Consider the following 144,179-nt stretch of genomic DNA (forward strand, 5'->3'; position numbering starts at 1 on the left):
AAAAACTTGAATCGAACAAATAAAACTATAAAATTGATGGAATATGAAAATTTTAAAGGGGTAAAAATAATTGTAAGCTTATATGTTTTGTCTATATATTTATATATTTGTTCATATATAATTATATATAAAATAAATTAAAAATATTCGAGCCGAACCGAACCGAGCAGACCCTTGCTCGTTGCTTGGCTCGTTTACAAACCGAACCGAGCAGAGCGGCTCATTTTCAATCGAGCGAAAAAACGAGCGAGCATTTTTCGAGCAATTTTCGAGCGAGCGGCGAGCAAGTTCGAGCGACGAGCGGTTTGGACGGCCCTACATGGATGCAGCACAACTCATATTTATTATAATTTCATACTCAAACCTTGCAATTTGTTTAAATTTGTCTTATTAATCTGAAAATTATACAATTTCCCTTAGGTAATGGAGTAGCTGGTGATTGATATATTATATCCTTCTAATCCTTCACGTTCTTATAATTGTTTAATTAGTGATTGATATGTATTAATATTATTGATTAATCATATATTTTATTTTAAATTGATTGAATCCAAAAGTGATCTGGAATATTATTAGATTAATCATCACTACCTTTCTCTGAATTGATTCTGTGCTGGCAGATAATGATCTATCCATTCACCTTTTATAAACATATAGTTTTCAAAAAAAAAATAATTAATTTTTGTTTATATTTTATCAACTAAGATGGAAAACATGAAACACATGGCTCAATATTCAATCTTTAAATTTCTTGGAAGTTATTTAGTGGAAAATCAACTGTTAAATTATTAATCCTGTTTTCATTGCCTACCAATGTGATCCCATATGTTAGGTTAATTGTTGAATCCTTTTGATATCTTGTTATGATATGTTATGTTTCATACATAGATTCTGCACAATTCATATATATTCTGTAACCTGTTTAAATTTGCCTTGTTAATCTGAAAACATCATACAATTTCCCTTAGGCAATGGAGTTGCTGGCATTGTTCTACCCGAGAAAGAAGAAAAAGTCTTAGCAATCAAAACAGGTGATGCAATTGCCCTCCCATTTGGTGTAGTCACATGGTGGTACAACAAAGAAGACACCGAGCTCCAAGTCCTTTTCTTAGGTGACACCAAAACTGCCCACAAGCCAGGATCGTTCACCGACTTCTTCTTACCTGGTTCCAATGGCATCTTCACCGGCTTTTCAATGGAATTTGTGTGTCGTGCATGGGATGTAGATGAATCCACTGCCAAATCACTAGTCGGGAACCAGAAAGATAACGGAATCATTAAAGTTGATGCTGGTGCTAAAATGCCTGAGCCCAATAAAGACCATCGTAATGGGATGGCTTTGAACTGTTTAGATGCACCATTGGATGTTGACATTAAGGGTGGTGGTCGTGTGGTTGTTTTGAACACCAAGAACTTGCCTTTGGTTGGTGAAGTTGGTTTGGGTGCTGATCTTGTGAGGTTGGATGGTAATGCTATGTGTTCGCCTGGTTTTTCGTGTGATTCTGCACTTCAAGTGACTTACATTGTTAGGGGCAGCGGGCGGGCCCAGATTGTTGGTGTTGATGGGAAACGAGTTCTTGAAACGACTGTGAAAGCTGGGAATTTGTTCATTGTTCCTCGGTTCTTTGTTGTTTCCAAGATTTCTGATAATGATGGGTTGGAATGGTTCTCCATTATCTCTACTCCCAAGTAAGTCTTCTGTTTCTTAATCCAATTGCTATAACCCAATTGCTCATTTGTTAAAACGGGCTGGTCTGGCGGGTTGAGTAAATGTCATTTTTGTATGGGCTGAAGCGGGCTTTGTTGAGGGCATATCAGTCGGGTAGTTTGGTGACTTGACTTGTTTATCTTGAGCCCGAGCTTTACTTAGCAAGATTGGGTTGGCCTGTGTGAGCCTAAACGATCCAATTATTTACATAGTTAATTTTTAATATGCTGTTTAATATATATCATAGTATTAAATGTGATTACTAATAAGTAAATATGTGTTTAATATATGACAGCCCGATATTCACTCACATGGCTGGAAGAACATCAGTGTGGAAGGCGTTGTCTCCCGAGGTTTTGCAGGCTTCGTTCAATGTGACACCCGAGGTGGAGAAGACGTTCCGTTCAAAGAGGATGAACAGTGAGATCTTCTTTGCTCCATCAAATTGATAAGTCTTTTGATGGATGATGCTTTTGAGTATATTCTGCTTAGTTGATAATAATAATATCTGGATTATGGATGTTTTTGTTTGGCTTCAAAGATTTTTGGTTTGTTTTTGGTGATTGCAAATTTATGGTACTTTCTTTATTTCATAGTATCTTTTACCCTCTCACCTTTTTACCATTTTTTCTGTTTTAAAATAGCTTAATCTTTTACCATTTTTTCTGTTTTAAAATAGCTTAATCAAGTGGATGATTTCTATTTGAATGGATGAATTGAATGATTCAGTCTAAAGCCTATGATTTTCTTTAATCGAAACATATTCACCTCAACTAAACAATTCAACGACAATTCTATTTACACCATACAATTTAGAAGATAAACTAGAAAACGAGATAAACATATGCCACTCCGAGTTCATTCTTGCCATTCGTCCAATAATTGGATCAGACAACCCCTTTAAAAAGGCACAGCAGGAGGCCCGTGGATGTCAAGTAACTAGAGCTCGAATCCTATCGTAATTAGGTTTCAGCGTAGTGGGTCTTCGGATAGCGTGTTTTCCTCATAACAAGATGGTGGGATTAGACTATCAAACTATTGTCTAAAATTGTCTTTTAGGTGTTGAACTTTATTTTCTAAAAAAGATCTGCGCAACCTCTTTTATTTGCGCCGCGCAGACCACGCGTAGACATTGCCATCTGCAGCTGCTGAAAGTCAGCGCCATCTCTTCTTGGTGTAGACTTGAGAACTTCTAAGGTCTGCAGAGGGTTAAAACACCACACCTAACCAACACCCACTGTCCACCACAACCACCACCCATCGTTCACCACCACCATCGTGTACCCCCACCACCCACGATCGGCCACCACCACCATTGTCCACCACCACAAAGTTTGAAGAGTATTCAAAAGATAGATGTTTAAATATTTAACAAAAAAAGATATCAACATCGGCAGCAACACAAGAATCCGATGTCGGATTATCTTCTTCTTCATCATCATCATCATCATCCGATGAGGAGGAAGTAAAGAGTAAAGGGCAGTACTCGTCAGCCGATAAAATAGTCCTGGTTGGAGAAGGTGACTTCTCCTTCTCCCTCTGCAGCTTGGCACGAGCTTTCGGATCTGCCCGGAACATCGTCGCCACCACCCTCGATACCCAACGTAACACCAACTTCACGGGTTTTTGTTTGCTTACGGGTCGTCTTTGGATCAACCCACCCGTAAATTACATGTTAGTTTCAGTCTCTTATGCCAAATTTTAAAATTCAAATAAAATAACTAAAATGGAAGTGTTTTATATAAATTTGTATTTTTTTTTTAAATTCAAATTAATTAATACATAAAAACAACAAAAAAATAAATACCACGCCACTTGTTCATACGCCAGACGCAACATGAAAACCTGACACGTCTTAATACGAAATTCACGGGTTTGGGTTTGATATAAACGGGTCCAAGTTTAAACCCCATTTACTCTTTATTATATATTTTTACATTGTCTATTTATTTTTTATGTCAATTTTTTTTAATATTACCAAAAAAATAAGTTAACATAATGTCTTAAAATTAAAATGTAAATTTTAAGTGTGAAAACAATAATTTCTTTTAAAAGAAAATTTCTGGTTAAACGGGTCATGTTTGAGTTCGTGTGTCTTTTTAGGTCCGTGTCGGGTTGGACCAGCCAACTCACGAACATGACCCATTTATTTAACATGGGCCCTAACAAATTGGAGTAACAGAGGAACTGGTGAACAAGTATGGCAACGCGAGTGATAATATCAAAGAACTTGAGGACAGGGGTGCGGTGGTGCTCTATGGTGTGGATGCCACCACCATGGGCAACCACTTTTTCCTCACCACGCAGCGCTTCAACCGTATCGTCTACAACTTCCCTCATGTTGGCTTCCGGTTCCCGGAAGACAATGGCTGCCAAATCAAGTATGTAACAATGGCTAATCTTGTTCAACATTTTCCATTTGATTTCACTGTTAGATTATCATATTTTAAGCGGCAAAAATGGATAAAACCGAACATTTTACGGAGTGCTTGTTTGTTCATTTGTTTGTGGGCATGTAAACAAACCGAACATTTTGTGCCCCGTTCGACAGGAAGTTTGAGTATGTATGGTCATTTAATAATTGAACAAACTTTTCTTCATTCATTAAATGAACGGACATGAGAACATGCTTCATTTGTGAGCATTCGCTTATATTATGTATGTCCGCGTGTTTATCTATTCCTAATATTATTTTAGGATCATATTAATTTTCATATTTTAAGTTTATGTGTTTACTTTTAAAATAATAGATGTAATGATGTTGTTAGTAATTTAGACTTTAATTTGATTTGGTTATTCACATTTACTTTTTATACTTATTTGTGTTTCTTTATATCCATGAACTGTTCGTTTAGAATATTGATCAACGGACATAAACGAATAAAAACATGTTCATTTTCTTAACGAACATCGATAAGTAAGTTCGTTTGTTTTGAGTGTTGATGTTTGTTCATTTGTGGTTAAATTTAAACGAACAAACCCCCTGCTCGTGTATGTTTGTTTGTTTGATTCAATTGTTGTTAACAACGCAGAATGAACAAGGAGTTAGTGAAAGGGTTTTTGAAGAATGCTAAAATGCTTTTAAAGAAGGAGAATGGTGAGATTCATGTGAGTCACAAGATTGGTGAACCTTATGACAAGTGGGATTTGGTTAATAAAGCTAAGAAGATTGATTTGGTTGTGTGTGAGAAGACGCGGTTTTACAAGAACATTTACCGGGGATATGAGCCGAAGAGAGCTCATGGTGCATATGCTGATCCAACTTTCAATTTAGGAGAAAGCGTTACCTTCAAGTTCAGGGTTAGCGAATGCCCCTAGGTTTGGTTTTTAAACATCACTGATTTTATGTGCATTTGTTCCTACGGTTATTCGTACTTTTAACACCAAACTGTATCGAAATATGGTATTACAAGTGTGTGTGAATGTAGCAGATGGATTCTGCTGAGCTACAACATTTGCTTTCAAAGTGGATCCGAATGAAACCAAAGTTTCATGTTCGGTTTTGATTTTGTAGATGTTAAAAATGATGAATTGACATTGACTACACCCCCCACGTAGGCGTATCTGGGCCGGCTCGATTTAACTGTATGTGACACTATTGTTTAACCTGTTAGTATCAGCAGTAGTTTCTGTGGAGTATATAAAACACTAACAGCAGCAATAACTGGATCAAACGACCCCTTTAAAAAGGCACATCAGGAGGCCCATGGATGCTTTCAAGTTGCATCAAATGTGGCTATGGAGTTGGATAATTTCTATTCTAACACATTAAATGATTATAAAATCAGAAAACTGGCCAAAAGAATGCTTTGATGGTTTGCCAACCAGATTCAACACGATTGACCCGAACCTATTTTAACCCATTATCCAACTCTCGTGTTAACAACTAGTTATAGCTTGTTGGAACTTTTGTTGTTCTTTTAAGTTGTGATTTGCTTAATATCAATTGATAATTTTTTTTAATAGTTTTTGGTTCATCTAGAATAATGAAATTTTGGACCCAAGCTCATAGTGGTAACCGGTTAAGAGCGGCTAACTGATGACCTTGAAAAAACGGCTCCACAACCGTTTTATCAGGCATTCAGGCTTTCTATCTGCCTAACTTAAATTGTGTTTTGGGTTTAAAAAATGTTTTTATAACTGAAAAATGGTTTTAAAAGATGTATGATGTCGTAGTAAATATAATTTGAGCATTAAAACAAAAAATGAAACTATTTATATTTTTGGTACGTTTTAATGTTAACAAAATATGAAACAAAAAATAAACAAAATATCGAGTCTGAATTTTATAAAATCAAAATTGCTGAAGAAAAAAACTAGAAAATTTTGACTATGGTTCAAGTGAATAGACATTGTCATAAGAGCATTCAATTAAATTGGTTATGTAGATCGTTCCGGTCATGGAATTTAACCTTCCCCTGAACTATTTTCGGTCTTTAGTCGTCGAAGATATTTATAGTCAAAGTGTCAATCTGAAGATTTCTATGATATCAAAGGTGTTATATTATATTAAATGTAATCTTTGCAATAGGGAAATCGATCCCTATAAATACAAGAAAAAAGAATGAGGAAGCATAATAATATTCAAATACAATTGCTAGAAGATAGGAATAAACTAGGAAGAGATATGGTATAAATTATATTTGAATTCCAATACAAACAACATAAAGTTATTCAAATGACAATACAAATCAAAAGCCAAACGCACGATGGAATAAAACAAACATTAAGTTATACTTTGATAGTGATCATTCTTGGTTTTTCACTATCCTATCGTTTAGTTAGAAAGTGAAAATTTTATTTATCACCAAAACTATCTATAAACTCTGTCATTGCCTTTTAGGTTTGATCGACATACTATTAAATATTCAAAAATTACTATTTTTCAAAAATTACTATTTTTATCTTTTAAAAAGTGTACTTTAATGCATCAAAGATAAACTCATAACTGTTTTTTTGTATGCTTAAAGCAATTTTATATATTTTTTTTATTATTTACTTATTACATATTTAGTAACTACACATATAATAACAAATACTTTTTGTATAATCATTATTATATGAATTCTTCATAATGTTGTGTGATAATTCTAATCATCTTTTTTTATTAAATCTTAACCAAAACTTTTATTATTCCATATAAAAATATCCGCAAAATTCAGTTTTCTTAAATCAGAGTATTAGTTTTACGTTGTTACTATTTATATATTTAGTAACTTGATGCATATTAACATATATTTTTTTTTGTACATTCATCATTATTATACTAATGCTACATTTTAATATCAGTTATCTGTGTTTGTTCAAGCTTTACCAAAAACTTTTATCTTCAATTCAAAATAACAAATTTGGACCAAAAAACTGAAAGTATTTGGGCCTAAACCCAAACATTTGCCAAACCGGTTCATCAGGCTTTCTAATTTCTATATGCCTTAAATTTTAATTATGTTTTTGATTTTAGGTTATAACTTATAACCGACTTTTAAATTTTTAATCACCAATATAAAAAGTAACTTAATTAATATTTAAATCAAACCTTGACCCACCGAATTTAACTTGTCCCTCGCTTGTTATTCTTCGGCCGTCCAAGGTATTTATTTAAAGTGTCCAACACCATAAAAGTCATTCAAATGACAATAAAAGTCAAACAAAACTCATGATGAAATAAAACAACCACAAAGTTGTTAGATTGTGATCATTCTTGGTTTTATTAGTAAATTATACTGATTAACATATAATTTTTGTATATTCATTCTTATTAAATATTTGAATTTTTTATGGTGTTAGCATTTTACGTAAGAGGAAAGTGTAATTCATCGTGTACCATACAAAGCAGAAGCAAAAAATGTTTGATACGTGTGACCAATGTTCACATAAAAGTCAAACGAATAAAAAGCTTATTATTATGTAAAAAGTTGTCATTAAACTTAACATTAGATTATAAAAACCATTAAAACATGAAATTCCGTCAAACTAGCTGTTATAATAACATATTAAGGGTATGTTTGGCAAGAAGCTTTTAGGAGCTTCAAGCTTCAAGCTATATTTAATAAAAACTTTGTTTGGTTGAGTAGTTTCAAGCTTCTAGATTGGTTGAAAAAGCTCCATATTTAAACGCTAGTATTGGTAGCGTTTGAGAAAAAGCTAGCTACAAGCTTTTCATTTGAATTTACAAGTTTAGTACTTGAACTTCTATCAACTTTTGTTAATTTATATAATAGTTACATATTCAACCATTATTCAAAACTAACTACCCCACGACTTTTTTAGGGGCCATAACTTTTTCACACGTTAATATATTTTTAAACAAATTACATCATAAAAGCGAGCATTTTATTCTCTTTAATTTGAGTATGATACTGTTATACTTCTTTAACTTTAAAAAAGTAACATAATATGTGATTATCGGTTAGGATCGGTAACAAGTCGAGTCAGGTGAGCTCGAGTCATGTGTAAGACCAAATTAGGAGTCGAGTCAGATGAACTTGAGTCATGTGTAAGACCAAATTAGGACCAGAACGAGTCGAAACAAAAATGGTTAAATTAGTTCGGTTCGTATCGGTACGCTTTTGAGTCAAAATGGGTCCGGTCAGAACACGTTTCAGATTAGAACAGTGCATGTTCAGAGAGGGATTCATATCAAAATAGGTTGGTTTAAAAATTATCTATTTGAAATTACTGTATATTTCAGCTTTGTTTCTTGATTTTCGCCATCAGTTACACGCTTACTGCCTTTCCATGAATTACACGTCTGCATTCAGGTTATGTATGCACTGTCATCAGGTGAATCATGTACCGACACTGATTATGCGGTTGATGTTAGGTTGTGTGCCCAATCCGCCGCATCACGCGGGCACCCATCTAATTTTATTAAAAGCTTCTGCTACTCTGCCAAACACCTAAATAAATTTAAAAAGTTACAGCTAACAGCTACCAGCTTCTAGCCTTCAGCTACCGGCTTTCAGCCTCCAGCTTCCAGCTTTCAGCTTACAGCCAGCAGCTAGTTTTGTCGAACATACCCTAAATATAGATTTAAAAATTAAGTAAAAAGCGTTACTAAAATATGGATTTCGATCAAGTTAACTAGTATTTTAACTTAATTTAAATAAAAAAGAAAACCGACATACGCTTTGCTAATAAAGTGCTACATATTTGTGTGAATTACCACGTTCAATCTATCTATTCTAATAAATAACTACCTATTTTTGCCACGAGTAACTCTTATAGCCCTCTTCATCCTTTTTTCAACATTTCAACATATGATCCTTGTATTTTAAGTTATTTCAATATATAAATTCAAGTTTATTTTTATTGTATGTTAATCATATTAGATTCATTCGTTAATATTAATGGTGAAAGATAAGAAAACAAGGAAATATCAAAATTGAAGTTACAGATTAAAATAAATTTTAAAACATAGGTAATTAAAATCATAGTAAATTATAACTTGTTTTTAAACTGGGATTGGAGCAGACGTGCATAATTTTTTACATAAGATTAGTTTCAAATTTGGATTTAAAATTTTCTCATATGTATTTGAACTCAAGAAATGTGTGTTTTCTTAATTTCTCCAAACATTTTATATAAATATCGCAAACATGAAGAATACATATTATATACATCTTGGTGTTTAGCATTAAATTATTGAAGTTGAATATTATAATTATAATTCATATGAGTAACGATTTACTATATGAATTATCTATCATTTATTTATATAACGTTTTTGTGTAGTATAAATGATTAGCAACAAGAAGATCAATAATTAGTTTTTAAAATTTTTATTTCATAACTCAGACAGAAATGTTCCAGAAACATATATTTTATGATTTGATTTATACTATTTTTTATACATTTAAATATATTTAATTTAATATGTCTTATAAGACAAATTGCTTAATTAAAAGCATTCAAATTTTTAAACCAAAAAATATGTTTCAGTCGTTTTCTACTATATTTTAGCTTTCCAAAATTCATTTAGGATATGGAAACCTATATCGTTTTCATCAATTATTTACAACATTTCAATATTATATTAACTTAGTAATTTATTTTTATACAAACACAACAATTTGATGTTATGTTAGTGTTACATGTGTAATACATAATTAAAGTGTCTATTAAAGTTTATATTCAAAATAATAAAGCTATAGACAATTTTTTTTAAGTTACTTTTAGTTGAACATGACTTTAATGTTGTTACTTCTTTGTCATTTTCCACTCCTATGAAAGGAAACAAATCATTTTGTTATATTTAAATTTTGGGTTTTATATGTTTCCTGATTATACCATTGTTAAAATAAAATTAATTTAAATTTGTCATATGCAGTATACTAATAACAACAAATAATTTATCATGATCAATCAATTTCAAATTCTAAAGACTCTAAGGATGATTTTATCATCAAAGTTCAGGTAATCTGTTTTTTTGAAATAATCATGTTTTTTAGGATAAACATGACCGAATGATCTCAAATGACATCATATATATTAACTGATCAAAAGGTATGACATTTTATGTGTGTGAATATTTTTTTTTGTTAGTATCATGGATATATATTGCTTCGGTTAAAAATTAACAAAGTAATCTTTGATCAAATTAGTATGTGAGGTAGAGTGCTTGATCAAGAATAAAGTGAACACAATGATTTGATTTCGAGGGAAAAAACCCTTGATCGTGAGGATCTCCGGCACAAAAAACCCCCGGACGGTGAAAACTATCACCTTTTCTTTTATTAATAACAAAAAGGGCGATTACAAGTGGTTGAGCTGATAATTGCTCGAATACTAAGTGTTACAATGAGTTCTGATTGCTATGAATGTGAAGTGTGTGTGTTACATGTGTTTTTCTAAATGATCAGAGCAGCCTATTTATACTGAAAATCCTTAACTAACTCTTCGACTATCCCGGAACTGAAAGAGTCTTTCAATATAGCCGTTGGGGCACTCTTCTTTTGAGTCTATCCACGTTCATCCCACGTCTTTGACCGATTCTTTTGGGAGTTACTCATCAAACATGGTCCCACACGTGCTAATATTAGTTATAAGTGCGAGATTTCAGCATAATAGTCAATATTTGAACATTAACCATTACTTGGCCCTTAATCCTAGCGGTTATAACTCATTCCACACGTTTTATGTAACCACCAACCGTGTATTTCGCATGGACTAAATCAACAATTAATATCTGCAATTATAAATCAACACCAAGAGAGAAATATCTATTTATTAGCATTAATACACAGGATACTAAACTTATCTGAGAATCCTGAACATATTCGGGATCTCGAGCATATTTAGGATCCTGAGCTGACCACAGATCCGACTATAAAATTTGGGCCCTAACATATATTATCATTTATCTAGGGTCGCGGTATGTACTTGAATAACATTATTTGACACACAGATAACTATATATGGCTATATCAAGAGTTATAAGCAGACATATATGTTACCTTAACAAGAGTTACAAGCATACATGGACTAAAGATTATGATTTTTGATAAACAATGTATATCAACCAATACAATTACAAATTTAGTTTACAAGAAAAGTTTTGCTTATTGTAACATATTTGTGTAATCTTATTTATCTAATTTCTGTAATTTTTATATAAATTTTATTAACAATAAATGATGATTTTGTTGACTGTAATTCACTTCATAGTTAAAGTTTAAAATTTTCATCAATTACCCGTGTAATATACGGGCCTCAAACTAGTATTTGATATAAAGATTGTATTGTTAGATATTATAATTGTTGGAAGTAATTTCAGACTCCAAGTCACAAGTAGGTGAACTTGAGGTACCAATATTGACAAGTAGGTCATAGTGATTATGTTTCCTAATTGTATTGTAATTATAATTGGTAATCTCTTGCCTAGCAAGTTAGGTTAGTCTATAAAAACATGTCATGGTTAGACATTATAGATTGTGACGTGTGAGGTGTAACTGAGTTAGGGTTCATCTAGAGACACACACGAGATGTAACCGAGTTAGGGTTCATCTAGATGCAACCGAGTTAGGGTTCATCAAGAGTCAAACCGAGGGTTTGAGAATTGTAATCAGTTTTTTGAGTTATATTTTCTAATTAATATAAACGAGAATTTTTCGTTTACTTCGTGTTTGATTATTGATTTAGAACTTGAATAACATTTTCAAACCATGAAAAAAATCACAAACCACCTGGTATGGTATAGTCATTTAGTGGATCATAGTGAAGTGGACCTGTGGAAGTGTCATGTCACATGTGATGGACAAATTGTTGGATCATTTATTTCTTTACACATGAAAATTAAATAAGATGCATAAACTTAGAGACGAATTGAGTTTAAAGTATAAAATCAAGTATTATCTATATCTATATTACATATAATGGACAAAATGGTAATTGTGACCAACCTGAGGAGACGCCGGTAAAGTTAAGTAGGTCACCGACGGCAACGTTACAATTCTCCTCCGACGACCTTTAGTCTCACTCCTACTTCTTTATTGCATATTAAATCTATCAATTAATTGTATTATTCTTCTATAATACCCATGTCTCACTTCTCTCTCATCAAAAATATAACCGCCGATTGAAGATGCAATCACAAAAAACCCTACCAGCATCTCTAAATCATTCAAAATTGGCGATTTAGGGTTCTTCCGTCACTGGCTGAAGGCGTTGGGGTCAGGCCATTTTTGTTATTGTTCTGATTTTATCAACTAACAGATTATTGATTGTTACTTTGTATCGATGTTGTTGATGATCTTTTCTTGAACAGATGGATGTTATTTAAGCTGATTGTTTATAAAGTTGTTTATCATTATTAGGTTATTTAAGGTAATAAATAGTACAAGATTCTTCTGGTGATTGGTATATATGTATTTTGTTTAAATGGTCTATTTTTGGCATAGTTTATAAGTTGAATAATTTTTTATTGCATATTGAATCTACACCTATAATGTTTTAGGTCTCTGGTAGAAGATTGGAGATGAGATTAAGAAAGGAGCGTATGGTCAAGTATATTACAAGGGCTTTGACTTGGAGAATGAAGATTTTTTTTGCAATAAAACAAGTTTTTTAAGGGAATTTTGCACATAAGGATCTTAATATCATCATGGTATGATATAATCGTACCTTTGTAGCTATTATAGGTTTTTCTGCGTAGTGAATATTAATTAGTTTGAGGTATTTGCTTCTATATTTACTCTTTATTTGCTCTAACTAATTTATTACTATTTACAGCTTGGCTCACTCAGACTTGTCTACTGTATTCTTTGAGAAAGTTCTCCTTCTTGCTTGGGGGTAATTATCTTTTTTCATTTGCATTTCGGGTTAATCTGAAACATATTTCATTTAGTTTTTCTTTATTTTTCTTTACAATATTAACTGTAATAGTGATTTAATATACTGATTTAGGAGGTTTATGCATTCTAATTACAAGAATTTATGGGTGTGCATGCAACTAAAATAACCGTACCAAAAAAATACGATTTGAACCAAACTCATATTTAAAACTAAACTCATATTAGTTTTCACTTGGTTTGAACCAAAATTATAATAAAAACTAAAAATACAATTTGGTTTCAATTTAAAGACCGAACCAAAAACTGAATGAAGATTTGACTTGCATTAAAGGTTGTTTGAAGTTGGTTATATAAATAGGTGTTTTGTAGTCACTACATATGCTTAACAAAATGGATTAAGAATGTTTGCATCTAAACTTTTTAATACCGGTTAAAAATATCAAGTGGTAAATTTAGGTATAAAACCAATTATGTTGTGCTACTTATATTACTTTATGTTTTTATATTAATTTCATGGTGAATTGCAATTCTTTACAGGTTGTAATCGTTGCACAATATTTTTCAACACACATCATATTATTGTAGCTGGCTTTCCACATGTTATTGCATAGGATGCCTAGGTATGTAAAATTTTACATTGCTACATTTGGCTTGAAAGAACAGAAGCAAAGTTGTTTTGTTTTTGCTTTATGGTTAAAATTGTGTAATGACCAAATTTTGTTCTTTATAATGGAATGGAAGTAACTTGTACCGTTAGCTTTTATGGCCAAAGACAGCACCCAGCTTTTTAACAACCCACGATACATGATTCGTGATTCATGATTTAAAGATCAGGTTTAAGTAATAACTCTGGTGTGTTGACCGTTGACCAATTTAATAACATCTTATAGCTCAATATAATGTATATATGTGTGAACCCTCGGGTGAGCAAAAGTGAAATTGCACTAATTTTGACGTTATTTTACTAAACTCGTGAAAATAACGTTAAAAGTAGCGGAAGGTTAATCAGGCATCATGTGGTGGCGTTGATAGCCGAAAGACAAGAGTACATGCACCGATCAGCCGATGATTGAGTGCTATGTGCCTTAGGTCCAAGGCTTGATGCAAAACTACTATCGAGCCGGGGGGTCTCACCGGAAGCAGCCTCTCTATCCCTATGGGGTAGAGGTAAGGCTGTCTACATCTTACCCTCCTCAGACCCTACCATAGCTTTGCTATTGGTGGGATATACTGAGTACGATGATGATGATTGTCACACCCCGACCAAAGGCGGCAGAACATGCCGGGGTGCAACGTGATTGGACAAATACACAAGACACTATTAAAGTGACAATATTTAATCAACTCATTAATTTCATTCAATCACCAAAGTAACACATATTGTTCATACAAATAACATCAAAACATAAGAAATAGATGTTGTTCATTCTTCTAATAACCTAGTGGTATCAAAATAGAATGACGTCTTCAAACTCCAACTCAAGTAATAATCAAACCTGTAACATGCATAAAATAACATTTGTCAACACGTATGTTGGTGAGCAATTTCATAGTTTTGAGTATATATAATATGAGTGAAATCCACAAACGTATATGAGACTATAAATAGAAGCATCAATCATGGTATATAAAACATATGTAAATGAGGATCATTTCTAATCGGTAAGAATACCGACATACTTGGATAATGAGGCCCTATTCTACTAGCACAAGGCTAAGTAGTTAGGGGAGCGTATGATCATACTTAATGAGGCTCAACAACAACATAAAAATAAACACTCGCGCACGTAAAGCATATGAGACATATAACACACAATAGAGCAAGTATTCTAGCATCATATACCCTAAAGTTTGTGGTTTGAGAAATGAGTATAATATAAATCATTTTTGTTTGAATAAGTATGCATGTTACCCCCAAAAGATAAAAGTGAAAACGGGGGATGAAATGTACTCACGTTAACTAAGTAACTTGAAAGATTGATTCGTGAATAATCGGAGATCGGGTTTAACGAGCAAGACCTAGATTAAACGGGTCTTAAGTTAGTAGGTAGTCTTGGAAGGGTTTAAAATAAAATATGACAAGTAAAGTAAATAAATGAAGTTTATGATTTAAAAATGTAAATACTTGGGAAATTAAAGACATGTTCTAAAAAATAAGTTTACTCGAAACCGGGTCTTGGTATTTCATTCATAATTATACTCAACCTATGTTAAGTAACTTATGTGGGTTATAATGCACTAATGCAAGACCCTTTGGGTATATGAACACCAAAACAAGGTTTTAATCGAGTGTTCGGATTTGTTAACTTGGGTCTAGATAATTAACTAAACTCAAAGTTAACTTTCCAAAATGTTTTGAGATAACTCAATAAAATCGAAAGACTTAACCAAGTATATAGTTCTATTATGAAGAACCTTAACGTCCGTTAAGTGTGTATTTGGTATCACCGGTCCAAGCTTGTTATAAGATCAAGTTGGATACCGACACACCAAGTAAGTTGATAAAATACTTAAAATTAGTTTAAATTACATTCTTGAAGAAAAGATGAGTTTCGATGGCCAAAAACACACTTATGTGTCTTAGGCAATTGAACTCGGTTTAGTTCGGTTTAGTTCGGTTTTGGTTCGGTCCTTGACTCGGAATGATACCGAGGATGGTTGCCACATATGCAAATACCATAGAACTATCAAAATGGTTTTAGAAGTTACAAGGTTCAAATCTTTCATAAACATGTTTATTTAACTATTTTAAACAAAAATAGTAAACAAAACTATTTTAAACAAAAGCTAGTAAACAAGAGTTCGGTCTTGGTTCGGTCTTGATTCGGGTCTAATCTCGGGACGAAACCGAGACTAGTGACTTCATACCCAACACCATGGAACTCTTTAAACATGAATTAAAACTAAACTACTTACAATATAAACAAAAGCATTAAAGGGAAATAGTATAAACAAGACTAGTAAACAAGAGTTTGGTCTTGGTTCGGTCTTGATTCGGGTCTAATCTCGAGATAAAACCGAGACTAGTGACTTCATAACCAATACCATGAAACTCTGTAAACATGAATTAAAAGCTAAACTACTTACAATATGAACAAGACTAGGAAAGCCTTAAAGGAAAATAGTATAAACAAGAACTACAAAGAGTTCTCCATGTAGCCTTGACTTGTAGCATATCACCTCCCGAAGAAAATGAAAGCCGAAGGAAACAAGGGATGCATATTATATATATATGTTGTGCCACAAGATATGAATTAATAAGTAACAAACAAGAATTAAAGAAGGTTATTGCTTGATTATTAAGAACTTTAGAGGTTAGAGATATGAACTTTATTTGGGAGAGAAAGAAGATGAATGAGCAAAGAATAATGAAGAGGATGTGGTTGTTTATATAGGGAAGGAGTCAAACTTGTTTTCCTTGTTTTATATCAATTCTTGCATGTGTGTTTTTTTTTTAAAAAAGGTTTAAATAATACAATCTAGTAACAAATCCAAAAGGTAAGAGATGATTATGAAATATAAAAATCCAACATTTTATATTAGTGAAAGATTTGGTTTACAAATCGGGTCAGGTTTTGATACAAATACAAATATAAAAAAGATCGAAAATGACGAATGTTACAGTCTATCCTACTTTAGGAAATTTCGTCCCGAAATTAAGAAGAATCCGTAATAAATAAGTACGGGTACTTTTCCTTCATCTCGTCTTCTCGTTCCCAAGTAAATTCAGCGCCACGCCGTGATTCCCAACGGACGTTAACTAAACGGATGCGGCTACGTTTGGTTCGTTTCTCATAGCGGTCCACGATTTCAACGGGTTTTTCGATCATTTGCAAGGTTTCATCGATACGTACTTTGTCGAGAGGTATATGGAGGTTACCTTCGGCTAAGCACTTTTTGAGGTTTGAGACATGAAAGGTGGGATGAACACCGGCAAGTTCTTGCGGTAAATCGAGTTTATAAGCCACTTTTCCAATCCTTTCGAGGATTTTGAATGGGCCTACAAAACGGGGTGCTAGTTTTCCTTTCTTTCCAAAACGGACTACCCCCCTTCCAAGGGGATACTTTGAGAAGGAAAAAGTCGCAAACATTAAACTCGAGAGGTTTTCGCCGTTTATCGGCATAGCTCTTTTGGCGACTTCTAGCAGCAATGAGATTTTTGCGGATTTGATCGATATGATCGGTAGTGTCTTGAACCATCTCGGGACCGGTTATTTGGGCTTCACCAATCTCGTTCCAACAAATCGGAGAACGACACTTACGACCATAAAGAGCTTGGAAAGGAGCCATCTCAATGCTAGAATGATAACTATTATTGTATGAGAATTCAATAAGTGGGAGATGAGAATCCCAATTTCCACCAAAATCAAGAACACAAGATCGAACCATATCCTCGAGAGTTTAGATTGTGCGTTCGGATTGGCCATCGGTTTGAGGATGGTAAGCGGTGCTAAGATCGAGGCGAGTGCCCAAGGCTTCTTGAAGCGATTTCCAAAAACGGGATGTGAAACGAGCGTCACGATCAGAAATGATGGTCAATGGAATACCATGGCGGCATACAATCTCACGAACATAGATTTGAGCGAGTTGTTCAACGGAATACTTCTCGCGGATCGGGATGAAGTGAGCTGATTTGGTTAATCGATCAACAATGACCCAAATGCTATCATTTTGCTTTTGAGTGGGAGGCAATTTGGTGATAAAGTCCATAGCGATGCCTTCCCATTTCCAAACGGGGATAGGAGGTTGCTCGAGTAAACCAAAAGGTTTTTGATGTTCGGCTTTAACCTTTGAGCAAGTAAGACATTTCGATACATAAAGTGCTACGTCCTTTTTCATACCCGGCCACCAATAAATAGATCGAAGATCGAAGTACATTTTATCCGCACCGGGATGTACGGAATATCGTGACATATGACTTCATCGAGAATGAAAGTACGAAGTTCATCACGATCGGGAACACACAAACGGTTGAGGAAATAAAGCAAGCCATCGGGTTTGGTTTCAAGTTGAAGTTCGGCTCCACATGCCATTTCATAATACATATTGCCTTCATCAATGGAGGTGCATTGGGCTCGATAGATGTGGTCTTGGAAATCGGTTTGAATGATGATGCTATTAAGCAGAACGGATTTGATATTAACTTTACGACTAAGGGCGTCGGCTATAACATTCGCCTTACCGGGGTGGTAGCGAATTTCGCAATCGTAATCACTAAGTAATTCGGCCCATCGACGTTGTCTCATGTTGAGATCTTTTTGGTCAAAGATGTGTTGTAGACTTTTGTGATCAGTGAATACAACACACTTTGTGCCATAAAGATAATGTCTCCAGATTTTGAGAGCGAAAACGACGGCACCAAGTTCGAGATCACGAGTCGTATAATTCTTTTCATGATCCTTGAGTTGCCTTGAGGCATATGCGATAACTTGACCTTGTTGCATTAGAACGCAACCGAGACCTTGGTTGGATGCATCGCAAAATACCACAAAGTCGTCGTTTCCATCGGGAAGGGTTAGGACGGGAGCGTTGCAAAGCATATGCTTTAGAGTTTGGAAAGCTTCTTCTTGTTTCGGTCCCCATTTGTAAGGTTCTCCTTTATGAGTTAGTGCGGTGAGGGGTAACGCGATTTTAGAGAAGTTTAGAATGAATCGCCGATAATACCCGGCCAAACCAAGGAAAGATCGGATTTCCGTGGGTGTGGATGGAGTCTTCTAATCTTTTACGGCCTCGATTTTGGCGGGATCAACATGAATACCTTTATCGTCGACGACATGACCCAAAAATTGAACCTCTTTTAACCAAAATTCACATTTGGAGAACTTGGCATAAAGTTGTTCTTTTCTTAGGAGATCGAGAATGGAACGTAAATGATGTTCATGTTCGGCTCGGGTTCTGGAGAAGATAAGAATGTCATCGATAAAAACAATCACGAATTTGTCCAAGAATGATTTGCAAACACAGTTCATGAGGTCCATGAATACCGCGGGTGCATTGGTTAATCCGAAAGGCATAAACAAAAATTCGTAACGTCCATACCGAGTATGAAAAGCGGTTTTTGGAATGTCGTCTTCATGAACACGCAATTGATGATAACCTGATCCAAGATCGATTTTGGAAAAGCAAGTTGCGCCTTAAAGTTGATCGAAGAGGTCGTTGATGCGAGGCAAGGGGTAACGATTTTTAATGGTGAGTTTATTGAGTTCACGGTAATCGATACACATGTGAAACGATCCATCTTTCTTTTTCATGAAGAGGACGGGAGCACCCCAAGGAGAAGAGCTTGGATGGATAAAGCCCTTATAGGAGAGTTCTTGGAGTTGATTCGATAACTCTTGCAATTTCGAAGGGGCTAAGCGGTAAGGAGCCTTGGCTACGGGAGTCGCGCCGGGCACAAGGTCGATTCGAAATTCAACAGGACGAACGGGTGGAAGACCAGATACGTCTTTGGGAAAAACGCCTGGAAATTCACAAACAACGGGAGTGTCTTGAATCTTCTTTTCTTTTGGATCTTTCACCACCGCTTGGGCTAGGAATGGAACATACTTTTGGCGCAAGTACTTAGGAGATTGAGAGCAAGACATAAGGTTGAGTTTCTTGGGGATCGTTTTGCCAAAGACTTTGAGAATTTTGCCATTGACGAGCGGGATTAGAATGAATTTGTTATAACAAACGACTTCGGCACGGTGAAAAGCTAACCAATCCATGCCTACTATGATGTCGAAGCTTCCCATTTACATCGGGATGAGGTCGATCGAGAACTCGTGCTTGCAAAGAGTGAGGATACAATTGCGAATGACCGAATTGATGATGATGGAATTTCCATTGGCGACTTCGACAGAAAAGGGGCGAGAAAGTTTAGTGCGAGATACGCCAAGAATAGATTCGAATTTAAAAGAAACAAAACTCCTATCAGCTCCGGTATCAAATAAAATTGAAGCTAAATGCTCATTTACTAAAAACGTACCGTTCACCACATCGTTGGCAACTTGAGCTTGGTTGGCGTTCATCATAAAGGCACGCCCTTGGTTGCCGTGGTTAACTTGTTGAGCTGGAGGAGGTGGGAGAGCTTGCATGGCTTGCAGATGTGGTGGAGGAGGAAGGGCTTGCATGGCTTGGATCGGTTGAGCGGGAGGAGCCAAGAGTTGCGGGATTTGGGGTTGATAAGTTTGAACTTGGTAGGCTTGGGTATGGTAGTAGGGTGTGGGTATGATTTGGGCTTGGTTAACAAGAGCAAGTCGAGGAAAAGAATTGCGGAAGTGATTCGGGTCTCCACAATTGAAACAAGCCCTAGGTTGGGATGTAGGGTTTTGAGCAAAAGGAGTGGGACGATTTGGGTTGGATGGGGCAAACCTCGGTGGAGCGGGTTGCCCACGAGAGGCTTCTCGAAACACGTTGTTAGTGTGACCATAGTGGTTACACTTGGTGCAGTGGCGACAAGCAGAGTAGGAGGGATGATGACGTTGACAAGTGTTACATAATGGGTGCGGGCCGAAATACGGTCTTCGAGAGTGCGTGGGATTGAGATTGAGGTTGTGATGGGTGGGTGACAGCATAGTTTCGGTAGTTTGGTTTGATTTTCTTTTTGGTGTGGTGGGTGGAATTGGAGTAGTTGATGGCTTGAGGTCGTGGGTCGACTTTAGCTTGAGGGGTTGGTTCGGGCTTACTCTTGTCACTCGTTTTCTTGATGGAGAGGGTACCGTCTTTGACATGGTTTTTAGAAAGAGCACCGGCGAAGGTAATAGCATCATGAAGGGTTTGCGGGTTGCGACTCATCACCGAGTCGCGGATTTGCATAGGCAAACCGCCGACATACTTGTCAATAGCCCTTTCGAGGGGAGTGACCAAGTGAGGAACCAAGAGACTAAGCTCGTGAAAGCGGTTGAAGTAGGTGGAGTTGTCACCACTCTCTTGCTTGAGTTCCCAAAATTCGGATTCGAGTTTTTGAAGTTCATGTTTTGGGCAATACTTTTTCATCATGACTTCTTTGAGCTTGGTCCATGAGTAGGCCATAGCTACTTCCGCTCCATGGGTGGAAATCTCGCTATTCCACCAAGTGTGGGCAGTATTCTCAAACATGCTAGAGGAATACGTGGTCTTTTTGAGTTCGGGGCACTCACAAAGAGTAAACACACTTTCCATTTTCTCAAACCATTGTAACAAAGTGGTGGCACAGTTCGTACCAAAGAATTGGGATGGGTTGGCACTAGTGAAGTTTTTCAAAGCGAAAGGTATGGGGTTGGGTGTGGTTTGAGTAACGGTGGGTTGGGTGGCTTGGATTTGAGTTATGATTCCGGGAATCACAGCGGCGATTTCTTTTGCTACCATTGCGGCCATCCGACGACCGGAGCTCGGCTTGCGTAGTTGGCGACGGATTGGAGGTATTCTAAAATAATAAAAGAGAAATGGTATAAGTTTGGGGTAATTGATATAAGCATGAGGGAAAAAGAGTAAATGTAGGGTTTAATGATTGTGAATCCTAGAGTTATGAGAATGAGAATGTTAGTAAAAACCATTTTATACTTGAATCAAAAGATAAAAATGTATATATATTTGTAAGTTTCAAACTTTTGCTATTCAAAAATTGGAGGTTTTGAGATTTTAAAATTTATATATATAGTCGGGAAAATCGTACATGAAATCACCAGGGTTTGATATCCCGACAAATAAAGTTGTATAAAATAATAGGTGGAGTCGAACATGTGCACGTACCACCGCGTCTTAATTATGTTGTTGTGACTCAAATAACGATAATAACATATAATAAAAAAGGAGATACAACGAGATGTTAAAAAACAATTTGTATTTTTAACACCAAAAAAATATAAGGAGGCAACCGGAACGCTTGCATTCGATAAATTAAAGTATTGACATATATAACACGATTTGTAAGCTTAGAAAACGCACACTATAATTCAACCATCCCAGGTAAGTATATCACCTTCGATTCTTGGAATCTTTTTGTCAAATGGTCGTTTCATAGTGTTTCGCTTTCCATGATGGCTACAAACCCGATATAAATCAACCTTTAAGGAGATCTTAAATAACGGGATCCAAATTAAGTTTGCGATCCATAAAACACATTATGAAAACTAATGTTTTTGCGTTTTAAGGTAAGGATACTTGGAATACTATGAGAGTGTGTGCATGTTTATATTTTTGAAGATTAAATGAAATAAATAAGTAATTAAATGTATAAGTGTAATGAACAATCAAGTAGGGTAACACGTATAAGCAACACGTATAAGGACCCTAAAGCAAAACTATACTAGGCCGTTACGTCTAACCACCTATCTTATAGTCTTGGCTCTGATACCAATCTGTCACACCCCGACCAAAGGCGGCGGAACATGCTGGGGTGCAACGTGATTGGACAAATACACAAGACACTATTAAAGTGACAATATTTAATCAACTCATTAATTTCATTCAATCACCAAAGTAACACATATTGTTCATACAAATAACATCAAAACATAAGAAATAGATATTGTTCATTCTTCTAATAACCTAGCGGTATCAAAATAGAATGACGTCTTCAAACTCCAACTCAAGTAATAATCAAACCTGTAACATGCATAAAATAACATTTGTCAACACGTATGTTGGTGAGTAATTTCATAGTTTTGAGTATATATAATATGAGTGAAATCCACAAACGTATATGAGACTATAAATAGAAGCATTAATCATGGTATATAAAACATATGTAAATAAGGATCCTTTCTAATCGATAAGAATACCGACATACTTGGATAATGAGGCCCTATTCTACTAGCACAAGGCTAAGTAGTTAGGGGAGCGTATGATCATACTTAATGAGGCTCAACAACAACATAAAAATAAACACTCGCGCACGTAAAGCATATGAGACATATAACACACAATAGAGCAAGTATTCTAGCATCATATACCCTAAAGTTTGTGGTTTGAGAAATGAGTATAATATAAATCATTTTTGTTTGAATAAGTATGCATGTTACCCCCAAAAGATAAAAGTGAAAACGGGGGATGAAATGTACTCACGTTAACTAAGTAACTTGAAAGATTGATTCGTGAATAATCGGAGATCGGGTTTAACGAGCAAGACCTAGATTAAACGGGTCTTAAGTTAGTAGGTAGTCTTGGAAGGGTTTAAAATAAAATATGACAAGTAAAGTAAATAAATGAAGTTTATGATTTAAAAATGTAAATACTTGGGAAATTAAAGACATGTTCTAAAAAGTAAGTTTACTCGAAACCGGGTCTTGGTATTTCATTCATAATTATACTCAACCTATGTTAAGTAACTTATGTGGGTTATAATGCACTAATGCAAGACCCTTTGGGTATATGAACACCAAAACAAGGTTTTAATCGAGTGTTCGGATTTGTTAACTTGGGTCTAGATAATTAACTAAACTCAAAGTTAACTTTCCAAAATGTTTTGAGATAACTCAATAAAATCGAAAGACTTAACCAAGTATATAGTTCTATTATGAAGAACCTTAACGTCCGTTAAGTGTGTATTTGGTATCACCGGTCCAAGCTTGTTATAAGATCAAGTTGGATACCGACACACCAAGTAAGTTGATAAAATACTTAAAATTATTTTAAAATACATTATTGAAGAAAAGATGAGTTTCGATGGCCAAAAACACACTTGTGTGTCTTAGGCAAGTGAACTCGGTTTAGTTCGGTTTTGGTTCGGTCCTTGACTCGGAATGATACGGAGGATGGTTGCCACATACGCAAATACCATAGAACTATCAAAATGGTTTTAGAAGTTACAAGGTTCAAATCTTTCATAAACATGTTTATTTAACTATTTTAAACAAAAAAAGTAAACAAAACTATTTTAAACAAAAGCTAGTAAACAAGAGTTCGGTCTTGGCTCGGTCTTGATTCGGGTCTAATCTCGGGACGAAACCGAGACTAGTGACTTCATACCCAACACCATGGAACTCTTTAAACATGAATTAAAACTAAACTACTTACAATATAAACAAAAGCATTAAAGGGAAATAGTATAAACAAGACTAGTAAACAAGAGTTTGGTCTTGGTTCGGTCTTGATTCGGGTCTAATCTCGGGATAAAACCGAGACTAGTGACTTCATAACCAATACCATGAAACTCTATAAACATGAATTAAAAGCTAAACTACTTACAATATGAACAAGACTAAGAAAGCCTTAAAGGAAAATAGTATAAACAAGAACTACAAAGAGTTCTCCATGTAGCCTTGCCTTGTAGCATATCACCTCCCGAAGAAGATGAAAGCCGAAGGAAACAAGGGGTGCATATTATATATATATGTTGTGCCACAAGATATGAATTAATAAGTAACAAACAAGAATTAAAGAAGGTTATTGCTTGATTATTAAGAACCTTAGAGGTTAGAGATATGAACTTTATTTGGGAGAGAAAGAAGATGAATGAGCAAAGAATAATGAAGAGGATGTGGTTGTTTATATAGGGAAGGATTTGTTTTCCTTGTTTTATATCAATACCTGCATGTGTTTTTTTTTTAAAAAAAGGTTTAAATAATACAATCTAGTAACAAATCCAAAAGGTAAGAGATGATTATGAAACATAAAAATCGAACATTTTATATTAGTGAAAGATTTGGTTTACAAATCGGGTCGGGTTTTGATACAAATACAAATACAAAAAAGATCGAAAATAACGAATGTTACAATGATGATGATGATGATGATGATTATAGCTCAAAATCAAGAAAATATTTTCAATGGCTAAAACCTTAAAATTAAACAATAAATGATTGTTTTGATTTCTAACTTTGCATAGAACCAATCTATTTTATTTGAAGTAATGCTGATAAAATTGATTTTGGAAGTTGCAAAAAATGTAGACTTCATAGTCAACTGATTTTTACACTTTTTTGTGGTAAGAAATTGACTAATGTAATATGTATGCAGGTGGCTGTGGCACACTAGAAGAGCTTCTTGAAGTGATAGCAAGGGCTTAACTCGGACTTTATGATAAGCCGGTAAAATGTCTAATATACCCTTTTCTGAATATAGAAAACCAATTAATGTCAAAAAGTAACACAATTTTTTTGTGTTTAGGTAGTTAGACATTTAAAAGAGCAAGAATAGTTGTGGATCACATACAAATGCCCTAGCAGGCTCTTTAAATTATTATATAACCAACAATAGTGCATCTTTCAAACCAAAGTGGTTATGTCTATTTTGCCTCTTTTAATAGACGAAATTGGTGGGTTTGGTAACGGGTGTGGGTCAAAGCTTGAAACCGCTGATTCTTTTATTTGAGTCACTTTGGAAAAAAAATATGTTTTTTTTGTAATAGATTAATTGTGTGTTTGAACCTTTCTCGATGCATCCGTACAAGTATGATAGACATTTCTTTAATCCTGCTTTCATACTTTATATTATATTAATATTATATTACTATTAAATGTATTAAGTCATAACTGTTTATTTTTATATTTGTCTTTGTGGCATAGGTTTGAATATGAGAATTGAAAACATGAGACTATGTTTTGAAAATTGAAAACGTGTGTGACTATGTTATCAACTTATTACCAAATGCCTATTCAATCTCCAGAATATAGCAATACAGATATAAAGTTCTGCATGATGTTAGACTTTATCTCATTGCAGACGATGGCAGCGATGCATTACATGAAATTGATAGAAATATTGTACAATTAAAGCTACAAGGACCTGGCGGTTCATAAACGAGTGTTTTAACCACAATGAAACTGGGCATTGAATGACGTTTGATGGAAGTTCTTCAAATTGTTGCGTTTGAACCACTACCTGATGAAGGAACTGGCCTCGAGCTCAGTGAAGTATATGTGGAGAAGGTAAATTATGTTTCATAATTTATTCGCTTTGTTGTTATTATTATTAGTAGTTACGTAATTGTGAAAAGTTAAAAATGGAAATACCTGCTCTTTTTGAAAAATATCCACATTCTTATTTATGAAAATATCCACTTTGTAACGAAGTACTGCCTTTTTTTACAAAACCCAGCAGAGTATAACCGCTCTTTTGGAAGAAGCAAAAAACTCTATTTTCACAACAATTAAGTTCATAACATAATACACTTTTTGACAACAAAAAGATGCACCAAAATTTACATTTTTTGACAAAAGAAAATGTGGCGAGTCAACTCTTTTGGCATCAATTAAATCCTTGAAAAATACCGAATTTGAAGTTTTAATATTTGAAAAAGAAACTTCTGGGTCAATAGGGTCGTGTTCGGTCAATCCGTGTAGATGCGAAACATGTTTGGCTCATGTGTCTGACATGAGTTTTGGGGTTGGGTTGGACCCGAACACGAATCGTTTAACACACATTATGAGTTCGGATATAAATTTTGTGAACAATATGAACGGGTAGTTAGTTGAATTTTCAATCAGTTTGACTTTATCAAGTTTGACCAAAAGTCAGGTGGTTAGAGGCGATTAACATTCAAAGTTGCCTTACTTTTATTAAGTTTGGGCCAAAATGTTGTCATTAGGCCCATGCTAACAGAGGTGGATCTCATGTAGGTGGTCAGTTCAAACACACATCAACTGATTTCTCTTTGGTTAGGTTTTTTTTCTTAAGTGGCCTAAATTCATATCTAATTAGCATGTAGGAGCTAGGAAGAAGCTTTATATTACCAATGGAAGATGTGAAACCTATTATGTGGAGTTTGGAATGGATTTTGCAGGTAGTTCTGCTTATTATGAATTGTAGAAGAAGCTTACCAATGGAAGATGTAAAAACCGTTTATGACATTTTTGTTTATATTATATCTTTCCACTTGAATCACTTACAATCATAAGTTTTAAGTATATGTGTTTGATAATGGTATTATGGGTATTACGATGGTAATAAACTCAATGACTTTTCTATGTACTTCACATTCCACCAAGTAACATGCCAAGTCCATTTTTTGAAGCTCGGATCCACCAGTTATAATCATGGCCAACAAGTTTATTTTGTCCAATTACTATTGAATAGGCTTTTTGAATATCCACTTAACTATTAATACATAAATTTGTAAGTTGTAAAAATTGATAACTAATTATACTAATTCAATAACAAATACACGAATAATGTTATATATCATACTAAAGCTCTATGAATAATTTTTTTAGCTTTTCTTATTTTGAATTTGTTTACTTTTGTTATAATGTTTCACTTCAAGTTTTGAGTTTATATAATCAAATAATTCGTTTAGCTTCAGCTGTACTCGTTTATGTCTCTTTACAACAATACTTTAGACATTCAATGTTTGCAGGCAAAAGTCCCGTCGTAACACGCAATTAATGTTGGCACAAAACCAATCAAAACGCTATCGACTGGATTCCCGTTGCCTCCTAGCCGCAACGCACGGGCACTCTCACTAGTATAGATACTTCACCATTTTCGTAATGTTATATGTCAATTATTAGTTATATATATAATATGTGACTCCTTATTAATTATTGGTGGTGTGCTACTAATATTCTTCCAGATTGTTTTTTTCTCTGTTAATTATTAGGTTTCATAGAAGGAATGTAGGACCCTCTTCACCTTTTGCACGTAGTGTCGTTTTATGTTATCATAAAAAAGTTGTTACATGCCTACAAATTCAACCAAACTATTATGCACAAGCTTTGGTCACGTACAAAAAGAACCCTCCAAAATTGACAATAAAACTAAAAATAATGCAAGATAATTATATCACATATTAACATTATTAGGTTTAATAAGTTAGACGGGCCATTTACCTAGCTATTTATATACTACTTTGGTATATAATAAATTGAATTTAATATTATAAGAAAGCTATTACTTTTTGTTTATGGCTGTTTGGGATTCCTTATTTTTGCTCCTTATAGCTTATAACTTATGGGTTATAAGTTATAAGGTGTTTGAAAAAGTTGGTTTTTGTGAGTGTATAAGGTATAATATACAACATTGTAACTTATACCTTAAATAAGGTATAAGGAGGTAAAATAAGGAATCACAAACATCCATTTAGGATGTGTTTGGGATTCCTTATTTAGAGGGAAAAGGTCTTTTTGTGATAAGGTAAGAAGGTCTTATGGTTTTTCAATAAGGAGTTTTCAAAAAAGTGTTTGGATTAACATAAGGCAATAAGTTATTTTTTAAAAAGTGTTTGGCTTAACTTATTGATGTAAAATGACTAAAATGGACATTTATGTATTGAAGCAACAGCTAACTCATCTGGCCTCTCTACGAATTGAAGCAACAAAATAAAAAAAATATAACGATTAATATAGTTGATTAGCTAATGCTCATACAGAGGTATAATGATATGAATTGGATAAAATAAATTTCCAGAATGTATGAAATCATTGGACATAGACCTCAAAAGCCAACAAAATAAAGTCCTAAATTTAATACCCTACATTACAACAATCAAAGATACACTTGATAGAAAACCCCAATCGGATCTCTAAAATTAGAAACAACTGGAACTAAAATAAACAAGCATACCTAACATCCAAGCGAGCTGTAGAGAGAGTGCAGATATGAGAGGTTTTGGGGTTTTGAATCGTAGAGGCAGCAAGCAAACCCATAGATACATGTGTGATAGAGCAGTAGGAGCGTTGCAGATGGAGCTGGGTTGATGAGGGTGTAATGGGAAGTATGATATTGATAAGGAGATAAGTTGGGAAATCCTAACTTATTGAAAGCTTATATTTTAGCCTAAGAGATAAGGAGAAATGGAAAAGGACTTTTGTATTGTCAAACACTATTTTAACACAAAAATAACTTATTCTATCACAATAAGTTATAAGGAGAAGAAAATAAGGAATCCCAAACACACCCTTAGTTCCACTAATAGTATTGTTTTATTTATACACTTACCAATTTTAAATAAATAGTTATCAGGCCCGCCTAACATTTTTACTTATTGTTATGTACATATGACATATACTATATGTGTGTGTAATCATCTCAGAGCCGGCCATGAGGGGAGGCAGGGTAGTCGACGGCCATAGGCCCAACATCCCGCTAGGCTCGGATTTTTTTTAAATATATATTTTTTATGAAAAAAGACATGTATAATCAATGTTTCAACACAATTACATGACCACTAACTTGGTCTAGTGACAAAGAAGTATGACATATAACCAAGAGGTTGTGGGTTCTAATCTTATTTAAGACATTTTTAAGTTTATTTGTATACAAAAGTTTTTTTAAACAACTCAAATCATAACCAAGTAAGTCATTAAAATTAAATTGTTTAAACCCAATAAAATGTTCCTTCACTTAAGGCTCAAAAAAAAATTTCGCCTTTAACCCAAAAAAAATTCCGCCTTTTCGAAGCCGGCCCTGAATCATCTCTCTTTCTTCCTTCTATATATCTATAAACTATTACATAAAAGCGTTTATCTTATGCTTACGATTCTAAACTTAAATTTAATTTTATGATAAGCGTGTCCCGTGTCATTAAAGCGCATAAAAGACAATCTCTTTGCTTTAAGAACAAAATAAACCCATCATGTTTGATGTTTAGAATAATCATTGTAAGATGATATAAATATGCAGAATAATCTATGTTTATGCCTCCAGAAATTGTTGATTTTTTAGAGAAAGTTCAAGAAAATAGAAATTGGGAGACAAAGGGTAGAACCCACCATTTAAGGAAAGAACGTGTTGTCACGATATGTTTCCTTGCTTTCATCATTAGGTTTTTCTTCTGAGTGTGCGTGGAGAAGGTATCCACATAATTTATCAACAAAAATATATTGCATGCCATCATGATTAAAAAAAACAAATCATCTATATATTAATGCAATTCACATATATACACGGGATTGAATAGAGATGTAAGGGAGCCACTACATACTCCACTAAAATCAAAACTTCACTTTTTTAATTTAACAAAGATGGAATACTTTCGAGTCATATATCTAAAGCTCGAACATGTTTACTTAACGAGCTCTATCTTATTACTCGAACTTGTTTAAACCTGGTTTCATTCATGATTTTGTGATGCATCATTTGTATAGCAAAAATTTCTTAAATCTTTTTTATTGATTCTATAAGATTAAATGCAGGATCTTGTGTTTTTAGACCGTGTGCACCCCTTTGATAACAAATCGTATGGATTAAGTAATTCAAACACACCTAAGAGGCATCTATGTACAACAGGGTTTAACATACGTGACATGTGATATGATCGATGTCCTTACAAAGGATAAAGGGTTTCTTAGGATTTATAAGGATGCCTAGCTATTGATCGATGCATCATTTCAGAAGGACGTTTTCGTTGGATCCAACTATTCACACGCAACCTTCAAACATGATTTGGGCAACATTCATATGAATTATTGGAAGAACATATGAGTATATATATAATGCAAAAGTTAATTTATTTTTTATATTCAAAAAAACTAATTAACAACGTAAATTAACATTGTGAATGTTGTTATGCGCGCCCATCAATTTTCCTTTGTACTTCTTCGTTTCCTTAATTTTATCATTATCATAACTAATATTCAATTTTTTTTCCGAACGATAACTCTCATTAAAACAAAAAAAAACTAGCAAGACACTAGAGAAACAATTAACAAAACAACCAACCAACTAAAAGAAACAATTAGACCAATCTCTCCATAAAACTAAGATGCGTATCGATAATTTTTATCAAATATATACATTCATATACCATATTCTTTTATATTATATTATATCATATTATTGTAAAAAAACAAATAAAATATCATGAATTCTGTAATAATAAAAAGACAATCCTTAAAACATGAAGCAAGCTTTCATAATATTTACAATTATTTAAATTTTTGGTCTTTTTAGAATGGATAATATTTATATTCTACGTCTCTAAATGCATCTCCTAAAAGAAGACACCGTGTAATTTTATAAAATAAACTAACTATAAAAAATGTTAAAATATACTATATATAAAGTTATAATTTGAACAAGTTGGTAGTGCTTTATGCTGTACAGATTCCAAGTTAAAATCTTGTAAAAGGAAAAAAATGTACCTACAAGACCCACCCACCCACCCACTATAACCACTCACCAAAATGAGACATTCTTTTCTTCAAGGCATTTTATTTGTCTCTATTCACTTGAGATGTGTAGAATATATAAAAAATTTATATTTTGAGTTCATATTAATATTCAATTTGATATATAGTTGACTTTTAGTTACAGCAAGAAAAAAAAAACTTTATGGACCAATCAGAAATGTGATAGATAATTTTTTTTTGAAAGACAAGTTACTTACTTTTTAATTTTTGAGACTTGAATTAAAGATCTTTTAAATTTAAAAGATTGGCCTATCAACCCTGGACTATGTAAGATAAAATGAATTCATATTTTAAAAAGAAAGCCTTTTGTATATTTTTATTTAAATATGATAAATAATTTATGAATTCTGATTCATGTTTTTTTATTTGTAATGATTTTTATTAATGAAAAAGGTTTATTAGCTAATCTAGTTTAAAAAAAAAAAAAGACTTCGCATTATTAGTATAAATGAGAAAACTTATATTTTGATACTATGTTTTAACATTGGTGTGTAGCCGTAGATAATGTTAGGATTATATGAATGTTGTAAACTATATATATGTGTGTGTGTGTGTAATGTATATCTCGCTATATGTAATGACTATCAAGATACAAGATTATGATAAAATACCAATGCTGGTAAGGTAGTTGTCACATGCAGGTGAGATGCGACATAAGTCGTGAAATGGGGTAATGGATGGCAATGATCAACAAATGTGTGTGCCTCGCATCATTTGACTGGTGGATGCTGGTAGTCGATATCCGACAAAGGTGGGTAGCTGCTACTCGTTTTTTGCTTATTCTGAAATATCAATATATATATAAATTAAATATTTTGGGTTATATGTCTCACATGAAAACGTGAATAGTCTCCTAGAGAGGTGTATGGTTAATAAAAAAACAAACTTATATGTGCACTTTGTAACATTCTAAATTTATAACACTAGTCTTAACAGATTCATTTCATATTCATTTGAGAAGAGTTGTTACACGTTACTGTTATCTCAAGATTCTTGAACGTCTGATGAAGTAATTGTTTTACGAGTATGCTTTACAATTTACATACGCATCGATCACCTAAGATTTTCTATGGCTTTTACACCAAACACACACAATGAAACTTACAATTTAAACTACCGAAATATACCAAAAAAAAACAATTTCATTACAGATAACAAAAAAGCTAATGTGCAAACTTAGTATCTGATGGCTATGAGAGGCGACGGGGAGGAGGTGGAAGAAGATGGATGAGAAGGCCATAATTGTGCATTTTTGACCTTTGAAATGCTTGAAAGAACACTCAGTGGAGTTATGTCTCCGACCACCGTCACCTTCTTTGATTCCAAGTCAATTTGAAACGATTTTACTCCTGTGTTATTCATCAACATTACGATCTTTTACACTTTTGATAAAACATTTATGCATTTATGATTAAACTTTAGATAAATGTAAGATATATAATATGAAACACTAACTATACCTTCCATTCTTGAAATATGTTTTCTTACTTTCCCTTCACATCCCTTGCAATGAATTGACACCCTCAGTTCCACAACCTACACAACCATTACAAATTATTTTTCAATAAACATTAAGGAATAAAAATAATTTGTTTTTTATGTAAAAGTTAATATTTGATTAATATTTAAATATAAGATTCGAACAGTAGAATCTTTGAGTTTGAGAAAGTACGAAAAATATTAATCTGCCATCCATTATTTAATTTTCAAAGTTCAATAATGTACAAATTAACTTTATAATTTAGTTTATTAAAAAAAGAATAAAAGCAATAACAGAAAAGGCTGTCATTTACAACTTCCAGTTTTAGTCCTTTTTGAAACAAGTCATCTGAATCTTTCTATTACTGTGAATCAGTGATGTTTTACAAAGCCATCTCCACTTTGGTGGGATGGTAAAGGCTTTGGACTTTGGGTGAGAGGTCCAGGGTTTGATCCCTGGCAATGGCGGTTTAATGTAAATAGTATGAGGAAAAGCTTCAACATTCAAAAAAAAAAGTGATGTTTTACAAGTTTTTATATTTAACTACTGGGTAAAAAATAAAGAATAAAATAATTAATTTGTTTCTAAAATGAAAAATATGTGTGCTTATAATAATTATGCGTAACTAGTAAAACATATAAAAAAAATTTAACTAATAAAGGCCCAACGGGAGTTCGACTTACACGACCGGTTTCAAATTTTCAAACACGAATAAATTGTTAAATCCTCAAAGCGTGAATTTTTAAATCTTAACTGTTTAATTCTCAAACCAGCCGACTTACTCTCAAAGTTTGATCGTTTTTCAAGAGTGTACACCTTTTTTATAAACAAAAAAAAAATCACTTTTAATTAGGTGAGAGTCCCAGGTTCAAACCTGGATACATGTGTAATTTATATGTATTGTTGTAACATTTGCTGTTAAAAAAAATAAACCTGATTATGTGAACGGGGCCTCAAAGATTTCGAACCAGGAGAATCCACACCCGAATGCAATCGAACCGACGACGATCTAGCTTTAACCAACGCAGGCGAATCATCACGACACGACCCTCTCGAAGACAAAGACTTCTTTACAACGGGAATATGATCATCATGATCATCTGGCCATATTTGTTCACTAACCACCAACACGCCCGTGTTACAAACATAATCATTATCCTTAATACCGCGGTCGTGCAAAAGATACCTAGACGAAGAACCACTACTATTACTCCTATCATTCAACTCCGCACTACTTTTCCTTCTCGCTTGCAAATGATCATTATTCTTTCGGGTGGTGGAGTAAGCGGACGAGGTGCTTTTTCGGCTTTCTTGGAGGTACGAAGCGAACGGCTTGGGATCGATATGTTGTTGTGAAGTGCAAGGGATTGCGGGTGCTTTGAATTTAGGTTTGTCTCCGAAATCGAATTGGTAGTGGTTGTTATAGTAGTTGTGGTGGCGGTGGTGGTGGTGGTTTAAGGGTTTTGGGGTGGAACCACCACTCCTAGGTCCGCCTCGACGGACCATGGCGTGGTGGTTCATGGTGGTGCAAATGGCGGTGGAGGCTGGAGATGCACAAAAGAGTTCGGATGTTTTGAGTTTCATTTTGGATATGTGTGAGTGAGTGGGAGAATGAATGCTAGTTGATGTTGTTTATAAAGAAAGTGGAAAATAATAAATAACATAAAGGTTTTGGATAAATTGAAAATGTTAATAAGAAAATAGGGAATGAGAATATGAGATCATCACCTTAATAAGAAACTAAAATAAAATTTCATGTTTTTCCTACATATAAGTTATATTAAATTTTATGAACTCTTGGTGTGTGATATCTATAAAAACCATGATATGTATTCTGCATGAATTCTATTATGATTATTTACTTAACTACGAATCATGTATCATAAAAAAATATTCTCTTCGTCTCATTAAAAATATCCATATTTTATTTTTTATTTGTTTCAATACAAATATCAATTTCAAAATTTGTTAACCAATTTTCCCAATTTACTCTTAAACACACACAACTGACATGAATAAACAATATTGATGGACCTAATTCTTAATGACACTACTGCCATTTGGTAAACAAATTAAGAAAACAATAATTTAATCCACTTAAACCTTGTGTTTTTCAAACTAAGACACTTTGATCGGGACGAAATGATTATTAGTTATGCATCATAGTTGGGCATAGTAGTATGCATACGGACACCTTTGATCTACCAAGTACCAAATGTCTTAGCATATATTGCCTCTTAAGAACCTTCAATTTGCGTAAGTCCAATTTTTACCAATCTCAGTTGACTCATTATGAAATTTAGAATATATTGCCTCTTAAAAATCTTTCGATGACGATTTAGACCCATACCATACAAGTGATTCACACGATTACAAGAAGAGTAAGCAGTGTTCATTGAATAACCTACGATACTATTCTAGAGCTTTACAATGACAAACATAAACAATCATACATTTTTTTTACTTTTGTTCACAAGTGACATCTTATGAACATTTTTTTCACTATACGTAAGTTATGGTAGCTATTGGTATATCGGTTAAAAAATTCATCGTGCATTGAACCGTGTGTTTGGTGATGTAATGTAATTTTAACTAGAAGACTCTTAAATATATTACATCCCTCACTTCTCTTGTAGCTAGCTGAATCTCTTCTTCAAGGTACCACTAACAATAACATGTGAAAAGACTTATACTTTTCAGGTTTTAAGGTTGATGTATCCATAGTTGATGTTTTAGTGGCTCAAGCATAAAACAAACGCCATTACTTACATGTACGTTCTCTTTTGCTTCTTTTGTATTAAATACCACACAATAATCTTGGTCGTTATATAATTATTTATACTTCAATTGGCAATCCTCTTTGTGAGGACGTTGAGAATAATCAAATCCATAAGAATTGAGTAAAAAAAAAACTGTTAAAAAGTGGCAAAAGTGAAGACGCATTGTTAGCAATAGACATAATGGAGAGAAAGCATTCATACTTTAAGTCTACGTGTAGTGGAGGGGCTACAATTTGGGGCGAATTATGACACGTGGCGCTCAGTCAGCATGGAGTGACAATTTGTTTTTGGGGTGTAATGGTGTATGGGCTACAAGTTGGGCCCGCAGTGTGTTTTTTTATTATTTTCTTTTTATAATTAAACTAATTAAATAAAAACTAATTTATTTAAATAATTAAATAAAAATGTATTAAAATTAAAAAATAAATACAAAAAAATACATAAACTAAATAAAATATACGAATAATAAAAATAAGTTATAATAAAAAACACACCAAAATAAAAATACACATAAAAATTTCTATAAAAAAAACTAATCTATTCGTCTTCATCTTCGTCCCCGTCCTCGTCATCGTCCTACTCCTCCTCCTCGTCCTCGTCCTCGTACTCGTCTTCGTCCTCCTCCTCAATGGGACGATTATCCCACACGTGTTGAACCAAATCCGCCTTCAGTTGGTTATGTATATCACTTGAAGTGAGCTGGTGAATGTTATACGTTTGTTGTTCTTGGGTTGGTTCAGGGAACTGTTCTGGAACGCTTCCTGGTATATAGTGTTGACATATTGTTTTTCCCTCGTCTTCTAAAATCATATTATGCAATATGATACACGTATACATGACATCGCTCATTTTTGCCAACGTCCATACACGACAAGGGTTTTTCACATAATGCCAACGTTTTTTTAGAACCCCGAAACACCTCTCGAGATCCTTTCTCGCGGACTCTTGCTTCTTCTTAAAATAATCTCTTTTTTCTTCGATAGGGTCTTGAAACGTCTTGACGATGATCGAGTACTTTGGATATATCCCATCTCCCAAATAGTATCTGTGACGATAGAAGGTATCGTTGGCATAAAACGGTAAGACCGGTATGCTACGGCTGATGTAATACTCTAACACGGGTGACGCGTTGAGAACGTTTATGTCGTTGTTGGACCCGACTGAGCCGAAGTAGGCTGATCAAATCCAGAGGTTGTGTGAACAAATGGCTTGAAGACTAACCGTTGGCACTCCATGGTCACCACGAGTGTATTGACCTCGCCATGCGGTTGGACAGTTGGCCCACTCCCAATGCATGCAATCTATACTCCCGATCATGCCTGGAAAAGAATGTTTGCTTTCGTGTACATCATATATGAGAGTCAGGTCGTTTGAAGTAGGAATATTCATATAACTATGAGAGTATAATTGTATTATCCCTATACAAATAAATTATTAAACAATATTTATATTAAAAACAATAGTTAATACAAACAATTTAAATATTACCGATGCAAAAATTCTCCAACGCATCTCTCGTTGTTTTCTCAACCATCTTTAAATACTCGTCATTGATATCGGTCGTGTTGCCGTATGCGAGGATGCGTAGAGCCGAAGTACACTTTTGGATGGCGGAGAATCCTAAATATCTTCTTACGTCGGGTTTCTGTTGAAAATACTCATACTCCCGCTCCATATCTCCAACGATACGCAAAAATAAACGCTTGGACATCCGAAAACGACGTCGAAACATAGCGTCGTTAAATGTAGGTGTGTCGTCGAAGTAGTCATTCATTAAACGAGCGTTCGTTTGCATATGATCCCGAAGGATATATGATCGTCTACGTGGTGCCGTAGATGGAGCAGAGCCGGATACCATGTTATTGGTGACGGCCTGAACCGCGTTCGTGACCTCTAAATGCTCTTCTGCCACTTGTCGATGAATCTGATGAATTCTTCCACTCTCGTTGATTAATTGATCCCAAATCTCGGCAGAGTTCGTGGAATCCGGGGAACTCATTGAGTTTGAAGAAGTATGAAAATAATAAAAATGATTGGTATTTTTATGTTTGGGTTTGTGTATGATATGTTGAAAATAGTTTAATTGGTTTGATATTTATATTAAGTTTTTAAATTATTTTTTTTATATATAGCCGTTACCCCAACGGTAACATTATTATTATTATATTATTATTAATCAATCTCGCCGGCGACAAACTAATCCCGCCCCCGCCCCAAATCGCCCAAATTTCGCCCAGGGGGCGGTGTTTGCGCCCTTAGTCGCCCAAAATCGCCCAGAAACGGGCCCACTACACATGGCCTAAGAACTCAACGACAAGTTCTTTTCAACTGTAAAAGAATGATACGGGACTCGTGACTTGAATGAACGACTCATATGTCAACCAATGGCGTTAATTTATATTCCCTATGGTTTTAAGTAAATTCAAATAACTTGATGACATTAAAATCACTAACAACTTCATAAATTGAATGTAAAAGTATCTCAATCTTAATACTAATATCGAAATCAACAATTGAATCTCAACTCGAAGCTAAATATAGTAATACGATATTATGATAAAAGGGCACCTCCTCACATGACATGATCATATGTCTACGTGATTCAAAAAGAAAATTCATAAGGGAGATGAAATAAACGCAATCACGTCTATATTTAAACTACATGTTTGTTATTTTCAAAACTAGTATAATCACTTTAAAAGGGAGTTGATATCCATTTATATTATGCATATACCCTTATAGTTATCCACTTGCAAGTCGTCATTCATCACCGAACCTTGACTCTACCTTACAACAAATACCTCGCAACCATAATTAAATGCATGCAATGGTAGTTTTGACAAGGTAAGCTTTTAACCTATGCAGTATTCATGGTTTTATATACAAAAACAAAATAGCATATACTATTTATTGAATTCATGGTTTTATTACAAATTGGGATTCCAAGACATCAAATGGGCAGCTGGTGGCAAGGTTATTCATGGAGTTTGACAAATTCGTACGTTGGACGTAATTTCCGACTTCAAGTTACAAGTCGGTGAACTTGAAGGATCTATACTAACAAGTAGGTCATAGTTGTTTATGTTTTCTAATTGTTTTGCAATTATAATAGGTGATGTCTTAGACCATATCCAATAGATGATGTTTTTGAAAACGTTTTTATATGCCACATGGCATTTGACTTCACAATATTACTCTATTTCTCTTCTATTTTCTATCATCTCTCCTCCTATTCATCTCACAAACATATATTCTTAGTATATTATTCACCAATAATCTAATCACATCCTCTCTCCTTCATATCATACTCTCTCTCATCCATATCATATTCTCTCTCTCTAAAAACACCCAAATAATCTTATATCGGTGATGCTCTTACTTATCAAGTTAAGTTAATATATATAATCAGACTACTTATGGTTAAACATTATAAAACACACGAGATGCAACCAAGTTATGGTTTATTTAAAGAAACATAGGTTATGTGTAATACGGAGTATGAGTTTTGAGTTATTGAGAGTTATTCAATATTAATTAATTATTTTGTGTTCACATTTCCTTAAAAAACTTTAATACATATTATATAGAGATTGCGAAATTGGTTGTTGCATTCTCAAGTGAAGAATCACCAATTTGTTTCCTAGGTTGTATTTTGTAATTGATGACTAGTTGGTGGCACCGGCTAAGTGATATGGCCTCATGACTTCAATATGACCGTATAATTTAATTTTCCTGAAAGTTCAGCTTTTGGTATTCTTGATAAGGTTCTGGATCAAAGATGATACGACCATATCATATTAAGCGAGATCACCACATTGGTTTGATGTTAACTTTCATTTTGCATTTGAGTTCAGTTTCCAAACCTTTCACAATGGTCTCCATAATTCAAATTTAGTGTAATTAAGTATTGAATCTAACGGATTTGTAACAAAAGGCTGCTCAAAATGTTGGACACTATTATTATTAACATGTTCACTTATTATCATCCTCTCTTTTAGTCTTTTATAATTTGTGTTAGTACTGGTATAACAATTGTGAAGATGGTCATAAACTGAACCGCTCAAAATACAAATAATATTATAAATTTTGTGAGTCTTTCCTAGATTTTTGGACTCCAAATTTATAGAAAATAAATAAATAAACCATAATCAAGGTGCAGAATACTTTAGAGAGGAATCGAGTGACCTTTTTAGGTCTAAAGAGTGGTAAATTATTGGCTTCATGTACACTCATAATTGCAATATCATTGTTAACCGTTTCCTTATAGAAAGCCTACATGCATTTGACTCCACTTTAAACTTGAATAAAATGGGGGCAATTTCAATGGTAATTAGAGGCTTAAAACAATCTCTCTTGCATGTGCTTTCTTTTGTATATTTTGCTTTATCATTATTGTGACTTTAAAACATATTAAAAAATATCTCTTACATATTTCATGGTTAAAAGGGATTGTTCGAATGCTTTGCAAACCTAAATATTGTAATTTATAAATGTGGTGGTTTATATAAATAGCTTTAAAAAAAACTTTAACATAATAAATGTATTCAATTATAATAATTATTATATAGTATACGTATTATGTGGTTGTTCTCATCATGTTATTGGTTTTCCGTTCTTGTCGAAAGTTAATTTGCCTAGAGAGTTTGTCTAAGGGGTTACAAGCTACTTTCAATGAACCTTTCATGACGTTGTGATGGTATATAAACAGATGCTTGTTGACGAAGATTAGAGATCACTAAGTCGGAAATTGACAATTGCATACTTTGGTGTGTGAGTTCTTAGAGTGTCACTCAATTATCTATTACATCATCCTATAATCAAATCTCTATAATAGAATTAAGTTTTCGTTTGAGATTTGTATTCGACGAAATACAACCAAATAATTGTTTATAAGGAAATTCTATGTGTATTCTTGCGTTTAAGTGTATTATTTTTTATGTTTAATCACTTTGTTTCAATTAGTTTAGTAATTTTTAGTGAAATACGACATCAATCCTAGATCGAAGATCAAGGAGATCATCCGATCTTAATGCTACCTCTTACACTCCAGATATTGAGTGTTACGATTGAAATAAACAAGAGAAAAGCCGAAAAATGGCAGTAATTTACAATTGTAGATATAAATCAAAGGGATAATAAATATGAATTAATTACAGATGTGAAATATTCAACGTATGTCATGTAGATCCCTCCTAATCACGTGATATTATCTGGGAATATATAATTATTCCATGTCCTTGATAAAAATTTATTAATATATAATTTAATTATTTGTCAATAGTTTATTGAACTGTTTTTTTTGTAAGCAAATAATATTCACGGGATTTTTGGCTTTGTAACAGCAAAGCACGTCCATTCAATTTTTGCTTTTAGTTGCAGGGCAGACACCCATGTTCATCTGTATTACATTACACATGTATACACTATACATGGCATGTTAATGTGTAAAATCATTTTTTACTTGTCGCGATTCACGTATTTTATTTCGAGGGTAGATGTGTTTATTAAATTACAAGTTGAATTAGATGCATTTTGCATTGAGTTAGTCACACATTTATACATTACATGTATAGTTTGTTCATGTGACGATCCAAAAAAATTAAATGCATCGTTGTTATTAGCTACAATATACCGTTGTAAATGATTTAGAAAGACTATTAAGTTAGCCTTGTAAGAAAGTAACCAAAGAATTTGTTTTCACGAACATACTAGTGTTAAATATTAAGTAATTATTTAAAAATACTTCTTAGAATGTCTGTGTAACAATTGTGTCGATAACTATAAACAACAATGACAATCAAAAATACATACAAAAAAAGAGGCTTTGTATGTATAACATGACAACATACCTTGTGGCCATCAATATATAAAGGATGTTATAGAACTTTTAAATGACTATTATATGTTATGTAAATAAAATTTTCACGATATATTAGTATGCATAACAATAATATGGATCTACTATATTTTTGTATATATAAGTGCACTTAATCTTATATAATAAGAGGCTTAAATAGAAAAATCTCACAAATTTAATCAATTTAAAAAAAACAAAATAGTACAATTTAAAAGTGGGAAGAAAGGAAAGGAACACCTAATGTGATGTGGTAGTAATGATGATACTTTGGAAAAAAAGGATTAAAAGCTAAACTAATTCCAATTTTGACATGTAAAGGTGAAATCTTTTCCCTGATAATAAAATTTTAAATTCATAATCAATATATCTTTTTGGTATCTAACTTCCTTTAATTAGTTGACACAATACTTTGATGAGATGGTAAGATGGTTAAGGTGTAAAATAGAATACATGTGTAAAACCTTATAGAAGGCAAAAGATTAAATTGTTTTAAAAGGAAATAAAAGTTTCATCATCATCATCATCATCATCATCATCATCATCGTCATTGTTAACAGTAAATTTTACCAAGAGCAAAACTATGATAGGGTTTAGGAGAGTAAGATTTAGACAGTCTTACCTCTGCCCCATAAGAATAGAGAGGCTGCTTCCGGTGAGGCCCCCGACTCGATAGTAGTTTTGCATCAAGCATTGGACGTAAGACGCATACACTCAATCATCGGGACACCGGCTGATTGGTGCATATAAGTTTATATATGATAAAACTTTAGTTATATGATATTTAGCATATTTAGATAAAGTGTTTTAAGAATATAAGAGTTATAATTAACGTGAGTGTATGTTTCTCTTTTTAGCTTATAATTAACGTAAACAAGCCAAGCTGAGCATATACTATTAAATGGACTCAAGTCTTAATCTCGAACTCAAGTTATATTCTTGATTCACAAGACACGTGAGTCTAAACAAGCCTATCATATCGACCAAGCCAAACTCTTCACACCCGTAATGGTGTTGGATCGCACCATAATAGAAGGGTTTGCTTTTAACTATTAAAGCAATCATCATAATTGCAAATATTGCTTTTGATTCATGGCATTTTTTGTTGTATGTTTTTGAAAGTTGACCATGCCTTCCAATATTCCAAGAGTAACCCAACTTTCAACTACCCATTTGATTTTGGATAATGTCACATAGGGACCCAAGTTATGCACATCATTATGTTGTACTTGTTTCACGTATCCAAATGTTTTAAGGTCCATTGTATCAACTTATTTTAAAAGTATGTTTAGTTTTATTAATATATATTATAAGGGTGCTGTTACTGTACGCTAATGCTTAACGTACGGTAGGTACGCGAGACGATCAAAGGCAAAAAACAAAGGCAAAAACCTAAAACGCTCAGAAAATGCTCACAAAACCTTAAACGCTCATTAAACGCTCGTTAAAAGTGAAAAATTGATCGATTAACCATCTAAAACTGTTTTTTTCGGTGAAGCAATGATTGATTGGATATGTATTGACGATTCCGAGATGTTTGGATGTGATTTCATGGATTGATTCGTGAAAAACGGAATTCGCGTACGTATTTGTACGATAAGCATTAGTATATTGGATCTTTTCTCTATATTATTACTGTTATTATTATATTATTTTGTAATATGATATTTAACAATGATTTAATACTCTTTTAATCATATACGTTATTACGTATGCAGAATAAAAGACGTGATAACCATGTAGAAACACAAACTAAAATACATCACACAATTACACAAACACAAGTATAATTGTATAAACAAAAGTAACAAAAAGACTAAAGAGGGAAAACTAAATTACATAACTATAGCAAATTGTATTGTATTTCACCGAAGCTTGGTTCTTGTTTGTCTCACAGAAACAGATTGTGGTGTGGGTTTAACCTATTGTTTCGATTGGAGTTATTGAGCTAAGACATATACTTATACTTATGTCAAGAATATACAATTTAAAAGTAGTAATAGCAGTTGCTACTACTAATCAATAAATGAAAATGTCATAGCGTAATGCGCAAGACTTTCAAGGTACATTCATGTCTGAAAATTGGAAAGTGTTCAAAAATAGGGTTTATTGCATCAGGTAATTTCCACTATTGTATAAAAGACAGAAGGTGTGACTCTTTTTAGGTAGGGGGTAGGGCGTTAAAATAGGGACGATAATCATGTCAAGCTATTGGTTTGATGATTGGCATGTCGAATTGTTAATCCAAATAGAACTTGTATAGTTATTTGTGCTAAAACGCTCATCTTATATATGATGCACACTTAAAAGTGTGTAAACATACCATTTATCCAAAATGTGTCAAACTTGTTAACGGATTATAAACAATATGTTAAGTTGTAATCAAGTCATATTAAAGATAAAAAACGGTTAAGCAATTGTAGTATAGGTATTAATCTGATTGTAAACAAGTTGAATTATGAAATATATATTTTAATGTTAATTCTTATTTTAAGTAGGTTGATAGGTCAATCTCCTACAAAATCCAACTAAACACAACTTTTTGAGTTAAACAGTTTGACTCGTATACAACATTTTTGTTAAACGAGTTAGACATACAACCTACAACTGAAAAATTACGTAAAAATTATCACCCATAGTCTATAGAGTTTAAGACCCCAAGATGATGTGGGTCGGGTTTCAAGAGTTATATGGGTGGGTGGGAATGTGGGGCTCCAAAGGTAAATAATTAGATGTTGGGTGGGCCACATGAAAACAATAATTATTTAATCACGCGTTTAAAGCTGTGGGTCTTGGTTAATTAGTGGGCAGATTAAGGAACCCTTTTCTTTATCTTCACTCAAATATTTAATTACTGATATTTTATACTTTAATTAACTTTTTTATTCTTTAGTAGGCACGTAGCTTCACACTTTATGCCCGTAACTTTCGCAGCCCTTATGTTTTCTCGAACGGTGAAAAGAAAATTAGCGAGACACTAGACCAGATGCAATGCAACGACGACAAATGAATTACATTTTGAAATCAAAACGACCTAAATTTCCCTAATTCATCACATGTAGTTTAGCCCTGTTTAATATGTAACCCCAAGTATTTCGTTTGAAACTTAGACCAATATATTTCTTTTACAGTATTAACATATATTTTTTTCATAATCAAATTATTTATCACAAACGTTATTTAAGTTATTTGTTAAATAAAGAAAAAAATTAATAACTTAAAAGGTACCACAAACTGATATGTGAACTTTAGCTACAAACGACTATGGACACATCCACATGATGTGAGCGTTCATTTCTTGCTCATCTGTAACCGTCAAAAATATATATTACTGTTAGGGATAACATCAGTGTTGTACCGATATCGAAAATACTAAAAGGGGAACCAGATATCGTATCGAATCTATCGGTATAGCATTGGTTCGGTATGTTACCGACTCATTACAAAATACTCATATCAATATCGTACATTGGTACCAACAAAGTTATGAAAAAGTGGGTACCATATTTATCGGTACAGATACTCGGTAACAAATACTCACCCTAAAAACTGATGCTTCGAACATTGGCGAAGTTTAATTGGGGCCCGGGTGGCCCCGACTACCTTTGTTTTTTTGCGCAGTAGTGTAAATTTACCGTTTTCAGCCGAAAATTTTTATATGTAGTGTAAGTTTAGCTTTTTTCGGCCAAAAATTTGAGCCCCCCCCCCCTCCCTCGTTTATGAAATTTTGTATACATTTTGAGTTCGGTCCTCCCGGTGCCTCAGTCCAAGCTTCGCCACCTGCTCCGAAGTAGTTTTTCAAAAGAGGAATTACTAAGATAACCATCTCATTTGTCATAAAAGTTTATTTACATGTATTAAAAATATAGAAGAGATACTAAACCAACATATCTTATTTGCTGTACATATTACAAAAAATTCGAAAGTAAGCCAAGATTGGTGTAACATAATGACTATTTCTGGAAAAGCAAACCAAAAGGCCCAAAGATTACACCAGTTAACTAATGGGCTCTGAGAATGAACCCAAAACCAAATTCTTTTAATTGGGTCGCATATCAACTAACAAGGCATTGAGGATTCACTCTCCATTTGCTCCAGTCCAGATTCTTTGAATTAGCCCACATAATAAACCATCGATGCAGACCAATATTAATTCAGAGATGATATCATTCACGTTGTTAAAATACTAAAATATATATAGATAGGCACGTTAAATACAATTTTTACTATCCCAACCACATAAACACTTGTATGAATACATGACATATATATACAAAGAAGAGTGATGGTTATGCGGTTAGATAAAATTCTTATATTTCACGGTTAAAGTAATAGAAATACATATAACAAATTCGGTTTATATATAGATCCTATACAGATTATATATTATATAAACATGTGTAGGTAAACAATTTAAAAAAAAAACATATAGGGTTGATAATTTTTATGTACATAATTTAAGAAATACAAACCATTTTATCAAAAATAAAAAATAATTTGATTTGTTTTTTTTTTCCTTTTCTCACAATAGCCTTGTTTGCCTACAACAATTCATCAAAGAAAATCAGATTTAGTAAAAAGGACTACCATAGTTATGCATAAAAAACATTTAAAAGAAGGCAACATTTTACTTATATAAATATAAAAGTCCACAGTGGTATGACAAGGAAATGAAAATGACTAAATCAATAAAGATGTTAACTAAAACTTAATAGAGAGATTTGATTAATAAGTTTTGAATTAATTAAGCATAAGTCATAACTATTGGTCGTTTAATTGACTGACTGACATGATCAAATCACTAATTTGAAAATACTTAGGTGTTATCTCGGGATGTAATTGATTATTAGAAGGGTCGTTATATGTATATAAAAAATGAGCCATATTTTTGCCTTTTATTTTAATGTTCTAGAAAATCTTGATTTTTAAAATAATTTTGAGTGTGAAAAATATATTCAATACACACTTTTGTTACGGGAGTATGGGCGTAATTATGAAGTGCTCAAGGACGGAACCTTGTGACGACCCTCTTATTAACAAGTTTTGGTTATATCACCTGCCTTAGGTGTTCGTTAGCTATTTGATACAGGCTCAACAAGACTGAACCCGAGCTAGAGCCTATGTTGGAGCTCAATTAATAAACGAGCTTGTGCCCGAGCTTCACATAGCGTGTTAAGCTAGACTTGTGATCCTAAACGAGTTTGCCTCAGGAACTTCTGAAAATACGATAGGAATGTTGTTGAAAGACTTGTCGTTATCAATCTTGCATATGAACGAAAAAATGGCTAGAGTTATCACATTTAAAAGAGAAAAATCCAATTTGCCTCCCTGGAATATATCGACGGGATATGGAATAACTACTGAAAACGAATTTGCGCATGTTGCACGTCTGTGAAATTTGGGCGGGTCAGTCTGTGCCCTTCCCGTCAGTTGACTAACCAAAAAAGGTTGAAATGACCATTTTACCCCTGAGCCTATAATTAAATCTAAAACTTATCTTTCAAATGGTGTAGAGGCCGGGGTTCAAACCCCCGACCTTTGCTTTAACAACAAACAAAACTTACCTTTTGAACTGAACTAATGTTTGTTATACCTATACAAGATGAAATATATATTCATCACTTCCTCATCATCGTCATCATCTCTCTATCTCCATCATCTCCATATACCAAAGTATACAACACCAAATTCCACTGGCAAGAACCGAATCTCCCATCTCACGAAATCATGATGGCTGCTACTAACTGGTTCGATCTCGAATTATTCTTCATCACAACACAAGGCTCATTTTCAAAGGCAACAAACCCTAATTACTACTACTCATATCATTCATAAAATATACATGAAAATATACATGAATTGTCGAATACCTTTATTACAAATACTCCAAATAACCTAATTAACGACTATAAGCTTTCATAATGAAAAACTCCCCAATTCAATTTCTTAAAGAAATTGTCAAACAATTAGCATAGTAATATTAATATTATTATTAATGTTAATAAAACCAAGGCCCAAGAAGAGAACAAGATCAGATGGGATCTTGAAATCGACAAACAATTAGTATGGTAATATTAATATTATATTATTATTAAATGGAGACTTATTAAAGAAAACTATTTGTGGGACTTTAACTACTACTACTTCTGTGCGACGGGGGTAGAGGTGTGACGGAAGGGTGGAGGTGCGACGGTGGTGGAGGTGCGACGGGGAGGGTGGACGGGAGGGTGGAGGTGATGAGGTTGATGATGATAAAGATCATCAGATCTATCTCTCATTATTATTATTAATTTATTATTATTATGTATAATGACAACTTTGCCCTTCGCCATTAACAGTCAACGCTTGGTCAACTGACGGAAGGAGCAAAAAAAACCCGCCGGAGACATCCAATGGTCCACAATGCGCAAATTCGTTTTCAGTGGTTATTCCATATCCCGACGATATAACCCAGGGAGGTAAATTGGAAGTTTCTCCATTTAAAAAGGTTTTATGATCATGCCATTTTGTTGCAAATTTTATTTACAATAGGTGGTTTGTAAAAACCAACCACTATCTGTGTTCTAGCATTTTACTTGTACTTGAGTTATGGTCCTTTGCTTTTTGTCTTCTTCATTCAAGTCCGCTGCTAGCGTAGCTAGTCAGCCGATGGCACAAGTAACTTCCGACTATTGTGCTGCCTCATAAAAAATTAGTTGAAGTTCACTGCTTGAGATAGCATACTACCTAGATGGGATTAGTTTTTCGGTGCCTACCAAGAAACAAGTTGGTTTTCTACAAATACCTAGTTCTAGATCTAGAAAAAAATTGTTACCAAGACCTCTTCAACCTTAGAACAAATGAAAGAAAAGAGCACAATTAGTGTACAATATTCTTAAAAGAAGTATGTCACAGTCACTATATCATGTTTGTTGTTTTTTCTTTTTCATTAAAAAATGTTGTAGAAGCCGCCTGGAGGTTAAATTTAGCAATCATTTGGTGTAGGTTGATCTTTCGCTATATCTAAAAACATATTTTCTATTTATAAACCGAAACAATTTCCATTTGCATTAAAATAACTATGTCCTAATCAACTTAAATCTGCTGACGAGTAACAACTAACAAAGAATGACTCAGTCAAACAAAAATATAGCATCCTAGTTAAAAAAAAAACTGATGGTGTCATCGGTTTAGCGAATAGACGGTTTGTTAGTGATTTTAGCATTATCAGTGACGTTTTAGTATAGCCGGTTTGATCAAATGATAGATCAGAATTAATATAATTGATATGAGTTAAGAGGTGTGATTGCAACAATGGCTCATTCCAAATAATTCTAATTTCGGGTACTGAGAAGGGGAGAACCTCCTTCCTAGGGGGCGAGCCACTGGCAACCGGCCCAAGTCCTGCCGCCTGATGTCCACATCACTATACTAGGTTATTAAGTTAGGGATGTAAACGAGCCGAGCCGAATCGAGACCAAGCCCGACTCGTTTCGAGTTCTTTTTCTAAAGCTCGAGTTCGGTTCTTGAGTTGTTTTTTCAAACTCGGGCTTGAATCGTTTATTATTAATTTATATATGTTTTAGTTATTTTTTAATATAGTTTGAGAAGCGTCTTAAACTAGTCTGAAATTGGCTCGAGCTCATGTAATACCTTGCTAGTTGTAACTTTCTTGTCGTCAAACATCTTATTCCTTATCTTCCAAATACACTACAACGAGACGAGACAAATAGTTTATTTGAAACTTACTTTAGCATGTCTGAATAGGTTATTTGTTTCCTTATCTTATTTGAGTATAATAGGTTCATTTTCAGAATTGATAACTTATTAATTGTAGTCAAAGAAGATGTAATCAGATTAAGATCTCATGATCCGATTATCAAGATCAAGACTGTATACTTTACACATACACACATGTTTGTTTGCATATGCCAATTGACTAAAAAAGAAATCAAATATTTAGGAGAATGATTGGCATGATTACCGCAGTTATTAATATAAAAATCCCATAAAAGAAAGTATTATATTTATACAGTATGAAAGTCCAAAATGACATGAGGGAATCACACGTTGACAAGGAAATGAAAATGACCAATTGGATTAAAATATCAATTAAAACTTTATCAATTACGTTTCTTATTAACTAAGCATAACAACGACCACTGACTTGATCAAGTCATTGATTTGAATATTTAGGTGTTATCTAAGGATGATGCAAATGATAATCACACGTACATTATCAGTCTACATGTATATCAAGCCACTGATTTCTACCTTGTTTCCAATTTACATCTCTAACCAACTCTTATCACTACCAGCATAACTTGTTATTCGATTATCTTCATAAAAATAAAAAAATGAAATAATTAGAAAAAATGGCCCCGAAATATAGCAACAAAATAGTCGCAAATAGAGCACCGCAGTCAGTCAGAAATCGATCAATAGGACCATTTCCTTCCGTCTTAAAGGAACATCGTGTGATGGTAAGATGTCTTCGCTCTATCCTAGTGGTGGTGAGTTTAAATCCTACAAGTTACAGTCATGGATGATTTATACGAGTATTTAGAAGTAGATTAGTTTGCCGTTAAGAAAAAAGATTGTTTGTTACTTTGTTTACAGCTACAAAACAAAACGATACAAAAATGTAGAAAATGATTGGATTGTACACCTATGTCACACGTCAATGTACATTCAAGTAATTACGCCATTATATCATTTTGGTATATGATTTAGAAAGCCGTCTGAAAGTTAAATTTAGCGATCATTAGGTGTAGGTGGCAATCTAATTTAACTATCTCAATTCTCAAGCAAAACATATTTTCAATTATATTATTAATAGTACTAATTAACTTCTTTAAAAAGGTATTATCTTCCTATACTACGTCATATGAATAGAAACAATTTATATTTGTAGTAGAAGTATTATACTTCCAAATTATCTACCGTTAACGAATCAAAAAATTCTTTGATCTATTATATATTTATACAAGTACAATATAATTATTAAAAACGAAAGCTAATCAAATTATATGTTCTAGTAATTAAGAAGATTAATACAATTAATCCTATCTAACTATTTGAGTTGAGATTTCTTAAATTCATCAAACAATCCAAAGGAAGAAACAATTTCAAATCCTTAAATTTCTAGATCACTCCTCGGTTGATTCACCTCAACTTCTTTGCACTTGCATGGCAGTTGTAACTAATGTTAATTTGCAGCAAAAGCTGTACAATAATAAGGTTAATTTCTTGTTTAATTATCGACAAACAATAAAACAAAACATGTTGCTAGAAGTTGCAGTTGGTTGCTTTAGGTTTTAGAAATTGATCAAATGTTCCCCAAAAGTATGCATGGAATCCGGGTTTATCGATCAAGACAGTTTTCGACAACAATTTAGTATTAATTTAGACGTGTTAAAAGCTTTGAATAGGACGCCTGGTTTTGAGGCCATAATTTCTTTGAAATGAAAAGGAAGTAGCAACAAAAGCCATGAACTTGAAGACAAATTGCTACGAAAATTTCATTAATTAATTATTCTATCTTTGTTACTGCCGCCCATAATTATTATATTACTAGTTTTTATCCCCGTATTACGGGGGTTGTTTTATATTATTTGTTCTAATATTTATTTATTTTTTTAATTTATATTTTTTTTATTGTATGAAAGCTAATAATAGACTTTTGGTTTGATAATAAATCGTTTCACAAATAAATGAGATGTTATAACCCGGTTTAAAAGTTATATGGTTTGATGAGACCTAAGACCCGTTTATTTTTTTTACTATGAAATTGGTTTTTAAATTATAAATAATAATTATGAAAGTTAATAATATACTTATGGTTTAATGAAACCCAAGACCCGTTTATTTTTTATACTATCAAATTGATTTTTTAATTTAAATAATATATACATATATATATATATATATATATATATATATATATATATATATATATCTTTTTTAACATTAATAAGATATTATTTTTTATTATATCCTATTTTATAGGATTTTTACATAAATAATTTAGTGAGAATAATTTTTAATTTAATTAGATGTTATAACCCGTTTAAGGAATATCTGGGTTTGGTAAGACCCATACCCATGAATTCGGGTTAAATGCATGAGAAGCCTCCATTTAAAAATCAAGCAAATCTGACGACTCCAAAGAAAGGGGGAGCGACCACATCGCGACACGTAGGATTTTTATGTCTTCGTTTATATTTATTATAGATTATAATCGTGTGGGTTTACGTTGGGTTATCTATTTTAAGAATTAAGTTGTTAATTATGCTTTCCGTTTTGGAGTAACGAAAACGTAAGTGATGCTTTTATAATTTTATCCATAGTTAGTTAACGTTAGGTTATGGTTTTTATAAGATTGAGTTTTTTTTGGTTATTCTAATAAGTTATTGTCAAGCAACCAATGTTTATGAGCGATTTGAAGAACAATTTTTTATCATTCTCGTTTCGGTTCTAATTAATCTTTCTCTTCGAGAAATTTTATTGTCAAGACCGAGCTTCATTTAGGACCATTTTTGTTGGTAAAATCAGGATCTTCATATCGAAAAGAGAAATCTGTAATTTGCCTCCCTGGTTTATATCGTTGCGCGATGGGTTAACCCCAGAAAAAGAATTTGCGCATAATGGACCACCGGATTTCTCGGGCGGGTTTTTTTGACTCCTACCGATAGTTGACCTTCCTTTGACCTGTTAAAAATTGTTGAAATGACCCATTTACCCCTATATCTTCATCTTCATCATCTAACCCAGAAATTTACCTCAAGAACCTTATTTTTTAAATTTGGGGCTTTCTCAAATCTTGTCCATAATCAACAATTCAAATTTCAAATCTTGTTCTAGAGTTACACTATAGCATATTTGTGATACATACAAGAATTTAGAAAAAGAAAATTATAAATTCGTTCTTGGTGTTCTTGGCATCTTCTCTCACACACACAGTGTGTGTGTGTGTTCTTGGTGTTTTAACCTAATATCGGGAAAAACATAAACGAATGAGATATGTGGTCTAAATTGGCAACTGGATGGATGAATATTTAGGATTTATTATTATTATTAGTTTTAAATATCAATTAGTTTTAAAACATACACATGGTTTCTAATTATAGTTTATGCATCTCAAGACTCGGTCTCCTGTATTCTCTATATCCATGTTTTGTTTGACCTTTTTGAGTCTACAGTTTAACTTGACATTTGGAGAAAACTATTTTGTCTTGTTTTAATGATAATCTTTCGTTGATTTAATTTTGTGAAGTTGAATCTATTAATTATCACTAAAACCTCAATCAAACAATAATTTTAAAATATCAATTAGTTTTAAAACATACAGAGTGGGATGGTGGTGGACGGACGGAGGAGTGGGATGGTGGTGGACGGACGGAGAGAATGGAGCTTTCATCGCCACCATCGTCGCCGCCGTCGTGAAACCTAACACCGGCGCTGCTTCATCGGATTCATCAACATCGCCGTGAAACCTAACATCGCCGTCGCGACATCGGATTCATCAACACCGTCGAAACCTAACATCGCCGCCGTCACGCCGTCGTGAAACCTAACATCGCTTCATCGGATTCATAAACACCGTCATGAAACATAAGATCTCCGTCGTCGTGATGGGGGTGGAGGTGCGACGGGGGATGATGATGTGCAGCTTGATGATTATTATTATTATTATTATTAAGAGCCAAATGATGATGATGACTATTACTGCTTTAAATCTTAAACAAGGCTCGAATAATGATGATGATTATTAATGGCATAAACAACTGATATATTCCAGACACATTATTATTATTATTATTATTATTATTATTATTATCATTATTATTAAGAGATGATTACCAAAATGCCCTTGGCATCCGTCAGTCAACTGACGGTCAACTGACCGTAGGAGTCAAAAGAACCCGCTGGAGAAACATAGGAGCCCAAAGTTCGCAAAAATTTTTTCAGGGGTTAACCCATCGCGCGACGATATAAACCAGGGAGACAAAATGCAGATTTCTCTATCGAAAATGAATACACAAAAAGACTACCAATGTTTCATGTTACAGACTAAATTAGATGATTACATTTTGACTTTATATAATCGAGATCTTAGGACACCTACAACCACAAACATTCACAACCTGTCATATCAACTCCACACATCTATATCATATTCCAAACTTTATTTAAAAACACCAATTTTATGTGTGTGTGTGAGAGAGGGGGGGGGGGGTCCACTGCTTGTTTACATAAGCAAACCTCACATAAACAAACTTGCTCCACAATTGTGGAGTCAGAATTTGGGTAATTTGTCCTCTTGGTTCCACATAATCCAGAAGACTAATTAATGAAATCGTTGTACATGCTCTAATTATATAATCGTATATGTATAAAGTTCTGGATGATTAAATTAAAACCAACTTTATAAATCTTTTCATGAATATATTTGAGAAAATAAGTCGGAACGTATTGTTTTTAAGTTTCCATGCTTAAAGAAACAAAGAAATTGATAAGAATTCGACACTAAAAATATGAATAAATTTGACTAAATCTTGATCCTAATATTCAGTAATTATTTAATTATTATTTTTATATTTTATAAGCACGTCTTCTTTTATTATATCCATTCGTTTTTCAACGTGATTTTTTTATTATAAGTTTGATTATAATTTTTTCATGCGTTTGTATTTTTAAATTAAAGAGAAAAACATGTTAGGTGTCAATCCGTGAACAACCATTATTGTTTTTTTGACTTTAATTTAATCTTATTCCTGCCTTAAAAAATTGGATTTAATTATGCAATGCAAACTAGTTCAACAGTTTGATGCTGATTGCGTTTGGTTATGTCATCATGAACAGTCCGTTAGTTCGATAAAGTTTTAACCAAACAAACAAGAACAATGTCATGTTCGGTTTGCTAACATACAAGCGTCATTAATTTTAAACTAGAGCCTAAGCCTCCTCACTAAAGCGTTACACCATCAAGCATTCTAGTGTAAGCCAAGAACTAACCTATAGTGTAGGATATAGACAGTCTAGGGTGTCAACAAATTAAAAGACTGAAGGAGAATATATATACTTGCTAAATGTTTTTTATAAGTAACAAAAGTAACCATATTGTAACACTTTGAACTTAAATAATTCATAGAAACTTTATAAGTTGTTCTTGCATTTTAATCCGTATTTATTTTACATTTTTAACAATCAACACGTGTTTATTTCTTTTGCATTTGATACTTTTAAGTTTATTATGTCTGAGATTGTGGAGTTACTTACCTGAGTTCAACGGGGTATGGATAATAAATTAGTAATGTTATGACTTATGATTACAAGATCAATCATTAATGTAGTTTATAAAATACTTGGTTTTGAAAAATCCAAAATAGCTAGTGGCTCAGCTTGTTACCCGTGATCAATCTTTATACAAATGACTTGATATAAATTTACTACTAGATTTTGTGTGAGCTATTAATTACTAAACAATTAGGGTTTACTAAACTCTAATTAAAATATTCACCATCTTCCTGTTTTTAAACAATGTTTCTTGAAAAGCTCTTAGGAGGGTTTAATGTCACGAGGCTAGTCTACCCAGTGGTGCTTCATACGAGCTTAAGCCCTGGAATATCGAGTGTGAGGGATTTGAATCACGACTAGAGGTGGCAATAAGAGTGGGTTGGTTTGGATTTTGGGTGATGGGTCAGAATGGGTATGGGTCAGGATGGATCTTGGATTTTTAAAATAGAGGGTTAGGATGGATATAGGTCAAAATGGATAAAACTAACCCATCTTGACCCAAGTGAAGGTTGACATACAAAGGGTTTTAAAACCTCCTCAAAAAAATATTCAAAAAGAATATTAAAAAAATAATAACTCAAAATATAAATAAAAAACGCAAAATGTAAAATAACTAAAGTGTGTTCCCCATCCTCCTCGTTCATTGAAAAAAAAACTTTTTGTTCCGGTTCAATTTCGAGTTATTTGGGGTTTTTTTTTCGGTTCGGTTCGATTTTTTTTTCATTTCTGTTGGTTTCGGTATCTGCTCGGTTTCGATTTCTCGTTTTTTCGGTTTCAGTGTTGTTTTGTTTTAGTCAGTTTTTTCGGTTTCATTTCATTTTTTTGTTTCGTTTCGATTAATTTGTTTTATTTTGGTAGGCTACGTTTCAGTTTTTTTATTTCGTTTTGGTAAACATTCTGATTGCCTTTCGCTTTTTTTTTTTTTTCGTTTTTGTCAGTTTTTCGGTTTAATATCGGTTTTTTTGTATCGTTTTGGTCGTTTTTCTATTTCGGTTTAGTTTCGTTTCAGTTTTTTTGTTTCGTTTGTCAGTTCGGTGTTTTTGATTCGTTTTGGTGCGGTTTTTATATTGCATTTAGTTTTTTTATGTTTCCTTTTAGTTAGTTTTTCAGTTTCAATTCGGTTTTTTTGTTTCGTTTCGGTCGTTTTTCTATTTCGATTCAGTTTCGTTTCGGTTTGTTTGTTTCGCTTTGGTCGGTTCAGTGTTTTTGTTTTGTTTTGGTCAGGTTTTAGTTGCATTCCCTTTTTTTTTGTTTCGTTTTGGTCGTTTTTCAATTTCGGTTCGTTTCGTTTTGGTTTTTTTGTTTTGTTTCAGTCGATTAGGTGTTTTTGTTTTGTTTTGGTCGGTTCGGTGTTTTTGTTTTGTTTTGGTCCGCTTTTCAGTTGCATTTTGCCTTTTTTTTTGTTTCGTTTTGGTTAACTTTTCGGTTTCATAACGGTTTTTTTGTTTCGTTTTGGTCGGTTTTCTATTTCGATTCAGTTTTGTTTTGGTTTAGTCGATTCAGTGTTTTTGTTTAGTTTTGGTTAGCTTTTCGGTTGCATTTCGCTTTTTTTGTTTCGATTTTGTCAGTTTTTCGGTTTCATTTCGTTTTTTTTGTTTTGGTCGTTTTTCTATTTCGGTTCAGTTTCATATTAGTTTCGTTTTAGTCAGTTCAGGGTTTTTGTTTCGTTTTGATTGTTTTTTGGGTTTCGGATGAGTTTTGTTTCGCACATGATAGTTTGGGTATTTTGAAATAGATAAATTTTGGAAAACTTGGATATTTTGTTTTGACCCATTTTAACCTATAAATGAAACTCACTTGTATATTTTCAACCCATCCTGACCCACTTGTAGAATTTTTATGATCCATCATAACTCATTTTACTTTTAAAGTTTATCCATCTTAACCCAAAACAACCCATTTGGGTTGGGTTTGCCACCCTTAATCACGACCAAAGGCGAAGGTTAGTTAGGGCCGGGGGTGGCCCCGGGCCACCCTGTTTTTTTTGTGTGGTAGTGTAAATTTATCCATTTCGACCGAAATTTTTTATACGTAGTGTAAATTTAGTTGTTTTCGGCCGAAAATTTGAGCCCCCCCGCCCCAATCGTTTATGAAATTTTGTATACATTTGAGTCCGGCCCCCTTGGTGTCTTTAACTAGCTTCGCTAAGGTAAAACTTCTGGCCACCTTACCAAAAGTGGTGATGGCATCATTACATTACCTTTTTTTTAAATAAAGAAAACGTAATTTGTTTTTATTCATTACATATTGCTAGTAATTTACCAGTTATTAGAGCATTCACATCTCATCCCCTATAATTATGTGTGGAGAGTTTGTAAATTATGGGGTGGGGTTGTGAGTGAATGAGTGATTGTGAGTGTAAATTATAAGGTGGAGAGAGAAATGTAGTGATTTTTTGTATATTTGGGGAAACATTTGGGGAACATTGTTTGCCCCTATTTATTTTTTAATATTTGTTTGATTGGATGTGAGTAGAGGAGAGAGAAAACTGTAATGATAAAGGTATAAAAAATATTATTTAATTGAAAGGAGAGAGAAATGTAGTGTTTTTTAGTGTAATTATAGAGATTGGGATAGGGAATGGGATGTGAATGCTTTTATATCCTAAAACAAGATCCAAAGCAGAAACGTTTGGATCATCCTAAAAGTTTTCTTATTTGCTCCTTGTAGAGGTAGGGTATGAAACCCACCATTTGGCTAAGTATGAGACTAATTGCATCCGCCGGGCGGAACACTAGACGCCAGGAAGCCACTAACGCAAGGCGTAGTGCATGGCACGAAGAGTGGAGTCCAATATAGCTTTTCCTGACACCTCGGGAATGGTAATGCAAAGGTCCCACCAGCATGGGACAAAAAGATGGTAACCCACATAGGGATAAACACCAAACCAATGGGGATTGGACAACACATAAAGGATGGTACGAACAGTACAATCAAATCCTTGTCAAATAGCCATGATACCCACCAACTTCCACCAACCACCACGACCGCACGAGTGAGGAATATTATTGGTGGAGAACCTGACAACGTGGTTGGTCACACTCTCTCTCCTCCGACTATAAATACCAGTAAACCTCTAAATGGTAAAGGATATACTCACTCTCACTATCACTATCAAATTATACCCTCTCGTATAATCAAATACTGATTCTCAAGCCGGAGGTGGTTACGAGAGAATCCCCCCCCCCTCCTCGTAACGAGCTCACGGTGTTCTATTTTGCAGGATACACTTGTCTGCGCCATGAAGGTTTTACAACCCATCGTGTAGAATACGTAACCATTACCCTCGGACTAACGTGTTAGATCTTGAGGGGTGGATTTGTGTTTCTTCATTGGCGCCATCCGTGCATATAGCTAGAACAGTGACTCACTCCGTTCTTGGCTTAGATGAGTGGCAAGACTACACCGAAGGAGGTTGGTCAAAAAACCAACCTCGAAGGAAACATCGAAAACCTAGACGTAGAAAATACGGACGGAGGTCTCCTTAACGCCTCCACCGTTCACCCTACAATGACAGATAAAAAGCAAGCAAAAGCGCGTTCAAAAACAGCTATGCCGCCAGACATCATGGCATGGCTCGAGGCTGAGCAACAAAAGTTGAGAGACAAAGTACAAGAAAAAATGAAGTCCGTTGTAAAACCTAGATCACTGTTTGATACAGATTCTAGTAGCAACGAGGAAGAAGAATCTGAAGAAAACTCAACACCGGCTCGGGCGAAAACACCAGTCGCCAAAACGTCTCCTGCTAAGCAGAACAGCAAAGCAGGAGAGAAATCTCAGAGGTCGAACCAAAAGGCAGACTCACGCCTAGACGACCCTGACTATGAAGAAAGCTTGAAAGGACCAGAGGCCAGAAAATTAGTAAAGTACCACCCAGAAGCGGCGGTAGAATTTTCCAAACCATACCGGCCAACAACATCGGCGGGAAAATCAAAGTTCATGGCAAGAATAGCCGAAGCTGAACTACCAGAAAATCCCAAAATCCCGCCAACGGTGGGTCAATATGATGGTATCTCAGATCCAGATGATCACTTACAAACCTTCACTGCGGCGGGGTTAGTATCAGGATGGATCATGCCGTTATGGTGCCATATCTTCACGCTAACCCTAGTAGGAGCCGATAGAGCATGGTTCGAAAGATTACCGGATAATCAAATCACAAGCTGGGAAGACCTATCGAAAAAGTTCACTCAACAGTTTAGCCAGCAACGGCGACATATCAGTGACCCAGCATATATTCTGAACGTCATCAGAAAAGATAATGAAACGCTTGAAGACTTCATCACTAGATTCAACCAAGAAGGCCTGAACATCGGTGGCGTAAGCGAAGAACTTCTGCGGGAAGCCTTTCTCCAAAACGTAAAATGCGACGACCTCATACGGAACCTTACGGGTAGAGATGGCATGTCGCAGAGATGGGACGATGTTATGACCGTGGCAAGAGATACGTGCGAATGGAAAAAAGTTCGGGAAAAGAATTGGCGAAGAACGATGCCAGGAACGACATTAATAGGGCCCGCCAGGGCAAAAGAATGTCCTCCGTATGGTCAAGGTTGAACAGCGAAAGAGAGTCCACATTCGATCCATCCAAAGCAAGACAAAAAGGTCAATCAAGTACGCCCCAAACGAACGGATCTAGATGGACCCCGCTGACAAGAAGCCCAGCCCATATAATGTACAACGAAGGGATCCAACTGAAGAAGCCGACACCAGTTAAACAACAGGCACAGACATGAAAAGTTATTGCGACTTTCATGAGCAACATGGCCACACGACAAATCAGTGTATCAACTTGAAGGAGGCGATCGAAGAATGTGTCAAAAATGGCAAACTGGATCACCTTGTGAGAAACATACAAGGGAAGTACAGACGCCCACCTCCAAAAGATGGCGGAAGACCAGAAAAGAAGATCAAAGACCTACACGCTAACATGATCTCGAGCAACGTTCAGAACAAGAAAAGGAGGACAGAAGGGGCGCCATGGAAGGAAGAACAAGTTATCTTTCCAAGAGTCAGAGGAGGGGCGAACAAAAGGGCACCTTTAGTAATTACAGCCGTTTTTGGAAATTACAGAACGCCGCGTTTCTTTATCGACACAGGGGCAACGTCCAATATCATGTACCGCCAGTGTTTCAACCTGGTAGACGAAGGAGACAAACGCCGGTTAACAACAGTTAACGCCCCAATCACGGGATTCAACCAGAGTATCGCATACCCTCTAGGACAACTGACATTCCCAGTCGAGCTAAGCGATGGGCTCCACTCCCGAACAGAAGAGGTGGATTTCCTAGTAATGGAAACTTCTCACCCACAATACGATATAATCTTGGGAAGAGAAGCCATTGGGGACTTCAATGCCACCCCGTCAACAGCACATGGGATAGTCGGAGTACCAAACCCCGACCGGGATAGCGATGATCCACGCCAACAAAGAATGCAACATGGCGGAAAGAAAAGCATCAAAAGTGCAAAAAACGAACAAGATCAAAGAAGCGGAAAAGTGGGTGCTCAACAAGAGATTCCCAGAGCAAAGCATAACCATTGGCCCAAACATCTCAGAAGAAGCACGCGCAGCGCTCAAAACCTTATTACTCAAAAACATCGATGTCTTTGCCTGGACGCCAGCAGATATGAGGGGATTCCCAAGAATCAAGGCGGAACATGAGTTAAAAGTTAGCCCAAATTTCGTCCCGGTCGTACAAAAGCAAAGAAAGATGGGGCCAGAACAGGCAAAAGCCTGTGATGAGCAGGTCCAGCAACTGATCGATGCAGGTATAATAAGAGTAATTCAGTACCAAACTTGGGTAGCGAACCCGGTAATGGTACCCAAAGCGAATGGCTAATGGCGCATGTGTATCGATTTCAAGGACCTGAATAAGGCGTGCCCGAAAGATTGCTACCCTCTGCCAGAAATCGACCTTAAAGTTGACGCACTGGTACCCTTTCAGTTCAAGTGCTTTTTAGATGCCTACAAGAGGTACCATCAAATCCACATGGCGACAAAAGACCAAGACAAAACAGCGTTAAGAACAAACAGTGGAACATATTGTTACAAAATGATGCCATTTGGCCTCAAGAATGCCGGGTCTACGTACCAAAGGTTGATGGACAAAGAGTTTAAACATCAAACTGGGAGGAATTTGGAAGTTTACATGGACGATCTCGTCATTAAAAGCAAGAAAGAAGAAACCATGTTAAAAGATATAGAGGAAACCTTCAACACTCTAAGGTCAATAAGCATGAAGCTCAACCCAGGGAAATGTTCCTTCGGCATGGAAGAGGGAAAATTCCTAGGAGTAATCGTGACGAGTGCAAACACTCAATGGCCGGTTAGTTGCATTGAATAGGTTTTTGTCTAGTCATGCTGAAAAGTCATTCCCGTTCGTCTCAACCTTGAGAAATTGCCTTAAGAAGTCTCAGTTCCGATGGACGGAAGAAGCGGAAAAAGCATTCCAAGAAATCAAGTCACGCCTGGAAGTGCTGCCAACACTCACAGCGCCCAAAGCTGGAGAACCATTAGTAGTATACTTAGCAGCATCAGAAAAAACAGTCAGCGCAGTCTTAATGGTGGAAAGGAATGGCATTCAAACGCCCATTTATTACATAAGTCGAACTATGGCTGATGCAGAAACCAGATACTCCACCTTGGAAAAGTTAGTCTTATCCTTGGTCCAGACAGCGCGACGTTTAAGAAGATACTTCCAAGGCCACCCAATACATGTTCTCACCAACTTTCGATTGCAAAATGTACTGAGCAACCCAGAATTGTCTGGGAGGCTCGCTAAATGGGCGATAGAATTGGGAGAATATGCCATCGAGTTCAAACCAAGGCCAACAATAAAAGGCCAGGTTTTGGCTGATTTCATCGTAGAAATCCCTCAAGAAAAAGAAGAAGAATGTAAAAAAGAAATCGAAGCCCCCGTGGATCAAAAGCAAGACAAAGTCTGGAAGATGTTCACAGACGGAGCCTCCAACGACGAAGGCGCGGGAGCAGGCCTAAAAATAACCAACCCAGAAGGGCAACATTTTACGTACGCATTACGCCTAGAATTCAAAAGCACAAACAATGAGGCGGAGTACGAAGCATTGTTAGCAGGGTTGAAAATCGCTAAAAAACTTGGGGCCCGCCATTTGGAAGCACATGTGGATTCCATGTTAGTGGCAAACCAAATTGAAGGATAATACGACGCGAAGGACAACAAGATGGCATCATACCTGGCGCAAGCTAAGGCGCTAATGGCAACTATCGCCACATGCAAGGTGAAACACATCAATAGAAGCGAGAACAAACAAGCTGGCGCCCTAAGCAAACTCGCATCCGTTGGATTTGAACACCTTGCAAAAGATGTCCGCATCGAAGTCCTGACAACACCTTCAATAGTGAACAGAGAAATTCTCGTCTGCTCAGAAACAGAAAACAGTTGGATGACACCAATCATCAACTACCTCGCGATAGGTATCTTGCCAGATTAGAAAGAAGATGCGCGGAAGATCCGCCATAAAGCGTTGAATTACACAATCCAAGGAGATATCCTGTATAGGCGATCATACTTGGGTCCACTTCTCAGATGCGTAGACCCACAAGATGCAAATTATCTGCTCAGAGAAATCTATGAAGGAATATGTGGCATACACGCAGGTCCGAGAATGGTGGTGGCAAAAATCATGAACACGGGATACTATTGGCCAGGCATGCATGTTGACGGAGAAAGAATTGAGAAAATGCAGTGCTTGTCAACGCCATGCACCAAACACCCTGCGTCCGAAAAACGCCATGATACCGGTAAGAGCTTCTTGGCCATTTCAGAAATGGGCAATTGATATAACTGGAACATTTCCAGAGGCGCCAGGCCGCGTGAAATTTTTTATCGTAGCGATCGATTACTTCACAAAGTGGGTCGAAGCAAAGCCGGTGGCAACAATCAACGCAACGAGCATCAAGAAGTTTATCTGGGAGTTTATAATTTGTCGGTTTGGATTACCCATGAGCTTAGTCAGTGACAACGGAACACAATTCGCTGACCAACATATCCAAAAATGGTTGAAAGAGCTCAATGTCATGCAGACATTCACTTCTGTTGCTCATCCACAAGGGAATGGCGAAGTAGAACGCGCCAACAGAACAATCGTTGGCGGAATCAAGAAAAGATTAGCAAACCACAAATCCGGATTGGTAGATTAGCTACCTCACGTACTATGGGCCATAAGAACACACAAAAAAACAAGCAACGCGGAAACGCCGTTCAGCCTAACTTATGGTACCGAAGCAATGATCCCCGCCGAAGTTGGCGTCCCATCGCCAAGAATCACAATACCGAAAGACAACGACGCAGAAAGGAAGTTAGACCTAATGCTTCTTGAAGAGCGTCGAGAGTTGGCGGCAATAAGAGAACAAAATTACAAACGCCAACTACAAAAGTATTACAACGCTAAAGTGAAAATATGTGAGTTCAACATCGGAGATTATATCCTTCGCAACAACGAGGCATCAAGAGCACAACCGCAAGGCAAGCTAGCACCATCTTGGGAAGGCCCACACCAGATCAAGGAAGTATTGGGAAAATGCGCCTACACTTTGATGCACCTTGATGGCTCAACGATTCCTAGAACATGGAACGCAGCACAATTACGAAGATGTTATATGTAAATCGATTCCAATTGTAAAAACAGGTCAAGGGTCAAATATGAATGGAAATGATACTCCGCATTTCACAAGACAAACCTTCTCATTTATAAGCAAAAATTTACAAGCGAGCGCTTACGCCCACAAAAAAAAAAGGAGAAATACAGAAAAAGAACATAAAAGAAAAAGCCTAATCTACATCGTTGACACTCCTTCCAGAGTCAGCGACAGAAATATCCTCTTGATCACCAGCAGGAGCGGTGGAAGGACCAGCCTGCGAAGGCTCAAGCAAATTCCTCAACAGCTGCACGCCATTCTCTTCCTTGGCATACTGAGCAACTTCAGAAAGAATAGAAAACGTGAGGGAATCATAGTCCGTCTCAGCAGCAGCATACTCCTTTTCCACGTCAATGGCGTGAAGGGCATATGCCTCAAGTGGAAGGTTGTTGCGCAAATGCGCAATACCATCATGAAAACCAGCCTTATGACCAAGCTTTTGAGAAGCATTGACAAGGGCTCCAACGCAGCGCGTTAAATCATTATCACTAATGATGCGTTGAGTAACCTAAACAAAGGAAAACATCATCAGAGTAAATAAAAAAAAAATATAATAATAAGGGGGAAGAGCAACGAAAGAAGATAATACCTTGAAAATAGCATGCTTCAGCAACCAATCGCGGTCGGCAGTGGTGGCAGCAAGCTCAGAGGTCAAAACCTTAATGGCCTCCTCATTAGAAGCTAGCGTATCAGCCAACTTACCAGCATCCGCCTTCCTCACCGCGGCTTCCGTCTCCAACTCTTCAATACGCTTGCGAAAGTCAGCGTTTTCACTCTCGAGTCGAGCGGAAGCCTCCTTGGCAGCAACAGCGCGGCTGCGTGCGTCCGCAAGATCAGCGTTTGACTTCTTGCACGCAGCCTCAAACTCCTTATAGCGGGCAGCGCGGTCGCGGGCAGACTCTGCCAGGTCTGCCTCAGCCTTAGCCAATTTCGCTTCAACATCGCATAAAGCTTGGCGATGATCAGCTGATTCTTTACCCGCTTTCCAGGCGCCGGCCTCGGCGTCTTTCACCAACTGCTCCATCTCTCTCATTCGAACACCGGCATCGATTTGTCCTCATGAAGGGCAAGGTTTTCGCGCAGCAACTCCGCAAAACAAGAGAAGGTCTGGAATTGGTGAAAAGTAGCATCAGAGTACAAAGTGCATCGGGGATGGATCTTACGAGCAATGCGCTCACCGGGAGGAACGACATACTCCAAAAACTCGGAACAGGTAGCGGGATCCTTAAAATTGGCCCTACAATTAACCTTCCAGCGGGGGCGGAAAACTTGGCTCGCCTCCATGGAGTCGTAGGGGTCCATATCCACATCCAGTACACCCCCACTCAAATATCCGCTGAACCCGCCGCTGCTACTGCCTGGGATTTCGAAAAATTTACCCTTCACCGTCGCACCAAGGAGAAAAGGAGGCAACGGCACAACCTCATCACCATCAAGAATTAAAGTCTTATCCGGTGAGGACTGTCTTGATTTCAAAAAATCAGCGACAGAGAGACCCGCTGATTCAAGACTAACCTTAGGCGATTCGTCCACAATCGCCTTCATTGGTTGCACAGACGACGCCGGCAGCGAGACAACTGGAATTGACCCAGTTGAAGCACGAACAGTCGTCACAATGGTCTCGGCCTCAGACGGGCCAACCACACCCGCCATCATTGGCAAACTCAGTATCTGTACAGTTGGCCCAGCCTCCGACAAGCTGCCAACACCTGTCATCATCGGCAAACTGGCAAAAAGAGACGCCAGAGAAGATGTAACGTCAAAAGTTGCAGGAGAAACAGTCGATGAAGAAATCGCCATCAAACCTGAAATAAACAAATGATTTCAGAGAAGGTCTAAGTTTGATCAAAAGAAAGAGTAGAAAAACATGTAGCTGACGATTTAACAAAACCACGCTTGACAAAACCGCCAAGATGAGGTTTCTTGACGACGCGGAAGACTTCTTCATCATCTTCATTAATCATAGGTGTGGGACCCAAATGGCATGGAACAGTGAACGCCCCACCCGCTGAGGAGGAAGAGGAAGAAGATGGACCGGTAGATACGAAACTCGTATCCACAACGGTTCCAGAAGCTGCAGCTGCAGAAAACACATCAGTCGCCACCAAAATGGGAGTGGCAACCGATGTGGTTAGCGCAGACACAGCAACCACAGGCTGTGAATCTGTCGGCGAGGAGAAGCCAACAGAAACCTGGGCGGAGGTGGTTGGGGAAGACGCCACGCTGGCACTCACACTGAGTGCTTCAAGCAATGAAACCGACGACGACACCGGAACCCCAAAGGGAACGACAGAGACCTCGACGACATCGTCATCATCATCCACGGCGTCTCTTGCGGCGGCGTCTATCGGAAACGCAACCGTCTCCCCACCACTGCGTTGTGCGCCCCTACCACTGCACTTAGGAAGGCGCACAACGTTAGATCGTCTACCTGAAAAGGAGAATGAAACGTTAGTAAAATAAACAAAGCAAACGGTGGAAACAGTTAAAGAACTTACCACTCTGAAGGGTAACAGAACTAGGAGGTGGCAGCGGCCGCGAGGCAGGTGATCGCCCCATAGGAAGAGGAAACACAAAGTTTCGAGCGGTCCGAGTAAGGATCGGCTCTTCACGGGGACCTAACTCCCTTCGCCCCAGCATCTTAACGCCCTTAGCTGCAGGATGTAGGAGGAGCATGCGGTCATCCACCTCTGAAGAAAAACAAGTTACGATATCAAACAAAAATAAAAATTATATAATAACAATAATAATAAATACTAACCTTGACCGCCATTAAGAATGACCGGTACGAAAGCCGCATCATCCCATATACGACTCAAGTCGAATAACATCAATGCGCGCTCCGAATAATGACGGAGTGGAGACTGGCTAGCCTGCAAAGTGGTGAACCAGTCTGAACCGGAATAAGGAACCACTTTCGGCTCAGGAAGCTCTTTCACATCCGTGAAAAACATGGGATGTGGCACCACACGAGCGGAGACGTAGAAGAACACACTCTTCCACTCATGCAAACTGGGTGGTGCATCCAGAGCAATGGCCTTTGCACCAGGGCGGGTGTGCAAGTTATACCATCCCTGGGCAAAACGCCACCGATAAAAAGCCGATAACCAATCAGCCGTCGGAGTAATACCGAGACAATGACAGGTATATTCGAAATGGCGAAGACGATCCATTCTGAACGGGTGAATCTGGCTAAGATGCCACCCAAAAACACCCAGAACATCCACAAAAAATCGGGTAAGGGGCAAACGAAAATTGCCCAAAAAGAAATACTCCCGATACACGGAAATCTTGCCGGCAGGAGCCTCTCGAGCAGTCCTGCCAGGGGCAGGCAACTTGGGCTCATACTCAGGGCCAAGATTGTACACCCTGACAATATCGTTGAAGTCCTCGGCTGATATACGACAGCCGACGAACTCCATAGAATTATTCTTCTTAGTCTTGGAGGTTTGGGAAGACTCAGCCATGAAAATAAAGAAGACAATAAGAAGAAATGAGAGAAGAAGAAAACGATGAGAAATGGTGCTTAAGGCGGTGTAATCTCCCCCTATTTATACTAATCGCAATTAATAAGGGACAGGGGTACAAAAGGGATATTTAACACGTGACCCAATCTGAAAGCACCACGATAATAACGTGACAGAGGGTATGCACTACAGCTGGGCGCGTCACCGGGATTCTCGCCCACTCGCCTGACACAGGCAGAAAGTCTGCAGGGCAGAGCAACCGTCTTCATACTGTCACGTCCAGCAGTCATTTCACTGAATTGCATTAAAATTCACTCACCAACGCCAAACTACACGTCATCCACATAAAGGGAAACAAAAACGGTAAGTGTTGGCAGAAAATGTTACGCCAAAAATAAGCGCCAACATGGAATGATTAAATATAAATCACCCGCAAAATAGGCGCAATCGTGGAATGATTTAAGATAAATCACCCGCCAAAATAGGCGCAATCATGGAACGATTTAAGAAATCACTCGCCAAAATAGGCGACATCATGGAATGATTTAAAGATAAATCACCCGCCAAAATAGGCGCAATCATGAAATGATTTAAGAAATCACCCGCCAAAATAGACGCAATCATGGAATGATTTAAGAAATCACTCGCCAAAATAGGCGACATCATGGAATGATTTAAATATAAATCACCCGCCAAAATAGGCGCAATCATGGAATGATTTAAGAAATCACTCGCCAAAATAGGCGACATCATGGGATGATTTAAAGATAAATCACCAGCCAAAATATGCGCAATCATGGAATGATTTAAGAAATCACTCGCCAAAATAGGCGACATCATTGAATGATTTAAAAATAAATCACCCGCCAAAATAGGCGCCATCAATGAATGATTTAAGATAAATCACCCGCCAAAGCAGGAGCCAAAATGGGATGATTTAAGATAAATCACCCGCAGAAATATGCGACATCACCGAATAATTTAAGTATAAATCACCCGCCAATGTAGACTACCAAACGGGATGACCCAACATGAATCAACCGTCAACCAACGGTTATGACTAATGAAGTCACCCGTCCAATATGTGGAAATACCCACGAAAATAAACCAAACCAACAAGGAAAGAAGGTGAAAGCCAAAAGCCCATAATAAGTCCACAGCCCCCACTTCTTGAAGGAAGGGCGACTATGGACTAGGGGGACTTGTAGAGGTAGGGTATGAAACCCACCATTTGGCTAAGTATGACACTAATTGCATACGCCGGGCGAAACACTAGGCGCCAGGAAGCCACTAACGCAAGGCGTAGTGCATGGCACGAAGAGTGGAGTCCAATATAGCTTTTTCGGACACCTCGGGAATGGTAATGCAAAGGTCCCACCAGCATGGGACAAAAAGATGGTAACCCACATAGGGATAAACACCAAACCAATGGGGATTGGACAACACATAAAGGATGGTACAAACAGTACAATCAAATCCTTGTCAAAAGGCCATGATGTCCACCAACTTCCACCAACCACCACGGCCGCACGAGTGGGGAATATTATTGGTAGAGAACCTGACAACGTGGTTGGTCACACTCTCTCTCCTCCGGCTATAAATACCAGTAAACCTCCAATGGTAAAGGATATACTCACTCTCACTATCACTATCAAATTATACCCTCTCGTATTATCAAATACTGATTCTCACGCCGGAGGGTGGTTACGAGAGAATCCCCCCCCCCCAATTCCTCGTAACGAGCTCACGGTGTTTTATTTTGCAGGATACACTTGTCTGTGCCAAGAAGGTTTTACAACCCATCGTGTAGAATACTTAACCATTACCCTCAGACTAACGTGTTAAACCTTGAGGGGTGGATTTGTGTTTCTTCACTCCTCTTAAATTGGAACCACTCTTTTGTTTTTTATGGATATACATCAACGTCTGTTATACTAGAAAACGTCAACAAAAAACAAAGGGCACGATATTAATGTTGATTTTGACAATATAATTGGTTGTCAAAGGAATATGTGATTGGAATTAACAAACATGTAAAGAATGTAAAGAAGACAAAATGGTTTCTAAATTTAGTGTAAAGTTAAAATATAAAGAGTGATTAAAATGAGAAGTGTTAAAAGGATTTGTGATCACAAAAAAAGCCTTAGAAATAAAAAAATATAATAATAATAATAAATCATAACTCAAAATATAAATAAAAAACAAAAAAAAATTTAAAAAGCTAAAATGTTTCCGCTATCATTACCGTTCAAAACAAAAATAAAAAAATCAACAAAAAGACACAATGCCGAGATTAAAGACAAAATATCGGAAATGAACAAAAAAACACAATTATAACTAAAAAAAGACACATTAAATCGCAAAATATAGCACAATGCCAAACTAAATATATCACAATGTTGAGTAATATAAGTATATAACACAATATAAAGAAAAAAAGACACAATGTCAAGGACAAAAGAGACAATCAATGACGAAAATAAACACAAAACATAATGATAAAACAAAACGACACAATGATCTTTTTCACTCACCATTTTTTATAGTCAGAGAAAGACGGTGGAAACATTTTTGTGTCTTTAATTTTTATTTTTTATTAAATTTTGAGTTACGAATTTTTTTATTATTTCTTAATGTTTTTTAGGGATTTTTTTGTGTGACTACAAATCTTTCTTATTCTTCTCATTTTTATTCATTTTTATAAAATAACTTGACTCTAAATGTAATAGTAAAATGCATCAAAACGTTTTATTTATTATGACTATTTTAAGTAAAATTAAGTTATAATTGTATAAATTAAACGCTCTTATGTATATTACAATTATAAAAACCATTTAGACATAATGCTTCGAGTATAATGAAAAATAGGAAGGTAAACATGCAAACAATTCAAAAATATGTGCACCACGTGAAGAATCAAAGAATAATATTTTTGTTATATAAATGAAACTAGATCAAACTATTAAGTTTCAACTAAAGCGTGGGATTATTTTGAGTTTTGAGCCTTTCAAATCTTTTCGTGGGCTTCTTTCTACTATTCAACAAAGTCAAAGTCAAATTTTGACTTAAGACTTTCGATAAGTACCGTTCGAAATGAACCAGATGTTATCTAGAGCTGACAATTTTGAAACTTCAAAATAAAATTCGATTATTTGAGTATTAATTATTTTTAAAACTAACATTACAATTATAAATGCATAAAAGAACCCATGACCAATTAATCTAGTGATATGAGATTGGTTTAAATCCTTGCTAATGTGCAAGTACGGTAGAATTATGGTGGTAAATAAAAAATACCTAAGTAAGAAATAGCCTTCACTGCAATTATTATGAATATATAATAATACTAGTAAGTTTCATCCGTGTGATGCTATGGGAAAGTGCCCATGCGTAACCAAACATAAAACCGAATATGTCATTTAAATATAATAATCTAAGTTATTATTAACTGATGAAAAACAACAACAATAATAATAATAATGAGAAATATTCAAATAAAAAGTGAGATTTTCCTAAAAATGCTAGGAAGAGGGTATTTTAGTCTAATACAAAACCCATTTAATTTAATTTTAAACACCCACTTAATTAATCTTAAAAACTCACTTCAATTTTCACTCATCTCCTACAACCACCACCGTCCACCGCCACCACCTTGCCGGAAAAGTTTTCGAAAATTTCGCCGGAAAATAAAACACTATGAAAAAACACAATGAAAAAAAAAACACAATGTAAAAAACACAATAGAAAAAACACTATGAAAATAAAAACACAATGACAAAAACACAATGTGAAAAAACAATGCAAAAAACATTATGTAAAAATAAAACACAATTGTATAACACAATTTTGGTAAAACACAATTTGTAAAAAACCCAAATTTTTTTTTTATTTTTATATAGCAATATGATACGCATATAAAAGATAACAAAACACTCGTTATTAAAGTGAAAATGTTTATAAAAAAAATTTTCGTATAAAAAAGTTATGAACGTTTTAAAATGATATGAGAATTTTTGACATGTGTCTTGCATGTCAACAAATGTGTTATCCCTATTATGCCCTTACTCTTGTTTTATATTTGATTTTCCCTCTAATCTAATCTCAACCATTCAAGTTTAAAATTAATAGACAAGATTATTTCATATCTTTCCTATAAAAACTAATCTTCTTATTATAACTCATAATAATAATAATAATAATAATAATAATAATAGGTATTATAATTATAACATATATAGTGTCAACAATTTTAAAACAATAACCCAATAGAAAACATCTCACTATTAGTTAAAAGACCTCTAGCAATGGACACAATCGTCGGTTGTCTCTCGGTGAATATACCATCCATGGATGAAAGTATTTTCAAAAACTAGGCAAGAATATTTGCCAACGGATTACCAATTACATTTATAAAAGTTATTTTGTATTTTTCAATTATATTATCCGTTCAAAATCCACCGTGATGCGGGATCCATGAAAAAAGGATTTGGATTTTATTAAGTTTTCGTTGATCAACCAATAGATTTTTATTATATTTTGTTGTTTATTCAATTTACTACTTGGGTATAAAATACATTAAGTAACTTTACAGTGCCATGTGAGGTTAGATTTGTTTGAATCAAATAAAACATAGTTAGCAACGTGATTTGTGGCTCCTAATTATAAATATAAAACTAACAATATTTGTGGATCTCAAGACATATTTACTACTGATTTTATAAAAAGAAATATGTTTAATAATTTAATGAAAGCCAAAATCCTAACAACAATCTTTCTATAGATCTAACGCTCCTAGTTGTTATTGTCTACAATTTATTTTAAAAGCGTTTGAAACCATCTCTAATACCTGAATATGTTTTCATATTACGTATGTCAACCATGTTCATACTGATTTTGACATTTCAAGCTTGAATCACCCATGAACAAAATCAATGAAAAAACCTACCACTATAAGAAAAGCTCCTTGAGTCAGGTTTTGAACCTGAGAGCTTAACATCTTAAGCCTTAATTAACCATTACCCCTACATCATTAGACCTAAAAACAAGTATTATATATACTTGTAAAATAAGTTTTGATCAATCTTTTCTCATGTGTTTATATTAGCATAATAGAACTTTAACTTCGATAAATCTTTTAATTTTCTTAAAGTAACTATAAGTAAAACATCCAAATAAGTAACAACAAAAGTTTAAGTTGTAATTTAATTACAACTGCTATAACAAATCAAATATGTAAACAAAATAATAACATAGTTTTTTTTTCACGTTTCCGCTACTATAATAGCTTAAATTCTTATTTCACAATTTTATTCAAATTTAATATGCAGGTGTACTTTAATACACAAAAAGTTCATCGACTTTTTTGGGAGAAAAAATAGAAAGCATGTTAGTTTTTATGATATTTAAGTAAATTAATTTTTGGACCCTATATAATTGTGTCAAATTATGGAATTTGTTCGTGGATCATGATTTTTATGAGGTCAGACCCACTAACGTTAATGGATAGATGATGTTAAAACTTTGACACTCTATCATAATCCGCTATGTTAATTTAACGTGTACTTATAAATTATGTATTGTTTGTCAATTAAATATGCTTAAGCCGTTGCGTAACTCTTCTGCAAGTGAGTTGCCATATCTAAGAAAACTTTGAAACCAATAAGCCAAAGAATTGGCTTGCTGCACGTTAGTTAATTGAGTTAAGAATAACATTATAAACCGTTCGAAAAAAAAAAAGAATAACATTATAACAATCTAGAAACTGTGGGTTAATTTAGCCTGCATGATCTACAAGGCATGCAACCTCATATACGAAAAAACATTCAATTGTCTTTGTAGCCTTTTGGTGCATATGATTTTTATGTATGACAAGTCCAATAATTTGGATAGATTTGGTCAAAACTCAAAATTCAAATATTAAGCTGAAAAAAACTGAAAATAGCCTATCAAAAATATAATTAAAACACACTCTCAATTCATATCCTATACTTAAGAAGGGAAAGAAAAAAATAAATAACATAACATAATTACAAGAAAAGGCAACAAAAAAACATTCAATTGTTCTTTCTAACCTTTGACTTTTGGTGCCTATGATTTTTATGTATAAGACAAGTCCAATAATTTTGACAGATTTAGTCAAGACTCAAAATTCAAATATTAAGCGGAAGAAAACTGAAAATAGCTTATTAAAATTAACATACATTCTCAATTAAGGAAATTAGGTTCTCATATTGTTAAACTCATAGCAAACAAATGTTTTGTCACAATTTTTTTTACATGTTTTTATTTAAATACATAAACCATTTTTTATTAAAGTTAAATGTAAAAGGTGATGATAAATAGACATTGTTTTCGGTCGTATTGAATGAGTTTTTGGTGTTTTTAAAATTAATATATTCCATTTTATTTTATAGATGACTAGATGTAGTTTTAGGTGTTTTAGGTTTTCTTATCATGGATGGTTTAAGTATCCATTCTATAAGACCATGCGACATGGCCGCCAAGTGAGAAAAATGTGATCCTATGAGGCACCATTGCCATTTCTGGAACGTTGTATCTTGTGGCATTGACCACGACTGTTAACCCGAGCATAAGCCCACTCATAGGTATCTCCCCTCCTTTTGACTATTTTCTAACGGATATAAACTCATAAAATTAACTCCAAACTACATTTTTTACATTTTCAATTTTCAGAAGTTATATAACCTTGAAAGGGATTCCTCCTCTTTATCATCTATGTTGGTTGGGATACCATCACTACACAATCATTTGTGCTTTAGTTTAAATTATACATGATGATGCTAAAAGCTCGGACTTAAGTACGACAACAAGAAGGATTATGTTGAACAAAGAACGTGAAGCTCTCACGATCATTTGGTTTGTGATTACTTTTCCTAGGACTTCCTATATGGTGAAGATAGTTTTCAAAAAACAATTCCGAACGAGCAAATGACTATTCTCATAACTACTTATGTCGAACGCCAGACATGTCGTTTGACATTAAAATGCTATGTTAGACATAAAAGAAATTTTGTTCCTTTATAAAAAACGCATCGTGTCACTTCGTCAAATAGGATACGTTAACCCAAAAATACAACTTTATTATTATTGTTATTATGCATTCATTTTTTTTATTTATTGTTTAATAAGTTTATACCTACTTTTTATAATGTAATTGTCTAAACATAATAATAATAATAATAATAATAATATAACTACTTTAATTAAATAAAAAATAATGATAAAATCGATAGTGTGGGTAAAGTCAAGATAATTTTATGGTTATATGGTGAGTGAAAAGTAAGGAATAATAATCGAAGTCGCATCTCATGCTGATCGGACACTTCTATGATCATTCCATTTCCAAACTACGTATTTTATCCCTAGCATTTCTTAATTGACTTTTAATATTATCACCTTTACCTTTCATTCCAATTTTATGCAACAAAACAAATATTCCAAAAACATAACCATTGTTTGACTTCATTCCTTAAATCCCAACCTCTCATTTTTTTTTCAAATATGTTTTGTTTCATATTTTTCATCACCGCGTTTATATCCTTTGACCCATTCAACAATTAAAAAAATTAAAAAACCCAACATTGTTGCCAACCATCCTCTATATATACACCCTCATTTGTTCACTTTCCTCACTTCCAAAACTTATATTATCTCTAGCTATTTAAACACTTGTTCATAAACATTTAACACTTGTTCATAAACATTTCACACTTGTATTACTTGTTTTATAAACACTTGAATACAATCATGAGGGGTTTGTTATTTACGTCCAAAACTTCATCTCCGGCTAGCACGCCTTCGAGCACGCCGTCGCACCACCGAACCTTTTCGGCTTCAATCCAAGAGGAAGACTTGTTATACGCCGAACAAGTGATCAAACGATGGGACCTCGATTCACCTAGCCACACGAAACTTGACTCCTTATTCACCGGAGACAGGCGCGAAGCTAGGCAGTTTATTAAATCGGTTAACAACTTGCAATCCGCAATGAATATGTTCGTGTCTGAAAGTGCGAGCTCGGAGAAGATTATTCATGCGCAAAAATTGATGCAAGTTGCCATGAAGAGGCTAGAGAAAGAGTTTTATAAAATATTGTCCACGAATCGAGATGTTCTCGATTCGGAGTCTGTTTCTGGTTCGGTTTCGGTTTCTGCTCGATCTTCGAGAGCGAGATCGAGTGTTTCTGACGATGATAATGCTTCCGAGGAAGATGATCAGGTTTCACTGTCGACAGTGACAAATCTACAATGTCATTGTCAGATTTGGTTATGCCGGATCTTAAATCCATTGCGGATTGCATGATCCGCTCTAGGTATGGAAAAGAATGTGTGAAGATTTATAAAATCCTCCGAAAATCGATTGTTGACGAGACAATGTATAATCTCGGAGTCGAGAAGTATAGTTTGAATCAGATTAATAAGATGGACTGGGAAGTAATGGAACCGAAAATCAAAACATGGTTACACGCGGAGAAAGTTGCGATTAAATCGCTCTTTTCGGGTGAACGGATACTATGCGATTGGGTCTTTTCGTCGTCTGATAAGATCCGAGAATCGTGTTTCGCGGAAATATGCAAGGAACCGGCGGTCGCATTGTTCGAGTTCCCGGAACTCGTGGCAAAATCGAAGAAATCGATGGATAGAATGTTCCGGACATTGGATATGTACACTGCGATATCAGAACAGTGGCCGGTGATTGAAACGATATTCTCGTTTGAGTCAACGGCCACTGCCACTGTTCGCACGCAGGCGGTCTCGGCGTACGTTAAGCTCGGAGACGCAGTCCGAGCTATGTTAACGGACTTCGAGACCGCCATGCAGAAGGAGACATTAAAGTCTCCCGTCCACGGCGGAGGAATCCATCCGCTAACGCGTTATGTTATGAACTACCTAGTTTTCTTAAGCGATTATTCGGACGCGCTTTCCGATATTATGGCGGACTGGCCGCTCCAGGCCGGTTCGCCATTGCCGGAATCTTATTTCTCAGCCGTGAATTCCAGCGAACCATCGTCAATTGCCGCCCGCTTCGCGTGGCTGGTGCTTGTTTTACTTTGCAAGATCGACGCGGGCGCCGAGCTTTACAAGGATGTAGCGCAATCGTACCTGTTTCTAGTCAACAACTTAAACTACGTCGTTTCGAAGGTTAGTAACTCGAATATCCGCCTTTTAATAGGCGAAGACTGGTTGATTAAACACAACCAAAAAGTCAAACAATACGCGGGAACCTATGAGCGGATGGCGTGGACTAAAGTGATCCAATCGCTGCCCGTGCATCCTGCAGTTGATAATTTATCAACTGAGGATGCACGAGACTGTTTCCGATGCTTCAACCTAGAGTTTATTGAAGCGTGCAAGAAACAGTCTGCATGGGTCATCTCGGACCACAAACTCCGAGATGATATTAAAATCTCGTTGTCGAAAAAGATATTGCCCGCTTATCGGACACTATATGGGGTGTTTTCGAGGTGTTGATTCGGTGGTGCGATATGCACCGGATGATTTGGGTAATTACTTGTCGGATTTGTTTCACGGTACCGGAGCTCCGGGGAGTAGCAACGGGTCGTCACATTCATCTTCGTCTTCTAGCTCTCGTGCCGGCCGTTGAGACGGCTTAGACTTTAGAGTATGTTGATGAAATATTTTTTTTATTATTTGGGATGTAAAAACAATACATATTGGAAGTTAGTAATAATACAATTTTTTATTGGTTTAACGGTTGTTTTTTGTTTTGGTGATTCTTTTTAAGACATAGTTTAATTTAAATAATTAGCTATAAAAAGTGTATAAAAATGTTATATATTTTGCTAATATTGTAATGGATAATGTAGACATGTAATCGACTACTTCCTTCTCTTTCTATTGAATAACCAAAGTCGGTTTGATTTGGTCATCCGGCTAATATATCATAAGTACATAACTGTAACCGATCTTCATAAGAAAGATTAGTTTACCATAACAATAACCGAATGATCGATTATGAAGTGGTTTTGGTCAAGTTTGGTTAGTCTTTTAATGTTATTTTCTTATCATTTTGTTCTTTTGTTTCGGATGAAAATGGTTTAGTTATGGTGTTCTGAACTCAATTAAGAAGTTTAGATGCTGATAAATGTCGGTTTAAAGTTTGGTTATGGTGTTTCAAGCTCAGTTATGAGATTAGCAACATAAATTTAAATGTTTGTATATAAAAATGAAGGTATATAATATAAAAATAGAGGTATAAAATCTGAAAAAACACAAACATACAAGTACCGTACAGTTTCGGTAAACGAAGACACGTTAACTACAACTCTAACCGAATGGTCACCAATCATATTCCCTTAATCATTACCAATCGATTGTTTCGGTTATGAATAATTTTAATTAATATTTTCAATTAACAGTATAGTTTTGGTATAGTTTTAGTTATAGTTGGGTTTTTACTCTTCACTACCCAAAACATTAGATATGCGTTAAAAGTGATTATGCTTTAAACACATATTTTGGTTTCATTAAAGTAAAACTTTACAAAATACTTCAAAATAGAGCCACACAAATATAAAATAAACGGATAGTATTGTTTATAGTTTCATTTCTTGTATTGCTATCTAATTATGTATTTTTATAGTAAGAGTCAACATTTGATAATATAGCTTAATAAAAAAAAATGAAGTCACGAAAGTACGTTTGGTGTGTTATTTTTGTAAGAGATAACATTAGGGGCGGATCTACATGTATCGTTGTGGGTTCATGGGAACGCACTGAGGTTTAGTTTTTTAGCATAATTCTTATATAAAGTATGAGAGTGAATCTATATGTAAAGATCACGCCTTGCAACTGATGGAACCCAAGTTCCATTCTTTCTGTTCTGTAGCAACTTTCTTTTATTTCCTAAATAACTAAATAATGTTTAGGATTTAAATCTTTTACCACCAACCGATTCCTATCATAATTACATGTTGTCTTTGCCTATTGCTTCCCATGCTCTCCTACTGATTTGGTAATTGTTTTCTTAATCATATTTTGTTGTCGTTCATCTTTGAAAATGCTTTAACTTTGACTTCAATTATAGGAGGCCACTCATATCCGGTAATATTTAAATTTGCAATCTCCCCATAACCACAATACTTTAAAGAAAGTATTTACAAGGAAAGAACCCTGAGAACATAGTGGCTTTACTGTTTCGAACCTACACATTTGATTGTGTCACCTCGACTTAGGGCTTAGACGTATGACCACAAGTTGGTACATGTTTTGTAAATATATCAAAGTTATGGGTTAGTTAAATTTAGCGGAAGACCTTAGATTTGAATATAATATTAACCTACAATGAAAATTTACTTGGGAATTAAATACCCAAGTATGAGTTTACAAAATATAGGTTTCATATTACAAAGATTTTATATAAAAAACGGAGTCATCTTGTAACGCGCTTCCATCTTCATAAGACTCCAATCCTTGCTAATGCTACTTATGCTTAATTACCTGCAATGAGCTGGAAAAATACGTCAGCTATATGCTGGTGAACACGTTATGACTCTATAAAATATTTGAATGACATTACAATACAAATATAGTTTTCTCGACAAGCTTAGCGGAAACATTTCTACTTCCAGTCTATGTACCACTGCCTTACACACACAATTGTTCCCGAGCCACGTAGCCCTTACTGGAAACTAGTTATGACCGTTAGCCTGCGGCCACGTAGCCTTTGGCTGTTTAGGCTGAACAGTTATGTTTGGATCCAGACACATGTGTATTCGGTCTGAGTTGATTTTATTCTCTACTTTGTATTATGACGTTTTAGAGATCACATAATCTCATGTAAACATAGACTGACTCGTTAAGACAAACACCCGTTCATCTTATCGAGTATAAAATATGTTTTGGCTGATTAAAAAGGTTAACGTATTCACCTGTACCGTCAGTGTTAGAAACCTTGACTGATTGATTGATTGTGAGTGATATTTAACCTATACATAATAGGTTTGTATAAATATCTGAATAGTGTTTTGATTAAGCTATGATTGCTAAGCTTAACCTTGAAATCGTTTATCTTTGATTGTGAATGAAAACACTTAGTTTTTATCTGACGTTTGATGTAGCATGCTTTGGCTTAATAGGTTATAACACGTTGGTAAGTTTCTTCCGGTAAGTTACGGGTCCCTCAGTTGAATGTGATTTGTACGAATTACTTTCCTTGGGCAAGAAACTTACTACTAGTGATATCACTCTTATAGTTTACTACATGCCCGCCAAAATATATCTTTCGGTTAACATTTACTTTGCAATGAAGTAACGTTTGTGAAAACTCGTTTATGAATGTGAATGTTTACAAAATACTTTCAAGGTTAAAGGCCATAGCCTCGATTGATTGTCTAAGCTATAATTCAAATAACTTAAACATAACTCGTAACTTAGATTGAATACTTAGAATGATAATAAGAAAAAAACAGGATCTTGATCTACTCGTTTATGTGTTTGCTACTCGATTATAACTTCAAAACTTGCACAAACTTTGAGAAAATGGCACATCGGCTTGACACGGCAATAGGGAACGCCTTTCTCAGTTAAGTGCGTTAAAAATTGAGGTGAGAGTGGGATGAAAATGGCTTCAAACCCGTCACCCCTTTTATAGGCGATTTCAGGGCCCCATCGCGATACGCGATGGGTTTTCTCAACCCCGTCGCGTATCGTGGCGCCGCAATTTGACGCCGCCTCATAAGAATGTGACACGTGGCCTGTCATATCTTGCTACGTGTTGACACGTGTCTAGTGACTCAGCATGGTCATCGCGATACGCGATGGCTGTTATGATTTGGGCCGTAGCGTATAGCTACGCCGCCCATTTCTGGGTCTGTGTGCAAGTCCATCGCGCTACGCGATGGGCTTATGTTTTCCCCGTCACGTATCGCGATGGGTGAAGTTTTCAGAATATTCAAATTTGGTCCCAATACTTTATAAGTTAACAAATCTAGCTAGAATTTTTATAGGGTTAAAGACGCGGTGGTACACCGTGTAATTATTCTGGGTCTGTGTGCAAGTCCATCGCGCTACGCGATGGGCTTATGTTTTCCCCGTCACGTATCGCGATGGGTGAAGTTTTCAGAATATTCAAATTTGGTCCCAATACTTTATAAGTTAACAAATCTAGCTAGAATTTTTATAGGGTTAAAGACGCGGTGGTACACCGTGTAATTATTTAGAGGTTGTAACAAAGGGTGTTGAAAGATGTTTTCTTCAAAGAAGCATGTGAGGACGGAATTGTGTGATAGGATGGGTGATGGATCGTTAAACGATTTTTGCATTTGTTACATTAAAAAGGAGTTCCTTCAACAAGTTCCGGTCGAAGATGTAATGCAACCTTTTCAAAAGATGAAAACTCACAAAACAGAGAACAAATATAGGAAGTTTCTTTCCCTTTTTTAATTCGAAAAGACCATCGTATTTATATCATGTGTTTTTTTTTAATTTCTAGTTAAGATTTGGATTTTGTTACTGTATCATATTATATAATGTGATAAACCTTACCTGACCTGAACCATTGAACTGGCCCAAACTGAATCGGAAATTTTTAGGTTCAGTCGTATGAAAACAGTGAACCCACTAGAAAATTTTTTTGGATCTGCCATTGATAAAATATATATGATTAACCTAAAACCCGATTAAATTGAACCAATTAACTGAAAACACGATCAACCCCTTTAGTTTCGTGTTCATTGTTTGGTTTGAAGTTTGAAACCATGTAAACTAAGATAACTCAACCCATTTGGATAAATCATTAGCGGTCAGGGCAATTTGAAAATACCAAAAATAAAGATATTAGTTTTGGGAAAATGAATGACAGTTGAACTCGGTTAGTTAATAATACAATGTTTTTAAAGGGGAACTGCGTGATCTTCTTTAGCATTTGTGAAATTACGTTAAATCGTTTCTCGAATGGTGACCTCTTCTCGTCGTCAAACTTTCACAAACATTAATGAAAAGTCTAACCATTTAACCGTTTCTTAAATAGGGACCTCTTCTTGTCGTTAAAGGTTAAACTTTGGGAACTAGACAGCCAAATAAACAACTATCATTGTCGTGTCATAAATTTACAAGAATACAAGTCATAGAAGGGGATAAGAATACGACGTATAAATGTATATAATTGAAAATTTCTTATACTAAATGCAGTTCTAAATTGCGATACATGCTATAGCAACTTGTATGAAGTTTGACACATTCCCATTTAGCTTATCTTAACGACTTTATATTCATAGGGCAAGTGGTGTAGGCTAACAACACATTACAAAACCAAAACAAAGCTAACTGGAAACTGAATATACAAGTAATTTGTGTGAACTCTTGGATGGCAAAAGTGGAATTGCACTAATTTTGACGTTATTTTATTAATCTTGTGAAATAACGTTAAAAGTGGCGGAAGGTTAATCAGGCATCATGTGGTGGCGTTGATAGCCGAAAGACAAGGGTATATGCACCAATCGGCGATGTCCCGATGGTTGAGTATTATGCGTCTTATGTCCAAGGCTTGATGCAAAACTACTATCGAGCTGGGGGTCTCACCGGAAGTAGCATCTCCATTCCTAAAGGGTAGAGATAAGACTGTCTACATCTTACCCTCCTCAGGCTCTACCATAGCTTTGCTATTGGTAGAATATACTTATTATGATGATGATGATGACTCGTCGACTTCTGGTGAAATCTAGATTTTTATTTCTCGCATCTCTGTCTACTATTATATAACTAATTTATACTGCTGGTTTACTAAAATATACTAAATCACTAGAAGATTTCAGTTATATCTTAATCTTAAAAATATAATTTTATAATTCTTAAATCTTCATTATTATTTATTTTTAATTTTTAATTTTTAATTTTTAAATCTTCATTTTTTTTCTTATTTCATCAGTGACTGATGACAGACAGTCCATATAACATACAAATGTTCCTAGAAACTGTTTCTTTACAACATGTTTGATTTATTAAACTTTCCTAATACATGGGTTTCTAGCTTGTCCAAGTTTCCACTGTTCTACAATAAGCTGAAATTCTTTAATTCGCTTCTTACAAATTGGTTTAAAACAAATTATGAAGAGGCTTTGGTTTGGCCCAAACTAGTGAGGCCCAATTAGACCATGTTAATTCAATTTCTAAAAATATGAATTTGAGCCCAAGCTCATGTGGACACTCCAGCCAAAATGGGCCATCTTCCATTTCCCTCGGCCTATTTTTTTAGTCCAGAATCCAGATCTTCATAAATTATTTGATGGTTCCGGCTTGAGGTGAAAATCGAAACCGGTTAACCGATTTTTAACCGTACTGTATAAACCACTTAGTAACGATGGTCAGGAACCAGTTTGGACTTTTGAGGCTGGAACCGATGTGTAACCGGTTAACCGAACATAGATTTATAAGGTTAGTGGTAATAAGTTTAATTTCAATAGGTTATGGTTAATTTCAACAGGTTATTGCCGGTTAAAGAGTTAAAAACAAAAAACGAAGCAATTACATAGGTTATGGATTTCCCACTCAAAAACCGGTTAGGAACCATAACCGGTTATTGACAATATCCAATTTCGATTTTTTGATCACTAACTAGTTACTGTTAGTAATCGATTAGTCAGAAACCAGTACATCGATATTTGGACCGCTAGTCGGCCTTGGAATTGGTTTGTCGAACAGGAGTACTTTATTTTATTTTTATTAAATTTTATAGTCCGGAAATGATTAAAAAGTAGAAACACCAATTTTTTCATATATCACTTAAAGATGGGTGTTAAATACTTAAATGAGAATAAATTGGATCTGCCTTAATGGTAGAGCATTCACTTTACTAGTGAGAGGTATGGGGTTAAACTTCACTATCACCAATTTATATGGGAGATATGAGGGATGACCATAGATTGCCACGTTTCAAGTCCTGATCTCACCCGGTTTTACCGGCTCCTCGCTGTCGTGCCATTTGGCGGACGTGGGGGTCGGGTTTTATCCGGTGAATCCCTCAATAGGTGGACCGCTAGGGGCTCCGTCCGCCAGAACTAGTGCGACTCGGGCTACCTTTAACTAATGGGGGGCGCGTACGAAGTGCCCGGCGTTACTTAGTTTGTCGTTCAAAAAAAAAAACTTAAATTAGAATTCATATTTAAATAAAAGATCTAGAAAAAATCTATTTGTAAATATTTGATTTAAATAAGGGAAAATTCTTTAAATAGCCATTTTGAGAATAGGGAATGAGAAATAACACAAATTCTCTATATATTTCCAAAATAGCCCACTATATTTGGTGTGAGGCGACGGGATCTGGCGATATCTTTAAACCAATAGAAGTCTGAGAAGTGTAACTTTTTTTTGAAAATATAACGATTTATTGAAAAATGTTGGGGGGGGGGGCAGTCCATATTTTCCACTAAATGTTTTTCTAATAAAACAGTTTTGTCCGACATTATAATAATGTTTCATACCAGATCCCTGCAAATTCCAAAACATGGGATATTGTGCCTTCAAACTCAGTCTTTTAAGACGCATTTCGTGTGAACTTATACCAAGAAGACCATAATTTTGTAAATATTGAGGGACCCGTCCATAATTTTTCACTAAATCTTATTCTCAAAAGCTTTCTAGCCAGACGGTTTATTTAGGTTTTCTATCTGACCCCTACAAGTTTTAAACACATAGAAAAATGTGACTTTTAATTTTTATCTTTCAAGACACTTAAATGGTAAATATGTACCAAGGGGATCATAATTTTGAAAATATTGAGGGACTCGTTCATATTCCTTCACTAAATCTTATTATTAAAAATCGTCTTGTCAGACGGTTCATTAAGTATTCTTATGTGACCCCTATAAGTTTTGAGCACATGAAAAAATGTGCCTTTCAACTTTGTCTTTCAAGACACAAATCTATTAAATTTGTACTAAGGAGACGATAGTTTAGTTCAACTCTTACGTGTCCGTCCATATTTTACATTATATGTATAGTATCATCTTCATCAATATTTTACATCTCTTCAACAATCAACTCTAATTCTTGAATCAAAACCATGAAGTTTAAGAGGGGGGGGGATTAAGTGGAGGTTATGGATGTTGGGTGTAGATTTTATTATCCTCGGAATTGAGCATAACTTGAGGATGTTGACTTAAGCTGTTATTCTGAGGAAGGTACGTTAACTAATTCAATTGTCCTATGTTATCTGATTGTTTCGCAGATAAGAGCACGTGTTAAATATGTTTATAAGAACGTGGATTGCAACGAAATACTGCTTGAACTTCGTCAACAAACAACGTGGGCAGCAACGGCTTGTTGAAGAAATAGTCTAGGGTTTCCGGAATAATCGGAATAACAGTTGTAATCTTCTTATTATAAATTCGAGCTGATAGTATCGATAGGTTACACACAATTCACTTGTTTAGCTGCTAGTACTCATTGTATCACTTAGCTCACGTATACTAATCAGCTCCAACCTTTGTAATCACCGATTTTGTTATTAATAATATCGACGGTGATAGTTTTCACCGTCCGGGGGTTTTTTGTGTCGGAGATCATAATAATCAAGCGTAATTCGACTAAAAGTTAAGTTCATAATCTTTAACCGAAGAGTTTCGATTAAAGATTACGTTGTAAACTCTTGACCGAAACGAAGATTATCATAATCAAGGGTTTTTTCCCTCGTAATCATATCTTTGTGTTCGATCTTATTATCAACAAGCACTTCACCTCACGCACTAATTTGATCAAAAGTTGTTTTGTCAATTTTTGACTGAAACAATTTGGCGCCCACCGTGGGGCAAACGGTGCTTTGATCATTATCAACTCTCAAACTAAACCCTACTCTCAATAACCACAACATGTCTTCCCTACCGAAGATTGTTTCCTCTTCTTCCGCAGCCTCAGATTCCTCCGGGAAACCTTCCATGCCTCCTCCTCCTCCTTCTGCTGTTGTTATTCCGAAGAAACCTAACAACATTCAGAAGAAAACTGCTACTCCAGTATTTTCGGGATCGAGACCGTCTCCCCAGGATCCCGTTATGGTATCTAATAATGAACTTTTGTCTATTTATAAGCGGTTACAGGAACATATGGATCGCCAGAACAAGACCAACCAGATGCTGGTGAAGGAACTGGAAGATATCAGAAAAGCCAAGAAGCCGGCGGAACAATTCACGCCATTAATCCCGAGATCTCTGGATTTCACTCCTCTAGGATCCTCAGGGGTGCGTCCGGAGTCAACCACGGCGTACAACCCTTTATCCTCGCTTTTTCAGCACTCAGGGTCTGCGGGATTGTACTCATCCGGATCCCAAGGATACTTGCATGCATCCTTTGCTGGGCCGTTTCAACATGCAGGATCCTCAGGATTGTCGCAGCGGGGAGGATCCTCAGGTCCTTATCAGTAGACGCTATCCTCAGGATTAGCGCAGCAGGGAGGATCCTCAGGTCCTTATCAACAGGAGTTATCCTCAGGATTGGCGCAGCAGGGAGGATCTTCAGGTCTTTATCAGCAGGTGATATCCTCAGGATTTCCGCAACAGGCAGGATTCTCAGGAGTACCTCCATCAGGGTCCTTCAATCCTCAGCAGCCATTTGCTCGGACTCAGAAATTTGCGGGGTCCTCCGAGATGCACCAGGGAGACTTCATCCCGATGCAGGCTAACACCTCGACCACTCCATTTGTCACTCCAGGAAATACTATGTTCGAGAATGCCAGCTACAACACCCAAACCATTCCTCAGAATAACAATCAGGGTAACACTTTCAATACAATTCCTTTTAATGCTAATCAAGGATTTTTGCAGGATGCAGGCATAAGTTCAAGTTTAGCCCGAGAATTACAAAAAGGTTAAGGACATGATATCAAATGTTCCTGGTGTTACCCGTCCCATAGCTGAAGTTCCCACTGATAGTCACATAATATCCCGATTTGTACCATCAATTGGTGACGTACAAATCCTAAAACGGTTTCAAACCCCAAATACGAAATGTTTTGGACAAATATCACTCAAGGATAATGTATCCAAATCCGTAAATGTGAGGTATAGTGCTATTATAATAACAATGAATGTATGAACGAAATTGAGATGAACACAATGATTTGTTACGGGGAAAAGCCCTTGATCTGGTTCGGATCGCCGGCACAAAAACCCCGGGTGATGACAATTGTCTATCACCACTTTATTAATATAAAAAATAAGGATACAAGGTTTGGAGAATATGATCAGTGTTACAACGAAAGGTATGTGTGTGTGTATGCTGCTGAATTCGTAGTGAGCAGAGTGTGTTCTTGTGTTGGGTGTGTTTTCCTAGCTGATCATACCTCTATTTATACATAAAATACAATAAGTCAATGTAGTTATGAATAATAAAGACTATTAACTAATAATCCCTAAAAATCCGCCTCATCTTGAATATTATCGTAACGGCCACTTTGACCACGTGCTCCATCATTCAGGCTGCGAAATAGGGTGTAGACCAGGTCTTGGAGCCATTACACTTGATAAATATCAGCCTTCATATAAGAAATAACCGTTAATAGCACCAAATACCGAGGATCCATGATCCTGACATAGCTCTGGAACTCTTCAGAAGGATAATTGATCCAGACACATCAATATCTTCTTGACTGCAAGTTAGTGGATAGACTGAGTGTTCTAACCGTTATACCTACTAAATATTAGACTACACATGAGAACAACCGTTAATTAGTAATAAGTACTGAGGATCCTTGATCCTGATACATGCTAAGGATAACTGATCCAAACATATGCCAGGATAACATATCCACAGTGTCAAATTTCTGTGCACTAACAATTGCCCCCAAAATGGCGGTTGTGATAAGATCACAGCTTTCATTTTTCCTTTGAATTCAAACTTCCTACAAAAACATATGAGATTTGACAAGTTGGATATAATTGTCACATATCAATGGAGTTTCCATGGGAACTTCCTTTCCGGCTGTATATCCTTCTTCCTGCAAATCATGAACAACTAGTAACACCTGTTTAACCCGGGTGGATGGTTCATCTTTTGAATGGTGAAATCCGGGTTAAGAATTTTGGGTAAGTCCAGGTTACTTATGATTAATAATAATTGAAATTTTTTTGACTATTCTCTTGTTACTAGTTAATCTGAAAGTTTGTTTAATATAGATTTAGTCTCATTGAAGGTTTTAGGAAATAATCTTGAGTAAAAATTTTAGGATAGAATATACTTGCAAAAATAATTTAAAGATCTTAAATCCTTGAATAAATAGAGTTTATAAAGATCTTAGCCAGATAAATGTAATCTGACAAGTATAAATCATACCATATGGTCTAATTAGACCTAAGTTACTATAAGTACCGAACCTTCGATGATCCTTGGAGAAGTAATTTAAGGATTTTGAATCCATAAAACCTTGTCTTCGTGATGAACTTAGAAAATCTGTTGCAAATAACTTATAATGTTAACTGGGGTTAAACCCATTAAGTTGGGGACAAGCCCATAAAATAAACCGGGGACAAGCCCGTGCAACTGGGGACAAGCCCGTGTAATCTGGGGACAAGCCCGTGAACTGGTGTTAAACCGGGGACAAGCCCATTCTGGTGACTGGCCCAAGGATACGGATGTTAAATAGGGACTCGCCCAACCCGGGATTTAGCCCAAACATGAGTGACGTTAAAACGCCAAAACCTTAGCTAACATGAAAATGTTAGAAACCTTTGTCTTGTGATAACGTGAAAACGTTATAAACCGGTGGTATGGTACGTCTACCATAAATCGTAGGATCCTCCATATAGCCGAAGACAACGAAATTGTCAGCCACTAAGCGTGTACTGGTCCCGCTGCCCCGGACTACACGTTGGATAGCGTGCGCTCCAGGCGAGAGTGTAGAAACTCTATTTATAAGAAAGGTGAAAACCTTTAAACCTTAGAGGATATGATCATCGGGGGTCATACCCAAACTTGGGCTAGGCCAAGGAAAATAGCGATGTACCTTAAGCATGAGGGAGAGGTGGCCAACCTCTTAGACATTGAACCTCTTATTGAAACCTGCATTGTTACTTAAAACTTGGAAGAGACAAATCGTTAAGAATACATTATCCTTAAAATAATAAGAAATTGAAAAGAATAAGTAATCAGATAGATATTACCAATTTTGGGATCCTTGATCCTTTTAAGGATACTTGATCCTTAGAGGATACTTGATCCTGATCAGAAAAAGTATTTCTTGAGGTGGATAGCATTCCATGCTCTTGGTAACCTGTTGCCTTCCATAGTGAGCAAATGATATGCCCCCTTTCATGCCTCTGACTCGATCAGATAAGGACCTTCCCATTTGGGTGCTAACTTCCCATCAGCCGGATTAGTAGTATTTTGGAAGGCTTTCCTCAAAACTAAATCTCCTTCTTGAAATCTTTTGATCCTTATATTCTTGTTGTATGCCCCAACTATCCTTTGTTGATATGCTGCCATTTTGATTTTGGCTAAGTCTTTGATTTCTTCCACAGTATCCAAGTCTTCGAGAAGGATTTCTCTATTGGCCTCAGGATCATGGATGTTTGTCCTAGCTGTTGGAACCACCATTTCTGTAGGGATAACTGCTTCTGACCCAAACACTAATGAGAAGGGTGTTTGGCCTGTTGCATTTTTTGGTGTCGTCCTGTCGGCCCAAAGTACATATGGTAGCTCTTCGGCCCATTTTCCTTTATTGGATCCTAGCTTCTTTTTCAAGTTATTGATGATTATCTTGTTGCTTGACTCTGCTTAACCATTATCTTGAGGATGCACTGGAGTAGAGGTAATCATCTTGATGCCCCAACTGTCACAAAAGTTAGTGGTTCTTTTCCCGATAAACTGGGAACCATTGTCACAAACAATTTCAGAAGGGATACCAAATCTAGTTATAATATTTCGTTTAATAAAGGATATAACTTCCCTTTATCGGACTTGCACGAATGCTTCTGCTTCAATCCATTTGGAGAAGTAGTCTGTCATGGCAAGCATAAAGACCTTTCCACCTGGAGCCTTTGGAAGCTTACCAACAATGTCCATTCCCCACTTCATGAAAGGCCATGAAGAGGATATAGGATATACTGGTTCTGCTGGCTGGTGAAGGATGTTTGCATGCCTTTGACAGGCATCACACTTTTTTGAGTACTCCATTGCATCCTTCTTCATCGTCGGCCAGAAGTACCCAGTCCTAAGTATCTTGGAGAATAATGCTCTCCCCCCTGTGTGGTTGCCGCAATCACCTTCATGAAAGTCCTTGAGTACCTCTTGGACTTCAGGATCCTCTATGCACCTCAAGTATGGACCTGCAAGAGATTTTCTGTATAGCATATCATCTAATAAAATATATTGTGATACCTTGAGTTTGAAAGATTTGGGATTCTCTGTGGCTGGAATTTCTCCATCTTGGATGTATTTTTTGATTGGGAGGATCCAGGATCCTTGGCTGCCTGAGGATAATGGATCCAAAAGTACAATCTGTTTGTCACGTGTTATTTCCCCAACTTCTTGCTCTCCTATTGCTGGCGAGAGTATGTGGATAATTAGGATCTTTGTATCTTCTGGAATTTTCAAGGACGAGGCTAAATTTGCTAAGGCATCCGCCCCAGCATTTTCCTCTCTTGGTACCTGAATAATACTAAACAACTCGAAGGATTTTGCTAATTCCTTCACAACTTCTAAATATTTGATCATTTTCTCACCTTTCACGGCATAAGAACCGTTAAAGTGATTAGTTATAAGTAAAGAATCTACATAAACCTGAAGATACCTGATCCTCATGCTTTTGGCTAATTGCAAACCTGCGATTAAAGCCTCGTACTCTGTTTCATTGTTTGTTGCTTGGAATTCACAAGCTATGGACTGGGGTAATATGTCCCCCTGTGGCGATTTCAGTAGAATCCCCAATCCTATTCCTCTTACATTGGAAACACCATCGGTGAAGAGTATCCAAGGATCCTTGGTCTTTTCTAGTTGTTGGACCTCCAAGTCAGCTTCTTTTTGTAGATCACTAGTGAAATCAGCCACAAAGTCCGCCAGTGCTTGAGACTTGATTGCTGTTCTTGGCTCATATTGGATATCATATGCACTTAATTTTACAGCCCACTTGGCCATTCTACCTGATAACTCTGGTTTTCTAAGAACATTCTTCACAGGATAATTAGTTCTCAAAATAATAGGATGAGTTTCAAAATAATGTCTTAATTTAGTAGAAGCCATAATTGTTGGTGCATAATGTCAGTAGTTCAGTATCTTGTGTTTTGTATGTGTCTGTAATCGTGTTAGATTGTTTGTTTTGGTTTGAATATGGTTTTACACAAGTTCGCCTGTGATGTAGGCGAACTTGGTCACAAGCGAAGTTATGACAACTTCGCCTAGTATGTTAGGCGAAGTTGTCGAGGATTATATATTCCTCACTTCGGCTTGTTTTTTTAGAGGTTTTTAGCTGAACGTGTTAGTGATTGTTGAGATCACGTGTTGAAGGGTTGCAATACAATCGTGTTTATTAGTATTGTAACGTGTGTTTGTGTTTCGGTTCAACGTATTATATATCTTACGCTCGTATCGTATTACGTGGGGATTCCGCACCCTCGTGTTACGAGATACTCCTGTGTAGATCCGGCTGGGAACCTACAATTGGTATCAGAGCTTTTGCTCGTGATTGTGTGGTTCGGGATTATCACACGGGTGTTAAGATCGTTCCGTTCGACTATTCGCGGAACGGGTTTATGTTGAAATACCTAGTTTTTGTGTCTTGCCCATCTCCCACCATCAGATATAACCCATTACACCTTCGCATACCTCGCAATACGTCCAATTAAAACCTGCAAAAACCTTGTGTTCATCAGGCGAAGTTGTCGTCATCGTTTGTAGGGTTTAAGCGAACTTATAAGGGTTAAGCGAAGTTATAGTGCAAGCGAAGTTGAGTATAAGCGAAGTTAGGAAGTTAAGCGAAGTTAAGATCAAGCGAAGTTAATATAACTTCGCTACCTGGTCATTGTTTATAAATAATAAAAAAAAATCTTTCTTTGTATTTCGAGTCGTGTTTCTCGCAACTATGACTTCAATAAACATTACAGAACTGGTAAAAATGGAGATTGAAGCCGGTTCCGCAACCAAAGCTCCAAAAATGCTTAAGGGTACCGATTTCGTTGCATGGAAAGATCGGCTTGAACAGTACGTGAAATATCAAGATGCTAAGATGTGGGTTTGCATTCAAGACGGATACATTCCACCAACATCCTTGCTTGAAGGTCGTGACCAAATTAAGAAGTACAGTAAGATGGAAGAGGAGGAAAAGAAAATGTATGAGGCAGAGAGTAAAGCTCATGCAGCAATAACAATGGCTTTTCCACAAGAGATTCTTCATACCTTCAAGAAGTACAAAACTGCTAGAGAGCTATGGGAAGCCCTAGAAAATAGATATGAAGGTAATATGGGGATACGTGCTTCCAAGACAAAGCTGCTAAAAACTCAATTCTCTGTATTCAAGTATTTGAAAAATGAATCACTTGACGATATCATCACAAGATATTATCACTTGATGACCGAACTTAGTAATTACTCCATTGAATACAAGGAAGAAGAGATAGTAGAGAAACTTCTTGATGCTCTTCCACCGAAATGGGAAATGTACACGGTTCTGATGAGAGAGGATAAAGACTTTGCCAAGATTGATTTGGAAACAGCATTCAATAAGTTACGAAATTTTGAACTTAACATGGTTAGGAAGGAGACACCAACTGATCAGGTTCAGGATCCGGGAATGTATGGTGCGAAAGTCACTCCAAGTTCAAGTTCAAAATTAGAATCCTCTGCCTACTACTCAAAGGGAGAATCAAACTCAAACTCAACTCGTAATGGTCATGTGATTCTCAATATGGATGGCGACGTATGTTTCGTAGCTGGAGGTAGTAATCCTTCAAAACCTCAAGCCACAACTGGAAATTTCTCGTCAAATGTTCTAAGCTACGATTACTCACAGATGCCCATGAGTGTTAAATCAGCTGAACAGCAGTTTGCTCTATATGCATCCTTCATTGCATCTTATGAGAACTACATCAAAGGTAAAATAGTCGACCCTGCAACTTTGGATGAAGACTATGATCAGATTGATGCTGATGATTTGGAAGAGATGGACCTGCAGTGGCAGATGGCTATGATAGTAAGAAGGGTAAAGAGATTCATGAAGAAAACGGGTAGAAAGTTCATTGGAGAAAGACCAGGGTTTGATAAATCAAAGGTTCGATGTTACAACTGTCAACAGAATGGTCACTTTGCTAAGGAATGTACAAATGAGAGAGTCGAACGAAGTCAGAACAGGCCTGCAAAACAGAATGGGGGAGGTAGTGAGAATAGGGCTATGGTATCTAGATAGAATGGTGGATACAACAGGAATATACAAGTTGAGGAAGTGTTCGAACAGGCTAATTTGGTAAACATCGAAACTGGAGGAAGTGAGAGGGAGACGGGAGAAAATCAAGCATATATGGCAGAAGTGAACGATCAGCTCTCTGAGGTAAGTTCTGAACTTCATTGTATAAAATGTGAAAATCTGTATGAACAATTGAAAACAATAACTGATCAGTTTGTTAGTTTGGACGCACAATTTAACACGTTAAAAGAAGATCATCACTATACTAAAACTAGAGAAAACAGTTACTTGGTAAAAATAAAAGCTAGTGAAAAGGATATCAGAAGTCTTAAAGCCAGTATAGCTGATAAAATACAAGTAATTGATCTTAGTTATGAAGTGTTAGAAGAAAAAAACCAAACTAATTGCTGAAAAAGATAAACAGATAGCTGATTACCAAGTAAAAGTGGTGGAACTAAACAGAAAAATTGAACAATTTAGAAATTCTTCAGCAATGCTTGATCACATCATAAGTGTTCAACGTTCCCCAGTTAACAAAGGGGGAATTGGATTTTCTGAAGTTCCACCACCGATAACAATAACTATACTTATAATCCTAATAATCAGCAATCTGCTAATGTTGAGATTAGTCAGACAGTTCCAGTCAAAATTTCGACTAAAGAACCTGAAGTTAATAAGAGTGAAATGAGTAAGTCAATTTCTAAGGTTGAGATTTCTGTCCCTAGCTCTGTCTCATCAAATTCGGACAAGTCATCCGAATCGGGTGAGATAAAAGAAGAGGTAGTGTTACTAAAACGTGGGAGGAATATAAGCCTGATGAAAAGAATTCTTCCCTAAACCCGTTCATCCCACCATATGTTAGACAAATGGGTAGTAATGCAACCTCAACATCTGCAACAACTGTTGAGACGAAAGTTGAACACAGAAGTTGTTTCAGATGCAATCAAGTAGGACACTTTATTGCTAATTGTCCTCTAAACCAGAGAAAATTTAGAGGTATGAGGCCTCCGAAAACTGAGATTAAAAGGAATATTAATTATGATATTGGTAAGAATGCGAACTCACCAAATTTCAGACATTGGACTAATCCAAGATTTCAAAGAAATCGGTCTCATTTTTCCCCAGTTAACTACCAAACCAACAATTATAATTCAGTTAATTCACTAAGGTTTGGATGGCCTCATAGTCAATCCTCGAGAAGGTTTCCTTTCAGAACTTACAGAAATCATCCTCAAACTGACTTTGGGCAACCAAAGTACTGGATGCCGGTCAACAGATTTAATCGACCCAAGACCAGTAGGTCTTGGGTCCCCAGATTTTAATCTTTTTCTTTAATTGTGCAGGAACAGTCGAACATGGCTGTAAACAATCTGTGGGTTTTGGATAGTGGCTGTTCCCGGCACATGACTGGTAACAAGAATTTGTTACGTGACTGGAAACCTGTTCAAGGAGGAATGGTTAGTTTCGCTGGAGAAAGTGGAGGTAGAATCAGTGGTATAGGAACAGTGACAAATGGAAGAATGAAGTTAGAAAAGGTGAATTTTGTGGAAGAGTTGAAGCATAACTTGTTGAGTGTATCTCAGATTTGTGACAAAGAATACACGGTGCATTTTACTAAAAACGAGGCAATCATCCTTTATCCTGGTTTCAAGATACCAGAGGCATGGGTGGTAATGAGAGCTCTAAGAGAAAAGAACACGTATGTAATAGATATGAGGTCAACTGAGATGACAACAGAAGAATCATGTCTTCTGTCAAAGGCAACTGAGCCTGAGTCAGAGTTATGGCATCGAAGAATGGGACATATACATCTTCGCAAAATGAATTACATTGTCAAGAATGGGCTGGTGCTTGGTGTTCCCTTGAATAATTTTAACTTTGAAGATCAATGCTTGTCGTGCAAGAAGGGAAAGAAACACAAAAAACCTCATCACTCCAAGAAGGTTAACTCAATTGTTAGTACCCTAGACCTACTTCACATGGATCTCTTTGGTCCCGTGAATGTAAAGAGTCTAGGTGGAACGTCATACTGCTTGGTTGTAACCGATGATTACTCTCGATACTCTTGGGTATACTTTTTGAAGGCAAAAGATGAGACAGTTCAGTTAGTAATTAACTTGATTACCAAGGTTGAAAATATTGTTGGGAGAAAGGTTAAGTACATCAGGAGTGATAATGGTACAGAGTTCAAGAACTATCAGGTGGAGATGTTCTGCTTACAGAAAGGGATAGAACATCAGTACAGCGCCCCGTATACTCCGCAACAAAATGGGGTAGCTGAGAGGAAGAATAGAACGCTAATCGAAGGAGCCAGAACCATGCTGGCAGATGCTAAACTTCCCGTGGTGTTCTGGGCTGAAGCTGTTGCCACAGCCTGTTTGTTCAAATCTTTTAATATGTCTTACTTGGATTTTGCAGAAGTTGAATTTACAAATTGCTTCACAGATTCTGTATGACGAGGAGGAAATATTGTGCAGCGTCCGCGATACGATGAAAGTCAACCTTCCTCGTCAAGTGTCGTTGATACTCCTGCTGCCTCTACTGAGGAAGAATTCTACAATCCATTTCACTCTCAACATCAATCACCCATTGATGAACTCTCTTCGAATTTAGAAAACAATCTGGAAGTCGGTCCGGTTCAGACTACTGGAATTCACAAAAATCACCCATTGGAGAACGTGATAGGTAATCTGTCTGACGGTGTTCAAACAAGAAGAAGTTTGGATGAACACACATGTGTTTACGCAAGCATTAAAGACACGGGTATCATAAATGAATGCTTGTACACCTGCTTCATCAGCCAGATTGAACCAAAGAATTATCAAATGGCTCTAAAGGATAGCTCGTGGGTCGAAGCCATGCAAGAAGAGTTAGCACAGTTCGAGAAGATGGAAGTATGGAAATTAGTTGAAAAACCAAAGAATGTAAATTCTATTGGTACAAAGTGGGTTTTTAAATGTAAGAGAGATGAGAAAGGGATAATCATACGGAACAAGGCAAGGCTGGTAGTAAAAGGGTTCAATTAGCAAGAAGGAATCGACTACAACGAAGTGTTTGCTCCTGTGGCAAGATTGGAGGCAATTCGTCTATTTTTGGCATTTGCTGCACACAAAGAGATGAAAGTGTTCCAGTTAGATGTGAAAAGTGCTTTCCTTAATGGAAAAGTCGATGACGTGGTGTATGTTGAACAACCTCCGGGATTCCCTGACCCAGATTTTCCTGATCATGTGTACAAACTGAGTAAAGCTTTATATGGGCTGCATCAGGCCCCTCGTGCCTGGTACGCAACCTTGTCCGATTACCTGCTTGAGAATGGGTTCGAAAGAGGAAAGATCGATACCACGCTGTTTGTCAAGAGAAAAGGGGGAGATTTTCTACTAGTTCAAGTCTATGTGGACGATATCATTTTTGCTGCATCAAAAGTCACCATGTGTCAGGAATTTGAAGCAGTCATGAAAAAGAGGTTTGAAATGAGCGCCATGGGCGAATTAACTTTCTTTTTGGGATTGCAGGTAGATCAGAAGAAAGATGGGATGTTTATTCATCAAACAAAATATGTCCATGATGTGCTCAAATGCTTCAAGATGGATGATAGCACCCCATTTGATACTCCAGTTTGCGTCAACCACAAACTGGGTGCTGATTCTGACAGTGATTAAGACGTTGATCCCACACAATATCGAGCAATCATAGGATCTTTAATGTATTTAACTGCATCTAGACCTGATATTATGTTTGCAGTTTGTCTTTGTGCTCGTTTTCAGGCAAGCCCGAAGGAATCTCACATGAAGGGAGTAAAGAGAATATTGCGGTATATCAAAGGCAAGCCTAAGTTGGAATTGTGGTACACGAAAGGGGGAGAACTAGATTTGGTAGCTTACACAGATTCTGACTATGGAGGTTGCAATCAGAACAGGAAGTCAACAACCGGTGGATGTCAGTTTCTGGGAGGAAGATTGGTGTCGTGGCAGTGCAAGAAGCAGACCTCAGTAGCCATTTCCACCTGTGAAGCAGAGTACATGGCAGCATCAAACTACCGCTCCAAGGTTCTTTGGATACAACAGCAATTGCGCGATTACGGTCTAAATTTCACTCAAACTCCTATTTGCATTGATAACATTGCTGCAATCTCAGTAACTAACAATCCCGTCAAACACAGCAAAACTAAACATATTGACATTCGTCATCATTTTATACGGGATTGTGCTGAGAAGAAATTAATTGTGCTTGAAAAGGTTGATTCTTTGGATAATTTCGCCGATCTTTTTACTAAAGCGTTTGACCGATCCCATTTTCAAAATCTTGTTGAGCTTAATGGGATGATCAATCCCGAGTAACCTTGTTTTCCGTTTTATTTATAAAAAAAAAACAACACATCACTATCGCTTAAAATTATGTTGGTTGCTTAAGTTTGAAGGACATATCTTCGGATATGTTTGGTCCTTACTTCTACTAGTAGATTAGGAGGATAGCCATTAACCAGATGACTGAAAGTGACCGGGGCGGTTTATGATGGGTTTTTATTCTTTCGCTGAAAAATAGTCGTTCATACTTAGTTAGAAGGACACATACTCGTATGTGGTCGGTTCAGCTGATCCATTGGATCTTCAGGATAGCCGTTTACCTGAAGACTTTGCCTTGATCGGGGCGATAAAATTTAAATTTTATTTTTAGGGAGATGATATAATTTTTCAAGTCTATAACTTCATAAGAAGTTTCAATACAATGTTTAAAAGAAAATTGATCCAGCCATGGAAAGTGATAGGAAAACTAATTCTGTGTGCTTAACTGGTGAAGTTATTAGGCCTAAAAGACTCTAGAACAGCCATTGTAAGTTATGGTAGCTTTTTATGGTGCGTAAAAGTAGAAGTGATACAAACTAAATCTCCTCGATTTAATGTAGAGAATCGTTCTGAGTTGTGCATGTCTCCATATACATCTTTCCGAATGATAGGCAGAAAAGTGATTACCCAGTCATACACGAGCCCGTGAGTGTTCTGATTCCCGAGAAGATGGTGTGTCAAGTACATGCAGTGATCCAGATTCGGGACTTGCAGTCGTCTATTATTTGAAGCTGTATTAATATGTTTATTCAAAAAAAAACAAAACAAAAAAAATGTTGTTAAGCCTTCTGAAGCTTATGTTGTTTCAAATATCAATCAAGAGGCAAGAAAGAGAACGGGAAGAACACTCTAACGATCGATATGTACTTACTGTTTAATCAGACACTACGGGTCGAGGTCAACTCGGGGTGACTTGGGGAAAGCCAAATACGCTTTGATAATAGATAGGAGGCATCACAATCTCTCATGTGATGTCCATCTAAAGTTTGAGCTTAATTGAACCTAATCCGTATCACAGAAGCAATGAAAACCATACTAAGTTTTATACCTGCTTACAACCTATTTCTTTATGTCATAATACCGCTGAACATGGATCTATGTGACAACCACTTAATTAGTATGATTCCTGTTCGGATCTTTTCTAAAACATGCAGGTTCTCGTCAAGACTGAAATTTGATCCCGTTTATTTAATTACTAAAATTTTCATTGCATATTTTGTTTTATGGTTTAAAACTCGGTTACTTGGTTCTTTGATCGTAAAGTTTAAATCTTTAACGGAGGATTTTAAAAGACAGTTGCATTTTGATCAAATTTATAAGGTCATGTTTTGTAAATTAAGTTAGGCGAACTTATGATAAGGTAAAGAGGCGAGGTTGACCATGGTTGACTTTAAGCGAAGTTAATGGACCAGCGAAGTTGTCACAGGGGCGAAGTTAATCTTAACTTCGCCCTTGTATTTTCAAACCTATATAAGGGTCAACTTGGTCAAACACTTTACAAATTATCAGAAACCCAACGAACTTATATCATCTTCTAACCCTCGGCGAACTTAAAACTCGAATTGAACCTCGTTATTATCTGTTTCCAATCCGTGTTAAAGGTGTGTAGGCTTGGTATAACATGTAATTCATACTAATGGTGTTAATCAGAGGCCTTGGTGATTCGATTTGTGACATAGTTTGTGCTAACTTTTAAACACTCGATAAACTTTCTTGTTCTAACATGTTTGTAACTCATTTGATCGTCTAGATCTCATTATTGCTATCTTCTCATGTTTTCATTCTCGAAAAAAAAAACACCAAACAAAACCTTGATCGGATAATAATGTACGCCGTTTCATATTCAGGCGAAGTTAGGTTTAGGCGAAGTTGTTCTCAACTTCTCCCTAGGCATAACTTCGCCTACTCATTTTTAAATTAATTAATTAGTCTGGTTGTTCTAAGCCGAAGTTAGGGTTAGGCGAAGTAATACTCAACTTCGCCTTAGGTATAACTTCGCCTGCTCAGGCTAATATTATGTAAAAGTTCTAGTTAGATGTTCTCAGGCGAAGTTATGGTTAAGACGAAGTTGTACTCAACTTCGCCATATCGCTAACTTCGCCTGCACATTACATGTTATCATAACTTCTCTCATGATAACAGGCGAAGTTATGATCTGCTACGTCAATGTTCTAACTTAGACCGTCCACTAGGATCCTGCGTACATAGTGGTTAGCAATAAATAAAGTAATAATTAAACCATCATGGTGAGGATTCTGGATGTTTAGTTTGTCTCCCTCATCGAAGAAGATCCTTTTGTCTGTCGTTAAAGTGGTGGATACTATTGGTCGGTCTCTGTTGTCCAACTTGATCTCTTTGGCGAGCCTTTTTGCTGCAGAGAAAGAAGTTCCACATATGTCATAACCTCCGGAGATGAAATTTATCATCTGCATATCCAGCTTGTCCTGATGAGGATCCTGGATCCTTGAATTGAAAAATATTCTCTGATCAGTCACTCGAGTAGTGGGGATGAGCGGTCTTCTCTCGTCGTCCAGTTCGAATTCTAATACGGGATGTTCTATTATGACACAAAAATCTTGAAATAATTCGTAGTCTCTGGAGACAAAGTTGATCACATGAGCATCTGGTGGTGGTGGTGTTGCTTTTTGTGGGAGGTCTTCAGGATCCTGGATTTTGGATTTCTTCCTTCCCAAGAGTTCTTTGAAGTGGCCCTTGCTCAGGAGGTATCCAATTTCCCTCCTTAAGCCAATCCACTTGTCTGTCATGTGACCAAAATCTTCGTGGAAAGCACACCACTTAGACTTGTCTTTGAAGGTGGTAGTTTTCTCGTTCTTTCGGGGCCACCTTGCTTTTTCCCCTAGATCCTTCATGGCACAAATTAAGCCATGGGTATCTACGGAGAAACAATACTCGAAGATGCAGGGATAGTCTTCATCATCATCTACTTCTTCGACTGCTCGTAAGTTTTGATTGTTGAACTTGGTGAACGGCTTTAAGTTGTTGTTCCTGTATGAGGATCCTTTATTCTTGTCAGGGGATTCCTGTTTTGCTTGAGCCCCCAGACGATCCTGGATCCTCTTGTCGTCTTCCAATCGTATGAACTGGAGTGCCCTGTTTCTTACTTCATCTAGAGACCTGCAAGGAGTCATCACAAGATCATCATAAAAGGGGGAGCCCCTCTGAAGTCCCATTTTGAATGCTTCAACAGCAGTAGCCATGTCAAGATTAGGGATTTCTAGAGCTTCCCTGCCGAACCTCGTAACAAAATCCCTAAGGGATTCATCACTAGGTTGGATAACTCGGTATAAATCACTAGTTAACTTCTCAAATTTCCTACTACAGGAAAATTGGCTGCTGAACAAGTTAACTAAATATGAAAAAGAAGTAACTGAAAAGGGAGGAAGACTTAGCAGCCACTTTAAGGCAGATCCTGTGAGTGTGGATCCGAAGCCTTTGCACAATCAAGCTTCCTTGAGTCTCTCCGGGATAGGGTTGATTTCCATACGTTCCCTATATTGTGCAACGTGCTCTTCAGGATCGGTGGTCCCATCATAAGTCTTCATGTTGGGGGTCTGGAACCGCTTCGGGATTTCAGCATCACAGATAGGTGGAGCAAATCTGGATAACTTGTAACTTCCCTCAGGTATCTCGGGGATTGGTCGTATCACCCCGGGAACACTTTATATCATATCCTTGAGCTTCTGTAGCTCCTTGGCCATAACTTAGTTAATACCTGCATCCTCCACGGGACCACGGTTAGCGTTAAAGGATATAGGATCATATGGGTTACCTCTTTGCTGGGTGAAGGTAGGCATCCCGGATGAGTAGCTGTGTTGGTGCATGTTTTGTGGCCGTCGCTTGGCGAATAGTTTAGAATGTTTATGTTGTATGCTGTACACCTAGGTAGTGGTTCACGCTGAAAGTGATCCATTTGAAAGAGCATTTTCAAATGGATACTCATTCGATCGAATGAGTTTCTGATTCGATCGAATGAGTCTGCCATTCGATCGAATAGGACTCATTCGATCGAATGAGTCCTGACCGAATGGCAGCGGGTATAAATACCAGCTTTCAGGCGTGAACAGGTAAGAGTTTAAGGTTTTTGCGTGCCCGGAGCCCAGGTGCTGTCCGGATGAGGGGGGAGGCCATGCTCGACCTCCCCCTGCCATAGATCGTGATTTCAGTGTTTAAACAAGCATGTAATCTTTCGTTTTTATCAATGAAATCGTTTGTTTCGTGTTTGTTTCTATCCGTCTTTGGTTATCAAACCTTCCGTCTCGAACGCGCTCGGATCGTCTCGGTCCCGGGCTGAGCCAACAATTGGTATCAGAGCCTTTGGTTCTTGATTCACGTTAGATTCGTGGTGAAATTCGTGTTTTTCTCGCGAAAATCGTAATTTTTGCCGGAAAATTCCGAATTTTTGGTGTTTTTGATCTTGGTGTTCGTCGTGTTCTTGTCAAAAACTGTTAAAATTGTCATATTTTGGTGTTTTGATCTTAGAATTGTGTGTTAAAAGTTCGAGTTTTGTCAAGAACGTTCTTCGCGTTCTTCGTGTTCTTCGTATTTTTGGTGGTTTTGATCCGTTTTTTGGTTGGTCTTAAGTTGTTTTTGTGTTAAAAGTCATATTTCGATCTTAATTTGCCTCTTGATCTTTCAAAATTCGTGTTTTTGATTCAAAATTCGAAAATCCGTCAAAATCTTCTAATTTTAGAATTTCCAGAAATTTCGATCGAACCAGTCTATTTTTGGAACTCATTCGATCGAATAGCCTTCCTATTCGATCGAACAAGTTTGAACTTTGACCGAATCAGTTTTTCCCGCCGAGAATTACTCCTAGTTCATTCGATCGAACCAGATTTGTTCATTCGATCGAATTAGTCACCATTCGATCGAATAAGTCTTTTATTCGATCCGCCGATTCGATCTTTGTCTTATTCGACTGTCAGAACCCGTTCGATTGAACCAGAAACTCTTTCGATCGAACCTCTCAACCCATTCGATCGAACCAGATTCACATTCGATCGAATAACTTTCAGAAGGTCAGATCAGTATTTCAGAGAGACATTCGATCGAACCAGAACACATTCGATCGAATACTCATCCGATCGAATTAAACCCATTCGATCAACAGTTCAACGTTAAAGCAAAGAAACAAAGATGGCTGCAAGTTCGAGTACCAACAAGAGGATTCAATCGATTCTCGAAAGTGATTCTGAATCGGGAAGCTATAACAAGCCACCAAAGCTAATGACTTTAAACGATTTTACAACCTGGAAGACAAGATTTCAAATTCATATAACAGGTGTGAATCCTGGACTTTGGGAAGCTGTTCAGACAACTTGGGTGCATCCGACAAATGATGATGGTGAGACTTTGAGTTACTTTAGGCTGTCTGAAGATCAAAGGATAGCCTTTGATGCTGAGAAGAAAGCCTTCTCGTTACTGTCACAAGCACTTTCAAGCGATCTCTTCCATCAGTTTAACCAGTTTACAACAGCGTCAACTCTTTGGAACGCACTGGTTGAACGATGTGAAGGATCTGACTCACTTAGAGAAATTCACGCACGGGAGCTCAAGCGTGAATTTGATTTGTTTGGTCCAGAATCGGGAGAAGACATTGAATCGTTACTGTCGAGATTCTATCATCTAATGTCAGAACTCAAGTCCTATAATGTCAAAACAACAGGGACTGAAAAGGTTAGATGTCTTGCTCAAGGACTTCCAACCAACTGGAACACCTTCCTGACAGTAATGAGAAGAAGTCATCAGCTGGAGACGATTCTCCTGTCTGATTTTATTAAAGAAATCAGACAAGAAGAGGCTGAACTAAGAGCCTCCTCCAGAAAACCGAGATCAGCTTCTGACAAATCACTCTACATGTCAAAACCTCCTATGTCAGATTCAACTGATCATGCTCCGATGAAGACCGCTTTTGTCTCCTCAACGTCAAATCAATCAAAGGGGACTGAAACGAGATCTTCCGTCCCATCATCAACTTCTGGAAATTCAAGTACTAACTCCGGACTCAAGTCAACGGAGAAAGCAACGTTGAATACTGAAGGCTTGGGAACAGTAACAGTGGAGGTTGCCAAAGAACACATGGCAACTCTAGGCACGATAATTGAGTCCTACAGTTTAATGGTGGCGGGTAAGCTAGGAAATAGTCATCTGGACAGTGATGACTATGAACAGCTTGACGAAGATGATATGGAACGCATAGACATTATGTGGGCTCTTGGCAGTGCGTTCCGAAGGGCCAGAAAGTGGACGAAGAAAACAGGTCAGGCCCTCTCAATAAACAACAAATCCAAGTTCGGCTTTGATAAAAACAAAGTAAAATGCTACAACTGTGGCGAACTTGGTCACTTTGCCAAGGAGTGTTCGAAGCCAAGAAGGGAAGGTCACCAATATCCCTTCCGAACCACTTCATCATCATCCACTCCTGCTGAAGCTGCTGCAACTGTCAACCTTGAGAGACAACTGGTCCCTCAAAATCAAACCGCAGCAAACAACGTCAACATCAACAATGAAACTGCTCTTGCAGTTCAAGGGGATGAAGGCGAGACATGGAACTTCAGCATCAACATGGCTGATGTCACAATAGTAGATGGAAACTCTGAAACCGAGTCTGTTGTTTCCTCGACCAATGAAGAATATATTGTCGATGAACCAGCTGCTGAAGTCCATGAAGAAGAACCTGAGGTTGAAGTGGTATCTTTGGAGATTAAGGAGGATCACGATAAAGAGTCAAATGTTCCTCAAATATCTCCATGTTCGACAATTCCCGCAGAGGCTGCTAAAGTTGAAGAAGTCAACGAAGTAGAGTCTAAAGCAACTTCTGCATCGTTTCTGGAAAAAGCTGGGAATCTTTGCTTTGCATTCATGGCAGAGACATCAAATGCCAAGGTAAGTTCTAACCCATCAACTCCCAAACCAGAAAATGTTAAATGTTTAAAATGTGAATTGTATGAACAAGAAATTCAATCTCTAAAAGAGAGAATTGAAGATCTCGAGGCTTACAAACAAGCAGCCTCAAGATCTTTAATGGAACTGACTGACGCGCTTGCACAGAATAAGGCTTGGAAGCAGAAAGAGTCTGCTTTTAAAGAAAAGATTGATAGCCTTAAGCGTCAGAACAAGGAACTTGAAATATGTGTTCTGAATCAACAAGATTCTATCAATTTTCACATAAATAAGAATAATGTTTTGAAAAAAGAATTGGAAAACTTGAAAGCTGATTTTGAATCATTGAATTTCAAATTAAAAAGTTACTCAAATTCATCTTATTTATTAGAACACATCATTCCCGAGTTCCGAGGCAAAAAGGAAAAAGGCGTGGGATATAACTATGTCCCACCCCCGATCCTGAATCAATTTGCAAGCACACCAGGAGCTGTGCCGGATGATGAATCAAATGATTATATACCCGAGGACACAAACCAAATTTCTAAGTCTAAGGGAAAAGAAGTCATTGACCCGGCTCCTGAGTCCAAACAAAATGTTGTTGCCACAGACTTAGGTTCCACAACTAAGTCGGGCCCACCACCATCTAAGTCAAAGGCAACAACAACAAGAAATTCTCAGAAGAAAAAGTTTAATCCTAAATCTGAGAAAGTCTATGTGGAACATAGTACCCAGTTTGTAAAGGAGGGTAACGTTAATGAAAAACATAATTTCCCAAAACACCCTCCTAGACAAACTACACCCCAAAATGTCAAATCCAGGGGGTACTATGATAACAGACAAAACCAGAGTTATTTCTCTCCACCAAGTCAAAGGGGGAGAAACTACTGTTTTTCGTGTGGAGAGGTAGGGCATATAGCAAGATTTTGCTATAAGTACACGGATCCTAAGCAGTACATATCGACTCCGGATCCGAGGTATGCCAAGTCACCTCCTAGGAGGCGACCGACCATTGACGTTCAAGGTCAAGAACGGTTTCACACACCGAGGTCGGTTTCTCCTCGGAAACCTCTGCCAACCTCACCACACCAATCCCCAAACCCCTCAGATCCAAATGTTTCCACTTCGACAAGTGAAACTCAGTCTTCAACCATCTATCTCAAACATGTTGAGAAGAAGACTGACTTTTGGAAACCAAAGAAAACTAACACTGTTGACAACAATGTCAAACCAGAAAACAGTGTTAATGAGGGTAAATGGATTGAATTGTACATTCGTGATGAAAATGGAAAACCCAAGACCGTAAGGGCTTGGGTTTCCAATGATATTTAAACCCTTTTGTTTTTGTGTGCAGGTTGCTCTATATGATCCAAGATTCAACATGTGGATCATAGACTCAGGAGCTTCCAGGCACATGACTGGAAACATGAATCTCCTTTCAAGTGTCAGACAAATAAAAGGAGGTGCAGTTTCCTTTGCAGGAAATCAAGGAGGTTATATCACGGCCCAAGGAATTGTCTCTAATGGGCGAATTTCGTTTGAGAAAGTTAATTTCATCAAAGAGTTGGAGAACAACCTGTTGTCGATAAGTCAAATCTGCGACAAAGGTTTCAAAGTTATGTTTGACGACCGAGATTGCCACATCTTGGCTAAGGATTTCAACTTTCCTGAAGACAAGGTTTTAATGTCAGCTGCACGCCAGAGTGATCTCTACATTCTGGATATGGCTAAGGCAGGGTCATCGTCTCCAACGGCGACATGTTTTGTGTCCAAGGCATCCGAACGTGATACTGTCTTATGGCATAGACGGATGGGACACATAAATGTCAGGAACATGAACAAGCTTGTGCACAACAGACTAGTTGAGGGAGTTAATCTGAGAAGCTTTCGTCTCCCTGATTCGTGTGTGCAGTGCAAAGCAGGAAAGCAAATAAAAAGGTCCCACAAGTCTAAGAGTTTCCACTCGATTGATATTCCGTTGGAACTCCTTCATATGGATCTTTTTGGCCCAATAAGCGTCAAAAGTATCTCTGGGCACTCATACTGTCTAGTGGTTACTGATGAATATTCTAGATTCTCTTGGGTGTTTTTCTTGAAAGTAAAATCAGAAACGTTTGGATGTATACAACTGCTGGTTACAACTATTGAGTCTCAATACAATCTGAAGGTTCGAAGAATGCGGTCAGATAACGGTACAGAATTTAAAAATGCGAATGTTGAAAATTTCTGCAAAGAAAAAGGGATCGTTCAGGAGTTCAGTGCTCCATATGTTCCACAAATGAACGGGGTTGCTGAAAGGAAAAATCGTACGTTAATCGAGACAGCAAGAACAATGTTAGCCGACTCAGTGTTACCTGTTACGTTTTGGAGTGAGGCAATTGCCAACGCCTGTTTCACATTAAATCGGGTAGGCATTGTCAAGCGCCACGGCAAGACAAGTTTCGAGCTTCTTCAACGACGAAGGCCTAACTTAGAGCACCTGGAACCATTCGGAGCTCTTTGCACGTTACTTAAAAGGCACGTTGATAATAAGTTCGAGGAGAAGATTATCAAGGGTTATTTTCTGGGTTACAGCGTACCTCTCAAAAGGGTCTTCAACAGAACAACAAAATTAGTTGAAGAATGGTACCATGTCGATGTTCAACGCTACACAGAACCAGCCAAGGGGACAGGAGAAGACTGGTTGTTTGATTATGACAAATTGTTCAAGTCTTTCAATCTGTATGAGATTGCTATTCAAATGATGTATGAGGCGCAAAATGCACCTCCTGATGAATCTTTGCAATCTTCAACTCATCCTGGTCCGTCATCATCTTCCTCCACAGAGTCTAGCGATCAAGTTCAAGAATCTTCCGAATCTGAATCTGAAGATGAATCTTCAGCAGATGATGTACAATCGGCACCAACTCAGGTTACTTCACAACCTTCATCGTCAAATCAAGAAGTGCCGAATGCAGATCAGCCTCTAACGTCTACTTCAGAGGCACCACAATCCGCTCCAGTTCCTGAGCCGAACTTAACTAACTTGGAACAAAATGTTGTCGTTCCTGACAATCCGGTTGTTAGGACTGAACGTGATCATCCACAAGACAACATTATAGGGGACATTCAACAGGGTGTCAAAACTCGTCGACAGCTGAATTTTGGTCTCTACACAGAAATGATGGAGTCAGGATCAGTTGCTCTTAATGCCCATGAATGCTTCTTAGCACAAGAAGAACCACACAGCACCACCGATGCGCTGAAAGATCCCAACTGGGTCTCAGCCATGCAAGAGGAATTATTGCAGTTTAAAAGACTTGGTGTGTGGAAGCTGGTGGATCTCCCCAAAGGACAGAAGAAAATTGGCACTAAGTGGGTACTAAAATGTAAACGTGACGATCGTGGAGTGATTGTTCGCAACAAAGCCCGCCTGGTGGTCCAAGGGTTTAGGCAAATCGAAGGCCTAGACTACAATGAGGTATATGCTCCGGTTGCTCGTTTGGAGGCAATCCGGATGTTCTTGGCGTATGCATCTTTCAAGAAATTCAAAGTATATCAGATGGACGTCAAGAGTGCCTTTTTGTACGGTCACATCGAAGAGACCGTATATGTGGCACAACCTCCAGGTTTTGAAGACCCATATCACAAGGACAAAGCCTATCTGCTCAACAAGGCTTTGTACGGTCTTCACCAAGCCCCGAGAGCTTGGTATAAAGAACTATCCAAACACCTTCTGAACAACGGGTTTAGAAGGGGAACCATTGACTGCACGCTATTCTCAAAAGAAAAAGAAGGAGATCTAATTATGGTACAAGTGTACGTGGACGACATCATCTTCGGGTCCACGAATAAAACACTTTGTAAGGAGTTCGAACAAGTGATGAAAGAAAAATTTGAAATGAGCTCCATGGGTGAGATGAAGTTCTTCTTAGGACTTCAAGTTGATCAAAAAGATTCCGGTATCTTCATTCACCAGACAAAATACGTCAATGACATCTTGAAACGGTTTGAGATGTTGAGTTCTTCTTCACAGGGAACTCCTTTAGAGGTTAATCACGGGATTAATCCTGACGAGAAGGGTGAATTGATCAATCCAACTCACTATAGAGGGATCATCGGATCTCTAATGTACCTGACTGCTTCTCGGCCAGACATAATGTTTGCTACGTGTCTCTGTGCACGTTACCAGTCAAAGCCGAAGGTCTCCCATCTGATTGCAGTCAAAAGAATTTTGCGTTATCTGAAGGGTACTCCAGATTGGGGTCTTTGGTATCCTTATGATGACAACTTCGATCTTCATGCGTATAGTGATTCGGATTATGGTGGTTGTAAACTCGATTACAAATCAACAACAGCAGGATGTCAGTTCTTTGGAAGTCGTTTAGTAACGTGGCAATGCAAAAAGCAGACGTCAGTCTCCACTTCAACAGCTGAGGCGGAATATATTGCGGCTGCCAGTTGCTGTTCTCAAGTTATTTGGATTCAGCAACAAATGCGTGACTACGGTATTGAATGTTCTACTACTCCCATATATATTGATAATTCTGCTGCAATTTCAATTACCAAAAATCCGGTCCATTTTAGCAAAACGAAGCACATCGAAATTCGATATCACTTCCTTCGTGACTGCTACGAAAAGAAGTTAATCGATGTGATAAAAATCCCCACTCAGGAACAACGCGCTGATCTCTTCACTAAAGCATTTGATAAACCACGGTTTTTATATTTACTAGAGATCAACGGCGTTAAACGTATATCAGATGATGTTCCTGAAGATATCATTTAAATTGTTTTCATTTTTTCTTTTCTTAAAAATTTGAAAAATCCAAAAAGATTTTGTTTTTTATAAATTCTAGGGGGAGAAAGGTTTCAAGAAAAACCAAAAACAATATAAAATACAAAAACCCAAAAACATTAAAAAAAAATTTTCAAAATTTTGAGAAGTTGATCTTGTTACAAGAAATGTGATAGTACACAGACGCTATCATACTGAGACATCAAAAAGATTTGTTATTTCTGTACAGCTTATTTTCAGTTTTCTTATATTAAATTTTTATACATCACTATCGCTTAAAATTATGTCGGTTACCTCAGTTTGATGGACACATTTTCGGATGTGTTTTGGTCCTTACTTCTACTAGTAGATTATGAGGATAGCCATTAACCAGATGACTGAAAGTGATCGGGGCGGGTTTTGATGGGTTTTTATTCTTTCGCTGAAAAATAGTCGGTTATACTTAGTTAGAAGGACACATACTCGTATGTGGTCGGTCCAGTTGATCCATTGGATCTTCAGGATAGCCGTTTACCTGAAGACTTTGACTTGATCGGGGCGAAATAATTTAAACGTTATTTTTTTTTTTTTTAAAGACATTCATATATATTCAGAAAATGAGAAATTGATCCAACCTTGGAAAATGATAGATACACTGATTCTGTGTGCTTAACTAGTGAAGTTATTAGGCTTAAAAGGCTTTAGAACGGTCATTGTGTGTCATGGTAGCTTTTTATGGTGCGTAAAAGTAGATGTGATACAAACTAAATCTACTCGATTTTACGTGGAAACTCCTTAAGAGTTTTGTATGTCTTCATATATATCTTTCCGAATGATAGGCAGAAAAGCGATTACCCAGTCATACACGAGCCCATAAGTGTTCTGATTCCCGTAAAGATAGTGTGTGAAGAAACTGCAGTGATCCAGATTCGGGACTTGCAATTGTTTACTACTCTGAAGTCTATGTAACATTCAAAAAAAAAAAAAAAAAAAAAAAAAAAAAAAAAAAAAATTTACCTTATGAGTGATTGAAACATTCTAGAGTTAACAATGTCAAGACTTCTCAATCATGGAGTAAGAAAGAAAACGGGAAGCAGATGAAGACACTTACAACCTTAATCAGACACTATGGGTCAAGGTCAATTCGGGGTGACTTGGGGAAAGCCAAATACGCTTTGAGAATAGATATGAGGCATCATAATCTCTGAGTTGTTACCCACTTAAATTTTGAGACATAATTGAACCTAACTCGTATCACAGAAACGATGAAAACCATTTTAAGTTATTTACATGCTCACAACCTGTTTCTTTATGTCATAATACAGCTAAACACGGATCTGTGTGACAGTCACGTAATTAGTATGATTCCTGTTCGGATCTTTCTCACAAAAAGAATATTCATTATGTCTTGTTTAACTTCGTATATTCTGTTAAAAAAAAAAAAAAAAAAAAAAAATGAAAAATCTCGAAAAGTCTCAGTAGATAGTCATATACGTCTGTATGATTTCTAATTATAGATCCTTCTCAACCAAAAATAATGTGTTTTAAATTTTTGTACAGTTGTTTATTTCAGTTTGAATATTATAAAAAAAAAAAAAAAAAAAAAAAAAAAATTATTTTTCAAATGTTTTTCCTCATTCGATCGAATAGGTTGCTATTCGATTGAATAACTCGATCGAATGGACAGTTTCGATCGAATCAGTGTGTGAGAGAATGCGAACAGTTGTGAAGAGACTCATTCGATCGAATAGAATCTCATTCGATCGAATGATCCAAACGAACAAGTCCATTCGATCGAATAAGTCCAAAAACAGTATAAATATTCAAACTTATTCGATCGGACAGAATTATTCGAAAAATATTACGGATTTTCTCTCTCAAATTTGTTTTTCTCAAACCCTCTTTTTGATCCGATCACTTTATTCAGTTTTTCACGTAGATTACAAAAATGTAAGTTTTACTTGTTTTTAACCGTGTTTTGATCGGGTTTTTTGGTCGTTTTGGTTTTCCGGGTTCGGGTGTTCTTCATTTCCGGGCTTCTGCTTGAATGAGTCGAATCAGTCTATTCGATCGAACGAGTTTCTTATTCGATCGAATGTGACTTATTCGATTAGTAGTTCGATCGAATCAGAAGTAAATGATAAGATCTATCTCATTCGATTGTCTGTTATCGAACCAGATCTCATTCGATCGAATGAATAGCTCACCCGATCGAATGTGTTGCTCGTTCGATCGAACTAGTCCAGAAAATTTGAAAATTTTAAACGCATTCAGTCGTTTCGATATCTGTTCGTTCTAACACGTTTAAGTTTACAGATTCAATGGCTGAAGTTGCAGAAGTGGTTGCTCCATTCAAAACGTCTATCAAGCACAATATCGTGGCTTTCCTGGACGAAAAGTCTAGCCACGGGAAGGATTTTGCAACAGTTATCAAATTTCTGAAGAGGTCAAGGATTTCTGGACCTATCTCGAGGATCGTTGAGCCTATAATGTCAATTCAACAAGAGTTCTGGAGGAATGCCACGCACGACAAAACAGTCGTGCCGTCGGTTATTCGCTCCACGGTCAGAGGGCATGCCATCGTAATATCTGCCCAGGTAATCCGAGAAGTCTGCGGCTTTGTAGACTTAGAATCAGACCCTACATCATTACATCCTGCGGCAACTAGAGGATGTTTCGCAAGAATGAAGTATGACGGCGATCTCAATGCCGGTCTGCTTCACAAAGCCAACCTGTGCCCCGAATTCAAGTATCTGGCACACGTGGTGATGCATTGCTTGGGGCCTCAACGAACTAGCTTTGACAAGCTGAGGGAAAGCATGCAGTTCACCGTAGCTGCTCTAGTGATGAACCGCCCCTACAACTTCTCTCAAATGACGTTTGGTCATATGGTGGAAAACATCACGTTGAAACAAGGGAAGAGCGAGAAGTTTCTTCAGTACCCGAGGTTCGTTCAGATGATAGTTGATACTCAAGCACCGGGTCTACTGAAAGAAAATGAAGGTGATGTGGTGAAACTGGACCACATGAAGAATGAGACTCTCAACCGTCTCAAATCCTACAAAGAACGTCCCACCAGGCCACCACTCAAACGATGCTTCGGGCATATAGTCAATCCGTCCTACAGGGCCCCTCCGAAGAGGAAGTGGAGAAATGCTGCCAGTGATTCAGACGTCGAGAATTTACCGTATCAGGAATCCAGCGACGATTCTGACACTGAGGAGGTGGCGGCCCCGGAAGACACAAGGACAGAAGAGGAAAAACAGGCTGATTGGTATTTAAATGTTGAGGATCTGGAGGCTGGTGAAGAAGTTAGAGCCGAGAAACAACCGGCTGAGATAGATGCGACTGAAGAAAGGCCTGCAAAGAGGCAGAAGAAGAAGGTTACAAGAAAGTATCGGAGTTTATTTTCCGATCAACCACGTCCTTCAATGGTACCATCAGTTGGGACTTCTGCTGCCCCTCCTGCTCAACCAGCACAGCCACCAACACCGCAGTCAGCACCACAACCTACTCCTCAACCTCAACCGGAAATGTCTATACCTCAAAAGGTTGCATCTGAAATTGCTGATCTTCACAAGGCTATGATGAAGATGTTATTGTTCAAGACAGAGCAAGAAGAACAGAATCGACTCAGAGATGAGCAGATTGCTAAACTTCAAGCTGAGAACGAAATGCTCAGGCTTGAAAACAGTCAGCTAAATGCTACTGTCGCTGAACAAGGATCTTCTATCAACAAGCTGAAAGAGTCAAATCTAAGCCTTGAAGCAAAAGTGACCGAGCTGAAAGGAGATGTTCTTCGTCTGGAAGGTCCAACCAATGTCGATGTGGACACAGACGAACTGGACTCTTCTGATGATGGAGGTGAAGGTATTTAAGAGGAATTTGAGTGAATGTAGTGACGACTTAAATGTTAAATCTTTTTAATTAATGATTTGTGTGTAAACTTAGTTTCATATGTGGTATTGTATTTCATGTTTATGATATTACATATGTTTATTTAAAATTTGTGTTACATTGTGGTTTTTAATCAACCAGGTGATGCTGATCCGTTTAATGTCCAACCGCTGCAATCAAAAACAGCAGCGGAATATTTCACGTTTTTACTGGACAATCCATATGAGCAGCAAAACTTCGCAAGTGGAGACTTGGAAGAAGGTGAAATTTCACACAATTTCACAGAAGAAGAACTGGAACAAATGTTTGAGCTATACAATGAAGAAACAGGCAAGTATCTGGCTTTGCCTTCAACAGAACAAACATCTTCTTCGGCTGCTACACCTGACTCAACATCATCTACGGCCGCTGATCCCTCTCAATTTGATGAAGTTGAAATGGAAGACTTGACACAGGAAGAATATCCAGAATACTACACGTCTCAAACTGACAATCTTCCTAACTCTGCAAGTTTCTTCCAAAATGTAACAGAGGAGGAAATACAGAAGAAGGCTGACAAAAGGTCAAACACAATGAAACAGCCTTCTGAAGCAGATCAAGCCGAATTCGTTGAGAAAACAGAAGAATGCAAGAAAGCTTTCAACGCTATTCTTGAGAAGATAAGGTCCAGACGACAAGCAAAGCCGACCATTCCTCACACAACGTCTTATAAGATGAAGGGTCGTAGAACTTCAGGAGAGATTATTGCTTGGGCGTGTCTGAAGGATCTTAATTGCATTGCTATCAAGAGAGAAAAAGGGGTTGAGTACTTTCAACGTATCACTGACTTGAAGACTCTTCCTACTTATGATCTAAACCGTCTGAACTATCTTGATATGCTTTACGCCAGTTCATCTCCATTTGCCACGTACTATCAGAGTGTATTGCGAAAGGAATACAACTCAAAATGGAAGATGATCACTCCACAGAGGCCAAAGAGATATACAAGTAAAAAGGAGATCGATCCGATCACCAACAGGCCAATGATTATCTTGAAGTACATGCCACCACTCACGATGAAGAAGATTCCTCTAAGAAAGATGAAGCAGGACTTCTACAAAGCATTCAGGCATTGGTACTATGATGGAAGACTGCATGAAGCAGTTATCGTGCTCAACGACAATGGAAATTGGAGCACAATTCGCATATTTGATCCTATGTGGCTCACAAACTTGTCACGGGAGGATGTCTATACACTATACAAGACAGAGATTCTTTATGCCCCCGAAGACAGAGAGCAAGCATTAACGTATAGAAATGTCATTAGGATTTGCTTTGCCTATGACATACATGCAGGATCAAACTGGAAAGAGCAACAGAAGAAGTATGCACAAGAAACTGAAGCTTAATTGTCATGTTTATTTTGTTTCTTGTTGTAATTCAAGGTTTAATCTTCTGATTGTAATTGTTCTTGAGTTGAATGTAATCTGTTTTGGAACATTGTGATAGATTGTGCTTAAATGTTTATCTAAAAATTCAATTGACAGCTTCTCAGGATTTGCGGAACCTATGGTAAGTCTGACTGACTGAACCATTTGATCTTGAGAGAACTTCATGAAGAAAGGAGTTCGTGGATGCAACGTGCGCACCACTAGCTTTGAGAAAAGAGAGAGTGAGATAACTCCAAGGGGGAGTTACGATCGAGCAAGAGAACTCGATTGATTATAAGTAAATAGAACTGGCTCCAAGGGGGAGTTTGTTAGGACATGAAATGTCATGTGTATGTCCCCAGTTCTATCAGGATGGTTCGATATGAAAATAACGATCGTGAAACCAAGTTAACGGACTGAAAATGTCAAAAGAAACTGATTCGATCGAATCAGTGACTGATTCGATCGAACCAGGACTCATTCGATCGAATGAGATACTCATTCGATCGAATCAGTATACGATATATAAACGAAACTTAGGAAATTTCACAAGGGAGAGCACACATTTCACACAGTCACGAACCTGCTACTGCCGAAAATCCTCTCTGCCAATCTTCGTCGTGTCGGTCTTTTCCTCCGTCCCTAGGTGTCAAACCGTCTTAGGAATCGTAACCGTGCGTTGTTGATCACCACCGAATCGCCGTGTTAGAGGATTCCGCACTCTAACACGTTGCCCCGTGAATCGTTGGGAAACCGTGTCCCGCACCGGTCCGACAATTGGTATCAGAGCCACGGTTACCGCTAGAAGGGTCTAACAACCGTTCTAGCAAGCCGAGCTCTTGATTTTATGCGTTCTGGACGTTAAACTGTTGGTGTGTTCTTCGTGTTCTTCGCGGTTTCTGGGCTGGCGTTGAAGGAGTCGAATCAATCCATTCGATCGAACGAGTTCCCCATTCGATCGAATATGCCTATTCGATTGACTGATTCGATCGAATCAGTCTTCCCGCTCAAAAGTGTAAAATTCAAACGCCAGTTTTCCCGCCCATTCGATTGACTTCATTCGATCGAATCAGATTGTATTCGATCGAACTGGTTTTCCCGCTCAAAGTGTCAAATTCAAATAGCTGATCGAACCAGTTCTTCATTCGATCGAATCAGATTGTATTCGATCGAACTGGTTTTCCCGCTCAAAGTGTCAAATTCAAATAGCTAATCGAACCAGTTCTTCATCCGATCGAATCTGTTCTTCATCCGATCGAATCTGTGCTTCATTCGATCGAACATGTTCCAGACCAAAAAAAAAAAAAAAAAAAAAAAAGAGTCTGGAACGCCCGCTTACACGAAAACTTGCCCAAGCCATTTTTATCAGTCGGGAAGTCTTCTGAAAAAGTTTGGCAAAAATAAAAATTTTTCGACAAAATTTCCGGGAAATTTTCGGTTAATTTTCGGGTCAGTGATGAAGATTTTTCTGGACATCCTATACAAGTTGATTACAATCCAGAAAAAGTTTGGTGACAGTGAAATTTTCACTGATATTTGCCGGCAAAGTCAGAGCGTTTAAATGTTAAATGGTTAAAGCGGCAAATTGGGGCAATGAACAAAGCACAATCACCTGAAGGAATTATCGTTTACAAGTTTAATGGATAACCCCTTGTTCATTGAGCTTCTACAGTGGTGATTGTTATAAGAACACAGAAGAACAGAGAAAAGTGATTACTGATGAGTTAATATGTGGGGTAGTCAGGAGCATCTGACTATTTATGGGCCAACCAAGTTTAATTTATTTTCCGCATTCTGAAGATGTCAGCAATGGAGATTAAGGAGGATCAAGCAAAAGAGTCAAATGTTCCTCAATCATTTCCAAGTTCAACAATTCCTGCAGAAGCTGCTACTGTTGAAGAAGTCAACGAAGTACTGTCAAAAGCAACTTCTGCATCCTGTTGAAGAATGGTGATTCGCAATCACGAAGTTAATGATGTGTCTTTGTCTCCGATGATGAATCTGCATACAAACTAATCTGTTTAGGGGGGGTAGCTGTGGATCGGAAGCCTCATCAAAGATTGCCCAATACATTATTAAGTCAGCGGAAGACGATATGAGCTTACACGTCTATATATTGGGATACACGCCAACGTCTGAGGGGGAATTTCTATAGTTGGTTGTTTTTAAACAGATTGTTTTGTCTGAAGATGTCAGCAATGGAGAACACTTTGCATCATTAACCGAGAGTTCAGTCTAAGGGGGAATCTTGCTGCAATGATGGTATTCTTCAACGTGATTATCAGGATATAGCAGAAGATTTGACTGAAGATTGCAAGAGGTGTCTACAGCAATTCGCAAGCAACGTCCAAGGGGGAATATGTTGGTGCATGTTTTGTGGCCGTCGCTTGGCGAATAATTTAGAATGTTTATGTTGTATGCTGTACACCTAGGTAGTGGTTCACGCTGAAAGTGATCCATTTGAAAGAGCATTTTCAAATGGATACTCATTCGATCGAATGAGTTTCTGATTCGATCGAATGAGTCTGCCATTCGATCGAATAGGACTCATTCGATCGAATGAGTCCTGACCGAATGGCAGCGGGTATAAATACCAGCTTTCAGGCGTGAACAGGTAAGAGTTTAAGGTTTTTGCGTGCCCGGAGCCCAGGTGCTGTCCGGATGAGGGGGGAGGCCATGCTCGACCTCCCCCTGCCATAGATCGTGATTTCAGTGTTTAAACAAGCATGTAATCTTTCGTTTTTATCAATGAAATCGTTTGTTTCGTGTTTGTTTCTATCCGTCTTTGGTTATCAAACCTTCCGTCTCGAACGCGCTCGGATCGTCTCGGTCCCGGGCTGAGCCAACAAGCTGGGATAAGAGGAGTCTGCAATAGGAGTTGGTCCTCCTGAAGCTATGGGTTGCATGGGGATTATATTTCCTTCATGGACCTCCGAAGACCTTTGATGTTGAACCCCTGAGAATCCTTGATCCTTGAAAAAGGATACTTGATTGTGGATGAAGGATCCTAGTGGTTGGGAGTTGAAGGATCCTTGAAGATACAATCCGGAGGATCCTGGTTGAAGGATCGATTGTCCTTGCTGAAAGATTGAGGATCCTTGAGCTGGTTGAACCATGGACTCTTGTTGGAGGATAGATGATCCTGGCTGAAAGATCGAGGATCCTTGAGTATGCTGACCCACGGACCCTGGTTGAATGATGGATGATCCTAGCTGGAAGATCGAGGATCCTTGAGTATGTTGAGCCACGGATCCTGGAGTAGAGAATTCCAGCACCCTAGGCATCAAGGGAGTCTGATCCTCCGCTGGTCTCTTTCTTTTCTTGAGATATTCAATTTCACGTAGGATCCTCTGGTTGGTTTTGTTCTGCTGCTCCATGTATGCCTTAACTTGTGAAAACATAGCCGAAACATCATTGTTAGATTTGACCACCGAAGTGGCAGTAGTGGTTTTTGAGCTCTGGAAGGCTGGAATTTGTGTCTTGTTTCCAGCCGCGGTGGTCCTTGGTGCTCCCGTAATTAGAGGAGGCATCGGCGGCAAAGTTCTTGATGAGAGAGAAACCGAGGATGGCATGGTTGATGAAACAGAGGTTGATTGAGAGGCCATTGATAGTGATATGGGTATGAAAAGGTTGAAAATGATAGGAATAATCTGGATTATAGCACCAATTGCCCCACGGTGGGCGCCAAATTGTTTTGGACAAAAATCACTCAAGGATAATGTATCCAAATCCGTAAATGTGAGGTATAGTGCTATTATAATAACAACGAATGTATAAATGAAATTGAGATGAACACAACGATTTGTTACGGGGAAAAGCCCTTGATCTAGTTCGGATCGCCGGCACAAAACCCCCGGGTGATGAGAATTGTCTATCACCACTTTATTAATATAAAAAATAAGGATACAAGGTTTGGAGAATATGATCAAAAGCTATGTGTGTGTGTATGCTGCTGAATTTGTAGTGAGCAGAGTGTGTTGTTGTGTTGGGTGTGTTTTCCTAGCTGATCATACCTCTATTTATACATAAAAGACAATAACTCAATGGAGTTATGAATAATAAAGACTATTAAATAATAATCCCTAAAAATCCGCCTCATATTGAATATTATCGTAACTGCTACTTTGACCATGTGCTCCATCATTCAGGCTGCGAAATAGGGGGTAGACCAGGTCTTGGAGCTGTTACACTTGATAAATATCAGCATTCATATAAGAAATAACCGTTAATTGCACCAAATATCGAGGATCCATGATCCTGACATAGCTCTGGAACTCTTCAGAAGGATAGACTGAGTCTTCTAATCGTTATAACTGCTAAATATTAGACTACACATGAGAACAACCGTTAATTAGTAATAAGTACTAAGAATCCTTGATCCTGATACACACTAAGGATAACTGATCCATACATATGCCAGGATAACATATCCACAGTGTCAAATTTCTGTGCACTAACATGAAATTGTACGATGGTTCAACGGATCCCGAGGAACACGTTGCACAGTATAGAGAGCGTATGGAGATCAACCCAATCCTTATGGAAATCAAGGAAGAATGTCTTTGCAAGGGGTTTGGACCTACCTTGACCGGAGCAGCCATGAAATGGCTACTGAGTATTCCTCCTAATACTATCACTTCTTTTTCTCATTAAATTAACTTGTTTAATAACCAGTTTTCTTGCAGTACAACATTTGAGAAAATGACAGGTGATCTTTACAGGGTTACCCAAAATCCTGGGGAATCCTTGAGAGATTTTATTACCAGGTTTAGCAAGGAGTCGTTGGAAATTCCAAATCTAAACCTAGCTTCAGCAGTGGAAGCTCTTAAGCTGGGGTTAGAAAAGGGCTCCTATTTCTATGATGATCTTGTTATGACTCCATGCAGGTCATTAGATGAAGCAAGAAGCAGAGCTCTGAGGTTTATTAGATGATAAGAAAAACTATAAGATCGGTATCCCGAAGTATGACCAGAAGAACAGGAAGGCCGAATCCCCAGGAAAATCATATCAGTCAAAACCTAATTACAAACCTGATAACCCCAGGATCAATGCAGTTGATGATGAGGATAATGAAGAATATCCTAAAGTTTCTGAATATTGTTTTTTTGTTGATATTGGTGGATTAATGTGTGCCATGCAGGATTTAGGTGAAAAAGCCAGGTGGCCAAAGAAGGTGGAAAAACAAGGAGTCTACAAAGACAAATCAAATTGGTGTGCCTTCCACGACGACTTTGGACACTTGACTGATGATTGCATTGCTCTTAGAAGAGAAATTAGCTATCTTCTCAGCAAAGGCCACTTGAAAGAGTTACTTGGCAGAAAAAAGGGAAGAGAGCAGAATCCTGAGAACGTTCCGGAAAAGCCAACTCCTCCACCAACGGATGCAAAAACAATCATGTTCATATCCGGAGGATCCGAGATCTGTGGAACCTCTTATTCTACTGCAAAAAGAAATGCTGATCAGAGGAAGTGAGAAGTGGCTAACAGACCAACAAAGACATCTGTTCTCACTCAAACAAAGACCATGACCTTCGATGAAAGTGATAGAGTCAACATCCAGGATCCCCACCATGATAGTTTGGTAATAACATTATATGTAGCTAACCATTATGTGCGCAGGATCCTTGTAGAGGGTGGAAGCTCTGTCAACATTATTCAATTAGATGTGTTGAGAAAGATGAATATTCCTGAGGATGAGATCGTTCCCAGTTCCTCAGTACACGTCGAAGGGGTAAATAAAATACAAAAATTTTGTGTTATTGACTGTTTGTCTTGTTGCAATATTATATTAAGCAGGCCCTGGATACATGACACGAAAGCAGTCCCCTCCACCTATCACCAATGTGTGAAACTCCCAAGTCTGTAGGGAGTTATCAAAATCATCAGCGATCAACAAGATGCAAAAAATTGCTACACATCCTCTATGAAGTGTACTGCCAAACCCCAGCAGGCATAGCAATTACGAAAACCAGCACGAGGCGTAATGGAGTTCAGGGAACAAGAAATCAAAGAAGTATTCCCTTATCCCGAGGATCCTGAAGTCAAAGTGCTGATGGGAACCAGCATTCCTGAGGATACTGAGTCAAAATTGCTCGATTTTCTCAAGTCAAGACTGTCGACATTCGCATGGAAACATGAAGATATGACAGGTATTTCCAAAGATATTATAACAAATAAACTTGGAATTGATAATTATTTTAGGCCAATCCATCAAAAGAGAAGAAAGTTTGCACATGAGAGAAACATAATTATCCAAGAAGAAGTTCAATATCCCTGATGGTTAGCAAATGTAGTAGTGGTGCAGAAAAAGAATGGAAAATGGAGAGTTTGTGTGGATTTTACAGACTTGAATAAAGCTTGTCCTAAAGATCCATTCCCTCTGCCACACATTGATTCAATGGTAGATGCTACGGCCGGCCATGAGATGCTGACGTTTATGGACGCATCCTCAGGATTTCAGCAAATCCAGATGGAGCCCTCAGATCAAGAAGACACGGCCTTCATGACTCCCACAGGTATTTATTGTTATATTGATATGCCCTTTGGACTTAGAAATGCAGGTGCAACCTATCAGAGGTTAGTCAACATGATGTTCAAAGAGCAACTGGGGGACACAATGAAAGTCTATATCGATGATATGGTGGTGAAGTCCAAGAAAGCTGAGGATCACCTCCAGGATCTCAAAACTACATTTGATATCCTCGACAAATATAACATGAAGCTGAACCCCGCGAAATGTCATTTCGGGGTGAAGGCTGGCAAATTCTTGGGATACATGGTCACTGTTAGTGCACGGAAATTTGACACTGTGGATATGTTATCCTGGCATATAATATGGATCAATTATCCTTAGAATATGTTGCAAATCCTGTTAGGATCAATGATCCTCTGTACTTATTATTTATTAACGATTTTCCTTTGTTATCTTGTTATTTATGGTAGGTATAACGGCTAATGACCAAGTCAAAGCTATGATCTCGCAATCAAACTAATATACCGCGTGGATAATGAAGGAAAGAGCTATAATTATGGAAAGGCTTGATTCTAGGCTAAAATTAGGATATTTGTTATTCTTTTCCTATTTAATTGAGTTATGATCAGTTAGGGCACACTACCTATATATAGTACACGTTCATAATCATCCAAGGACAAGCAAGGCTAGCAATACACACACACACACTTAGATAATATTGTATCACTGATCATAATCTCCACCAATTGTAACACCCTTTATTCAATTAATAAACTTGACGGTGATAGTTTTCACCGTCTGGGGGTTTTTTGTGCCGGAGATTACTATAATCACGTACTATCCGACCAAAGGTTACCTCGTTAATCCTTGACCGAAGTGATTCGACCAAAGATTACCTTGTTAAGTTTTGACCGAAGTAAGATTATCGTATTCAAGGGCTTTTTCCCTCGTGATCAAATCATTGTGTACATCAAGATTTCGATTACATATTCGTTATTATCAACATAGCACTATACCTCACTTTACAGATTTTTGTTACTCTGGTTTTAGAGTATAAAATAGAATTCAATAGAATTTGTAAATTTCTATATCTTCAGGCTTCAACTAAGGTAGCAGTTGCTCAGCATTTATCCCCTCATTTGCAAGTAGCCTGCATTTAAGTAACGAATTACAGATTATTCACAAACGTTGTACTACACAACATAGTTACGTGGTTCGCTTAAACGTACACAATTTTCGATCTAGATCATTCGGACCAAAACATGATACGAACATGATCCCGGTACGCTTTGGATCGCGAATACAGTCCTCACAAACCATTATCAAAATGCAAAAAAAGACCCCAATTTAAAGATAAACGATTTCCAAATGAAACCTAGCTGAAACGCGAATGCAAGGGCAGATGACGAATCCAAACGTACCTACAGAAGATGGAAAATACAATATAAAGAATCAAGCAAATGACAAACCATGGCGTAGATGAACATCAAAAGGCAAAGGATTGCGATTTGCACGAAAGCCACTAAATCCTAAATTTTAAAACAAAATTAAAGAATCACCACTCAATTACCTTAACAAATTAAAGCAGACTCGTACCAATCCATGCTTTACAAAGAAAATTATTATTTTCTCTATTGGTATATCAGGTTTGGTGTGCACTGCTCACTTCAATTATTGATGTGTGTGTTTAGTGTAGAGTCAAGACCAAAATATCCTCAATTCAAAAACCAAACCTATTAATAAGCAAGGACATCATGGTTAGAAAATTAGGGTTCATACAAATAACGTAAGGAATAGAAGAATCTGGTTACGACTGTGATTGAAGAACAGTCACTGTTTGTGGTCGGGGCTTGGTCGCACGGTAGAAGGAACTGGTTGTCGCTCGTCGGAAGTTGCGCCATCACCGATGGAAGTCGTTGTCGGGAAGCTTTTCGTCGGTTATGTGTAGAATAAAGAAGCTTTCAGTGGCTGAAAAATGGGTTTCTTGATGCAGTTGAAATCAAAATCAAAATCAAAATCAAAATCAAAATCAAAAGAAGGAAGAGGAAGGAGAAGAGGTGTATAGATTCGTGATACTGATGGAATATTGGAAGATAACATAAAGTATTAAATGCTAAGTTTTTAATATCAACTAAGTTTTTAAATTCTAATACAAATACTAGATTATAAATAAAAATTATTAACTTAAACTAAGACAAAATGACAAAAGACGTCCTTTATGTTTAATAGTTTTTTCAATGGACGTCCTTTAACGAAACAAATGGCATAAAACATTCTTTACATTTAAAAACTCTATCACATTATGTCCTTTGACTCTAACCCAGTTAAATTTTCTTGTTAAATTTGATCATATGAAAATTTGGTCATTTTACTCTTGAAAATTAAATAATATTAAGCATATTCATCATCATCATCTGGTCATCCCCCTCCCTCTCTCTCTCTCTTCTCTCTTTCTCTCATCATCTTCATCATCATCACAAATATAAATCCAAACAACCAACCATGTTTCTTAAACACATATCACATATTGGCACCACCGCCTTCTGCCACCAGCACCACCACCGTACAAGCACATGCCAATTTGCCATCACCCACCCAACACAACCGTCGCACCAATCCCAACCAACCACCACCTAAACCTAACCACCTGCCACTACCTCACCTTCCCTAGCTCCTTCAACCTCTGATTCGCATCTTTCCCCCAATTAAAACCACCAAATCATAACCAACAACAGATTCAGATCTGAGGTAAGATTTAGTTTGTGGCGCATGAATAAAACCCAGATCCGGTGAGTTCGAGCTTGTGGCACACCACATCTTTAATGAACGATAAATTGATTATAGACAAAGGTTGAGGGTGGTGATCGGACGGCGATTTATGGTAGCTGACGGTTGGAAAGTGCAAAAAGGGACGGTGGCAGGTTGGATGATGATGGTGGATGGATGAATTAGAGAGAGAGAGAGGATGAAAGATGAATTAAATTTATGATTTTTGTAATTTTTGTGGAGTTTTTGTGATGAAAATGATGAGAGAAAGAAAGGAGAGAGAGAGAGAGAGAGAGAGAGGGAGGGGGATGACCAGATGATGATGATGAATATGCTTAATATTATTTAATTTTTAAGAGTAAAATGATTAAAATACTCTCATGTGCTTTGCACATGATCAGATTTAACAAGAAAATTTAACTGGGTTAGGATCAAAGGGCATAATATGATAGAGTTTTTAAATGTAAAAGATGTTTTATGCCATTTGTTTCGCCAAAGGACGTCCACTGAAAAAACGATTAAATATAAAAGACGTCTTTTGCCATTTTATCATTAACTTGAATACCCCAACACTTCAAGTTAATACGGAATGTTTTAGGATTCTCGCCTAATATGTGTTTCGTTCGATGATAGGATGAAGATGATTGTGTATGAAAGTTATTCAAATAGTTGTTAAAAAGTTAAATTGAATACTTTCTCAATATATATTATATATTTTCTAAGGATTAATTAAAATCTAGACAACCCTCAAATTTATTAAAATATCACAGTAGTAGACTAATAGTTCGATTCCAAATCTCTTTAGCAAAATATACCACTATCAGACTATCTCCTTCAAAATTTTAAGAACTGAAGAAACACTAACCGGACCCCGGACAGATTACTGGTAACCTGGGGGTTGGAGAGATGTTTCCCACGAGGGGTTAGACCCTTGGAAGATGGTTCTTCTGATAACCTGCAAAACAGACACCGTGAGCTCGTCACTGAGAAGGGGGGGGTTCCTCCTTGTGACCACCCTCCGGCGTGAGAATCAGACTAGATTGCTCTTTAAATATAAAAGTATATTAAGAGATTGCTAGAGCAGATATCAGGTATGATATGATGATAATGTAGTAAGATATGATGTGTTTTGATGATCATACCATTTGGGGGTATTTATAGCCGAAGGTAGGTTTCCAAGGAGGTATGGCCGGCTGCAACAGTGTTCCTGTTCATCAACAGTAGTCTACGCACGTGCCCTGCTGGTAGTTGGTGGGTAGGCAGCGGCTGATAGCGACCAGGCCTGCTGTATACTATTCCCTTTCCACCAACTGCCGGCTACGCACGTGGTATGACAGTAGTTGGTGAGTAGGCAGCGGCTTAATAGTGATACAGTACAGGAGCATGCTGCTCGCCATACTGTATCAGTGAGCTGTCGTATCCCTGATCAGATCTTTCGCCCATACCTCGTCAGGTACAGTAAAAGGTCCTTCAGTATAGACTGGCTTATTTGGGCGGGAGTATTCCCCCTCCCGCCTCTGTGCGGGATTGCTCCCGGCTTTGCTCATTCCTTCAGGTGACACTGAATGATCGAGAGCTAAGTACCTAGTGCGTGTAGCCATGCTGCGCGGGTGGCCTTCCCTCATGGCTTGTATCCGAGGCTGCGGGAACAGGCGGAGTCCTTCACCATAGGAGGCATTTCCTGCGGGACCAGCTTGCATACTGCGCGTAAGGACGTCACGTCTCTGAGCATGGTTGGTCCTGCGGATCCAGTTGGTCTCTGCGCAGACGTCCCTGTTTAAGGTGAGTCTTGCGGGTCCAACTGGGCTCTGCTGGGACCTACCTCTTCAAGTCCCCCCAGTCCAATGTTCTTCTCATGCGTGTTTAATAAAGTGAGGTGAACTTTTGGACTTAAGCAAAGGGTTTTGAAAAGGGTTTTGTAAGGTTTTCCATGGGAAGTCCTTGTCACTTGCAGAAATGCCCGAGTTTCCTGCTTGGTCTTTGGGTATGATGCGGGTAGGTCTGTAACCTCCTCGCCAGTCAGGAGCATTGAGTCCCAGTTGTGTGGATTCTCCATGAGGTTTTGGTAGTTTTGAACATAGTGATCAATTATGTTAAAACCACCAATTCCATCCTGGAACTTCAAACAACGTAGTTCTCAACGTTCCCGCTATGCGGGGATGTTATTTCCGTTTCCGCAAGCATTGCCCAGAAGATCCTTCCTGGTTTCAATTCCCAGCGGAGCGCTAGGTATGTGAAGGGTTTTGCCTTAACACTGTACCAGCGCTCGTCTTACGGTTACTTTACTTCCAAGGTATTCCTAGCGTTAATTCCCTGCAGGTGCTAGGTATGTGAAGGGTTTTGCCTTTACACTGTACCCGCATCTGTCTTATAGTTACTTGGTTGCCGAGGAATATTTGGCTTCAATTCTCTGCGGGTGCTAGGTATGTGAAGAGTTTTGCCTTTACACTGTACCCGCATCCGTCTAACGGTTACTTGTTCGCCAAGGTTTACTTGGCTTCAATTCCCTGCGGGTGCTAGGTATGTGAAGGATTTTGCCTTTACACTACCCGCATCCGTCTAACGGTTACTTGTTCGCCAAGGTTTACTTGGCTTCAATTCCCTGCGGGTGCTAGGTATGTGAAGGGTTTTGCCTTTACACTGTACCCGCATCCGTCTAACGGTTACTTGTTTGCCAAGGGGTAAGGGGTATTTTCCCGCTTACTTTTTAATATTTTTTAAATTTTGAATTTTGAAATTCGAAGAGTTGGTGGAAAGATAAGAACAGTCCAAACCTCTGAAACGTCGTGCGACGGTTTCTTCTGACTGTGTCAGGACGTGCAGGAAGTTATGGTGACGTGACAGAACATGGTCATTCCAGTCGCTTTTTCAGGCGCGTGGGCGTGATTTTTCGGGCGCGTGGCCGCGAAATTACTGGCACACGTCCTTTCAACAGCTGTTGCCAGCCTGCTTTTTGCCACGTGTCATAGTTTCATTGCACCTTTGATTTCTCTCTCCTCCGCATTAAATTCACCGCATTAATTGCGATTACTATATAAAGGGGAAGAGGGTTATTTGTAATTCACACTTTCACCTTTCTTCTTCTTCTTCTTAGTGATTTCCGGCAAATACTCCCCTTTTTCAGGCAAGCATTTTCCCGAAATCACTTCTCTTTCTGCAAAAATGTCTTCTCATGATGCCGACGATCAGAAGACTGCTGGCGAGTGCCAGTGTTCTCTTCCTGTCGATCTGTACCAGTATATCGTCAGGAAGTTCATGCTCGAGTCTCTCGAGCCTGAGTTTCCTGAACCCCACCATACTGTGTACGATGCCCCTAGTGGCAAGATCGGGGTTTATGCTGCATTCTTTGTCTACGGGAACCTTAGGTTCCCGTTGACAAAGTTTGTGTACCGTGTTCTTGAGAGGCACAGCGTTCATTTGACCGAGCTGCACCCCATGGCGATTGCCAAGATTCGTCATTTTGAGTGGGTGTGCCGGATTCTGGGCATCGAGCCCTATGTGGACCGCCTGATGACCTTCTACACTTGGAGGTGCATCCAGGGGTGGTACAGTCTTACAACCCGGATTAAGGGTTTAAAGATTTGTACCACCGAGCGGAGTCTTCGCTCGTGGAGAAGAGAGTTCTTCTTCATATCCGCTCGCGCCATCCCCATTGCCATGAAGTTCAAGAACGGCCAGGCACTTCAGAGCCTTCACGCCCCCAACTACGAGGAGGCGGAATGGTTCTCGAAGATATCCCGGGTCCAATCCCCGGTTTTCCGTTTTCCGGAGTCAGCGATGGTAATGCTGGGGATGAGCCGAGTGTGGAAGGCGGCGAATGCGCAGAAGGTTCCGATTGTCCTTGAATATGGTTCGAACTCTGTCCCTTATGGTATGTCTTGTTTCTTTTTGTTGATTTTGACTTTTTTCTAACTTTCCTGTTTATTTCAGAGGGGAACGACCTACAGTCGCTCCTGAATCCGCGGGAGGAAGATGGTCCCGCACGGATGGGTACTCGTGCTCTGGACGAGAACGAGTTGCCCATCCTAGAGCAAACTGCGTGTCGGTTCGTGGAGGTTTACCCGCCGGGCCAAGAGATCCTGAGCCACCGACGGCCTGGTAAGCCTATTTTCTACCCTGAACCCCTCAATGCTGTGCCTGCTGCTGGAGTTCTTGACATTTCTTCTTCTGAGGAATCCGCAGAAGGTCCTCCGTTGGTGCGGAAGAAAAAGACTGCTGCCGGCGTGAAGGGGAAGGAGAAGGCCACAGCTGATCCAGTGGTTCTATCTGACACGGAGTCAGATAGTGAAGAGGTGGCGGGGAAGCCCGGTGGTGAGAAGACCACTGCTCCGGAGGCTACGACCGTTACCTCCGGAGAACCAACGAAGACGACGGTGACCGGTACCAAGAGGCCGGCTCCATCGGGTTCCTCCCCGCCCGTCCGTACGTTCAGGGTCAAGAAAACCCGTAAGTATAATCATAATGCCTTTGTAGATTTGTCAATAATTTTCTTTTAACACTTTCTTCTTTGTGCAGGCGTGGATGTTGACGCAATCCTGGGTGAAACGCAGGGGGAGTACTTCCTCGCCAATGATGGTAGGCTCGGTCAGCCTTCCTGAGGCGTCGACCCAGTCGCCTGCGCCTGCATCCGCTGGTCCAGTTGGTCGTTCCGTCGAGCCAACTGTTCCGGCCGAGATGACGTCACCGCCGGCCGTGAGTGCGATTTTTACAGCATCCTTCACGGAACCGGCGGTTACTGCTGCTTTTAAGGAGGCGGCGACCGCGGCGGAGACAACGACGGCGACCACGGCGGCTGCCACCATGCCCGCGCCACCGGCACCAATGGCCGGACCATCAGGTACGCGCAGGGCTTCACGCCGATCTTTGCCACCTTCCCGTCTGCCTGACCTGTTGGATGGATTTCCTTTAGGTTCAGGTGATGGGTTTGGCGGCTATCGGCCTGTCATTGACCCTACAGGTGCGTAGGGTTCCTTTCTTTTTCCCTTATGTTTTTCATCATCTTTTCCTTACTGCTTTTGTTTCTTTTGCAGTGTCGGATTCCAATGAAGTGTATGTTCCTCGATGGAACATACGCCGAGGAACAACCCTTCGCACACCCGTGGAGTGCGTGGACTGGGCTCGCCACGCTGCTCCTCCGGGCGCGTTGGGGGAAGCCATGGTTAGCTACCAGGAGGGTAGGCTAACTAATGAGCTTCGGGTTCTCCAGGCCCGGATGCAGCCGCGCGTCGAGCTGCTTTGTCGTGAAAACGACAAGTTGAAAGCAGCTCACGCCAAGGACATATCTGAGGCGCGTGCTCTTCGGGAGGAGAACCAACAGCTGGCGGCAGCTGCCGCCGACAAGGAGAAGGCCTTCAAGGCCCTCGAGGTTGAAGTTCAGGCGCGACTCGAGGCCCGCTCCAAGGCTACCCAAGCTGTGAATGAACAGCTTCGGTTGGCCAGGGAGACTGCGCGAAACGCAACCGAGAGGGCTGCCAAGGCTGAAGCCGTTGCTGAGCCTTTGCGTGTGGAGAATGAGGAGCTCAAGGCCAAATTAGAGGCTCTCCAACGCGCTCATGATGCCTTGGCAATGGAAGATGCCAAGAAACTCCAGGAAATCCTGGACCAAAGGGGGGTGCTTGACCAGACCCAGCGGAAGCTTAAGGGCGTCGAAGAGGCTGCCGCTAAGGAAGTTTTACTTGCCAACCTTAACAAGAGCGAAGCCGAACGCGCCCATACCGAAGCTCAAGCTGCCCTCCGATGGCTTCTTCGAGAAGCGTTGCCTCAGGTATGTTTAGATTTATCTTCACGCATTTCTTTTGTAAGAAAAGGTTCTAATACTTGTGTTTTCTTTGTAGGTTGTGCGTCGGGTCTTTTCAGAGACCTCTTACGATGATGCTATGACCGCAGCCCTCAACGCTTCTCATGATGATGGGGAAAAGGCCGGCTTCATGCTTGGTCTAGGGTTTGTTGAGAAAGGCGTCCCGCCTTCCAACTTCCCTTTGTTCAATGTGGATACTGAAGCCATTTATGACCAAGCATTGAACCAATACGCCGCCTTCCCGCATCCAGTGGTGGAGAAGGTGGACGAAGTAGCTGCTGCTGATGATGGGTTAGCTGTCCTCAAAGCGTTCCTCGAACCACCCCGTTCTGACGGAGCGGGTCCAAGTGGTAGCGGCCCTGAGGCTTGATCCTGAAGATCCCTTCCCATTGCTAAGACACGTATAGTTTTTTATTTTCCTTTAGGCGGGTAGTTACCCGGCCATTCTTGTAATATATTCTTGAAATATTAATCTTTTTGCGTATAAGATTGTTATTTCCTTCTTTGGGTTCCTTGCTTTATAAACTTATGACTTGCATACTTAGTTTAAATTAGCAATTTTCCAAGTGTTTAGAATAAGAACCTTTGAACGTGGTTGATAGTGGGTTAAAGTTTCGCTTCCTCCTTCGTGATTGTGCGGGTAGAACCGTCACTTGCACTTGGTAGGATGGCTAAACTTTAACTTTTATCTAACCTGCGTGCTGGTTTTTCTTACTTTTTGAGGATAAGTTAACCTTTGAACGTGGTTGATAATAGGTGTGAAGTTTTGCTTCCTCTTTCGTGATTGTGCGGGTAGAACCGTCACTTGCACTTAGTAGGATGGCAAAACTTTACCCTTATCTGACCTGCGTGTAGGTTTTCTTTGCCTTTTGAGGATAAGTTAACCTTTGAACGTGGTTGATAATAGGTGTGAAGTTTTGCTTCCTCTTTCGTGATTGTGCGGGTAGAACCGTCACTTGCACTTAGTAGGATGGCAAAACTTTACCCTTATCTGACCTGCGTGTAGGTTTTTCTTACCTTTTGAGGATAAGTTAACCTTTGAACGTGGTTGATAATAGGTGTGAAGTTTTGCTTCCTCTTTCGTGATTGTGCGGGTAGAACCGTCACTTGCACTTAGTAGGATGGCAAAACTTTACCCTTATCTGACCTGCGTGTAGGTTTTCTTTGCCTTTTGAGGATAAGTTAACCTTTGAACGTGGTTGATAATAGGTGTGAAGTTTTGCTTCCTCTTTCGTGATTGTGCGGGTAGAACCGTCACTTGCACTTAGTAGGATGGCAAAACTTTACCCTTATCTGACCTGCGTGTAGGTTTTCTTTGCCTTTTGAGGATAAGTTAACCTTTGAACGTGGTTGATAATAGGTGTGAAGTTTTGCTTCCTCTTTCGTGATTGTGCGGGTAGAACCGTCACTTGCACTTAGTAGGATGGCAAAACTTTACCCTTATCTGACCTGCGTGTAGGTTTTTCTTACCTTTTGAGGATAAGTTAACCTTTGAACGTGGTTGATAATAGGTGTGAAGTTTTGCTTCCTCTTTCGTGATTGTGCGGGTAGAACCGTCACTTGCACTTAGTAGGATGGCAAAACTTTACCCTTATCTGACCTGCGTGTAGGTTTTCTTTGCCTTTTGAGGATAAGTTAACCTTTGAACGTGGTTGATAATAGGTGTGAAGTTTTGCTTCCTCTTTCGTGATTGTGCGGGTAGAACCGTCACTTGCACTTAGTAGGATGGCAAAACTTTACCCTTATCTGACCTGCGTGTAGGTTTTCTTTGCCTTTTGAGGATAAGTTAACCTTTGAACGTGGTTGATAATAGGTGTGAAGTTTTGCTTCCTCTTTCGTGATTGTGCGGGTAGAACCGTCACTTGCACTTAGTAGGATGGCAAAACTTTACCCTTATCTGACCTGCGTGTAGGTTTTCTTTGCCTTTTGAGGATAAGTTAACCTTTGAACGTGGTTGATAATAGGTGTGAAGTTTTGCTTCCTCTTTCGTGATTGTGCGGGTAGAACCGTCACTTGCACTTAGTAGGATGGCAAAACTTTACCCTTATCTGACCTGCGTGTAGGTTTTTCTTTCCTTTATAAGAATTTTGTTCTGAACCGTTCGACGCGCGGTTGTCGATAGGTTAGTGTTCATTTTCCTTTCATGATTCATGCGGATAGACCGGCACTTTCATTTAATGGAATAATTGAACTCCTTCAACTGACCTGCGTGAAAGTTTGCCACGTTATTGGGTTCGTGCGGGTAAGACCGCCTTCCCACGCAACGACTTCACGTAATGTGAATGCCGTCACCAGTGTTGGATAGTTTTAACCGTTCGACGCGCGGTTGTTGATAGGTTATTATTCAGTTTCGTTAATGATTCATGCGGATAGACCGGCACTTTCATTTTTGGGTGCTGAACTTTTTCCCCTTCAACTGACCTGCGTGAAGGTTTGTCACGTTATTGGGTTCGTGCGGGTAGGACCGCCTTCCCATGCAATGACTTCACGTAATTATGCGGTGAAAACCGGCATATTAGTGTTCAGAAAAGTATAAATGTAAAATCATCAGCTTCGATATTCTTAAAGAGAATCATTTCCATTAGAAGTGGCTCTTGGCCTTTTCTTTACAAATTGGAATTGATTTACATGCAAACTGTGTAAATGAGCTCCCTTCCTTGTTGGGATGGGAGTGCCATCGAGCCGATACGCACCTGGTTCGGGATCTCGTTCTTTACGCAGCATGTAGTCTCGATTTTGAAGCTGGAATTGATTCGTGTTTTCCCCAGCTGGGGTTCTATACGCACCCGCCTGCTCAGCCTTTATTGCGCCACGAGGTGCGCGAGCGTCCCATCTCTGACAAATGTTTCGACCATATCTTTTACATCTATGCATTCTTCAGTGTTGTGGCCCTTTGTCTTGTGAAAGTCACAGTACTTGCTCCGATCAGCATCGTGACGATGTCGGATTATTGGAGGCTTTGGCCATGGGAGCTCTTCAGTGGCGAATATCTCAGTGACGCTTTTGGTGAGTGGCGTCCATCTGGAGTTCCGGTGCGACTGTACATTATCCCTTCCGCCCAACCGATGTTGCAAGCCGGATGAGGTGTCAAAGTTTACCCTTGACTGCCAAATGCCTAGCTTTCGTTTTTTATTTAGTCGGGCGGTGAGGACGTTGTCTTCTCTCGTCCTCTGGGTGTAGAGGTTTGTGCTCTGTGGGAGATCTCTACCCAGTTGCTTCTCTGTTTCCGCGTAGCATTTTGCTGCTGTCATGATGCCATCCCATGTGGATGGCATGCCATCTTTACCCGTTAGGGTGCGGATGAGCTCTGGGTCATGTGCGCCCTGGATGAAGGCAGCGCGAACAAGATCTTCGCTGATATTGCCCAAACTTAGCTTCTTTGAGTTGAAGCGAGTGATGAAGTTTGGCAGAGATTCGTCTTCCTCTCGTATGCATTTGAGGATTGTCCATTGCTCCTCGGTATACTTCCGTTGCTGGCTGAAGTGTTGGCTAAACTTCTGTTGGAAGTCTGCCCAGTCGTAGATGTGGTTGACCGGTAGACGATCGAACCATGCTCTAGCAGCCCCAACCAGCGTCATTTGGAACATGTAACACCACGTGGGTTCCGTCCAATTGCTGACGGTTGCCCCTGCTATGAACCTGTTCAAATGATCGTCTGGATCAGATATACCGTCATATGTGCCTATGTTGGGCATTTGTTTGGCACTCTTTGGGGCGATTGCTTCAGCAATGTCCCTTGCAAATTTGGACGTTCCTGCATTTGCAACGTTTGGTCTGAACGTTTTAGAGAAGTCTCGTGGACTTCCACCTGTGCTTTTTGGTTTGAAGGCTTGTCCAAAATGCCTTTTCGGTTGGGATTCCGTTTCCTTACGCTTCCCTTTTGCCCTATGGCGAGGGTTCGCGTCGGAGTCGGATTCCTCCGAGTCATCCTCCCAGTATTCGAATTCGTCGGCCTGTTGCACGGAACGCAAGCGTTCGTCCAACTCAGCCTGGAATTCCTTTTGTCGTGCCTCCGCCCATGCCTTAACTTCATCGAGAGTCTGGCGGGGGAGTCTTCGTTTCTCAAACTGGATATCGGTGGATCCCAATAGGTGATCATTTACTGCACTTGCCCCAGCTTTGGTAAGTGGGGTAGTGTTCGTAAAATTTACTTCGCTTGCCCCGGCTTCGGTAGCCGGGGTAGTGTTCGTAAAAACTGTGTTGCCGGTATTCCCCCTAGTAGCAGGGGTTATGGTTACCGGAATTTCTCTAACCATCTTTGTAGAAGTTTGAAAAAACTGGAGAAAAATAAAGTTCTAGCTTTATGCACGGATGGCGCCAATGAAGAAACACTAACCGGACCCCGGGGCAGATTACTGGTAACCTGGGGGTTGGAGAGATGTTTCCCACGAGGGGTTAGACCCTTGGAAGATGGTTCTTCTGATAACCTGCAAAACAGACACCGTGAGCTCGTCACTGAGAAGGGGGGGGGTTCCTCCTTGTGACCACCCTCCGGCGTGAGAATCAGACTAGATTGCTCTTTAAATATAAAAGTATATTAAGAGATTGCTAGAGCAGATATCAGGTATGATATGATGATAATGTAGTAAGATATGATGTGTTTTGATGATCATACCATTTGGGGGTATTTATAGCCGAAGGTAGGTTTCCAAGGAGGTATGGCCGGCTGCAACAGTGTTCCTGTTTATCAACAGTAGTCTACGCACGTGCCCTGCTGGTAGTTGGTGGGTAGGCAGCGGCTGATAGCGACCAGGCCTGCTGTATACTATTCCCTTTCCACCAACTGCCGGCTACGCACGTGGTATGACAGTAGTTGGTGAGTAGGCAGCGGCTTAATAGTGATACAGTACAGGAGCATGCTGCTCGCCATACTGTATCAGTGAGCTGTCGTATCCCTGATCAGATCTTTCGCCCATACCTCGTCAGGTACAGTAAAAGGTCCTTCAGTATAGACTGGCTTATTTGGGCGGGAGTATTCCCCCTCCCGCCTCTGTGCGGGATTGCTCCCGGCTTTGCTCATTCCTTCAGGTGACACTGAATGATCGAGAGCTAAGTACCTAGTGCGTGTAGCCATGCTGCGCGGGTGGCCTTCCCTCATGGCTTGTATCCGAGGCTGCGGGAACAGGCGGAGTCCTTCACCATGGGAGGCATTTCCTGCGGGACCAGCTTGCATACTGCGCGTAAGGACGTCACGTCTCTGAGCATGGTTGGTCCTGCGGATCCAGTTGGTCTCTGCGCAGACGTCCCTGTTTAAGGTGAGTCTTGCGGGTCCAACTGGGCTCTGCTGGGACCTACCTCTTCAAGAACTAAAGGCAATCATAGTATTTGTTATTTTGTAAGATTATTAACTAGAGACTTGAATTATATAAAACACAACGGGAATATTACTTTCAGTTAAATTAACGTAAGTTTTTAAGCCTGGCAATCTAAACCAAAATTAGTTATAAAAAAGGTTAAAGAATGTTTCAAAAACTTTAATTTTGCCACTAAATTTGTTACGGACAATAAGTTCATACCCGATTAAAACAAAAAAGAATTGTCGATCATAGCACAAGTAAATTAGGTTGTCTATGTATGTATATGAACTGAACACCCAATGAAATTTTGACGAAAAAAATTTGATTACGTTCATCAAAGATCTCATTTATGTTCATTTACATATTCATTTAATCTTATTTATATATTAGTTACCGGTAACTAATGGTTTCTTCACACATCAAACCGGCCAAATTTCAAAACCGGCCAATCATTGGGTCATTAGCTAAAAATTGAGCAAGAACCCATTTGATTTATTCATATATATTCGTTCATTTTCATTCATGCACGTTCGTTTAGAATATTAACAAACTAACATAGATATCCTTAACGAACAGAATTGAACAAGAAAAATCGTCTCTTTGAACATTCATGTGCGTTCCATTAAAATTAAACGAAGAAGCCCGGCCATCGCATTCGTTCGGCTAGTTAATATGCATGTCTTTATCAGTATAGTATCTAGCCTCTTGCTTACACATTTTACAAGTTGATGAAAACATATAAACAATATTATTGAATGCCAAAAGATAATGTTGAGTTGAAAATAAACAATATATGAGGTTGACAATAACACACAACCGTATGAGGTGACCTTTTTAAATTATGTGAGGTCAGGCAAGGCATGCAACGTACCCTACGACTTTAGGATTTAGAACACGACCAATCACGATCAATGCATGTTATGTTAACCGGTTAACGTTAGCCACTAGATGAGTTTGTATGGTTGACTGGTTGGAGACTTGGAGAGAGTAGTTGTAATTATAATGATGGTCATTGGTCAAGCATGGCGTCTTCTAAATTAGGATATATTGTAAATATATGACAATATGGATAAACTAACAATGACATCATTAATAGTTGATATTACTTATGAGCTACTTAATTATGATAATAGTTGATATTACTTATGAGCTACTTAATTATGATCAGGGACGGATTTATTCATGTGAGTACCGGGTCAAGCGAACCAGGTGTTTTTCGAACCGTAGTGGAGCATTTAATAGCGACTTTTTTAGCGAACCATGTGTTTCTGGGCTGAACCATATATATAATTCGTTTCAAATATATACATAAAACATATACTGGCTTAGTGGCAAGGCGTGCATTGTGTTTGAGTGCAGACCCGGGTTCGAGTCTCACACAAGACACAACCTTATTTTTTTTTGCCTTTTTCTTTTGTGCTCTATTACCCTTATAAACCTTTCTTAAAAACCCTAAACACCCCCAATTTCCCTCACTGTCTGTCTGTCCACCTCTACCGTAGAGAAAGAAACTCGCCGAGACGCCGACCACCTCACAGTCACACAGACAGACGCCGACCACCTCCAAATCTCCAATTCCATCTGTAGCTCCCACAAATTAAAAACCCTAAATCCACAATACACATCCTCCGGCCTCCGCGTTCGCCGACGGTGACGACTCCGACACTCACAGTCACACAGTCACACCAGAAACTCGCCGTCGCCGTCTCACCGATAGTCCGATACCCTCCGGCAGTCCGGCCTCCGCGTTCAGGTGCGTTCCCGAATCCCGCCCCTTTTGTAGTTCGTTAGAATGAGACTTTTGATGATTGAGTGTTCAAAAAAGATGTTAGTTTTTTAGGGCTTTGAATTTTATTTTTGCTTTTACAGAACTTAAATTTGATAGATTATGGACCGTTTTTTATCGAGAAGGCCACGAGACCCTTCACCATCTAGTAGTAATAATCTGGCAAGAGTCGAATTGGATGATCTTCCATGGGATCCTTCAGATCGAAAGCCGATTTCATCATATCATCCTAATCAAAAAGATGAAATTAGAAGAACATATTTGCTAAGAGGGCCATGTCAACCTATTGGGCATAATTTCCCGCAACGAGATTTTGCTAACTTGGCCACTACATTGCTAATGTGAAAGAAGATTCGAGGTTTGACAATCTTAAAGGGGTAAGTGATCTTGCAAAAATGATGGTGGAAACAAGAAAACACATTGATTATCCGTTGGTTTATCGTTTAATAAAATTGTCACTAGTTCTACCGGTTGCAACGGCTAGTGTTGAAAGAAGTTTTTCTTCAATGAAGCATGTGAAGACGGAACTACGTAATAGGATGGGTGACGGGTACATGAATGATTCTTGCATTTGCTACATTGAAAGAGAGTTTTTACTACAAGTTTCGATCGAAGATGTAATGCAACGCTTTCAAAAGATGAAAACTCGTAAAGAACAACTATAAGGTTAGTTTTTTTTTTATTTCGAAAGATTATCGTTTTTAAGTCCCGTGTTTTTTTAGTTTCTAATGATGATGTTTTTTAGTTATTATATCGTTTTTTATTATATGATTAATCTTTCTTGACCCGAACCGTTAAACCAATCCGAATCGTCAACCCGACCCAATTTTTTTATACGCGTTCTTATATATTTAGAGCATCTTAAAATAGCGAACCAGATAAAAAAAAATTCTAAATCCGTCACTGATTATGATAATAGTTGATATTACTTATGAGCTACTTAAGTATGACAGAGTGAATCTCTTTATTTGACCCCTCAAAATCAATTATCATTATTATATTTTCAGTGGACTTGGTCCGCTTTAGACAGCGTGTTGTTTAAAACACGGGCCGTTTTTGCCCATCCAAAAATCCCAAAGCGCCCGGTAACACCGCCCCCCAAGGCGCTTTGGGTTAAAGTTTGGTGAAGGGCGTTGTTTGGGAAGCGCTGGATAAGGGGAATATGGGGAATGTGATTGGTGAATTTTTATTTGTTTTTGTTTTTGTTTCCTTGATAATTTATAACAATAAAATAATATAATAAGGTAATGTAAGGCTCTATTCACTACACCCTTGTTTTTTCTTCAAAATCGTCCTTATGGTGACGTGGCTGACGTGGCGCCACATGACGCAAAACGCCCTTATATAGACTCTATCCAATATACACGGTCTTACACGTCATGAAGAAAAACTCCTATTTTTAATCCGAGTTTGAATTCGGTATGTGATATATACATGTAAGAATCGAACCCAAAATCTTTCCGGAGAAAGCCTTATTGAAAACCCATGACCACTTAAGCTATTTCGTGATAGCCACTATCAGTCTTCTTAATATTGCATTTGGGACATGTGAATTATTTATTATTTACTTTGAAAAGTTTTTTTATTTTTTTATTTGTTTTAGTTATGTTTAAATTCTAAATAAAAACTTTAGTTACTTCATATATAACAGATAAACTATTTAAGTGTTTAAAGGTTAAACAATCAAGAAACAAGGAACCGAACATGTTTTGATACCTTTTGATCATATTATGAAATTATTTATTTTTAGTTCTCTTTCGGTTGCTACAGCGGGTGCCGGTATCTACTAATATCATAGTGAATCAAACTAATACCAACAAAATTCATGTCGCGTTCTCGACGTAGCGCACAGGTTAAATACCACTAATTTGGGTCAAATAAAATATACGAACACTCTTGTATTGAAGATGAAACTTGTCTGGAACATATTCTTCTACAAGCATGAACGTGATAATCGGTTGCATGAAAGATGTATCCTCAGTTTCTGATCAGATCAAGAATCACATGATCTATTTGAACCTTTTTCTTGCTTTTTAAACATAAAAATGATTAAAGTTAATCAGTGTATATATTAATCTATGGTGTTCCTACTTACCTTGACCTTTTAACATTAGCTTCACGTGAATTCATATGTGCGACAACATTTTTGCAGGTTTAATCAATCAATATTGACACCCGAAACACGTACATAATATATTTTAAAACAATATTGTCAACATATGGTATCAATTATAAACTTGGGTGGGAGGAAAATAACCATCGAAACGGTGACGAAGCTTGGACGAAAACGTGGAAGTGGTTCAAACTTCAAAATTTTTAGACAAAAAAGAGTAAATTTACATCGCCGCGTATAAACATTTTTTAACAAATACAGATAACTTTACACTATTGAGCAAAAAAATCGATGATTAGGGGGGGGGGGATGGAGCTTGGGCCATCAATAAGCTGCACCCTTGCATCGAAACAATATACCCATATACGCATAACTACAACAAATTTTATGCATACGTTCGTGCATACATACCTATGTTCATACATACATGGTTTATGTTTATTTGAAAACTCCTATGAGTTGTGAGAACTCATATAAACACAATTAAACAGTTCTTTTCTTTAATGTATTATATGCAAGTTGCAGTTACTAATTTTTTTTTACACGAATCAACTATTAAAACAAGTGTAAAAAGTTGTTACGTTCCCACATGAATGCGTAACATAACTACATAGGATCCTAGTGTGAAGAACTGAAGATATGAAAACGGTCTATCTAAAAATTGTTGGTTAGAATTTTGTGATGGAAAATCATGTGTAATTTGGACTAGGATTAATCAGAGAGTGAGGTGTTTGTTAGTCATTTGTGACTTTGTGTGATGGCCATGGGTGTCTAGGACATGTTTGTCTAGGACATGTTTGTCTCTCTGACAATTAAAAACATGTTGACCCCTTAAACATCAAGAAGCTAGATAAGTAGGAATTAAATGATGACACAACACCTTCATTTGTATTACAAGTTGTCAATACTAAATAAATAAAATAAGTGTGTTTTCAAACACGTAAATAACCAAATACTAAAAACAAAAGTAAGATGGTTAGCTCCATCGACATTAATAATACACAGCCATAAATGTAATGAACTTCTCGTTATAATAATTCACAACCATAATGTTAGCAAGTTGTATAACAGCAAAACTGTACAAGTTTGAATATCATTTAATCTTATGTAACTTTTAAAAATGTTAAATTATTTGAATATTAAGTGGCCTAATCGAAGAACCTTATTATTGTTTTAGTGATGTTTGTCTTCACACTTAACTTTATTTTTGACCTTCTAGAGGCTAATTCACACATCCTTCTAATTATAATCTTAAATATATAAGTTTGTTCATGATCACTTCAACCCTCATACCTCAACTTATGCGAGGAGCGCATTTCCTCATACCTCGATACCGCTAGTTTACAAATCATTTGGACATTCGGTACCTCTATTTTAGATTAAACAGGAAAAATAGTAATCACTAAATAGTAAACAAATAACATATATCTTTAAGGCCCGGCTTTTAAAACGATTAAAAATTTTGAGTCAAAGACGAAATTTATTTTGGACTTTAATATAAAGCGGTATCTTATTGGGTTTAACCAATTTAATTTTTAAATAAGTCTTAATTTTTGGGCCTTATGATTTAATTGTGTAAAAAACATTTTTTTATAAAATAAGGTTAAAATGTGTGAAGTGATGTTAGAACCCACAACCTTTTGGTTGAAAGTCATACCCATTTGCCACTAAATCAATATATTGATTGTGTAATTAAGTTTAAACAATATATATGCATATTATTTTTCACACACACACATATATATATAATGGATCTTGCGAGAAGTGTTATCACAGCGAGAAGTGAATGTACAACTCCATTAATCCCTAATTTCACTTCATTTCATATAATGTTACATACATATATATAGGTTGGTTGTATTTATGTCTTAATTACACATTCAAACTAACCTACAAACATATAAATGTACCGAGCCACATTCAAACCTATGTACCTACACACATACAAACATAAATACACATATACAAACATACGTACACATATACAAACAAACGTACCTACACACATACATATGCACATACACATAAGAAAGGAAGTGAAATTAGGGATTAATGGAGTTACACCTTCATTTCTCGTACTTCTCGCTGTAAAAAAACTTCTGAAATGATCCAATATCTATATATATATATATATATATATAAATCCGGGCCTACTAGAATGTCGGACCAGGATCTGTCGACCACCCGGCCCTCCCTTATAGCCGGCCCTGATATCTTTCACTTGGGTCACTTAACTTTAAAAATCATGTGATCATTTAAAAAAATTCACAATCCTACAACCTGAATAAGTTATATTGTAAAAAAAATACAGGTAGCTTTAATAAAACACTTAGTTTTAATAAGTGAAATATCTTGCTCTTAGTCTCTTTAGGCAACTTATTTACTGACTCATTCCACTTTTATATAGAGATGAACATATAGTACCAAGTACTAGTATCTCTTTCACATCTACAAATATGTGTGACCCTTTGAAGATTAAAACTTAAATAAGTAGGCATTCATGAAACATCACACCACCATTTATGCTACAAGATTGTATATGCTAAATATATATATAATTACTAAGTGTGTTTTCAAGCATGAAAATAATCAAGTATTAAAACACCAAGTGAGATGATTAACTACATTGACAATAGTACACGATAAGAAATGTACTTATAATGAAATTGTAATATTGAGATGGATAAGATTGGCTACACTGACAGTAATACACCACCACACATGTAATTAGAGTGAAGTCAAGTCATATGAATTTCATGTTAACTCGTATCCTATTAAAAATTTATAAACGCATTGTGAGCAGGCATGATCAGATCTTTATCCGTTAAAATAGTAAAATAAATAAATATATTAAAATTTCAATACTTCATCAACAAAGTTTTCATGCGTTTTTCTAATAACCAAACCACTCAAGTTTGAATATCGCCTAGTCTTAAATTCTTTTTTCTTTTTAAATGTTAAAATTTTTATAAATGTTAAATTTAAGTGGCCTAAATGATAAACTTGATTTTTGTTTAGTCAATTTAGGTTTATTTTTTTTTTTCACAATTACTTTGTTTATTGATCAAGAATTCATTAATATTATGCATTAATTGAAAATTGGGTCAAAATGAAAGAAATCAAAAATTAGCACCATTTCGTGTTCTTCACTTGAAGAATCAATGGAATATGCTTAGATATGATGCCATGACATATTCTGATCGTTCTATTAGGACGATACACGAAACCGGGTTACCAAAATAAGCAAAATCGACACAACACGAAAAAGAAAACGTTTTTGTTGATCTGCTAGTTGGTCGCACTACGCGACGAAGGTGTGACCTCCCCTGTTTTTGTTTTTTTTGTTTTTTTTTCTTTTTTATATTCAGCCCTTAGACTTTATTTAAAATTTTGGCATAGAATACATGAAATTGAGATTGTAAAAATATCCCAAAATATAGATGAACATAATTTGATAAAATTTAACGTAAACAAACATTAATGAAAACCTAAAATTTTAATGGGTCGATTTTTCGGGTTTGAAAAATAACAAATGTTACAATTGTGTGATCATATATAAAAATCACAATAGTGCAACCCAAATGGTTAATATTGTTAGAAATACAGGTGGCTTTAATATAACGCTTATAACACTTGGTTTCGGTTAAGTGAAATATTTTTCTCAAAATCTCACACTATAATTATTTATTTCACTTTTAGTTGCTAATTTTGTTTAAAATACATACTTAGAACACTAGTATTTCCTCTAACTATTTTTAATCAGTATTAATTTATGTGATTGGACAAAAGGATCTTTAGCCTAAAGGAATCAATATGTGTAAAAGGTGTATTTGAGGTTAAGCGTTGAGTCTTGAGATAAACACTGATCTATTTTTATAAGTTGTATCAAAAAGTTGGTGTGTGTAAAGTTTGAACAGTTAACAATACTGTGTGATGGGCGCCTCGTTGCTATTTAAAACATGTGTGTCCCGTTTAAACAAAAAATAAAAAAAAGGTAAGCAAGCAGGCATTAGTGATGACACCGTACCACCATTAATATTACAAAGTATACAATTTGTCTATGCTAAATATAGTATTAAGTGTATTTTCTAACACAAAATATTCAAGTACAAAAAACTCAGGAGATGCTTAACTGCATTGACAATGATACACGAAAAGAAATGTACTTGATTATAATGAAATTGAAATATTGAGATGGATAGGACTACCACATCTCTTAAGGATAGTAATAATTAAGTGTATTTTCTAACACAAAATATCAGTGTTGTGTTTTTTTAATTAAGCATTTACCACGTCTCCTTTTCAGGCTGTAAGCCTAAAAAACTTCCTTTTATTTACTAGCTAATTCTGTTGGGTAGCAAGTAGCAACATGGCTCGGGCATAAGAGACCCAGAGTGACAATTGATTGTTGAAAGATTACAAAATAATAATAATAATAATAATAATAATAATAATAATAATAAATAATAACAATAATTAATAATAATAACAACAATAACATTATTTAATGTAATTGGAGTGAACTCAAGCCATATGAATTTGGCGTTTATAAATTTATTCTTTTTATTTAGTGGCGGTGTTGAAACATACTTAACTGATACCAACCAAATTCACAACGATGTGGCGCACGTATTGTGTCTGGGGTATTTTCGTTACCTAGTTAGTTTCAAAAGTTAATGATAAAAGAAACAATAACTATCTTGATAATATTCGTTGATAACTATAAAAGTTTTGAAGAAACACGTACAACTTAAACTGAAGTTTATAAAAGTATTTTCAAAGGGAGAAGGTGTGCGAGAAAGCTGAATCCGATCAAGTAACCTGAGTCTACAAAATGAACAATGTCATTAGCCTTATTGCAAGAAGAGACGAATTCCTATAACAACCCTCCGACGTGAGAATCAATATGATAAGGTATGACTATATGGTTGAAAATGGATAGAGTGAATCCTTTTTTCCGTTTGGTGAAGTCTTATATTTATAGCCGAAGGGAATGCGATGTTATTGGCCTATCGGTCACTAACAGAATATTCCTTCAGTCCCCTCTATGACCAACGTGATTGAGAACGCTTTTGGAGGGGACCAAGGCTAACGGTGTACCTTCTGTAAGTTGGCACCCCTCAATCAAGGGGTGGTCCTTGCTTATGCCTTTACCCACATGCGGAGCATCCTGATTAATCTTCTACGTTGTGACCGCGGCAAAGTTCGTTCTTTCTTGTCTTCTGACTAGGGATGGCCTTGTCTTTATATGAAGCGCTAGACCTAGGTCATGATCCATTTCTCTTCAAGCAAAAACTTGATAAGTGCTAAATAATTTAGTAATTGTGCATATCGGCTAATACCTTGGTAAAATATATGTTTATTTTTTGTATCAAACTTTCAAATATGTTTTCATATATCAATCTTTCGGCTGTGTTTTCTTATACATCAATCAAAATGTTTTGACGACTTATAAAGGTTATAAACAAAAATAATATTGATGTTATGCATAATAAATCACTAAAGATATATTTTTTAACGTACAATAAAACTTCCGATCTTTGAACAAAAATCTTAGGTTAAAAAGAGGTTGCATTAATTTAGTACACTCGTCATTGTTTAATTCTTTTTTCCCTTATATTGGTATATTTATTATTGCCTCGCACACCACCTCTTTGTTTTATTAGGTGCTCATTAACTTCCTCAATCAAGCTCATGAATTCTCATCTACTTCCTTCGCCAGCAATAAATACTATGGTTTATATATGTTTATGATAAAGAGAAATCAGGAAAGTACTATGGTTTATCATACTATATATTACATTCATTGTGGTTACTTTAGAAAAAATCACATTTATAATCATATGATACACGATTTCATGGTTGTGTGTCTACTTTTGCTTGTTTATTAGGCTTTGTTCTAAGACCATGTGTTATGAAACTAGGTAACCCCGGGTATTTTACGACATGTGGCACTTAGTTAACATTTCAAAGTATTTTAAAAAACAATTGTAGTGAGAAAATGCTCAAAACTCTCCTACAATCATTATTTTATTCATCATCTCTCTCTCTCTCACACACACACACACACACACACACACATAACTCTCCTCAAAACGTCAGCCATTAAAAGTTATGTACATAACTTGCACACCAAAACACCACCCATAATGCATGGGGGCGGTGTTCCTAGACATTATAGCACCAAAATTCCACTAAAAAGTCCTCACTACGGATGGTCTGGGTTACCGAATTTTGATAATCTCAACTTTCATATATTGGCGGCGATTAACCCGAACTCAGGAAATGTTTACAGGCAGTCCAAACTTCAATGAAAAGTAAATATGTTAGTGTTTTTACGACGTGGAAAATACGTATCGGATGCTGGAGAAAAATACATTCAAATTTGCGTCTTTCTGTAAATATTTCCTCGGTTAGGATTAATCACGATCAATAGGTGAAAGTTGAGATTATTAAAATCCAATCGCGTACTCTTGTTCTAAGTACATGCATAGATATGCAACTCCTAATTACATATTAACTTTGTTCTTTATGACAAGTGATAGAAGCACGCGACACCAAATTTCGAATTGTTTACAATTTTATCATGTATCTGCTTACTTCATTTTTATTTGGGACTTTAAACTATTGATACGTTGTATTTGTTGTTTATATTAAAAGTATAAACGATATTAAATAGTAGTCTAAACTTGATTGTTTATTAATTCTTGTGAT

General features: G+C 37.3%; 4 protein-coding genes and 2 pseudogenes across 4 annotated transcripts in view; 4 read left to right on the forward strand and 2 right to left on the reverse strand.

Moving 5' to 3' along the window:
- Positions 1–2,321, forward strand: part of LOC143578538 (glutelin type-D 1-like) — a 4,010-nt gene extending 1,689 nt beyond the window's left edge. The window contains exons 2-3 of the mRNA XM_077062092.1: positions 969–1,689; positions 2,004–2,321. Coding sequence (XP_076918207.1) covers positions 969–1,689; positions 2,004–2,157 — 875 coding nt within the window. The 3' untranslated portion in view covers positions 2,158–2,321. The remainder of the gene's footprint in view (positions 1–968; positions 1,690–2,003) is intronic.
- Positions 2,173–5,172, forward strand: LOC143578534 (uncharacterized protein At4g26485-like). Its single transcript, XM_077062089.1, has 4 exons — positions 2,173–2,256; positions 3,090–3,312; positions 3,891–4,089; positions 4,741–5,172. The coding sequence occupies exons 1-4, from the start codon at positions 2,173–2,175 to the stop codon at positions 5,024–5,026; spliced, it is 792 nt and encodes a 263-aa protein (XP_076918204.1). The 3' UTR covers positions 5,027–5,172.
- Positions 5,173–32,002: 26,830 nt separating this feature from the next.
- LOC143578542 (uncharacterized) lies at positions 32,003–34,113 on the reverse strand. The gene is made up of 3 exons (XM_077062093.1): positions 33,442–34,113; positions 32,489–32,564; positions 32,003–32,377 (listed from the first exon to the last, which is right to left on the reverse strand). The coding sequence occupies exons 1-3, from the start codon at positions 34,090–34,092 to the stop codon at positions 32,205–32,207; spliced, it is 900 nt and encodes a 299-aa protein (XP_076918208.1). The 5' UTR covers positions 34,093–34,113; the 3' UTR covers positions 32,003–32,204.
- Positions 34,114–35,100: 987 nt separating this feature from the next.
- On the reverse strand, positions 35,101–37,287 carry LOC143578535 (uncharacterized; annotated as a pseudogene).
- A 23,748-nt stretch (positions 37,288–61,035) lies between these two features.
- Positions 61,036–61,602, forward strand: LOC143578536 (uncharacterized). Its single transcript, XM_077062090.1, has one exon. It carries the CDS (start codon positions 61,036–61,038, stop codon positions 61,600–61,602), a length of 567 nt encoding a protein of 188 aa, XP_076918205.1.
- A 12,247-nt stretch (positions 61,603–73,849) lies between these two features.
- LOC143578543 (exocyst complex component EXO70H1 pseudogene) lies at positions 73,850–76,195 on the forward strand (annotated as a pseudogene).
- Positions 76,196–144,179: the final 67,984 nt, after the last annotated feature.

This window comes from Bidens hawaiensis, unplaced genomic scaffold, assembly GCF_021521415.1.
Source record: "Bidens hawaiensis isolate Kalapana, Puna unplaced genomic scaffold, B.hawaiensis_p1.1 tig00029289_1, whole genome shotgun sequence".
Lineage (NCBI taxonomy): Eukaryota > Viridiplantae > Streptophyta > Magnoliopsida > Asterales > Asteraceae > Bidens > Bidens hawaiensis.

Coding starts and splice junctions, on each gene's coding strand:
- LOC143578534 (XM_077062089.1), top strand. CDS start 2,173: ATGATGCTTTTGAGTATATTCTGCTTAGTTGATAATAATAATATCTGG. Junction 3,313..3,890: donor CACCACCCTCGATACCCAAC/GTAACACCAACT, acceptor TTGGAGTAACAG/AGGAACTGGTGAACAAGTAT. Junction 4,090..4,740: donor GACAATGGCTGCCAAATCAA/GTATGTAACAAT, acceptor TTAACAACGCAG/AATGAACAAGGAGTTAGTGA.
- LOC143578542 (XM_077062093.1), bottom strand. CDS start 34,092: ATGAAACTCAAAACATCCGAACTCTTTTGTGCATCTCCAGCCTCCACC. Junction 32,565..33,441: donor GGCCCCGTTCACATAATCAG/GTTTATTTTTTT, acceptor ATGGTTGTGTAG/GTTGTGGAACTGAGGGTGTC. Junction 32,378..32,488: donor ACATATTTCAAGAATGGAAG/GTATAGTTAGTG, acceptor TGAATAACACAG/GAGTAAAATCGTTTCAAATT.
- LOC143578536 (XM_077062090.1), top strand. CDS start 61,036: ATGGCTGATGCAGAAACCAGATACTCCACCTTGGAAAAGTTAGTCTTA.